Consider the following 121896-nt stretch of genomic DNA (forward strand, 5'->3'; position numbering starts at 1 on the left):
CAAGCAAGTCAAATAAAGAAAGGATTTTTATTTATTTTTTTTTTAAGCTGAGAAATATTTTTAGATGCCAACTGTGGAGATTTCCTAATGCTAGAAAAGAGGCAGGATTTGTTGGGAAAAAAAAAAAAAAATAGCATCTAACAAAGAGTACAACATCTATTATTTATCATAATAATCTGTCAGTAAAGGTCCAAAGTAAAATATGACTTGGGAAATTAAACAAAAAGAAGTAGCTTTTTTTTAAAAAAAATATATATATTTATTTAATTATTTGATTTGTGAATTAATTTTATTGAAATATAGCCTTTACATAAAATAATTTTTTGGGTTGGTGGAGTGGAGGGAGAAAGCTTTAGTTCTTTCCAACTGCTCAGGCTTCTAAAAGAAAAAAATAATAATCAGTATGTTTCACAGATGAAAAGCAAATATAATGTTTTATGAAGAGTCCAGTTCTCCGTAATTATCCATGGCTTTCCATGGAGCTAGTATGCTCCAGTTCTACTGCAAGCATATTGTTTCAGAATCTTATCACATAGCAGTTCTTGTGTTCCAACCCCAGAATAGCTGGATTTGATTGAATGCTGCATAGGAAAAGGAATAGGAAAGCTCTTGAGAAACTTTGTAATGAAACATATACTAATTATAGTATTATTTAAGAGCAAAATGTTTCAAAGTGTACTTTATTTTACACTTTGAGGGACTATTCAAATATTAAAGATCATATATTATTCATTTATGAAGAAAATGAGTTATTAGTCTGAAATGGAACATACACAGCAGGGTAGACAACTATGTCATGACATACTTTATTCCCCTCTTTTGCCACTGAAGAAGGAGCTATGAATTTTAAGGCCTTCTAGCTAGTAACTGTCCAGTTTCCAACAAACCAGTGCTCAACAGGAGGTTTCACATAGGAAATGTCTTTAACACTTGACTTTACAGGTCCAATGTGAAGGGAAATTAGTTGTGGTTCTGCTTACCATTGTCTTCAGAGTAGTATTTTTACCCAACTTTCTACATTGCCTGAAATTGTCTCTTTGGTCCAGAATAGTAAAGGATCTTATTATGACTTTGTGGAAACGTACTGTGTAGCATGGATCTCATGGCCTTCCTGAGCCTCAGCAAAGGACATTGCGCAAAACTAGTTATTTTTTCCCTATATATTCAAAAGTTTAATTTACACCTGTGTTATTAATGTGCTGACTTTTAATGTGGCTATCCTAACAGCCACAACTTTCAGTAGGAACATATCAAAATAATATAAGAAAATTGCAGTAATTGAGGGATTTAATTTTTTTTTTTATAAACTGCTATTCTACAAAATATCTTGGTTCAGTTATGTCAACGTTAGTGTTGGAAGCATGTAAAATATAGCCTGCTTATTAAAATGACCATCCACTACACAGCTGAAAACCTTTCTGCTGCACAGATGGGGCAACCTGTTGTGTTTTCCTTTCCTAACAATGATATCACAACATTTAAAAAGTCCCCTATGGGACCAGTTCAAAACTAAACCTACAGTAAAAGACAGTACACCACCTGACTTTTCTGTAGGCTCCCTCCTTGTTATTTGTATCAAACATTTTTGAGTCTCATGCAAAAAGGCTCCATTCTACAGCTACTTCTGATCACCAAAACATTGGAACTGGACTTGCTAATCCCACCAAGATATTACATCAACCCACAGTAAAGAGTGATTCCTCTTTGCAACACTGACAAGGTATCCAGCAAATTGACCATTACTCCCCCCCAAAAAAAGTTTGCAAAGCCCAATGTGACAACCTTACTTGGGGGTAAGGTTGACTAAAAGTACTAAAAAGGTTTGGGCACTGCTTTGCAAAGTCTAAAGAGATACCCTGACAAATGCACTGCTCACAATTACAACTGCTCACAAGAGAGACAAATGTAGAGCCCCACCAGACACCTACTATCTTAAAAGCATTAATTACAACAAAATAATGAGGGCAGCTAGACTAAAATGCTGATATACTCCTAAGAAATTATACAATTTATTTTCTGCTTTGAGACAAGACTTGTCATTTTGCCAGGTCTGTTGGAGGGCTCTAAATTCATACAGCCAAAAGACCACTTCTGCAGGCTTAGCGATAGGTCAGTGTATTGAAGGGACATGGAAAAGAAACAAGGCCTTTAGCCACAATCAGTATTTTAAAACTCTGCCTTTGATACAGGATTACTGAAATACATTGGGAAAAAAAGTTACATGAAAGCTATGTCTATTTCACTACCTGTGCCCATGCTGTTGTTGCTGAATTTAATTTAATGGATCTGGGCACAGTATTAGGGTTTATGTAGCCCCCAGCTGGTATGCCCACATGGCATAGCACATCACAGACAGAGTGCTGAAACCCAAAGTAGCATTGCCCCAGCAGAAAGAGCATCAAAAACCATCTTGCAGGGAGGAGCTTGAGGCTGAACTCTGTGATAATGTGTTCACCTACATCAAACTTTTTCTTTTACTGAAGCATTTCACAGCTATAGTGCTTGTCAGTGCCAGACACAAATGAAATGCAAGATAATCAGGATGGAGATTAGTAGACAACTGGCCAAGGGTTGCTTCTTAGATTCAGTCAAGCCTTTGCATCTTTGAGCAGACAGCTTCAGGTTTTAAAAGCAAACATGTAAAACTAAGACCACATTCATGTCCCCTGCAGCAGCTGGAAACTCTGCCCTTAGCCCCACCCAGGGAGACTTGTCCTTCTGGCCGTGAGCAGAGAGAACCTCATTTAAACAAGCTGCTTGGCTTTCCATGAACATCTGCTCCACAGCAGGCCAGGAAAGTGCCACACCACTTCCGAAGGCAACTGCACTTGCTCATGATGAAGGACAAAAATCTAGTTCAATGCACTGTTCTTTGTACAGCTCACTGTTTCTGTGTACAGCACTCTCTGGGCTTCATGTCTTTTCCTCCTAAATGATGAGGCCACAGGTGTATTTGGAAGCCAGAGCGTAGATAAATGAATTTGCTGTCTCCTTTTTTTTTTTAAGTTTGTATCAAATTTACTTTATTTTTCCAGCAATCCCAAGGAGGAGTTTACTAGCTGACCTTTCTTAGATGTGTTGTTACATGTCTGGAAATAAATATTAGAGCTATTAGATCTTTTTTTTTTTTTTTTCCTTTCTTCTTTCTTTTTTTTTCTTTTTTTTTTTTTTTTGGTAGCACTTTGGAGTGTGGGGGCTGAGAGAGGTAAGTGATGTAGGTTTGCTGGACTGGCACAAACATAACTGGGTCACAATTTATGACTCAGACCATTCGTGGCAGATTGAACACTTGAAATGCTTGATGATTTATTGCTGATGTAAATTGTGATACTCAGTGTGCCATTAGCAAAGCCATTATCTGTGTCGTGAGAACTTAGGATCAATATATGTCAAGAGAGACAGAAACAATGTTGTGAGCTTGCTGATACAAATGGTTTTGGGAAGAAATACTCTACGGTGCCGTTTGACACAACCCTTTGAGAATTTTGAGGACAGCATTTTTATGAGTGAAATTCCTCAAATCATGTGACTATGTCCTGTGAAATTATTAGCTGTCTAATATTGTCCTGGCTACATCAGCTTCCTCCCCCCTCCCTCAAAAATAAATAAATAAATAAATAAATAAATAAATTTGTACGTAGCAATTAATCTGATTACTTAAAAAATTAGCCTCTGTAACATGACATGGACAGCCATATTCTACCTAAGACTATGCTGAGACATTATTTGTGAGCATGAACATATGTTCTCAGAATTAATTACTTTCATCCTGCAATTAAAGTAAATGTGTTTTGTGGAGAAATGCAGTACTAATTAGAGCTTCCTGCCAGAGAAGAGTATCAGCACCGTACATTCAGGTCACTATGTACAGAGTGAGTGCTGTGCTGGATAGTCAAACCTTCAGACTGCCACACTGAGCAACCCACTGACTACAGTCAGTTTGCCATAAATAGCTACACATGCTAATTATTCAGTTTAGAGTCAGTTTAAAAATTACTATACTTTTGTAATAAAAATCATTGTACTTCATCTGAAACCAGTAAAGATTAACTTCACCAAATAAACTGTCCTTTATGATTGTTCACCTTGCTGTGTTTTTTGTTCTTGTTGTTGTTTTGTTTTGTTTTGTTTTTCAGGAAGACTTATTTTGTAAGTGTCGTGGTTTAACCCGGCCAGCAGCTAAACACCACGCAGCCATTCGCTCATCCTCCCCCCTCCCTCTCTGGGACGGGGGAGAGAAATGAGAAGTGAAGCCTGTGAGTTGAGATAAAGACAGTTTAATAAGACAGGAAAATAATAATAACAATAATAATAATAATAATAATACAATGATGATAATAGTACTACTACTAATAATATGTACAAACAAGTGATGCACAATGCAATTGCTCACCACCCGCTGACCGATGCCCAGCCTAACCCCGAGCAGTCCAGCCCCCTCCCACAGCTAGCCACCCCTATATATTGTTTGTTTAGCATGACGTCAGATAGTATGGAATACCCCTTTGGCTAGTTTGGGTCACCAGTCCTGGGTCTGTCCCATCCCAGCTCTTACTGCACCCCCAGCCTGCCCGTTGGCAGGACAGAGCAAGAAGCTGAGATGTCCTCGGCTTGGTATAAGCACTGCTCTGCAACAATTAAAGCATCGGGATGTTATCAGCACTCTTCTCATCCTAAGCCAAAACATAGCATTCTACCAGCTACTAGGAAGAAAATTAACTCTGTTCTATCTGAAACCAGGACAGTAAGAAAGCACAGATGAAAGAACCACTTGTCCTTTCTTGAAGGTATTTGTTAGATCTGGAGCTGAACTTCACTCAGTGCTCTGGAGCATTTGATATGGCATTTAGCACCGATGTCTTCTCTCTGGTGACCAGAGATAGATAGGACATGAGAAAACAGCATGAAGCTGCAACAGGGGACATTCAGGCTGGGTGTTAGGAAAGGCGGGTAGTCAGGCACTGGGACAGGATCCCCAGGGCAGTGGTCACAATGCTGAGCCTGCTGGAGTTCAAGAAGCCTTTGAAAAATGCTCTCAAACACATAGTCTGACTTTTGGGTGGCCCTGTATGAGCCAGGAGTTGGACTCGATGATCCTTTTGGATCATGCCAACTCAACTTTCTATGGCTCTATAATTCTATGGTGTTATTATTTGGTCAAGCTCACTCTGGAAACTGTTATAAGCCATGAAGTGAGTGTCATCACATGGCACTTGCAGGGCAACCAGGTGATCAGGCGCAGTCAGCATGGGTTTATGAAAGGCAGGTCCTGCTTGGCGAACCTGATCTCCTTCTATGACAAAGTGATGTGCTTGGTGGATGAGGGAAAGGCTGTGGATGTGCTCTACCTTGACTTCAGTAAGGCTTTTGACACTGTTCTATTTGACACTGATACAACATTCTCCTGAAGAAACTGTCTGCTCATGGCTTGGACTGGCGCACACTTCATTGGGTTAGAAACTGGCTGGATAGCCGGGCCCAAAGAGTTGTGGTGAATGGAGTCAAATCCAGTTGGAGGCCAGTCACTAGTGGCATTCCCCAGGGCTCAGTACTGGGGCCAGTCCTCTTTAACATCTTTATCAATGATCTGAATGAGGGGATCGAGTGCACCCTCAGTAAGTTTGCAGATGACACCAAGCTAGGTGCGTGTGTCGATCTGCTCGAGGGTAGGAAGGCTCTGCAGGAGGATCTGGACAGGCTAGACCGATGGGCTGAGGTCAACTGTATGAAGTTCAACAAGGCCAAGTGCCAGGTTCTGCACCTGGGGCGCAATAACCCCAAGCAGAGCTACAGGCTGGGAGATGAGAGGTTGGAGAGCTTCCAGGCAGAGAAGGACCTGGGAGTATTGGTGAATAGTCAGCTGAATATGAGGCAGAAATGTGCTCAGGTGGCCAAGAAGGCCAACAGCATCCTGGCTTGTATAAGAAGCAGCGTGGCCAGCAGGGCTAGCGAAGTGATTGTCCCCCTGTACTCGGCTCTGGTGAGGCTGCATCTCAAGTACTGAGTTCAGTTTTGGGCCCCTCACTACAAGAAGGACATCAAAGTGCTCGAGCGAGTCCAGAGAAGGGCGACAAAGCTGGTGAGGGGCCTGGAGAACAAGTCCTACGAGGAGCGGCTGAGGGAGCTGTGATTGCTCAGCCTGGAGAAGAGGAGGCTTGGGGGCAACCTTATATAACCTCTATAAGTACATTAAAGGAGGCTGTAGGGAGGTGGGAGTTGGTCTATTCTCCCATGTGCCTGGTGACAGGACAAGGGGGAATGGGCTAAAGTTGCACCAGGGGTGTTTTAGGTTGGATGTTAGGAAGAACTTCTTTACCGAGAGGGTTGTTAGGCATTGGAATGGGCTGCCCAGGGAAGTGGTGGAGTCACCATCCCTGGAGGTCTTTAAAAGATGTTTAGATGTTGAACTTAGTGATACGGTTTAGTGGAGGACTTGTTAGTGTTAGGTCAGAGGTTGGACTCGATGATCTTGAGGTCTCTTCCAACCTAGACAATTCTGTGATTCTGTGAAATGCTGTTTCCTTTCGTGAAGGGTGCTCAGATTGCTCACTGTTAATTATATCCACACGGCATTCACAAGAATGTAATTATTCAGGATTCTCTGCAAGGATATTAACAGCAGTACAGTCACTATGCTTGGCCCCTGTATCAGTTCTTTCTGCTACCTGTTGCAAGGCCGCCTTACCTCATCAAACATATCCCAAAGTGCTCTTGCATCTACACCTGCAACTAAAAAGTAGTCAGTATTCCCATACTAAAGTGACTTAAAAAAAAGTGGCTCTGATGGGGTCTCTAATTTACCCTCTTCTAGTTTCACACAGTGCACCTACTGTAGAACTAACACTGTCAGAGAGTCACAGGGTAATTCAAGTTGGAAGGGACCTCTGGAAGTCTCCAGTCCACCTCCCGCACAAAGCACGACCAGTTACAGCAGGTTGCATAGGGCCTCCTGTTGGGGCACGAATATCTCCCAAGACTGAGACTCCAAAACCTCCCTGGGCATTTAGGCCAATGTTTGACCTCCCTCACAGCAATCCCAAGTATCAACACCTTAAGACCATCATTATTGACTGGTGACTAGATGAACATAGCACCATTGATTACAATCCTTTAAGTCCAGCTGTCAAAAAAAAATGTCCGTCTACGTTGTTGCTTATTGTCCACCTAGTCAAAACGTATTTCACCAATTTGATTGTCAGGATACTACATGAGATCACATCAAAGGCTTCACTAAAATTAATATTGACAACATCCACATCTCTCTCTTCACTGAGAGTCAGATATCTCATCATAGAAGGCAATCAGTTTTATCAGGCACAATATGGTGTTGATAACTCCGTGTTAGTGGTTTCCAATCACCTTTCTGACATTCATGCACCTGTACAGGAATTCCAAGAGGATGTGCTCCATAAACTTTACCATAACTTTCCAAAGCTGGTATAAAACATCTGCACAGTAACATCGGACAGCAATTTTGGTGTTTCTGGAGACATCTCAGCTAGTCCCATAGGCTTGTAGATATTGAGTTTTGCTCAGTGTTCTTTAAGTCTGTCTTCCTCTACTCTTGGTATTGCTGCACTCCCCCAGGCTTTGCAACTGGGTTCAGTAGGGTAGGAGGTCTGAAGGCACCCTTCAGTAGCAAAAAGGCAAAAAAAGCATTGACTACATTGGCCTCTGCCATGTCCTTTGTCCCTCAATCTCTAGAGCTACACAGCAGCAGGCTCACAGTTTCTTTAGTTTTCCATTTACCATTCTGTAAGTCCTTCCTCTTGTCCTTCAAATCCCTTGCTAATTTAATCTCCAGCTGCTCTTCTGGTATCTCTATGTTTTCTTATATTACAGACAATTAGTTATATTCATCCCATTGGTAGGAAGAAAAACTCTAAGGAAAAACTCTCTGGAGTCATTTATATCAGGGAACTAGTCAAATGCAGCTAAATCTTTCAGGATTTGGAAGCAGCACCCAGATGGAAGGGGATAATTTCCAGATGTTAACCCTACATTGAAAATTTAAAATCCTCAAAGAAAACAATTCGTGGAGAATTCATCTTGTGAGACATCAAAGAGGGAGAAAAATCACTGTTCTGTTTTGTTACTGTACATCTGAAAGCCTTTCCCAAGCTCTGGCTACTGATATATATATTTTATCTCGCAAAGCACATTAACTACCAATTACATTATAAGATTCTGGCAGCACATTATAACTATTTTCACCTGGAAAGCTTTTTCTTTTTTTTTTTTTTTTTTTCCCTATGGGGCACTTCTGTCAAATGTGAGACATCACTGTTTGGAAAGATGAAAGACAGTTCTGAAAAAAAATAATGTCGTGGTTTAACCTGGCCGGCAGCTAAACACCACGCAGCCGTTCGCTCACCCTCCCCCCTCCCTCTCTGGGACGGGGGAGAGAAATGGGAAGTGAGGCCCATGAGTTGAGATAAAGACAGTTTAATAAGACAGGAAAATAATAATAACAATAATAATAATAATAATACAATGATGATAATAGTACTACTACTAATAATATGTACAAACAAGTGATGCACAATGCAATTGCTCACCACCCGCTGACCGATGCCCAGCCTAACCCCGAGCAGTCCGGCCCCCTCCCACAGCTAGCCACCCCTATATATTGTTTAGCATGACGTCAGATGGTATGGAATACCCCTTTGGCTAGTTTGGGTCACCTGTCCTGGGTCTGTCCCATCCCAGCTCTTGCTGCACCCCCAGCCTGCCCGTTGGCAGGACAGAGCAAGAAGCTGAGATGTCCTTGGCTTAGTATAAGCACTGCTCTGCAACAATTAAAGCATCGGGATGTTATCAGAACTCTTCTCATCCTAAGCCAAAACACAGCATTCTACCAGCTACTAGGAAGAAAATTAACTCTGTTCTATCTGAAACCAGGACAAATAAAAAAAATCCATGATTGAGCACACACTCAAAGAATAAGGCACAAAACTCTGTGTCCTTCAAATCCTTGCTCCCTAAGGCCTTCTTAGAAGAATCTTGGTGCAAACACAATTTTGGAGTTACATTCCCATTTTTCTTTGCAATGAAAACTGATGATGTTTCCAACACACAAATATAAAAACCCTAGGGGAAGATAAAATGTATTCTTTCCTGGTCTTTTCTTTAAAGATTCCTGTTTGCTGCCAGGCATGAACCTTCATATTGCATGTGAACTATGCTGTAGCTCACAGAGGTTTCAACAAGTTCATGCATTTGCTACCAGAAATTTGTTACCTTTTTTCATAAAATACATCTGGTGTGAAAATGGCATGATGGGAGAAAAGTGATTATCAAAAAAGGTGCTGCCTGAACATCTGCCTGTTTTTTCAAGTGACTTTCTGGCCTGAGGCTGTCACTATAAAGCTAAGAGAAGAATTGGTATGAGCTGTCTTGCCAAAATGATCTTCTGTTGCCTTTGAACTTTTTGCAGTGATGCGTAAGGAAAACTTACGTTTTCACTTCATCTTCCACTAAAACAAAGCACACACATAGTCACACATTTACATCTGCTACTTGCTGTAGTAATGCCCAGAGTTAGCCTGGCTTCTCCTTTAGCCCCTGCCTTCAGACAAACTGCATTTTCCATGGTAGGGACCTGGGGCAACAGGTTTCCTCCAGCTTTTTTCCAACTTAAAATGGCAAAATGTGCATTGCTTTGAAATTGTCCATTTATCCATTATTGATTGCCATATGAAAGCTTTTTCTGAGGTGCTATGGGTGTTATCTTTATTTCCTACACTTTGAACATTTTTTTTTTTAGCTGTTGCAGTTTCTTCTCACATCAGCTTGAGAATCACCTTTCTGTTTCTCATTTTATGTGGTATTTTGCCTGATGTCCTCTTGGTTAATGATTATCTAAACATGTTAGTCAAGGTCTGAGAGCACTGCCTAGCAAATGAAGAAGTTTTCATTGGGGCTAATTTTAAAACTTCCTGTATTCTTGCTTCATATTTTGTCTAAAATCCCACCTGAGACCTGCTTTCATAACCCTTCCTCTCTTCTTCCAGCTTTCAAGAGCAGTGTTTAAACCTTTACTTTTAAACACTCATGAGCTCTATCATGGATTAGCCTCTGTTGTATCTCACTTAAAGTCATTCTGCTTGTGTGTCACCTTGAAATGGAGAGCAGGGCTCTTCCAGTTCCTGTACTATGTAGTCATAGTTAATTCCTGCTAGGATAAATTGAAAATTCTTAAAAATATCACATATTTCAAAAACAACTATTTTCATGACTAAATGTTCCTTCCAAATAGTTGTATTTGTTGGTTGTATCCACCCTCTGCAGAAGAACTAAGTAAGTCTTAGATACTCTTTAGGTGCCCTCTGAACTTGACATCCCTCACATGCTCCTTCTGTCTTGCCAGCTAGTTAGGACTGAGGTGCTCTGGAGATGCTGTATCCACCGGTAACCTGGTTGTCATACTGAGGTTGAGAAGCTCGTTCCTTCAGTGGATAATCTTTGGAGTGAAGTCCACTATACCTGTGTAAAATGCCTTCTGTAAATGTTTATATTATGAAAGAAACATTGCTATTTCTTTGCTTCCTACCATTCAGGTCTTTTAAATGTAGTTATCCTCACCATCTTACTGGGTCTGGCAATAGTTTTGAGTTTTGTTCACTGGTTAGTTCTTGAAAATAGGCTCAAGTGCATCTTTGGATGATGACCAATGATGACCACCATTGGCAGCACTGAGATTCCTATCAGGGAAATAAGAAATTACACAATATGTCTTCTGTATATACCCTTGCAGCTGGGAGTTCTGCTTGATTTCTGCTGTTCTGACTTCTTAATTTTGGCTCTTTCGTTGTGTTTGATAGCTGACTTCTTTTTTTGTTTGTCTCTCAGAAACATAGGCTGCATGTTTGTAGAGCTGAATTCATTAATTCAATGCATCAGATATCTTTGCTCACTTCCTTATTGAATGACTTATCTTCACTGTGTCCCCTCCCAAGGTTAGTTCAGTTAAATATCTCATGTCAGGAAATGACTTGATCAAAAAGACGAAGTGAAATAGGTTGGCTCAGGGAGTATTTTCTGGAGAGAGGAACTTCCAGCTTAATGAGTGAGAAGCAGTGTATTTCTGCTGGAATGAGCTGGGGTTCCCTACAGCAAGGAGCTACACAGAACTGAGTTGTCCTCTCCTAGAGCTTTCTCAGTGCTTTCTTGGTTAAAAGATGGCCATTTGGAAAACTGAGATGAACAGTATGTGTGCAGGCATAATCTCATCCCTACCTAAACTAAATAACTAAATATTCCTCTTTGGTGCTTCCAGTGCTTTTGTGCAATGAGAACACTTAAATAACATTGTGAACACTAATCCATGAAAAGTTGGGTCTGAAAAGTTTAGACACTGGAGGAGGGCTTAAAGAAAAAAAAAATAAATAAATAAAAATAAAATAAAATAATAAAATAAAAAAGCACCTAATTTCTAAAAACTCCCATCTACACCTGTTTCCAAGTCTTTTGTGTGGAAATGTTATTCTCTGTACAAAAAAAAGGAAATGTGATTTTTCAAACACATAGAATTTCAAAAATAAAATGATTCCCCAAAGGATAAAGGAAGGCACAACAGGACTTACTCTTTGGTTCATTGATTTTAGGGCCATGAGGGACCATTATGATTATCAAGTCTGAGAATCTGAATAAGGCAGACCAAAAAAATTTCAACATTAATTCCTCCATTAAGTTCCTCTTGTAGCTGAGCGATAGAAAAGGCTTTAGACTGGCATCCAATTTCATCCATTAGCAAATGCTACTTATCTCTCCAATTTCCACAAGTAATTCTCTCTCTCTCTCTCTCTCTTTTGTTTGTTTGTTTTGTTTTGTTATTTCTTTTCCCAAACTATACATAAAGTAATTTGAAATCTTTTAAAATTAGTGTTCAGTTTCCCATCTTGGCCGGGCCATTTTTATACCTCCTAGAAGAGATTGTTTGGTGTGTGTCGTGGTTTAACCCGGCCGGCAGCTAAACACCACGCAGCCGTTCGCTCACCCTCCCCCCTCCCTCTCTGGGACGGGGGAGAGAAATGGAAAGTGAAGCCCGTGAGTTGAGATAAAGACAGTTTAATAAGACAGGAAAATAATAATAACAAAAAAAAAATAATAACAATAATAATAATAATAATACAATGGTGATAATAGGAAAGTAATAATAATATGTACAAACAAGTGATGCACAATGCAATTGCTCACCACCTGCTGACCGATGCCCAGCCTAACCCCGAGCAGTTCGGTCCCCTCCCCCCAGCTAGCCACCCCTACATATTGTTTAGCATGACGTCAGACGGTATGGAATACCCCTTTGGCTAGTTTGGGTCACCTGTCCTGGGTCTGTCCCATCCCAGCTCTTACTGCACCCCCAGCCTGCCCGTTGGCAGGACAGAGCAAAAGGCTGAGATGTCCTTGGCTTAGTATAAGCACTGCTCTGCAACAATTAAAGCATCGGGATGTTATCAGCACTCTTCTCATCCTAAGCCAAAACACAGCATTCCACCAGCTACTAGGAAGAAAATTAATTCTGTTCTAACTGAAACCAGGACAGTGTGAAGAGTACAAGTGCTCAAACTTGGGAAAACCATAAGGGACGGAACCCTATTATGGAGACCAAACCTACTCACTGCCAGTTGAACACAGTTTACCTATGAGAGCAGGAAAAAAAATAAGGAAACATTGTTATTGATAGGAAAGATGGTGTTAAACTTTGAACTGGAGTTCACTATCACAGTGCAGAGCAAAAATGGCATGTTATAGGGATAACTCCAGGTTCCAGACATAAGGCACCACTTTCTCTCTGTTTACGGTCAATACTCACTCCTAGACATACAAAAGAAAGCAGAAAGCAAGGCTGGACCTGAGCAACCCAAGGCAGCACATGAAGTCCCACATCTCTGAAGGTTTCTGTGGGACCTTGCTCACAGGGAAGTGTCTAAAGCCTGGATACTCCTCAGGTACCGCATCAGGAAGTAGCCCTGCATTTGCACCATGCAGAAAGGTCCTGTGTGAGGTTGGCTGCGGTAGGGACCGCATGAGCTGGTGGTGCTTGTGGGGTAATGCACTATGCAGGGCAGAAGGGCTTGAGAGGATCCAGGCCTCAACCCCAAGGTGGGATGGGCAGAAGGTGTTGCTGGTGCTTTGCCTGCAGGCCCTGAGGTATGCGCCACTGGGAAGAAGTAGAATCCTTTCCCTCACACTCCTCTCTTGTTTTAAGGAACAGTGTCAGGTCTTCCCCAGGTTCAGCTCTGCTTTGGAGCTCATGACCACCAACCGCAGGCTTACAATGGTGCAGACAGGTGTCCACCAGCAGCAGTGAGGCTCCGTTATCCTTCCTTTGCTGTGTGTGCACAGCCCGGCTCAAAATGGTGGCACTGGAGGGTGGCTTTGCAGCAGGGACAGTGAGCAAGGAGGGAGAAAGACAAAAACATCAGACCCTGAAATTTAGGGTAAGATTGCAGCAGAGCTGCTAATCCCACTTGAAAGAATGGGCTTGAATCCAATTACAATTTTTTTCCAATCCAATGGGAAAACCATTACACTGATGACAATCGGATTGGTGCAGCCATGGCAATCTTGAAAGCATTTAGGATATTTTGATTAAATGATATAGTGGGCAAAGACTGAAATTGCTTCTCTAGAGAAAGCCCAGAACAGATAAATTTTTAATTAAAATGAATTAATATGGCATTTTTATTTGGAAAAAAAACACATGAAAGAGAAAAAATAAAATTGAGGGGTATGAAAAAGGGAAAACACCCCTTTGTTTTCTCTTCTGGCTGATTGTCAACACACTGTTTTAAAAATCCCTTTGCTTCCCTGTGTAATCAAGTTGATTAAAATCCTCTAAAGAAATAAAACAGCTGCACAGACCTTCAGAATCACACTCTTCTCTACTGCGTGTGTATTGTCTTCTTTTCAACAGCTTTGTTTTCAAATTATTCTTTTCCCTTCATTGCCTCTGAAAGCCTATTACTGGATTTATTAAAACAAAGCTGAATAAGCATGCTGAATACAGACACAGTGATTGCCTCAACACATGTTGTTCTTGCAAAGAGTACTGTGCTAGCAGGTCTAAACTGCCGGCTGTCACTGAACTGAAAGCAGAACAAAGAAAAACCCAGCTGAACTAATGAAAGTGTTCACTAAACGAAGACTCCATATTTTGCCCTTCCATCACATGCTGCAGAGCTAAAATAATAATTATCAGGCTGAAGTCAGGCCATGACATTTTCCTTCAACCCAGGCTAGGCTGCAAAATGTTCCTGGGCTGACTCTAGGATGACCTGACACCTTCCCATCACCTCAGGCTGGGACCAGGCAGCTGCTACCTGCTGCTGCTGCAGCTGTGTCCTCCAGAGCATCAGCCTGCCTTGGGGTGTCTTAGAAAGGGGACACACTGCTGCCCTCCCACTCCCTCTTGGGTTTCTTGTGCCTTGCTGCAGGAGGTGGAGGGGATGAGGGGAAGGTAGTGGTCAGGATGGAGGATGTCCAGGGAGCACTGCAGACTCACACTGCACATATGCACACCCCAAATATGCACTGGACATGTGCACACTGCACATTGTGGCAGTCCACCTGGGCAAGGCAGTGTAGGGGGAGGTGGGTGGCTCACCAAGGAACACTGCTGAGCACGGTGTTAGGGCGAGCTTGGTCCCTGCACCATGTGTGACATCTGTGGCATTTCAAAGGTAGCACCTAGCAAAGCAGAGACATCTCTCATCCCAGCCAAGACATTAAGCTTCCTGGGTTTATTTTGAAGATGCAGTCTGGAAGGAAGTGTTGGCCTAATATTGGTGGGACAAGTTTTACTCTTGTCCTGCCTACTGACTTTGAGGTATTTACTTCAGCTCTCTGCAGCTGTATTTCCTCATCTGGCAAATGAGATTAGTGCAAGCTAATCCCTTTGGAAACTACTCAGTGGACTATGAAGGAAAATTCCTGTGTAAGACACTAGATATTTTATTCTCAGTCTGACTTTCTGTCTCATCATGGAGACCAGAAAATCTCAATGCCCTATATAAACCTACACTTAGATCAATAGGACATATCATGTTTACTTTCATAAATAAAGATCTATTAACCATTAAATTCAAATTGCTATCTTTCATAAAAAAAAAAAAAATACTGAAAAAATCTGAAACAGTGACAAAGTAACTTTTAAAGTGTTTACAAAGATGAAAATGTAATACCTGCAAGATAAGAGTAAACACAGTCAGCCCTATGCAAACAATGGTGGACTGGACCTCATTGTCTTAGAAGAATCACAAAGACTAGGTTGTTGTTGTTTGTTTGTTTGTTTGTTTGTTTGTTTGTTTTTATTATTTTTTCCTGTCAAGAATGTGTCCCCCAAACAGTTTTAAATCAGTAAATTCTATGTGCTGTTATACAGATGGAGTGAAATGCTGGCCCCACTGATGCTAATGACAAATCACCCAATGAAGTCAGTGGGGTCAGAGTTTTACCCTGAGACTCTCTTTATTTAAAAATAACTCATATTTCTGACATTTTTATATACACTTACATAACATAGACTTGCAGACTTCCTGTGCTGTGCCTATATATATTATCTTTTATAGCAGTGCCCTTGTACTAATGCTTTGTAAAATCTTTTCATGATTTACAGCACTAAAGAAAAGATTTTCTAATTTCTCTTCATCATACTATTCCGAGGTCACACTGTATGGTGCTCTTCCCTCTCCAGTCCAAACAACTGAAACCCCACTCTAGCAGAATGACATGCAAGCATATGCTTTGATTTTAAATGTCTAATCAAGAGCAGCCACAAAGTATACCAGTGTCTTTAAAATACAGTGACACTGCATTGTTTTGCAGCATTGACCTACAAAGGCAGCATATTTTCCTTTAAAATATCATGATATGATATAAATTGGTTAATTTATAGTCCTGTTACATGTGCTTGGGAGACAAAAAGGGTGCAGAAAAGTAGGAGGTAGTGACAGAATTACAGATCCCTTAGAACCATCAGACAGCCCATCCAGTCTCCTGGTAATGCAGCAAGTTCCAGTCAATGCGGTGCTTAGCCCCCATCCAGGTACTGAGCTGCAACACCCATGTACACATGCCCCAGTGCCCAGTCACGAAGGCCAATGGGGCTCCTGCACTCCCATTTTTCTCCCAGCAGGAATGATCTGGCAAGTTTGTGTACCATTTCCCAGCTCTGGTGGGTCAGCTACTTCTTCTGCAAGAGTGATATTTTGATATTTTTAATCGCATGCTGTGACATATATTTATTTTCCATATTTGTTGTATGAGATTTTTGTTGCTGGTGGTTTTACACAAATACTTTCCTAGTGTTGAAGCAAGGGAATGTGACATCATATTTTTTCAGGTTCCTGTACCAAAATCTCTGCTACTCACATTTCAGAAGGGCACTATACATTGGCCATGCAAAACAACCAACACTATCATTATTCAAAGAAGTGTTGATATCCTGAGTAAATTTTGTGATGGAATTTAAAAACAAACAAACAAACAAACAAACAAACAAACAAAACTTTAAATTCCCTTTTGAAATCCCCAGGCTTTTTAAAACAGGTCACTTTTCACCAGTTCAAAGCCTAGATAGGGATGTGATAAATTTTTTAGGTACATTTTTGAAAATATGCATTTAGGTTCACACCCACAATTAATATATGCATCTGTGTATTTATCTAACCTTGTACATAAGGCTCTTTCAGCTGTGATGTTTATGGATGATTAAAATTATATCATTATATCTGTTTCTTTGATGACAAATTAGTGTAACACATTATCTTGAGTCTCAGTAACTTCCAGCTTTGATGTTATATTTAATAAAACATGGTGCTGTGTTGGAGAGTCCCTAGGGAATCTTTAATTTCTTTTCTTTTTTAAAATATATATTACATTTTAAATGGGATTAAATTGTCTGATCAGTGAGGCAAGCTCTTGCTGTAGTAGATAAACCCTGAATTCCTCAGGGCGATTTTTAAAGCCTCTTTCCAAGACACAGGCAAGCTCAGCAAACCCCGCGAGAGTTGAGCAAAATATTTCCCTCGTTCTGAGGCTGGTTTCACGCTCCCACCCCAACATTTGCTCGGCTCATTCATCTCTTTCCATGCAAACCTGAATTTTATGTTCACAGGTAGCTCTTCTCTCACTCCTTGTTATGATTCAGAGGCTTCACATTGGGGCAGTTCTGCTGCCTTCCCCTCTGCACCATCCAGCCCTCATCCACAGTAGCTTGTCCTATGTCTATTTTAATTGCCTCCAGCGGATTAGCAGGGGCAAGTGGAACTTAATAAACTCTGGCTGGAGATGGCCCTGCTTTTGCTGTCAAAAAATAACAGTAGCTTTGAGAACCTGGGGCCATGTCATTATACTCTTTATTAGATTTTATAAAGACTATATATTACAGAAGTAACATTGTAGATTTGGGCAGTTACAGGACAAGCAGATTCTGTCATAGTGCATGCATACGAAAATTCTTCATCACTTTGGCTTTTATTGGCTAACACAATTGTCTTTGAAATAGTCTGTTAATTTATTATGCAAGAAGGAAAATTAGGAAGTACAATAGACTCACCAGAGAAATAAAAATCCAGATTAAAAAGACACAAACACAAAAGACCTTTTAACTCACTATGGTTTTGTCTCGAGTTGTCAGGTTTTTAATATTTATTTGGAGACAGACATATATATTACATTGCTGTAAGACAGACTTCTATGCTGTAGTTTGTGAATAATACTCAGGAAAAAGTTACACATAAAACCACCTGATTATTTCATAAATATTTCAAACATTTAGTGTCATGATAGAATTCTTATCTGAAGAATGCTGAAGTCCCTGTGCACAATGCTTAAGGCAGAACTTTATAATGCAGCTGTTTTTTTCTTCTTTTCATCCTTCAGCATCAGGCCAAAGCCTGGACATCATTGACATACCAAAGTGGTTTACACAGGTAAGTAGCACAGTTGCCTTTTCAAAGAGCTACTCGTGTAAAGCTACCCTTTCACAACAGGATCAGCAGAAATACTCACAGTGTACAAGGTGGTATTACAGCTTTCTCAGTCTCAGGGAAATAAAAATAAAATAAAATAAATTAAAAAAAAAGGCTTGCATAGTTTCAGAATCAGAAGAAGGGGGCATGGGACAAGAGTAGAGGTTTTTTCTCTATGACTACACAGTAGAGAAAACCTCTTCAACTTCACACAGGCAATTTTTTTTTTTTTTTTTTTTTTCATAGCAGATCTTTCCCCTCCAGACCACTGGAAGATAAGATTACTGACCCAACAGAAAGAAACATTTTACAACGTGCTTAAGGCAAAAATAGTGTTGCAATAATTACTGGCAAATAAAAAAAAAATCAATACAAAAGTTATAGGAGAAAAACATATATGACGAAGGATCTGTTTGCATAGAGGCAGTAAGTGAACCTGGTAGTAATACAGCAAGACATTGGTAGCAGAGACCTGGGAGGCAAACAAAGCAGGGCCAGGGAACCTATTAAAATAGAGGCAATGTGAGGAGACCTCACACATCACCTTTTTTCTAGCTATCTTAGGTGACCAGATTTTATGAATGTGCTTATTATTTACCTTCTGCTTTGTTTTCCAGCTGGCACCTAAATAGCTGATTCCAAAGTGAACTGTAAATTGCGCAGTCTGCTTTTTGGTCGGTTGGATGTAAGAAGCATCCAACTTCAGGTGAGGTGGCTCCTTGAGGAAGCTCCTTGTGCTAACACAAAGCTCTGCATGCTGCTGTATGCAAGACCTAAACCCAAGGCAGCAAACACCTGAGTCAACAGCAAGATAGCCCAGACCTGGACACTACTGATGAACATGCATGTCAGCAGCAAGGAATTCTGGCTTTCTTGGCAGTACACAGGCCTCTTCAACTTCTAAAAGCAGAGTCCAAAATCTGGCCATGCCCTCTCTTTCTTCCTTTTAGTGAATTGTTGTCAAGCACCTCCCTGCAATTCCCCCGGCCCAGGACCCATCCCTCTGTCCTCTGTAGGAGATGGGTGCCTGCCCTAGCAAGGATGAGATTGTTTTGTAGTGGTAGCTGTGCTATTGGGAATATCCAGTTCAAAAGTCTTTGGTATTAAGCATGAAAGCCCTGAACCTAGCAAGAGTGAAATAAGGCATTTTAGAAGAAATCACTATGCAGTACAGAGTTAGAACCCCCCAAAAATACAAAATGACAGGATCTGTCCCACTGGAAAAGAGCCATGAGAGAGAAATTCTTTCAAATGCATCTCTGACCCAAGAGATAAAAATAGAAAACTCCAAGCAGACTGTTGTGAAAATATTCTTGCCTAAGCCAGTAATTTAGAAAGTTTAGATAAGTGTTTGAGTCGCTGTTCTGAATTCTTTGAGGACAATGACCGTTTTGGTACTACCTTTAATGAGGCCAGGATTTCACCCCTGAACTTTGTGCTGTTGATCGAATGCAGCCAACATCAAGTTGTCTCAGTACTTTTATGAGAACAGGAATCAGGACAGCACTCAATTTGCTAAGGAACTTTCCCATTAGTAGGCAAACCCTGTGGCTTTGCTCAAGAGCCATTCCTACTTGTCTAAGGAAAGTTCTTATGAAAATACTGTTATCTAAATAGTTTGTGTGAAAAATATCAACATGAAAAAAAATGGTAGTATCAACTCAAAAAATAAACTATGTTCCATAGAACTAAGAGCTGGCTCAAAGGAAGAAAAATGCATTTGCTCTTAAGAAAAAAAAAAAAATGATTTTCTTCAGGGGAAAATTAAAAGTAGAAAATCCTAGCCCCTAAAATATATATTTTTTTGGATTATGGCAATGATGACTTAAGTTTAGGAACTCAGCTTCCTTCACTCTGAAAGGTAGTTTGAGGATTTATTTTCTTTTATGAAGTATGTTTCCATAATGTATCCCTTCTTTATAAAGACATAGGAAACTAATCCCATTTGCAAAAACTTAGCTTCAGTTGAACCTTCATCCACCTTGACTATTAGAAAATATTTGATCAATCCTTGTAAAAAATTTATCGTACTAATATTTATATACTGATAAAATAAAAATTAAACAAATTAATAGAAGAATCTATATTTTTTTTGTATATATATATATATAAGTATATACACAGATGTATAGATTTGCAGTAATTAAATCAGTGTAAAGAATCTCTCTCTCAATTTAAAATGATTCCACAATCCAAAAATGAATTAATGTACAGGGTATAAATAAATACCAGTTAAATATGTATCTTTCTGTTAGGGAAGAAAGGGCTATCTTAGTTTTCTTCCCCCTTAATAATTTTCTGTTAAATATTTTCTGCTACTAAATTTTATTTTATTTTTATTTAATATTGTTAGAAATCAGATAAAAAACTCAACTGGCCTGTGCATATGCTGTATTTAATAGTCCTCTACTTCTAAACTTGTCTTTTGATCCAGACAACTCAAATGTTGCTGGCACTCTGTTTTTCAATCACAGATTCTTCTTTCCTTAAAACTACAGGTAATCTTGCCCTGTTTGGAGCATGAGGACAAATGTACACTACTTATATTCTTCTGTAAATCACAGACACTAACACATACTAAAATTAAAACTGGTGTAGTATTTCAGGCTTAAAAATAAATGGAGGTGAAACCATCTTCAGCACAGCGTAAAATTCAGCCCATGAAAAAAAAAACTGCCCCCCAAAAAACTGCCCACACTTTAAACAGGAATAAGTGCTGTAATAAATCTGGATATCATGGTGCTGGGAAATCCCTCTGCAAGCCTCTGTTTCTTCACCATACATTGATTTTTGTCATAAGCTGTTCTAAAATTAGAAAAGGACAGGATCTGACAAGTATCCTTTCTATTTAGTCCTAGCAGATGGAAACCATGAGGTGTTTTCTCAGCTTGAAGCTGTTCCAAAACCTAAGGCACTAATCTGACATATTAAACCTAATTTATATAAAGTCTTGTGCCTTTACATCATGCAACATCATTTATGGCGTGCTGGGCAGTGACAGTTTAAGTTATGAAAATGCTGTATCACACAGCAGATCAGAGCTGGTTTTATAGCAGGTCTCATGAATTTCTTCATCCAAAAAGAACAAATTTTGTATGGGAACATTCTGCATAGCACCCCTGCAGAGCAATAGATTAAAACTGGATTTTAGCATTTACCTCTTGCTCATATATAAATCAGGAATTAGAATTGATAATGGCAATTATCCATCAATGGCAATGCAACTGCAGATGAACAGGAGGAGTTTTATAGATAAAAGGAGTGTCCATATAGTTCATCCATATGGATGCGTTTGAAGTAACACCTCTCCAGATTGCAGAACGTTATTCTGAAACTCTAGTGGGGGGCATGAGCTCAGGTGCAGCAGTTCACATTGCAGACCCCTGTTGACAAAAGACCTGGATAGGATGTCTACCACAGCCGGCAGGATTCTGCCCCTCGGTTCATATTCGTATTTACTGGGCAGCTGAAAGCTTTACGGAACTCTTCAAAGTTGCTCATGGCACCAATAACTCTGCAAAGAGAAAAGAAAAATTCTCAGCAGGCAAGTTATCTTCTATTAAACATCATGGACCTGCGAGTGTTTCAACATGTTCACTTCGGGTTGAATTTTCAGGCTTCCCTTTTCATTTCTCCAGAAATAAAAAGAAAAGGTTCAGGAGAAGCACTCCCATTTAAAGCTAATGTAAAGACAATCTTGTTTCATTCAGTGCTTTGAGAAACATCTTACTTTTCTAGAAACTCTACCAAAAACAATTGCTTTTTTGGCAGGTCCCATGGCATTTAGAATGATTTTCCAATCTGAGCCTTGGCAGGAAAGGTGGGGGGAGATCAGTAGTAGCCTTGTGTGGTGGAACCCTTCTTCCAGCAGCTGCCAAACTGCTGCAGCCCAGCACACAGCAGCGTGTAAGTACACATGGGGGTTGTGCTGGAAGTGGTTCAATTTGGCTCATGCCAGCCAGCTTGTAACAACACTCCCTACTCCCCAAGACTTTGCAGCCTGAAGCCGGGGTGGCAGACAGAGCCTCTCTTATCAGCCAGCTCAACCCTGGACCTCCCAGCCCTTCTGAAATTTTGGAAATCCATTTTCTGGAGCTTCTGATCTGACCAACAACCAGGCTCTCTTGCTTCCACCCCATATGGCATGACAGTGAAAGAGCAGCACTTCTCTTCCTCACACAAGCTAGACAATGGGCCTGAATCCTAGACCAGCACCTTCAGGTATACGGGAAGAGCTCTTTGTGTTTCTTCTTCCATATCTGTATTATTTCATGCTGTCAGAAATGATTATTTTACCATTGCTAGATTGGAATTGTGTTGTTCGCAGATTTTTCCTATGCTTTTAAGCTCCTTGGAGTTTACTAACCTGAAATTTGAAATGGTATTAAAGTAAACAGCAGCCTGAGTTAGAAGCAGAAAAGTATCTACTGAGATATTAATTGTTTGCCTTTCTGCTCTCCTTCTTATGCAGTGGGAAGACATTTTTCTCCATTGCAGGCAATCAGTTTCTCAGCATAGCTCAGCATGGTAGGAAACATTCTTATTACATTGATTAGACTTTCTGTGGGTAAGAGAATTTGCAGTCAGCTGGTTCAAAAATATCTAAAGGTCAGTTTTGTAGGGAGAATTACGAAATGTCGTTGGGCTTCAAATAAGATATACAGCTTTACTGTATAAACATTAAAAATACCTACTCAGGTGCTGGAACAGAAAGAGCTGGTCATGCTGGATTGCTACTGACCTTGGCAGTCATTCTGCCTGCCTCATTCAGGAGTTCACTTTGAAACTGGCATTCAAAATATGTGAACTCCCATGCTAATATGGAAGATCTGCCATCTAAAAAATAAATAAAACCAGAATCTAGTCAGCAAAAGATCACAGAATCACAGAATTTCTAGGTTGGAAGAGACCTCTTTATGCGTCCATTAATGTGACTTTTCTATGCATGGTTTGACATTGCTATGTTAACTGTGGAATCAGAATCGGCTTTCTGGGTTTCAAACCACTGACCTACAGCAGAGACACCTTCCCCTGAATGGGTCACCCTGGGCTCTGACTGTCAATAGAAAGGTGTACTTGCAGAGTTGAAGTAATCTAGCTTCTAGCTTATTTATTTACAGAATGATAAGATATGCATTCAAAATGCCTATTCTTTTTCGACTGAGAAGAGAACTGGGGGTGACTAGCTCAGATGCACACACCTATGCGCAAGATGTGTGTTTTTCATTTTTATTATTTTTATTTTATTTTATTATTACTATTACTTTTTGTAATTACTTAGGAAAGACTGTTTGGGATGTCTGGATAGCAAGTACTGTCATTTTGGAAAGTAGCTATATTGCTGCTATAATCATAATGGCTTTTGGATATAAATGAAGCAAAGCTGGGGGAAACAGATCATATTGTTCCAGTTGATACAACATGGAAGAAGAGACAAACCAAAATTTCTCTTAAGTTCTGAAACTGAAGATTGTTCTGGCTATCTCACATAAAAAGTAAGATAAAGATTTGTCTATATTTTCTAGACTCAAAATTCATCTAATATTCTCTGTAATTATCTTCCATGACCTGACTCCTTCAGCTAAATAAGAGTTTTTCCTTGTGAATGCATTATTCTTAGGTTTCTCTGCACATTTTGTGTTTTTCACCAGCTAATAGAAATGTAGCAATGTGATGTTTTCATATATAGAGAAAAGTAAATAAATCTGAGGATTTTAAAGCCAAGAAATGGTTGTTTTTATCAAAATCTGACATGTAGGAGTTATAAAAAATATCACTCTGTAGGCTGAGGCTCAGCTGGATACTACAGTCTTCATTGTCATGAAGTATTTTTCAATTGTTAAAAGGCATGTAAATTTGTATATCATAGTTGTTTTATTCAAGCTGGTGTGGCAAGTATTGCTAAGGTATGCTACTGCAAGTTTAAGTGCAGAGTGCAGAAATCTGCCAAGACCGGGCATACTGATCTGTATTGTTAGCTTACATTAAATTTGTGCTATAATCTTTCCAGCTCCATTATTTCTTAATTCATTCTGGTTATAAGTACCTGTAGGTGTGGTATGCATACTGTGTTTATATGTCCAGTTTTGGTATGGCTATGTCCAGGGAATATGTCAGAGTACCCGTACCCTTTGGTCCATGAAACAACCTCACAGCTCCCCTGTGAAGGCAGTGTTGCTATTTTTCCTTTATCAAGAGAGATAGATATGAGGCAAAGGGAGCTCATAAATCCTAAATTTAGCCAAGGAAAATCCCATCTTCCTCTTTAGTCAATAGAAAGTGGTAGGAAACTCCATAAGATAACCTGACTGAGGGCAAATACACAATTCTTGGTGAAGTAAATGCAAATGACATGAATCCCAGAAGAAACAAATTGCCCTTGGTCATGCAGACTCTGTGGATATACAAAGAAATAAACACTGGCTTCCTAATTCTTACATAGTCTTTAAACATTCTTCATTTTCCAGTCTCTCCTTCTTGATTGTCAATGGTTATGAGAACCTGGCACAGGCCTCTTCAGCAAAGAGGTTGACATGCTGTTATGGTTGGACTACCACAGCTCATTTAAGAATTATGTCTTGGAGGTCAACTAAAGAGTTCAGTCTTGAATTGAAACTATGTGTCATGCTTTGCTTTGCTTTTCTATCTGTTCACTATTAGTATAATTCAAGGCACTCTCTTTAAAGCTTAAATGAACTCAGGGAGTTTGAATCAAGGACCCTCCTAATACTCATTGTTTTCTAAACTAGATTGTCATAGGAAAAAAATAAATAAAGATAGATTAAACATTTCATATACTCAGGTCTTGATTATAGAACATCACAAGAATCACAGCATGTTCTTGTTCAACTGCTTTTGAGGGTAGATGCAAGTCCCTCATTTTTACAGAAGAGCATTTGTAACAGCAGAATATAAGCTAATAAAAACACTTGACTTTGAATATAGGCCAAAACCATAGGCCAATTTTGTGTTTCTTAATTTCTCTTAACATGCTAAATTTCTGCTCTTGTCTGCTGCAGTGATGATTCTGCATGTAAGTAAATATATTATTTATACTACCTGAACATAGGAGGGCTGTGAGCTCCAGCATATATTTGTTCTCTTGCAGATTCTGATCTAAAGGAGTTGCATCTTACCTAATAAAAGATAAAAAGAAATAGGCATATCATTTGGAATGACTTTGCAAGTTAAAGCAGAATGTAACATCACAGTTCTTAAGATGCTTGTTACTTATAGAATGTACAAAATGGAAAGACACCACTAATTCATATTTGATTTCACCTTTGCTAGCTTGCAGCATTCTCCTGATATATTCTCCTGTTTTTTGAAATCCCGTAATGGACCCAGTCCCCACCTGCTGTTTTTCTCCACCCACTCATTCCCTTCATCTAATCATAGTCACTTTACCAGTTCTTTTTTTTTTTTGATATACTCTATAATTGAAGTTTGCTTTTCAGCTTATGCTGGAGCATCTCACACCTTAATAATTACCAAGGATATTTCTTGGTCTCAAAGCTATGTAATGTTTAAAAGGTACATATAATGATGTTTCCCATCTCTAGAATTGCAGCTGTATTACCTTACATTTGTTCCACATTGGAAAGGCAGTTTCTTTTGAAATGAAACATTTTTCAAGTTTCCATTAGTGTTCCCCAATTCACTATTCCTAATACAATGCTTGGCCCAATTTTAACTGACCACAAAACAGAGTAGAGAATATTTGCATAACTGAGTAATCCATTTTATGCTGTATCCATTGCATGAAAAAACACAATCTGTCAGTCCTTACCTTACCTAAGCCCGTGTCGAATATTTTCTATCAAAATCCTTTAAGCCAGACCACATATAGGATATATGTGCTTCAGTATAAACTACCAAAATTCAATCTTTTCATCAGTTAATATTGTCAAACTTACGTGGTCATAGGTCTGTACACTACTACCTGTGGCAGAGAAGTGCCAGGGTAGGTTTAAAACCAACATTGGTTGCACCGGGTCCTGTTTCTTCAATTTTCAATGATTCATGCCTTCAGGTGGCTGATGCAATTTTATAGCTCAACTTTTACTCCTCGTATAGGGAGTTTGCCCAGTTATTTTATACAAATAAATCATTTCTGATGTTTTCCCTTGTTTTTACAAAAACTCACATCTTCTTTCAAAGTTTTACTACAATGTGTCCAATGTACAGCAAACAAAGGTAAGAAAAAAATAAGCAAAGATTTTCTTCACCACTGCTTAGTTTCACTGAACAATGTGCTCAGTAACAAATGGTGGTGGTGTATCTGCAACAAGAGTTTGTGGTGGATAAACTGCTGGTGGAAAATAGTCATAAAATTCTGCACACTTTAAGCACCAGAAAACTGGGATGCTAACATAGAAAGAGGTTATAGAATCAATATGTGAAAGACAAGTTTTGCAGAGGATGGAAGCAGCAAGAAGAAAGAAAGCTGCTGTGAGAGCACTGTGCAAAAAGAAAAAAAAAATAATAGTCTTGTGAAAATAAGTCTCTGTTTATATCATTAAAAGTATGGATTTGGTTGCTATAGATTGTTGAAACAAAGCAGCCTCATCTCTGCACTGTACCTTGTGCAGGTCAATAGATGGAGACTCAAAACATATTTGTATTACTCACATGGGCATAACTCAGAAAGAAAAGCTGGTTGTGTGTGAAGTCAAGGCCTGGCAGTAAAGGTTCTTCTTCTCCTCCTCTCTTTTCTCTAATCCATCTCCGGTATGCCTAATAAGAAAGAGATACAAAGTGTCTTTCAGTGACATGGAACCTAAACACAACTAGCTTTCTCTTTCTCACTCTCTTTTTTTAGTAATACCACATTCCAGATATTTTTCATATACTTACTCTGAAAGCCTCTCGCAAACCTCCATTATCTGCAATGTTTTCTGCCAAAGTCCGCTTGCCATTCACCTGGCAGAATGAAAGAACTTCAGTCATTTGACCAGTTTCTGAGCTTCCTTCTTGATCAATTTCAAGGGACAGGGAAAAAAATAAAGGAAGGCAAGGACAACCTCATCCAATTTCAGCCATCGTATCTCTGGTTAAGAAAACCGGTTTTCAGTGTGAAAACTGTCAGTAAACAATACTCTGTTATGAGTTATCCTGGCTCTTTGCCTAGATCTCTGTAGCACAAAATGTAGTAGATAAAATGCACTCAAAAATCCTGTCCCTGATCTTTGATCTGAGAATCAATAATTTTCCCCTGAAGATTGTTTTTCTCTGGTTACATGTGAGATCCAGTAGCCCCCTTCATAAACTTTTATCCAATAGGTTATATTTGTTTCTCTACATAACTTTTTATGTACTCCTGGGATGCTAAAGTGACTTTCAAGTCAAAACATAAAAGAGCATAATTAAAACTAGCCATCAGAGACAGAATTGAAATTTATAGTATATTCAGTGCTCTAAAAATATCTGTGAAGGAGATTCATGTTGCTTTTCCCCAATATTGATTACAAGAGTAAGAGTGATGGAAACAAGAATATGTTGTGAGAAGCAGTGCTATCAGAACTTTCTGAAAAAGCCAGTCTTCTGGTACTACAAAGTGCAATATCATCATGGAAAAATCCTCATTTCTGCAAGTGCAGCATTATCTCTGATCACCCAGCTGACACGGTCTTAGTGCTACCAGACAGTATTTGTAATTAAGTAGTTTTACTCTCTATTGTGCCTAAAATGAACAATGTCTTTACACATTTTTGAGCACAGTTTTGAGCTGAGCTCTGAAGATCAATGCTGACTTAAAATTCTTCCAATGCCATGCTCTCCCATGCCATGCATAGGAGGGGCTGGGTTCAGGACCCACTTTATTTTCAGGTTGGTATAAAAGGAAAAAATGGTGTAGAAAAGGTAAAAGGGCTCAGAAGATACACAGGCACATGCACTCAGTCCCACCACTCAGTGTAGATGAGCACCCGGGTCAGACACAAGGCATCTTGCTTGACACTTGGCAAGGGCGTAACAAGGAGAAATGGGAGCAGTAGGGGAAAGAGCAGACCCTTTCCTACCTGCCCTTCCTCCCCTCAGAAGGCCAGAGATGGAGATAGGAGGGAGGTTGTCAGGAGAAAAGTTGCTGGGACACCAGGGAACATCCATATGTATTAACTTTTTTTTTTTTTTCCAGCCTACATCCTCACACATTTTACTTGTGGTTACCTTGTGAAGTAGACTGATTTAGAGAATGAAATGAGAGTAAGCTTGCAGTGGCATGTGAGACACAGGTCATTTTAATAAGTGGAAGAAGTCCTTCTGCTGATCTCAGGAAGCTCTGGGTCAGGTATCTGAGACTAGTGGGTGCAGACAGGTCATGACAGGGCTCAGAGACCACGATAAGCCCTTTATTTGATCAGTTGAATTTATGCAATTACTGCACTCTGAAGCTATTTCTATATCCACTTTTTCTTTCATTACCTTGCTTTTCTGTAGATATTTTTATTGTAAACTAAATGAGAAAGAGGAAGAGTAAATAGGTTTCTTGATCCGTGTAAAATATTCGTACAGGAGTAAAAAAACCAAAAACCTGCAGAATGTATGAATATTGATGTAAATGACAGCAGAAGAAAAAGCTCTTTGCATGCATAGCTCTTCATACAGAAGCGATGAAATACATCAGAAAATACTATGATTATTCTTCTATCGTCTAAATAGTACTTTAGGTTATCCCACAGAAATAGAAGGAAAAACCTCACATTACAAGGCTGTGGATAACAGGATCTCTTCATAAGCCCACCCACCAGCTTCAAAGGTGATAACTACACTGGAGGGGATAACTCAGATCTACCCCATTTCAAGAGACACCATAGAAAGTAAAGTGGATGGTGGAACCATTGGCAGGAACATTAGAATGACTGTGTGTTTCTTAGGGAAGGTTTTAATGACCTTCTGTACGTGACGTTTTTGTATTGACAGTTCTTGTCCTATAGATGTTCAGGAACAAGCCTGAGAATTGGTATATGCAAATTACTTTGTATGAATTACTTTATATCTGAGTTGTTGAACTTCAGATTGGACTACAATATGGTCTTGTTATCTCTGAGACAAATATAAACAGCCTGAAGAAAGTATTACAATTATTGCTAAGCATTCAATGCAACTTCTAGAAAGGCAAAGAATTTTTTGTAATTCTGCTTCTAAAAGGTAAGTAGAGGTGGTGAAATTGAGTAGGGGGTTGGGTACGTGTTTTATCCTGAACATTAAGATTAAAATCTTGTCCTGGCCAACATCACTGGAATTTTAGCTATTGACTTCTGAAGACCTGGGATTTATCCTATTTATTCTCTGTTTGGGACACTTACATAAAGTGCACATTTTCAGAGAAGTCTATAGCTCTGATAGACAATAAAACAGAAACAATTTCCTTGCACTTTCTTTCTTGGTTGTTTTCTATGAGCTACTGCTATCATACTCCCTTCATTTGGGATACAAATTGGGTCTGTGTGCACATATGGAAAAAATAGCAAGAGTTGAATGTGAAATAAAGTAGGGTTTATGCATCTGTTTTTATAGCTGTAATAAATAACAAGTATAATTGCTAAAGGAATGTATAAAACATGCTATTATGTTCTTCTTTTTAAAAACAGTGGCTGCTCAGATTTCATTACTGACCTCATCTTCAGAAGACATTTAACATGCTCAGTAATTAGACCAGCCGTGCTGAGTGGCTTCATCCTTTTCCTCTGTTTCCAATACAATGTGATGGGGAGAAGCAGTTTAACCCTGTCACCAGGGTATGAGTGCTGGTGTTTGACTGGACTAATCAAATCTGGCAGACAATTTTAATCACAATTATTCACTTCAGAAAATGATTTGTTGTGAGAAATGAAGGTGGTAGCCTAATATCCCAATATATTGGGATTTATGAAAAGATAGATAAAAACAAATAAACAAACAAAAAAACACTCCTGATATACCAGTGCTTTCAATCACTTCTGTTTTACATACATGTAAGCCAGCTTTCTTCCAGTAGTAATTGCTGTATTGATTAATCATACATTTTGTCTTCTCTTTAAATTTTTCTTCAGAGCCAGTTGTCCACCATGGGTCTAAATTTCCATTTTTGTCATATTTCCGACCTAAAGAAAGAAAGAAAAAGAATGAAAAAATGAAAGAATGAAAGAATGGAAGAATGAAAGAAAGGAAGGAAGAAAGAAAGAAAGAGAGACCAGAGGAAAAGCAAAACAAAACAATAACAAAACAATAGCAAAATGAAACAAACAACCCATAATTTTCCAGTTTGGGAATCTAACACTTCTACAGAAGTTAGAGGTAAATGTACTCATAGAAGTGTGTGAAAAAAATGCTTAATATCAGCAGACAAAATCTTTACCTCAGTCAACTCAGTAGTAAAAAGCTCACATTCTACTATGTAATGTAAGAGGGATACAAGCTTTCTTGTGAATATAATTGTATTTTTTCATCCTCAGCCTATATCTCTTTGATTCTTTTAACCTGGTGACAACTAATTTATTACTTGACAAGAAAAAAAATATCTGTGTCATAGAAACTTCTGAAGTTTACTTTTTTTTTTTTTTTTTTGTCTTGGAGCAAAACTAGAACATTAGAACTACATTCATATAAACAAGGAAAATATGTATGTCCCATTTCCCAGGCTGGTATTTTAAGCAATGGAGACCAGACCACAACTCCTTGGCCAGGTTCTTACCTTCTCATTATAGAACTGAAAACAGCTTTAGGGAATTTGACACCTTGAACAAGACAGCACACTTGAATTTTCTTCACACAATTCAGCATTATTAAGAAAAAAAAAAACAATAAAAGAGCTAAAGTACACACACATCATCTTTCTAATCTGTCAACTGTAAGGAAAATAAAAGTTATCAACATACAGACAAACACTCACCATTATTATCAAATCCATGAGTAAACTCATGGCCAACAATTACTCCTATAGCACCGTAGCTTAGTGACCTGTAACACAAAGAAGCAGTTTTCTCAGAAAGTGTCTACACAAAAAAAATCAAAGAACAGAAGACAGAAGATCAAACAGATTTGTACCTCAAGAGAGATCGTCATTAAAATTGGGAGGGGTTGGGGGGGGGATGGGACAAAAAATCGTAAGGTACAATTTTGACTTAAGGTTGTTGAAAGTCTGAAGGTTAAATCCTTACTTGTTTAAAAACAGTCTTCAATATAAAATTTCAAAAAGCATTGTTGTGGCTCACTCTTTTAACCAAATAATTTATTAGCATCATCTGAGCTCCAGAATGTCTCCTGCAGCTGATTGTATTATGTATATTTTAACCAAGAAAAGGAAAAAGTTATAGATTGTATTATTCTCTTATAGTCATGAAAAAAGCATAGATCAAAGGCTGCAGTGGGCTTCTGTAATGCAAGGTCCAATCATTCTTCACTGGCATGCAACAAACAGACTTGCAAATGACTCTATAATGCAAAGCATTTAATAGATCTCCTTTCAGTTTTCAAAGTAAAGGTCAGACAATTTCCTTGCACCTGCACAGGGATAGGGCATGAACTGCAGTCACTAAATGCACTGGAGAACCAGAATAGACAGAAATATTTTGTATTCTTGGTTCACAATAAATGACATTTTCCTTGTTATACGCGAATAAACACGCATCTGGGAGAAATAGGGATGAAAGGTTCAGTATGAACAGTGGTATAGTGTGTGTGGGGGGGGTGGTAGGGGGAAGTTATCTGCTAAAATCATCTTTCATTTTTTACGTTGTTCCTTGTGATTTTAATTATTTCCGTTATTGAGATGCCATATTTCAAAGTAGCTGAGACTATTTTCAACCGATTGTATTGAAACAGGAGAAAGGCTGAGTGTTTTGAAGTAACATGTTATTACTGGACCTAATGATCCATAGCACACTAATTGCTCATCTCAGTCATGCCCAAAAATTATGATATGATTTAATTCCCCCTTCTCCCATGGCAATTCTTCACTTTGGATTTCTTTTTTTTCTTTTTTTTTTTCCTGAAAAGTAATTTACATGTGATAAAATCTTCCCTATTGCTTTTTATTTTCCTTCTTTTTTTCTTTTTTTTCCCCACTACTATTGCAAACTTTCATTAAAAGATGTTGGTTAAAATTATACATTTCTGCAATGAAAATATCACCCTTTTGTGTGACAAATTTCAAATCTTGTGTAACACATATTGATATTTATCCGTACTTAATGTACTATATTAGACTTGTTTTCCACATCTGAAGAAAAGTGGTTACACAGGACCTTTTAAAGAATAGCATGCAACTTATAAAGAGTTCAAGAAGAAACAATGAGACCTATTACTAAATGCATCTTATTAGTGATAGGTAGCAGAGAAAACAGGCTGGTTCCCAGGCATACCCAGGTCTTTCCCCAGCTCCCAAATATGGCGGAAAGTTTGGGATTAAATTTGTCCTTTCCTTCTATGAATCCTATTCGGTATTTTGTCCTGCTCAACAACAGCTTTGCCAGAAATGCTCCCAGGTCTGCTCATGCTCTTCACTTTTGGGACACAGCTAGACACATGTGGAGAGGATTAGATCAAGCCCAACAAGTACCATATTGGAGAAAAATGTTCTGGGACTGGGGAGGCTCTGAGGACAGCAAGGAAGCTACTGACTCAGCCTGATGTCTCTATTTCAATAAATCTGGCACTGAAGACTCATAACTATGAATAATGGCATTTGGATGGTATTTTATTTCATGTACTGAGATGTAAAGTGACAACTTAACTTCCCTTTATGCAAATAGATGCAGCTGTTTTATAGTGGTTATGCTGGAACTGGACACTAGATCTGCACTAAATGTTAAATATTTGCTAAATCAGTTTTCCATCAAGTGCTGATGATTTTTTGATGATTTTTCTGTTCCAGTGCCATGTACTGTTTCTTTTAAGCAAACAGAAAACAGATCCAGAATATTTCAAGGACAAAAGCAATCTGTTGTCTGATATAAAACAGCTACATTTGTTTACTAAATTTCATTTTGATACGTACTCAAGCAAAACCAATTTAAGCTAAGGTAACCTTTAAAGAAGAGAAATGAGCAAAGAACAAATCTTTGAAAGAACCATAATTTTATCACTATGGCGGAAGGTCAGGGCATGGAGAAACCTCTTCAGCAAGTAAAGCTGGAAAATGATCTGTAATAACCACAGCAGAAAATAAGTTCTCCTTAACCAGAAAGGACTTTTCTGTATCCCCAGTTACCACTCAGAAAGTCACGTGGCTAGGGAGAATTCTTTTTGAATGCAAATTCATTCGTTCTTAAATTGAATGCATCTCTCTACACATACTGCCAAATTTCTTGTTTACAGGGACACATCCAGACTGGAAGATGGCAAACCAAAAACGTTTTAAAAGTTTGATTTTATTTTTTCACAAGTATTTATTAAGGACATGTTTCACTTGTAATTGACTTTCTCTAAGTACAAAATAACTTTCAGAAACTGGTGTCAGAGACTTTTCCTGGTCTGAATCTGTCTTAAAATAGAAAGATATTGGACTGCATAGAAGCAGTCATCTTTCAAAATTAAATATCTGTGACCCATAATTGCTCTTCCTTGTCTATAGTAGCACGTAAGCCTTCTCAGACACTCTTGCACATAGAGGTATTCTCATGCACCTCAACAAACAGACCCACTGTTAATCTTAGATTTTAGCAGAAAAAAAAAAAAAAAAAAAAAGATAATAGATGGCTTCTCAGTCTTTTCTGTTGAAGGAGTGTTGGTCAGCTGATTTACAATTGCTTTTAATACCTGCCATACGCACATTGCTGCATCTGCATACTATAGCATTGAACCACTTCCACTAAAGTGCACTTAATTAGCAATTCCTGGGAAAAATCAGTCATCAGTTTAAGACAACAGCAACACGCATACTGCTCCCCAGGGTAAGAAAAGTTACCACACAAAGCAGCAGTTTTCAGATTTTTTTATTATTATTATTTATTTTTTTTTTACTATTTCAAAATCAGGACACAGCAAGGAAAAACAAGGCAACCCAAAGGTTGAGCTTTCACTACACAGTGACAAGACAGTATTACTGTGAAATACTTGTTGGCTATCTTTAGCAGTATAGCCTGTTTTCTCTATGCCCTCTTCTTTGCCTGTATGTATTTTTCATGTAAGTAACACCGTTACTTTCTATTCCTTGCTTTCACGTGTAAGAGGTTCCCCCGATGCAGTACCTACCTAGGATACTCTGTTCCCCAAAAGAAAGGCTTTTGCAGTTCTCCTGCTGGGAATCCTGTAATAGCAAAAGAATGACAATTGTCATCAATACATCAATATAGCTGAATTGCAAAGTAAGTCAAAAGGCCCAACAGTCACCTTTTTTGTTTAGTTTTAGAAGATTTTGCTAGGCAAGCTTTACCTCAGGTGGTATTTTCAGAATACGATGGAGAGGATCTTTGAGAAGTGGAGATCTTTCTCTTTCAGGAGCCCAATGAAAACAAGATGCTGCATTGCAAGAACTTCTCCATGGCTATATGTGCATATATGTGTGTTTGTGCATTTGTTCCCATGAATAAACAGCTAGCATTTCTCATGATAAAGAAGAAAACTATTTGATTGCTTTCAGATGTGTTGACAGATCAACAGAGTATTTACAGTCAAAGACCAACAAGAATTATGAAATTGTTGGTTTAGTGAAGCTTCAGTACAGCAAAAGACATATGAAAGTGATATAACGTAAACCCAATTATAGTCTGTGAAATCAAAGGTAAAGGAAGATACTTAGGCACTTCAGTGAAGGAGAGCTGTAGACAGTACAGGCTGTAGAGCCAGTCTAGCTACTGGAATTACCTGGCTGCTTCTGGTAAACTAACAAGTAGCCAAAACACACCATCATTGTAGACACTGCAGTGAGTGGTGATCTACTACCTTACACAAAGGAGCCAAAATAGTTCCTTCATCAAAGTCACAGGTCTATTTCTAATTCGTGGATGAAATTTCACTGCTATGATTCTGAAGACAATGGAGCAAACCATGTTAACAGTTTAACAACCCAAATAGTTGTCAAATAAAACAGACACCTATACCCAAAGTTTTCAAATGCTGTTGAAAACTGTAGTTCGTCTGGGTCCAAATGCAGATTTTGATGCCTGACATGAAGAATTCTTATTTACAAAGCATGGGCTTATATCCACTTTGAATGTTACCCCAGAGGAAATGGTCCACTGATGATTCACTTGCTTTCCCAGGAATCTCTGCTTCACCTTACAAGGATCACTGCAAGAAATCACCTGGCTACTCAGATCAAAACAAACAAACAAAAGATGTATTCACTTGATTTTGACCATCTTCAGTTTTTCACTGACATAGATTTTCCAATAATTTTTCAGGCAAAATTTCTCCTTTCCTTCCAAAGTCATTAAATACAATATCCTGAGGGTAATTCACACCAAATGATATAGCAAGTGTTATGTCCTCCTGACTGCTTTTTTTTCACTATTCTACCCTGGCTGCCTTGACTACCTATTTGCAATTAGCTTAACAAAAAGTATGGTTTTCAAACTTATTTTCTGAGTACTTTTTTCTCTTACTTGTGCAGATGCTGTTTTGTCCTTTCAAGCATGTTATCAACTGCTTTCCTGTTGCTACAAAACACAATTGTACCAATGTCAAGGACAAAGCTTTCCTGATCTAATTCTCTTTACCTCCCAGCACACACAGAAAAGTGTTGAGTGTTTATGGTGTGTGTTTTTAAACATCTCACAGTAATGGTTCAATGGCACATCCTGTTGAAAATTGTTTGCTAGTACACTAAGTTCTTCCTAAAAAAAGTCTGATAAGTTTAGAGAGGAACAAATCCATCCATTAGCACCTGGTCCAAAATATACAGAGGCTAACAGAATTATCCCAGGACTGGGCTAATTTATGTAAGTAAATGGCACTCCCCCATTCCACATTACGGCATGCAATGTTCCAGCAGGTTGGTTCACGTGACACCTGAACCTTCAGTGTCCTGCTCACATGCATTTTGTGACTGCTATATGTTGTCATCAACTTTGTGTGCTAAGCACCATAAGGTATTAAGAGTTGGAAATCTATCCTGAACTACATTGCATGCTTCCTTCCAAGTTCAAAAGTTCAGGCACACAGCCGTGTACCTGCTAGCACATTGAGGGGCTATCAAGATCTTGTAAGGAGCAGAAATTGCTTTGCTTATGTGTACACTTCTATAGTGAATTTACACTTGTCTCTGCTCCAATAGAGGTATACATCTGCTTTTTTTCGAGTAAACTAGGTGCAAAGTTTCACTCAGGTTCACCCATCTAAGTAATATAATCTAAAGGTACTTTCATGTGACAGTGCTGAAACAGTCACGTGTGAGTTAAGCCATGAGATAAAGTTACCACTCATGTTATGTGAAAGAATGGGAAGAAGCTCCAACCATGAGTCCATTCAACATGTTGAAAATTATCTTACTCTAAGTCAGGATCCATTTTAGGTAAGACACGCCAAATAATAGTTTGTTTAAGGAGTGGTTTCTGCTTGTGCTGTGTGAAACACCTTTGTAGTTCAAATGCACCAAAGCAAGCTTAGGAAGTATTTTCAGGCCAAAGTGAGTCACCTGTGAAACCTGTTTAAGGAAAACTCAGGGAACCCAATAGGGTGTTTTTGTTCAATAAAATTATTATCTAGTTTTAAAAGTGATTCCTGAGAAGTTAATAAAGTGGGGGTGTCCTATCCTCCAGAGATTCATGGTACTAAGTGATAGAGGGTGCTTGTCCAGTATTGCAACAGTACAAGGATACAAGGAACAGTTTTGGAGCTGGCAACACAGGGCATCCCTCTAGAAAATGTCTCCCTAAGGCAAGTGTCAAAAGGATTGTCCTTGGAGGAGACAAGGAAAACAATGTCCTAGACCTAGAATCTCCTTGAAATTATGACATGAGATAGATCACCTGACGGTTTCTTATTCTGTGCTGTTTTGAATCCCCTGAGTTAGGCAATTCCCTTCTGAAGCCTGTTTCTTGCTTGCTTGCTTGGCATATTGCACCTAAAAGAATTAATGACAAAACTCAGCAAGCTCATAGTAGGATGCAGAAGCAATAAATACTAATAAGATTATTTATATGCCACTGGAGTTCAAGCGAGAAAAGCACTGATCTGGAGAAGTAAGTCAGGCAGACTTCAGTTTCACATCTTAAAGAATGGATACAGGCAATGAGTAAGTACTTATAGCTAGCACTTCAACACAAATTTAGCCTTTAGTGCATCTTTACATGCTTGCTCTCTCTACATGGTCCAAGAAGAGGAATATAGGCTTAAAACCTCTCTGTCAGTTATGTGTACAGTTTACTACTAGTGCTGACTTGGAACACAGAAAGAAAACTGTGCTCTCTTATTACAGACCCCCAGAAAAATCCCTCTGCCATAGGTATGATCTGGACTTGCTGAATCTGCCTTGCCTACTTTCTTACATCCTACCTACTTTTGTAGCAACATTACAAGACTGTAACATCATTCTGAGATGGGCACATGCCATAAGAGCACTGGAGATTTGTGGACATCTGAGCTCAAACTATCAGAAAACAGCACTAATACTGTACATCCAAGCATTTTAGAGAAGGCAAGATGGATGAGCTGGATTGTCCTCCAGATGGACTTTGTGCCATTGATCACAACCATTTAAAGCCCAGCAGCCATGATGATAGATAGCCCTTTGAGTCCAGCAGTTCCACCAGTTTTCAGTCCACGTGAATGTCTACTTATCTAGTCCTTACTTCATCAATTTGTGTTTGAGAATATTGTAGGAGAGTGCGGAAAGTCTTGCTCAAATCAAGATAAATGACATGCACAGTTCTCCCTTCATCCCCAAGTAGATGATAGAAGGTCATTGGGTTGGTCAAGAAATGGTTTTCTGGGTCTCTACTTTGAACCCTGTCATATACACAAGGACTGAGGTGAGGCTGACCAGCCTGTAGCTCCCTGGATCCTTCTTGTCCTTCGTGAAGATAGGAGTGACATTTTTTTTCTTCCAGTCCTCAGCAACCTCCCCACAACCTTTCAAAAATAAATAGGAGTGGCCTTGAAATGACATCAGCCATCTTCTTCAACTGATAGGTTTGTCTTATCAGATCATGGACTTGTGTCTGTCCAGTTCTGTTTATATATTCCCTGATCTGCTCTTTCTCCAATGAGGATAGGACTCTTTGCTCCTTTGTCTGTTTTACCAGTAAAGACTGAGGCAAGAAAGGCATTGAGTACCTCAGTCTTTATAGGATCATTTGTCACCAGGTTCCCTGAGCCATTCAGCAGTGTGTCCACATTTTCCCTAAGCTTTCTGTTGATGCTGATATACCTGCAGAAACCTTTCTGACAGCCCTTCACATCCTGCACCAGATTCATCTCCAGGTAATTTTCCTAACCCCTATGCCCACACCCTTGGACAGTGACTTTTTGCTGAACTTTCCTCTTGTTCCTCTGGAACACAGGAGTATTTCAAACAGTGAAGCACATCTGGCTTACTTTAAATATTTCACTCTGAATATATGCTGATCTTGAAGCTCTGACAGCACTCTTCACCTGCACAGAACTACTTTTAACTGAACTGAAGGCATCTAGCTTCATTTTATCTATTGCATCAATTTTTAGCCTCTCTCCCCAGCAAGATGCTATGAAGTTTGTTGGCGTATATTTCAAGCTTGAAACACTTTTTTTTTTCTTTTTCTTTTAATTTCTTTTCCCTCTTTTTTTCTTTTTTTTCTCTTTTTATTTTTAAAGTGGCTTTTACTGCAATTAATGAATCAATTTACCATCCAATACCGTATGTTATTATACACATTTTGCAGATGAACACCCTGAAACTCAGGGGAATAATGCTACTTTTCCAGAGAGACACAAACAATGATATTTCATCTTATAGTTCACTGTAACCATGCAAAGTAATAATGGATGAAGTAAACTAAAACCAGGTGAGATGCCTCAACATATCATAAGGAAACTTGGAGTTCAAATCTCAATATGAATTCCAATTCTATAGTTCATTTACATTGCATAGTATTTTTAACTAAGACAAGATCTAGTAAAGCCTCATTCAAAGTCAGTGCATTTACCGTTTCCAATAATTAGCTGGTTTGTTTAAAGCAACTTCCGACAGGCTAGTGAATCCAGCATGTAAATAGCAGATGTGGGAGACATCTGTGCTAAGCTATGTGACTTACAGGGTACTCTGCTGATTGTTGTACTGGCTGTCCTCAGATGTTTTTTTTTAAAAACTGCAACCTGTTTTCAAGTGTCATTGAACCAATTTGTATTTAGAATTTTAAATGGATAAGATATAAACAGAAGACTAATTTCTGGTCAGTAAGCAAAGGATTTTGAGTTCATGTAAGTAATTAAATGTGAAAAATATGAGGATGCTGTTTAGTTATCTAAAAACAGCATGAAAGGTGGGATACATTTCTTTAAAATGGCTCTATAGATTTCAAATTTTTTGGATAACTGAATCTCTTCCCAGTGCCATTTGAGATGCCTTTGCATATACTGTTTGGGACATGCAGTGTCAATCTCAATGGAACAAGGTCTCCTGTCTCCAGGGTCTCAGATCTGCAAGATATGATGACATACTGGATGCTGTAAAGCATCCCAAACAGCTTTGATCTACCTATATGAAGGCAATTAGGATCACTCTGTCAAAACATTGACTTGAATCCTACATCTTATTACAAGTTCTATCCTGCAGACAATAAGGATGGAAAACATCCATTTTTTAATTATAATTATATGAGGCACAGTAACTGTTTCAGACTGTGCACGAGTACAAAGCATAACTTTCTAAGTCGTAGTGAATACATTAATTAACAGATAAAGAGAAGTGATGGCTTTAAAGCAGAGGACTCAGAAACTTTTGGTTCAGTTCTTGGCTCAGTTTCCATTTCACCTTACAAAAGAGGGTCTTTGCTGCTCATGAAACAGAGAGAACCTCAGTGGGGCACTGTGAGGAGAAATGCATGAAGGTTTGTGACAAGCAAATGAGTAAGTGTACTGAGGGACTAAGAAACATGTTTTTACAATAAATTTTAATCTTTATTTTCTAAAGGCAACAACTCTCTAGATTCCCCAGATGAAAAGAAAAGCACAGGGAAAAAAATCCTGTTTTAAACATTTCTACATAAGAATGTTAGGAAGAAGAACTAGAAAAATGTGTGTAAGGATCATGTATCATGTCACCTATAACTGTAAGTAAATAAAAGAGAATACTGGCCATTCGTAAATAGGAAAAAATGAAAATGAGTGCTCACTTAAGAACACTTAAAGCTTACTTAATAACAGGGCTCAGAAAGTATTCAGTCCAAATTTGTTATGTTCATTAACCTCCTGGAAACTAATGGAGCACTTGAAACTACTTCATCAATAACCTTCCAATTAGTCCAGTTCTTAAGGGAAGAGAAAGTGCCGCTACGTGGAGTCCCCTGGTCCTTCCCCGGCCATGGCACCATGTGCTGTTTGCCAGTGCTTGCCTGGCTCCTGGCGAGATAAGAGTTCTCCTTTGCAACTCACAGCATCAGCCAGCTGCCAGCATCAATATCTGCATGCCACTTTCTATAAAGATGATACTTACTGCCTAATATGAGCTCTCATCTGTAGTTTTCTCTATGGGTGCTAATTCAAACATAATTTTAAAATTCTATTTTAGATTATATCTTCTTCCTGTAGCATGTAATGAAGCTGTTCTCAAAAGAGGCCTCTTGACTTTCTAGAGAACTGCAGTACAAGCAAAAATGACTTAGAAGAAGCATAGGTATAAACTTACAGAGATAACATCAACAGTAGTTAATTACCCAATACATCTATTCAAGCTCCTACCTCATTGAATGTGTTGCTTATATTTGCCTCAGTTCACTGTAAATCCACTTTTCATTACTGTTCACAACCCACAGATGTTACTCTTTTGACATATTCTAGAGGCAAATATATCGACACTTGGAGAGAAAATTAAACACACCAAATGTCTAATGAGCAGTTCCCTTCTACCCTGCACACATTCAAGGGCCAATATTTTAGTGTTGTAATGAAATAAAACCCTTTCTTGAACAGAATTATGCTAGCATACTTTGTTCATCACTTGTATCTATTTTCATCATGTACTTGTTGGCTGCTCTAGAGCTCATTAAAATAAAGTCTCTTTTGGAAAGTGTTTTTATATTCCAGTGATCATAATTTTAAAAGATGGTATTCATGCTGCTTAGGTTATATGAAGTGTGCTTAGATACATCTGTAGCATCTAAAGACAATGATACCTACCTGTTGTCCTTGTTAAGTACATGTAATTGAACAGAAATTGACTAGCAAATACTAAGAAAAATACAATTAGAAATTAAAAGTGTTTAACAACCATTATAAAGATAAATGGTTTTTAATCTAAAATGCTTTGAAACATGGAAAAAAATAAAAAATAGGAAATAAATAATACTCAAGTATAGAGATCATCAGGAGCAAACTTTAATCATAAGATAAATGTTATATACCATAATTAATAAATTTGCTATTTGCAGCACATCTTGCCTTGATACTTACTTCTCTTCTGGGAAAATTAACAGAATTGTTGTCCATTTGAGCTATTGATAATTTACTAATGAAAATTAAATGAAGTAATAGCAGCCATAAAGGATGTTTGCACTGAAGTACAGCAGAATTCATTACAATCTCTGCACATTGAGTTTTGCTTTATTCTCCCAAATCCAGCCATTTTTTAAATAATCTAGTTTCCACTGTTTATTAATTTTCACTTTTAGTGACAAAAGATCTTTTCTTTCAAGCAATTCCATAGTCAAGATGCCACTAAAAATATTAACAAATTTCCCTTATATGAAGATTTTATGGACTTGCATGGAGATTGCAGCAATTTCTTGTTTAACACTTAATTGAGAAATACAGACTACACTGACAGGAGAATTTATAGCCCTTTCACCAGGAGCATGCCAGAGACCTCCCTGTGTTATGGGTGCAGAAAGCAAAGGCATCTTCCTAAAGTTAAGAAGTGATCAAGGACCCCCATGGTCCCCTCCACTTCTGCAGGTACCTGATGACAACAACTTTTCAAAGTCCACAGATCAAGGCACAGACAATGCCTTTTCTCTAAATTGTTTCATGAAACCTTCAGTGACTAATCAAGTTTGGAGTTGCTGTGGTTAAGTTGATAATATCACACAGTACATTTCTGTTTCCAAATTGAGCGCTCTTAATTTTTAGAATCAACTTTAGAACCACGTCTTTTCCCGTTAATGTAGCAGCTGCTTTCCAGAAACAATTTACATTATGCATTTTAGAATTCAGTTTTCTCAAATAGTCCTTAGTAAATGCACTTACCAAGAGAAGAAATAGATGGGCCTTGAACACACTAAATTCCAGTTTGTGTACTGAAGAGCAACACTCAAGAAGATAAAGAGCTAACCTAGTTCATTCTCTTTTCTCTAGCAGTGACCAGTAGATATCACTGGAAAGAGCATTGGGCATCTATCTGTGAGGCAGTTCTTCCATTAGCACAACTTTCAACCTTCCAGCAATCAGTAGCTGAGGGACCTGTCCTCCTGAAACAGAGTTTATCCTCCTGGATCAAAAACTATCCCTTTGTTCAAGACAGAACACCCTCTTTTTCTGATCTTCTGCTAATAGAGTGACCAGCACAGATCCTTTGGTAACACACCCCTCCAACTATTTTGAAAACAATGAATTTGTTCTTACCTCCTTTTCTCATCAATTTTCTCATCTCTGATTAGTCTTTGAATACTGAATGGACGTTCTTTCCTGTCTCATGATAAATTCCAATTAATAGTATTGGGAAAAAACTTCATGAAAAGTGTTCCATGGAAATGAACATAATATATCAAGTTCATTTACATGCTGAATTCGAAAAAAAAAACTCTAATAGACTAGGGAAGCATGACTTTTTTTTTCTTCCCCAAAAAAGAAAGAAAACAAGTCACTTTGACTCTTCCCCATTACTTCATACATTTACTCATTCTTACTTGTTACGATCAGTTTCCTTCACATAGGTGCTAGAATACTGCATATAATTATATCCCTCTGGATGATCTTTGAGAAAATAGGACTTGACATTTGCCACACACATTCTTCCCGTGCCATGGCTGGTGTAAGTGACAACATATCAAGGCTGGTTCTTTGGCAATTTCTAAGTTCCTCTGGAATACCTGAGTGAATATCATCTGGTGCTTATATTTGTCCCAGTATACTTTATGAATTTCTTCTAAAGCATCTTCTATTAACACTATAGTTAAGACACTTCTTGGGAATTAATTTCCATAAGAAAAAGCTTGAGGATAAGAACCTCCCAAACTCTTCCAACACAAAGAATTGTATTATTTTTACATGTTAAGGAATGTCTTTTGTCAATGTATTTGAAAGAAAAAAAAAGTTTTATTATAATTTCTTATATTCTTAGAAAATTGTTCCTCCAATCTTTGTGGGCTTCTTATATCACAACTTTAATTTGCAAAAACTCATACTCATTTTTATTCTCAAATTACATTGTTATTTGTAGAACTTTGACATTCTGTTTTATAGATTTTTTTTTTTTCTGTCGTTTAACCACACCTTTAAAAAGGACACAGGTTTTGTAGCATATCCCCAGCCCCTGCAGAACTTGCTGTGATTACAACTGAAAACATAGCTATACAGCAGTAAGGCAATAATTCCTGTGTGTGAGATTTACCCAGAAATATAGCCCACAGCAGGAATATGCTTGGGATTGCAAAATTTGGTCTAACGCGGTACAGTTCTTTCCCAGCATCATTACTGGGAACTCAGTAGCAATGTGAAAAATATTTATCAGCAGCTTCAGACCTGAGCACGTTCCCTGCACATCTCACAGAGGCCACATTCCCTGCAAAGCACATTGATGGAAGTCAGCAGTGGAAGATCATTTTGTACTGTGCCTTTCTTCAAGCCTCTCCTCATTTTGCACATCATTTTGAGGGCAAAGTTACATTTGTAACTCTCTCCCTCTCAGGTAGAACAGAGTTTTTTTTCAGAAAGAACCACCTAAACCCTTTTATAGGAACAGCCTTAATAGGAAAGCAAGCAGCACTATCCAAATTTCAAGGTCAAATGCCAGCAATACAAGACGGTCAGCAGTTGTGATACAAAACACAATCACCCCTACACCCATGACGGATAGGTTACATTTGACAGCCCTCTGCTTCGTGACACTTAGACACAGTGAGTGCACAATTCAGCTGCCGTAGCTCCAGCCTCTTCATTGAAGATTTCTCTAATGTGCCCTGGCAGAGAGGCTAGGAGAGCTGAATGCTGCTGAAACTTGAAAAGACCCAATATTAAAGAAGATGTAACAGCAACAGCTCTCATTTTGCACTGACTGAACTTCCTCTCTGTCCACACAATACATCTGAAAGAGCAGTGGAGGCATGTGCTCAGTTTAGTGGGAAAACCAGATGTCCTTTTTCAGATGTACTTTAGAGCTCTGATCAACTTGATGAAACCTGCCTCAAGCATACACTCCAACGATCAACAAAAATGCGGCTGCTTAATGATGGCAGACTTCTAATTAAAGTGGAGCAGTCTAGGTCTAGAACTAATTTTAATCAAAAGACCAGCCTAATTATCATACTTGCTTTACAAATGAGCTCACTTAGATACAAAAGAATTTAAATTTGGAGGCTAGAAATTATTTACAGAAATAGGCAAGGGCAGATACCAGTAGACCCGGATCGCCTGTCCTCTGCGGTACCCTCTTCAGTAAGAAACATTAATTCATGGCCTTTCAAAAATTGTTTTTCTATTTGATCAAGAGGGATTTAGGAGAAAGCAGGGGAGTCACTCAGTGATTTTTGACAAGCCTGTCCCTGAGGACCCAGATCACAGAGGTTACAGCACTCAGCCTTCCAGACTCTGGCGGCATAAGACTGGAATGGCTGATTTAACTTGCAAAGCTAATAGCAATAAAGAGAAGTGTCAGGGCAAAGATAACACTATTATCCACAGAAATACTAGTATAGACTTTTAAAACCAGTTAGAAATTTTGCATGCAAATTCCTATTAAAGCAATTGGAGCAAACATCCAAACCCATACACATCTTTGGAAAATCTCAACAATTTTACCAACCCAGGATTTATACTCACTAGAAACAACAAGGAACTAAAATTAGTGCAAGACAGGTGGCACTGAACATACAAGAAAATTTCATCATACTATACAGGCAAGAATTTTAAGTTACCTACAAATACCGCTTCTTGTCCTTGTAAGGTATTGAACAAATCTGCTGGGCACCACTTTTTTTTATTTTTTATTTTTTTTGTCACAATCTTCTATAACCATGTTTTTTGCTACATATCTAGTAATACTAGCAAACTGAATTGCTGTCACTTAAAGTGTTCCTGCATATTTGCATATTTATGGAGGTATATGTGCACATGTTTTTGCTACAGCAAACAGAAAATAGAAACAGTAGTATAAACTTTAATAAAAGTGATTTAAGCTAACATTTTTGTTCATATTTGCAATGAACAGACTACACACACAAGCAGTTACCGCAACTCAGTTTACTCAGGGTAATTCACTAAGCAACAGCAATTCAGATTTGTTGGAGCCCTTGCTTTCCCAGAACTATCCTCTAACCCTCTAAATAAAGATGCCTCACAGATAAATTATGATTGCAGTTCTGATTTTCATCCCCCTGATACACAGTCACGCACACGCAAAGTGTACATATATTTTCTGAAGATAATGTAACATTTGCCAAAAAGACATTTTAAAAACAGTCTCAGAAGTCAGTTACTCACTGATCTGATTGGTAGAGGCACTATAAAAAGCATTGACAGTAGTTGGGCTGGTAAACCACCTGTAGTAAGAGCAAAAGAAATCTGTCAGTACATTTAAAAAACTTTATGAATAGAATAAGCAGAGATAAAAAGTTTACTCAGTGGAAAGAGAAAATGTAAAAGATTGAGGATACATTAAAGTTAAATTATTTCTCTAGTTCAGCTCACAGTTTCTGGAACATTGAAATCTATTGTTTAATGGCTTTACTTTAAGTGCACTTACTTGATGAATGTTCAACAAGACTGATTGTTAAGCTTCCTATTACTTAATCCACTGTATTTCTAAGTGATGTTTGTACTTGTGAGGTCTTCCATGACGACAAACTGAAGTCCTGACTTCACCCAACAGAGGTGCAACATTGATAGCAGCTGTGAAAACTCTCTAAGTTTTATTATACCTGTCTTTCAACCATGTGCAGAGAAACTCCCTCTTGAAACTAGAGAGCATTTTGAAATGACTGAATTGGCTTCAGGCTCTTTGCTGAATAGGCACTTGTATGATTAGGATGATGTTAGCAACATGGGTAGGTCCTTTCTGGAAGCCTAAATTTGAAATAAAAAGCTTCACGCTCTGTACCCTACCCAGTGAGCATCAGTGTGCCCATAAACAAATGGGCATGCTCAAAGCAAAACTAATTTTACATGAAATGTTACCATTTCTTCTCATGTTTAGATTTCTCATACTTACTGGAAGGAAACCTAGATTTGAAATGTAAATAGGATTTATGAATCTCCTTAGCCTAAGCTCATCTATATTGGCAGTGGTTTCACCCATATGAGTGGAAAAATCTCAATAGGTTTCAGCAAGATCCAAATCCCCCCTGAGGAAATTCTGACTTGACTGAGTCCAAGATTTCACCTTATGCTTTTATAATGAAGAACTGAGAAAAAAATTAAAGCAATAAAGATGATGAGAATTTGTAGTTAATTCATAATAAATTAGAAACAACTGTAATAAGCATCCAAAAAAAAGGAAAATCATAATTTCTTTAGCAACATATTACTCAGAAGTTTTGTAAAGCCTGAAAGCAATGAAAATAATGCAATTGCTTTGGAAAATTCCTTTCAGAACAAAAAGATGGCAGCTGCAAAACAAGGAGTAAGACAAAGGAAGATCTATCAAAACATGGAAAATGTGTGATGCCAGTGAAATTCAAGTACATGATTTATGCTTTAAAATAGCACCATCAAATGAAGGAGCTATCTGCAGGGCCTGACTGTTGTTCTGGCAGTTGATGTCCTCACATAGACCATGTAACAAAGGGGAGAGTTTTAGGATGGCAGCAGCCTGTCTTTTATCAATAAGTTTATCTGCTTCTCTCATGTTCAAAGCTGAGCAGCTTATTTTATAATGCAGTAACTTGAAAAAGTAACCAAGGAAAGCCAAGGGTGATGTCTTGTAAATGTCTAAAACATCCATCACACTATACTCTCTAATTGCCACAGATAATTCTCCCACTTTTTTTTTATTAGGAGATGCTAAAGGGGAGGAGTAGGGGGGAGGTTGTTTATTTTGGTGTGTTTTCTGTTTCCTCTATAATAAGGGAATGAAATGTGAGAGGTAATGTAGTGAGATTATGGAAAACTGAAGAAAGAATGCTTATGGTGAGGGGATAAAGAAAAAAAATAGGGGCTCTAATTGACCACATTTTAGTTTCACATTTGTTGACATCAGTGATGAGCTGAAATGTTTTGAAGGATTCAAGCCAGGCACTTGTGCAGTGGTACTGCTCTCTCAGCTTAGCAGTAGCTCTGAAGGACTCTATCTCTCTTTGACAAGGAGACAACCCTGGAGGGACCCACCTGAAATGCTCAACACTATAATTTGGATTTTACTGGAAGTTTGAACAGACACAGCATTGCAACTTCTACCTCACCCTGTGGGTTTGCTCCACTTAAAACATCCTTTCTATTCTCTTGAACAGCAACTTCTAAGCATGAAAAAGGCTTCCAAACAACAAACAACTCCCTTTTTACAAATCCTTCTTACAGTGTGTGTCTTACAGGGCTCCCTCATTTCCAGGCACAGGATCAAGGGCCTGAGGCAGATAACTTACACTTCAAAAGAGACTAATGTGCTTTGCTCTCTTCCCCATCCTCTTTGCTGTTGCACTCCCGGGGCCACACTGAGCTCACTGCAACCAGCTCATGATGGGAAACACCACAAGCAGTGATTAAAGAGTTCTTCAGGTACAAGCAATGTCTCAGCACAAGTTTTCACCTCTTTTTCTGGGTGAGGAGCTAACCATAGCAATGCATGTATTTGTCATAACAGAAACACCTCACTTGGCCTGAGTGCAGCCAACACTGCACCACTGCTGGCCACACTTTCATACCTATAAAGCTACCTCATCACTTGCAGACAAGCTGCTGAGTCTCATCACAATCTCTGTATCCTGTGGCTACTCCTTTCTTCATGATCTACCACCGCAACAGCAGAGCCCATCTTGTCTTCTGAGCTTAGTATAAGCCAGACACCAATAGCAGTTTCAATTTTCTCACTGTAAAACTGAACTATGTTCTTTCTAAGTCACTTTTTCACAACAAGGCCTCAAGGACAACCCAGTATGTAATTCGTTATGCTCTCAAGCAGATAGAAAGAGAAAACTTAGTAGCTGTACCAAGGCACAAAGAGTCACAAAGAGATTTCTGGTGACAAGCAGTGTATACTGCTGAATTTTATATTTGATGTTTAGAGACTCTGGCAAGGAGCATATTTGCAATCCAGCATTTTGTTGTACCTTGCAAGCCGCTCTCAAGAAGATTTAGAAAGCATTTTCCACAAAAGAACAGAAATAAGTGAGACTGCTTCTATTTAGACTAGTTGAACAACTTTACCTCACATTTGTGTGAGGTAAATTTGTGTGACCTCTTTCAGTGAGCACCTTGAAATGACTGAGTCTTCAGTGACAGACCTTAACTAATAATATATCAAATTACTATATGAAGACCTGTAATAAATAACTGTCAATGTTAAATTTTAAGGTGAAGCAAATTTAGAAATAGTTTTCACATTCCTGTTTGAAGTCTGGTTGGTCATTTGCTCTAAATCTGGTTACAATGTCAGTGTATTTGACCCACTACCAGGACAGGAAAAAGAAAAAAAAAGAAAAAAAAGGACAAGCATAACAAAATTTAAGCTCCCATTAATTACAGACTAAATAATAAATCTAGAATTGTTTCCTCTGTTTCTATTTCTTATTAGCATGTGAAAGAGGGATAGCTGAGTGTAATGTCCTGTAACATTACCTATCAACTACTGCAGCAGTCAAAACATAAGGCTATGGACTTGATACTTGCAAGTTTGATATCTCTTGCAAAGAAAATCTTGTACTGAGAAATGAGGCAGATACTCAAATAGGTTTGTGTTACAGCTATCTCCACCATATCTTACTTCCTGAGTTAAGAGCATAGTGTGCTGCAATGGCAGTCATGAAAAGCATTGACTGGGAATGATTACAATACAGGGAAAAGCTTATTTCTTTAATTCTCCACAAAGCATGAACTGAAGTTGCAATTTGTTCTCTCAACTTTTTGAGTTATGGGAAACACTCCAATTGAGCAGAATTTGGTATGCAGTGTCCGATTTTTTTTTTTTTTTTTGTTATTGTTGTCTTTTAAAGACATATACAAAGATGAACTTGTGAATATATAATGCATGTAAGCTGGTCAGAAGCAAAAGACAGTACAAAGTTACTAATGACGCTGGAATCCAGAAAATTTCTTCCCAAAATAACAACTATAAAGAAAAACTTCTTCAAGGTGACTTCAAAGGATGTGTTTCCTCTTCTCACTGTTAGCCTGCTTTATACATTTTCCTGCATAGAAATAAAAGATTAGCCTCCCAGCTCAGTCTGCCATCTGTCCCCCTTGGGGCTGGGCTAGAAACAGGGATGGTGAGGCTGGGCTCATCCTCCAGTGCCACATCACTGATTAAAATGAAGTTCAAAGGCCAGGAAAAGGCTTCAGGAGGGTCCTTTCCAGTCTCTCCTTTCCAGAGCAAGCCCACCCACAGGATTTCTGAGCTCAGAGCCCTGAGTTTCTACAGAAGTCAACAGCCTTCCTGGAGTCTTTTGTGGCTTCTTTTCCTTTTTTGCAGCAGGATCTTTTGTGGTGTCCTTGACCACGTCCAGCCCAGCACCTCCCCTGCAGTGAGCCAAGGGCCACGGCTGACAAACAACAGTGTGTGGTCAAGAAATTCAAATAGATCCTGGAAGAAACACAGGAACACTTCTGGCATGCCCTGCTATAGGGCTGGCTACCAGATGCCTACATCTCCAGCATGTAAGGCTGAGTGAAATAATCTTAGAGGTCATTTCCCAACTTCAAAGGAAAACGACAATAATAAGGAGTTGTGATGCCCAGAAAAGTTCTCTGACTCCCTGTTACATGCAACTGTGCTATAGGTGTTAAGAAGCATAGATTCAATGACTGTTAAAAAGGTGTGTATATACATATGCATATTTACACATATGAACATATATGGCTCCATGGATGGATAAACAAACACCACTGAAACACTAATTCTTCTCTATCTTTCCCGTCCATGCTGTCATCACCTCCCCATACACTGCTTATTCACCTCCCTCTGTTCTAACTGTGTCTCATCTGAATTAATGTAGTTACATTCACACTTGTTCTCCTCCCTCCCACAGTCCACCTTTCCAGCCTCGCCACCTCTGGTCTGCCCTCTCCATCCAACCTGTGCCTCTTCATTCATCATATTCCTTGGGAGTTGCCACAAATCCCTCTTGTATATACTCTCCTGATACCAGCAATTTTTGACCAGTTTGACAGAACCATCTGCTGGGATACAGACAGGTACTGAAGTCTGCAAGGTGCATCTCCTGTGGCTGTGGAGACTGCAGGGGAACCAGGCCCCTGGGGACCCCAGCATCATGTCACAGCTCAACACCAGCTGGGTATGATAGATTTCCAGGTGCATTCCTCCCATCCACAGCCTGATCAGCATTGCACATGATGCCCTCCCTACTCCTTTTCACAGAATCATAGAATCATACAATCACTAAAGAATTTAGGGTCCTTAAAGATCACACAGTTCCAATACCCTGGCAGGGTTACCTCCCACTGGACCAGGTTGCCCAAAGCCCCAGCCGACCTGGCCTTGAACACCTTCAGGGATGGGGCATCCACAGCTTCTCTGGGTAACCTGTTCCAGTGCTTCACCACCCTTACCGTGAAGAATTTCATCCCAATATCCAATCTAAATCTACTCTCTTTTAGTTTAAAGCCATTACCCCTTTTCATATCACAACGCTTCCTTTTTGCTGTAGACCCAACAATGGGTAGGTCAGGAAGGAGAAAAACACAGGACAATGAATTTTGATAAATACTCCTGGTTTGGAGGACTTTTTCTGTTTCTTAGATTACAAAACTGTTGAATTCCCAGAATAACTATTTCCACTTTCTTATCCACATTCCTCTTGCTTTATCAAACTCCTTTGTCTTGTACCTCTCGGCTCCTCTGTCCCCTGATAGTGTTTCCCCTAGTGTTTCAAGTGAACTAGCACTTTGTTTTTCCATATAGTTGACTATGCTGATGAACCTGAGTCCAGACTGAAATAATATTGCTGAGAAATCTGCGCTGTCTGCTAAATGAATATAGTGTTTCACATTTGGGAGTAATATTACAGTACTATGTGATAACTTATTTCCTTATATACTTTTTTTCTTATTTATCTTTATCAGTCCAGAGTGCGGACCATCTTTTAATATATATCTCTAAATATATAAATATTTTGCTAAAACCTACTGAACTAAGGCAAAGGAGATACAAAGAAAATGGAAACAAACCCCCAAGGGTAATTCTCTATTAACACAGTGCCAGGCTTCAGTATAGGCCAATGATCTGTGGAGTTCAATGAGAGATAAAAGTTTAAAAAATGAAGACAGAGAAAGAGAAGAAAGAGAAGAAAAAGAAGGAAGGAAGGAAGGAAGGAAGGAAGGAAGGAAGGAAGGAAGGAAGGAAGGAAGGAAGGAAGGAAGGAAGGAAGGAAGGAAGGAAGGAAGGAAGGAAGAGAAAGAAAGAAAAGAAAGAAAGAAAGAAAAAGAAAGAAAGAAAGAAAGAAAGAAAGAAAGAAAGAAAGAAAGAAAGAAAGAAAGAAAGAAAGAAAGAAAGAAAGAAAGAAAGAAAGAAAGAGAGAAAGAAAGAAAGAAAGAAAAAGAAAGAAAAAGAAAAGTAAAAGCCTCAGAATGCAGCGGTCTGATAGCCAAAATGTGGCAAGCACTGATGTGTTTAAGGCCATCCTTGACATGCCTCAAACTAGTGGGAATTATTTGTTTATTATAATAAGTTAAAACACAGGATGACATTTTTACTAGAGGTGGCATGGCTCTCTGTGCCTTGGTAGTCCTCAGCTGACACAGCAACAGTGGCCAGTGTAAGGGACACCACCTGTAGATCTCTTTTCTATCCCTGAGCAAGTGCAGAGGCAGAATAATCCCCCAAAAGGAAAAACCACGGCTGAGGGCTCAGACAGGCTTACCCCCAGCCCTGCAGGGAACAGAGGTGCTGACAGAGAAAAGGTATCGAAAATCAGGTTGGGATGCCCCAAGCCAGACTGTTCCCCAGTGAGATGCCCAGAATGGAGCTGGAAGGGTCTGTCCCCTGCCCTGTATGTATGCACACGTAGGGACAGCATTACCACCAGAGGTTCCCATCTATCCTCTTACGCAGCAGCCAGTACAGAAGGGGTTATTTTTTCCCTTTTACTCCGCTTCCTGTGGATGAGCTACTTTGTGACCACATATAGACACTAGACCTGTTTATCTTCCTGTCTTGTATTGTTTTTTTAACCAAATTAAAAAAAAAAAAAAGAAAAGCAGACTGGAATAGATCTACCTAAGGGCAAGACAAAGGTGATGAGGAGACTGCTGTTAAGTAATCCTCAAAATAAAAGAGCAAAGACAAGGAAGAGAAAGTAGTCAATCTTGAAGTGGTTGGTAGGGTAAAACCTTCAACTTTTTGAAGCATAACCACATGACAGTTCTCAGAGGTGACAGCCCTTGAGGTGTACATTCAGGGACAACCTGCCCATTAATTTCCCTACAGAGGGCATTTGCATTCTTGCCAGCAGTCTACTTGGTCTGTGTTAGTGCTGCCTCAACTCTGCTCACAGGATGAGGGCTGCTGATTACAATTTCTGTGGAGAGGCAAGCATTATGTTTCACTGGGTTTAACCATTGCAATGTCAGAGAAAGGCATAATGAGCTCACAATAACTCACCATTAAAATCAAGCTATAAAAAAAAAAAAAACCTGAAAATATGCAGCCAAACTATGAAATTCTAACCAAGCACAGGCTGCGTCTGCCCTACTGGCACTCTCTTCATGCCTCATGGACAATGCAGAGACATCCTTGAAACAAGGTACAGTTCAGTATGAGAAGGAATTTCTGGAACCATAAGGAAATAGCACCACAGGAGCTAAGCAGCAGCACTGATTTCAAAGGCTCTGTGCAGAAAGAGTTATTTTTAAGTAGTGTGATTAGAGTAATTAAATTCTGTTTATGTTATAATTTGCATTTTAAGGATTTGATTACCCACCAGTAAGAAGAGAGACTGATTCTTTTATGTATTTGCTGACTATATGTGACACAATATGTACTCTCAGGTTTACAAATAAAATATAACATATGTAAATTAAATCATGTCTTAGGCTGTATGACTGCAATCAACAGCAGGTAACTAACAATGCTTATTGCTATCATTAATAATATTATCTCTTGATAATGGCTCCATTCATAGAAAAATTATTTCATAAATCTCTGTTCTATCATTCCAAATTCTAACTGTGACCAAGAGACATAATCCAATTTTAATTGAGATTCAATTAGTTCTTTTTTTTTTTTTTTTTCTCATTAAATTAAAAGTTTAAACTGCCAGAATATGTCTATTGTGCATTGGAACAGGGGTACCTAGAACTTAATGAAAAGAGTACGTTTATGATAAAAATATCCCCAGGAGTTTCTGAATAATTGTGGTGGGCTTTTTTGCCCATAGGCTTTTTCATTATAAAATATTGCTGTGTGTGTAGTTCTATTACAACATAAATTATATAAATTAAATAATGTAATTTAAAACATTGTTAAAAGATTATGAAAATTTGTCTTTTGTCTACTCACTCTGTTTTTGGAACTTCTTTTCTAAGCCAGTAGAAATCAGACTGGGCTGCATATTTGCGAGTTTGTAATACATTGCCAAAATAGTCACTTTCTGTAAATTTAAGCTGTATGGATAAAGCATATATATTTTTAGAACATGTCCAAGAAATAAAAATAATAAAATAAAATAAAATAAAATAAAATAAAATAAAATAAAATAAAATAAAATAAATAATCAGAACTTTTAATTTAAACAAGATAACCACATAATTTTTTAGCCATTATAAAACTAAGTAAAATTTCCACATTTGGTAGGAGGAATAAATATTTTTTAATAAATATTGATGTAAGTTAAGAAATGAAGGGTGAAAGGATCTTTGCAAGGGACTAGTGGAAAGCTCTTGCCTGTGCAGAGAGAAACTAAGGAAATCAAAAGTACCCAAAGATAAATTGTAGACTGCATGTTTCTATGTCTATTGTTAAGGCAGACTCTTTTCCATATGGAAATGGGTCTATCCTTATTTCTAAAAGTCCATTTAAAAGCTGCTTTCAAAACTGTAACAAAGCCCCTTGTTTTTTTTTTTTGTTTGTTTTGCATTTAATTACAAATACTTTGTACTGTGTGGCCTTGGAGGATTCTGCTGCCATATTTACCATTCCTCACATTAAACACTTACAGACATAGGGCTCCATGGTCCCATAAGCCTCCAGATCTATTAGCAAGCACCCCCACAACAAACCATGAAAGAAAAAGGGATGTTAATATTTTATAAATCCAGATGATATCCCTGCCAACAGTTTCAAATATTCCCAGGACTTGTGAGTTACATTTCAGATTATGTTTCAGATCATAAAATTATAAAAAGAATGTAAGAAAAGTTACGTTTCAGATTTAACTGGGTTTTGCCACTGTGATTAAGAGGTTTTTGCTAGACATTACCATTACCTGGGCAAGTAACTCCATACCCTGATTGGTAAAGTTGGCCACATCCTCCATCTCATTACACTGGATTCACAGCACTGTCTTGACCCACTTTTCCATGAACAAGGAAGGACTAAGCATGTAGAGCTTCTTCAAAGGTTTCTCAATAAATCATGCCTCCTTTTAGTGTACTTTCCTGTTTTCTGACATAGTAACTCTATCACTACTTGGATTTTAGTGGCTCATGATTGAATTTGTGGTTCTACTTTGCCTGCAACTTGCAGTAATACAATCTTTCACATACACACCACAGTTACCCCTTTGGAAAATGACAAAATATCTTATTCTTTATCATCTTCCTTCCTGCTGTGGTTAGGATACCAAGTCAGACAGGAATGTTGGATCCTTGTCCAGCATCTGTAACAGCAGGGCTGTAGAGTGGTTAAGACCTCCCAGTATGATGAGAAACAAGTATAAATAAAATTCATAGCCTAGAGAAAGGAGGCAGAGCCTATACAGGCATCATCAATTGTGATAAATCAGAAGAAAAATGCATTAGTTTATTCTGAAGGCCATTACTGTGAGGAAGAATGCTTTTGTATTTGTTTTTGTTTTCTGTTTTTATATGTAAATTAAAAAAAATATATGTTCGAATACTTTAAACCTTAAAAACGTTTAATAGTGGGGAGGTTCTTTGTACCCAGGCACATTTTACTCTCAGCAGGCCTGGAGGCCATCTCAATTAGACATGCCAACATTTACACTTTAGACACTAGAGCTAACATACTCAATTCAACATTTAGAAATAACCAGGCAAGCAGAACTCCAGATGTGGGTAAAACTAAGGAGCTGTGATTTTAGACAAGGGTGAAACAAAGCAAAGAATGGTCACAATATGTAAAAGAAGAAAGCTGCAAGTCTGATACTTACTGTTTTGATGTCTTCATTAATATATGTGTCATTCATTATAAACTGGGGATAACCCACTTTTGCCATAACTGCTTTTGCCTTTGAAAAAGAAAAAAGAAAAAACAAAACAAAAAAAACATTGGCAGACATAACCATTGCTCAGTGTATGACACTTTATTCCCCATTCTTTTCCCATTGCATATTATTATGCCTTCCTGAAGGCATCCTAATTTAACTTCAAACCAACTTGCCTACAAGGTAAATTTGGTGCCACAAATGAGTTTCACACTACAATGTGGAGGGTCTAGATTGTGTTGCCAGATTATCACAGTGGGTCTGTTGATACCTGCAGAGTTTTTGAAGAATTACAGCAATGTGAGCACAAAAATATTTCCCAGCAATTTTTGAGTTAATCAAATGGTCAAATGGTTCTTTCTATAATGAATGGTCAAATGGTTCTTTCTATAATATTTTCAAAAAGACACCAGGAAACAACCCGTTTTGCTATGGCACAGGCTGGTACACATCCATCTGTTAAAATAGATTTAATTCAGAGATATGGCTGACCCTGGATCCCTGCAAGGGCAAACTGCCACTTACACTTGAGGCCATGTGCACACTTTTCTGAAGGACACCGTACTTTCCTAAAACCCTATGGCTGACCTTTTTATTGTTCTCCACTTTTATCCCTTACTTTACAGTCTTTCCCCTTTCCCTAACATCAGGAAAGGTGTTAAATAAGACACTTCACTTTCCATTGACTTTGTTTTTTTGCTTTTCACTCATGAACTGGTCCCACTGTTTATGTGAAATCCTTGTAAACATGCTGGTGTGGATTGATAGTACCTGTAGATGAGTATTGCCACTTCATAAATCACAGTATGAGTATATAAACAACCTTAGCAATGTCCTCACAAAAAACACCAGCAAGCCACCCAGACACCCAGCATTGCTGTGGATACAACACGTTTCAAAAGAAAAGCAAGAGGATACAAAAGGAAAGGATGACATAAAAAGAAGTAAAATATGACAAAGCCTTAGAATAACTTAAAGCCATGATGGACCAGAGTAGCAAAAAGATCTCACTTTGTATGTTTTTGGGAAGCTGAACATAACTTCTCCTTAAGCCTTTGGAATTACCCTCATCCCTCAAAAATAACTCTTCTGGAAATACTGTCCTTCAAACAGAAATGCTTAAATCCAAGTGTATATTGCAAGATATGAAATGCAACAAACTGATTGGCCTTTTAACCAACTACAGCCATACCAGCCCTGCATTCTGTCTGCAAACAGACCCTGGACCTCTCTGGAGGCCCCCTGACTTCTACTTCTCTCTTGCTGCATGGGGGGTTTGTTCAAGGGAGCAAACTATTTTTACTTCTTCCACAGTAAAATCCTTGTTCCCTTCCCCCTCAGCATCTCAACCTACAGGGCTTCCTATGAAGATCACAGACAGCATGAACTGAAATTGTTATTCCACAACTGTAAGAAGGAAGCTGATAGGGAATTGCCTCAGTTTAACCAAAATTATTTTGTCTCCTCTTTTATTTTTCAAGAAGAAAGACCTCTTTGCTTCTTGAAACATCTTCAATTTTTCAATCTCATTTCCAACCCAAAGTCATAATCCTGCATTTGTGACATCACAATTAATTGCAGTTGAGATAATTATGATGTCTCAAATAGAAAATTACAACTTCAGGTGGGAAATTAGCAGCAGGAGCAGATGAACTCTTAAGCAAGAAAGATCCCATTGTCATGCAAATATCCCTAGTGGGGGAAAAAAAAAAAAATCAAAAAGGAAGACAAATGCTGAAGAGGAAATATGAAGTGAGCCAAATTAACTCTCAACAGAATGTTCTCTCAGTTTTCCAGAAGGTACAGCAGCCTTTCAAGATATCAAGATATTTCAAATGCCTGGGGAGAAAAAAAGGAAAGAGAACGGAGCACAGTTCATCTGCAAGTTTGTATATAATCAAGAGCATCTATTTTTTGTTGCCAATGGTGCTGTCAGGTCCAGCTGACTGAACTTTTGCAAGGGATTGGAAAATTTTGTTTTCTATTTCCAGTGCTTCAGTTCTAGTTGTTATACTGCTCTAGATAAAGTGAAGAGTAAAACTCATCAGATTTAGTTTCTACTCAGTCAGCTGCTTAAGCAAGTTCAGTGAATCTCAGATAATCTGCATGTGTTCATTTGAATTGCTTAAAGTAGCCTCTGTGTTGAATTTACTTAATTGAGTCCCTTAACACTTTAGATTTTATATCTATTTAATCAACTTATATGATAGAGTAATTCCTTTAAAAGCAATTTAAACTGCAACTTGCAAAACTCCAACAATGATTTTTAAAGAAAAAGTAGGGATTTACTGTGTTAGTACAATGTCATTTCACTCATGATTTAGCTAGTACAGTGTCAATCAAATACTGTTGATCATATTTTAGCACATAACTATTTTTTTTTAAGCTACATTATACCCTTTAAAAACATTCTTACCTTCTATATTGCCTTCCAAACGAAAGCAAAAAAGATTCACACCTCACTGGCTGTAAGTGCAGAGGACTACAAAGCCAGCCTGTGTCTGGAAGTGAGAAACGCTACTTTACTGAAAGGTGTGGAACATGAGCCCTGTCCTCAGACCCACAGTGTTAGCTATGTGGTCAGGAACACAACATGCCCATCTCCTCTTCACGATATGGACATTTTGGGTAATTGTGAAATATCTGCCACATACACCTCAGTCTTTTCCAAGCAGCCCAGTGAGAGCAGCAACATGGGAATAAGAGTTTTCAGCCCTTTTAAGCCCCACTCTTTTAGCAAACATCTCCAAGGGTGAGGATGATTCCTTTTCTAGGCTGCTTACTAGCAGATCTGATATAGGCTGACTGAAATATCATGTCCATAACTATTATTTAATATTAATTTTATATTTGAGTCATATTTAAATTTGTTAGTCTTGTCATGGCTCTGCTGCATTAGAAATAGAAAATTGGAAGAGTTCTCCTACCCGGACTTGCTCAGAATTGCTGGGCTCACTTACCAGGTTATACAAACTCTTGCTCTGTGCCTTTGACAACTGATATAAGGAGCTTATGATTTCCATGTATGCGGAAAAAGGGCCAGATGCTTCTGAGATATATGTGTTATACATGCTATATAGAATGCTAGTAAATAACCAAATTTGTCTGAGAATATTTTCAAAGTAAACTCAAAATGTAATGCTGCTCTTAGTACTTTGATGTTTTAACAATGGCTAAAGCTGTCTGTAGTTTATAAGATATACATAAGGGGAAAGTATTATTTTATTGCAATGGTTACTTAGAAATTCTAAACACAACATATGTGTTGTAGATGTCTGAGCAAATAGGAAAGAAAACCATATACTCCTCAATAACTAAACACACAGGTAGACCTTATGAGCATTACTAGAAATTCTGGTGACTTCTTAAATGTTCCACTAATCAAGTAGGATAACAAAAATTCAGAAAAACACACTTTGTTACTACAACATGAAGTTACTTTGCAGCAAGCCAAAAGGCTGTGGCACACCAGTAAATCTCCTGATTCTGACAGTGAAGGAAACGAGATCCTGGTGGAGGGGACAGCTTCCTACAAAGCAAAACCTAAAAGAGGACATAGGAAGCTCTGTGAAGACCCTGGGAATTCCTTCACCAGGTTTTCTCCCAACAGCTTTACAACAGGCCCAAGCCCTTTCAGCTGAGCCCAGGACACAGCCCAACTTACAGAATGATAGAATCATTAAGGTTGGAAAAGACCTCCAAGATCATCTGGTCCAGCCATCCCAAACTTATCTATCACTGTCCAAATCATCCCAACTTATCTACAAAGCACACAAGTTTGAAAGCATCTTGTTAGGAGTGGGTTTCTAAATTTGCACATTGGAAGTTTCTTGCTTCATTTTATTTTCACTTGAGTAATCTTTAATGGCAGTTTGAAGACTCCTTATTCATAAAGCACAAGAAAGTAGAAAGCTCTCCTAAGACTGGCATGCTCTCTGATAATCAAGTCAGTATTTTCCCCTTGATAAGATAAAAAGTATGTTTAAAGGACCAGCCTTCCGGGAGGCATGCTCACACATATGGGCAAAGCAAATGAAATGTGACAAATGTACAGGAACCAACAATGTGATAATTGCACATGAATCCATTGTAAACACACCATGCACAACTTTTTATAGTTTAAAGGCTCATTTAATTTATCTAATTTGCATATTAAGTAACCATTTGTACAGGAGGAAAAGGAATGATGTGGTATTTCCCCTAGCCACTGTCAAGAATTCAGACTAGCTTAGGCTATCAAGCAAATGAAGAAAAATCATCTCCATGAACTTCCTCTCCTGCCACTGAAAGTGAGAGGCTCTGGCAGGGGGTGACACAGAGCAGCAGCAAAATTTAGAGGAAACTGTGATAACTGTTTTCTATCCAAGCAGCCAGAGAGAGCAGGCTTCAGGGCGGAGGACCTGGTATGCAACTGCTCCCTCTGCCACTGGTTAGGCCAGGAAGCTTCACCACTGACTTCCACAGGGCTGGGATTTTATCATAAGTTATGTCCTTCTGTTTCTGTCATGAGAGCTTTGTATGTCATTTTACTACAAAGTAATAAAAGGCCTTTCACTCTTGACTTAACTTGCCAAGGTGGAAACAAACACATATGTTTCAATGTTACAAGGCATCATCTGTCAAGTCAAATTCTCATTTGGCACCCAAATGTAGCACATGAGGTTTCCAAGAGCCTTTTTTGCCCATTATAGCCATATCTGGACTCTTTGTAGGCCTGCTAGTGAAACCAAGTACTGGCATATTGTATTCACTGTTAAATAAATAAATAAAAATCTCTATATATCTCACACCCAACAAAGTTTTATGAGTCTGACATAGATCTTCTGCATATCAACTTGACTCACAATAACTTTGTGAAGATCATTTTCAAGCTTCTAAAAATAATAAAAAAAAATAATAATACAATTACAGTTCACTGAAAAATTAGCATGAAATACATTTTGAAAGCTAAAATCATTCACAGCAAAGTAATGTTCCATTTAATTACAAAGATTAATTCAGCCTTTATGTACGTGTCTGGTCTTTTCATTTTTCATTGAAAACAGATGATTCAAGAGCCATCTGGTAAAACTGCTGCATAAATATCACTGCATCTATTTAGGTTTTATGTATAGAAAAAAATGGGAAAATAGTAATGGATCTTGGAAAAACAGTGAAAAGTTCCATCACAGGGCTAAAGCCAACTCCTACAGATATCAGTAGGAAGTGACACACTGTCTTCAGTAGGACCTGGACTGGGCCCACCTTAATAATGTATTTTATTTCCGCTGCAGAGGCTACATCAAATGTCAGGGGTTTGCACATCATAAACTGCAATCCAAGGTGAAGTAGCAACTCAAGCATGAACTCTTGGCCTGAAACAATAATTTTAAGAGTACTTGATCTGCACTCAACTGACAGTAATACATACTTCAGAATATAGCTAATCATCAGATTATTTATTTTTAAACTTTGCTTTAACTTTTCTCCTATATTTGTGTATCACAATGCAACCTGTGTAGACTGTGCCTATCAAACATTCTTTCCAAGATTTTTAGAGCTAGTGATACATTTAATAAACAATACTGATACCACTCCACACTCCATCACTGTGTGATATTCCCCACCCATATTTCAATAATCATTTTGAATGTTTTAAATTAACCTGTTATGACAATGGAAAATACAGCTGTGGCTTCATTCTTGTAATAGCTTGAGTTCAGGAGCTAGAAAAAAATCTATCAAGTGACTTACATGAATAATCATACCCAGCAACAAAATGGATTTTAAAGATTATGGCATCAAATACACTTATAGCACTGTGTTTTGAAAAGTAGCTGAGTCCATTTAACAACTATGTACTGCCAAATGAAAAAAAAAAGTCCTAGTCCTTGCCTTGCTCCTCCCATCATAGTCCATGGTTCTGCTCATGCTGCTGGCAACCACAACCAAGGCTCTGTGAGCTGTCTCAGGTTCTTGCTACATCTTTCTGCAAGATTATTTAGATCATTATCCCAGAAGAAATGTACTTTTTTTTTTTTTCCCCACAAATATTTCTCTGCCAGATCAATGAGCTGAATCACTACAGAGAGAGATCCAGCAAGTGCTAGAACTAGTGCAAGACAAGTGCTGGGAACACATGATGTGGGAAAGAAGAAAAGGAACACCACTGGGATTATGTGTTACATTACTTTACCCCTTCCTCTGAATCATCTTTTGAAACCAAAGCCTCATTCAAAGAAAATTTTCTGACAAGAAATTATTACCAATACACATGGGTACCATAATGTGTTTTACCATCCAAGGGAAAGGAGGGGAAACGGGACACAAAATTTTCTAAGCAAACAGTTGGAATTATATAATTACTCTTAATATCCAATAACTGTTACTAACCATAAAGTTACACTTATAAGTTTATTAGGACAGCCAAACATAGAAAAGAGCCAGAAAAAAAAAAATAATAATTTACATCACAGTGTGACTCTTTCCTGTCCTAAATCCCTTTTAGTTCTGGCTCTCTGAAAGGTAAAGAACTTGAATGTTCAAGCATTCTAAAACTAATTTCATTGGAATTAAATTTTCAGTTTAAACTAATCCTGCATTGATTTTTTAGCAACAGAACCAAGATAAATAACAGAAAATCTGAAAGAGTATGACTTCTATAAACATACAAATCCACTGTGATATTTTCACAAACATAACTCCTTAGTTCGATGCAGCAGTATACCTACTCATTATACCTACTCATAATTTCACCTACCAGCTTTGTTCCAATCTCACTCTGCTGCCATGGATGTTTGAATTTTACCAAGAAAAAAAATCTTTTGTCCATTTTGTCTTAATTCAATTTTTCATTTGTAACCTCTGCATAACAATTATCATGATTTCATTATTTTATGCATAGAACATTATATATGACAGGCATGAATTCTGTCTTCCATGAACAGAACCTTAGCTCTGTAAATAAAATACATTTCTTTTTGGCACACAACAAATATCTTCCTCTGTGCTTATATAATACATAAATGATTAGATATATCTCTTCCATAATTTTGAATGAGAGCTTAGTTTGACTCCAGTGAATCAATGGGATATCCAATTACACAATCAAAACTGGTTTTTTTACATCCCTAAGTGACAAAAAAAAAAAAAAAAAAAAAAAGTCTGAAATGGTAAATGTGAAAACACCTGAGTAACAGCTTGGAAAAACATCAAAATCTCAAGCAGTCAAAACTCCAATCGAAGACTTCTGTTTATAGGCAGAAAGTTGTGGAGGACTGGGGAGGAGGCTGAGGTGGGGGGAATTCTTCTAAAGAGATCTCAATTAGCAGTTAATGATGGTCATTATATAGCTTACACCCACATGAAGCAATGAATACATATGGACAACATTTTAACCAGAACATGCTTCAAACAAAAATAAAATAATTATTGACTTCAAGAGAGAAGAGCAATGCCAAAGCTAAGTGTGCTTTAAAATTTTACTCTAATGCTGTATACCAGGCAGAGCACATTGCATACCAGAGTAATTTCTGGCTTTAAATCTGAAATATTTTCTACAGTTTAAGAGTAGGTGTCACCAGAAATAGTTTGTGGTTGCAGACTGATTGGCCGCTGACCTTCATTTACCTGTCCCTTTGACTTGGCTTCCCAATACGGAAAAACTGAAATAATACTTCATGCATCAAGCACAGTAAGTGCATTTTGGCTTTCATTTAATCCAGGAAAAAAAAAAAAATAAATAATTAAATAATAATAATAAAGGATAAAGTATACTCCAAATTGAACATAAAAACAAACAAAAAGTAGATTTCTCTCATTATCTCTTCAGATTTTCAGTTCTGGTTTTCTACATCACTTTCTTTTTCTTCCTCTTTTTCTTTTAAATGAATACACACAAATTCTGTGATTCAACCTGAGCAAGATAGAAAGGGCTCCTCCCAAGAACTTTGGTGATGTGGCTACAGTGGGCACCCTCAGGTGCATCTTCCCTAGCACCATGACAATCACACATAGCACTGTGATACTTTTTCGGGGTGGCTGATGTCTGTGCCTGGCCTTCCCATGGTGGGCTGACTTGCTGCAGTGCTACACATCTGGGAAGTGCTGCTAGGTGGAATAGGGACAAGGAGCTAAAGGCATGGTTTCAGACTGTATGAGCTCCTAGACAGCTTTTAGGCATGATTCAGGGGACAACATGCTTCAGGAACCACTCCTGACAGTATCATTGAGGTTGCACCAGGTTCAATTATCTTCACAGTCATCCAACACTATCCCAGACAGTTATGCCTCCTTGCTTATCACCTTATATCACATTCTGGGAAAGACAACACATACTTTAGATATATAAAAACATTACCTCAGTAATCTTCAGCTTGGCCTTCATTTTATTTCAGACTTGCTGAGCTTGGAAAAAAACAGGGGGTTTATGTCTTGGGGACACCACACGGGCCCAAATGTGACCTAGACAGGTGCTGTAATATGAGTGCAACCACCTTCTGTCACACAAATTTATAGCCACATGATTTCAGTATAAGGAGATTTAAGTATAAGGACTTCCAATCACACACAATTAGACTAGGGCAGGCTAGTTCCCACAAAAGAATCAGGAAAAATACCTCATGTCAGTACCTCTCCATATTAGCACAACTGAGCTATGTAGCAAAAGAACTATTTAACGGCAAATCATCACTGTACAAAGCTCCTAAGTCAGTTTTAAGAGTCTCTGGGTTTTCAGTGCTTGTAGACCACAAGAAAGGATGGTGCACAGATATGCACACTGACTCAGCCTGTGCTATGTCCAGGTGCAGCATCATGTCACCATGCCAGCAGTGACAGGTCCACTCTGGCACAGGGATTTTGTTTGTGTGTCCCTCCAACACACCTTAGAATCACCTAGGGCGTGAATTCAATAATGCATGTGCAGCCAGCCGGGAGCTCCTCCAGCTGCACTTCAAACAAGCCAGAAGCAAAAGTGTTCTGGTCTGGAGGCACAGAGGATTTGCAATGCCACAAAGAAAAAGACACCTTTGACCAGGATTTGGCACAGTATCAAGCTGCAGTAATTACGTTGCATTTTTTGTAGAAACTCCCTGGACTTGCTTCATTGTTCACTCCCTGAGCTCCTCATCAGCCAACCGGAACTCCTGCTGTCATGCCACCTCTTGCTAGAAACACACCCACCTGATTGAAAAAGTGTTTCTGCTGCTTTTGTTTTAGCTCTGAGGAAACAGCAGGTTTACCAAAAAAAACCACTGTGCTGCCTGGCAAAATAAAAGTCCCCAAGGCCCCAGTGTGCTGAAGAGATCTCGGGCACTGAGTGTTGTAACACCCTCTGTGAGAGAGGCAGCCCAGGGGCAGGGAAGCTCTCTTTACATCCTGTAGAGGAAATGAGTTACCACATTGCTTCTTCTGGCAGTTTTACTCAGCAAAACGCTTTATCACCTGTTCCAGAGGGGGACGACTTCTGACCTTAGCCTCTGCGTGCATGAGTTTATATGCATTTAATATTTTCAAGGTTATCTTTGCCTAGCAAAGGGTGCAGAGCTACTTTTTTATTAATGAATAATATGCAAAAAAATCTCATTCTGTTTCTAGCCACAAATGAGCATCAGACCAAGTCTCCACACATCTGAGACCAGACACAACAGAGACTCATTCCTGCACTACTCTAGGTCCCCAGCCCCCATTTCAGTTTTAAACACAAACATTGTTTGCTTTATATTTAAATCAATTCCAATTATGTGTTTACTTTAAAATTGATGCAGCTCACCCCTTTTCCAGAAGACTGAGCACAAGACACCGCACAGTATCCTTCATGAAGGAGGGCAGCTAAGGAAGCTTTTATTTTCAGTGAATCATCCTGGCTTCTGAAAAGCCGGTGAGGGAGCAAATTCCTGGGTCCAATGACCTCCTTGTTATAAAACTCCTCTAGAAATAATCTCCAGCAACACCACTACCTGAAGCATTTTGAAGATCCATTTAACATTTCACAACTTCGCTTCCATGATCAGTGCAATACTTGAGCCAGCTAAAGTGCTGCTAAGACTAAACAAGAAGGCAGCTTTCCTCTCTGGGGCTCAGACAGGCATATATAGATTGTGTTGACATGGAGGTCAATGCAGCCAGGAAAGATAGGAAAGCCAGGTAGATACCTAAGCTTGCATTTGGACTCATCTTCCAAGCAAGACAAGGATATCCCATGCCTCAAGAATCTATTACTGGTCAGCTGGAGGACTATAACTTCTTTGTAACTGTTCCTCTACAGAAGGCAATAAAGCAACAAAGCCAATGAAATTTAAAGTTGTCCAAGACTTCCAGGGGTGATGGAAGATTTCCTATCTTTGGAAGAATTAAGCTGCCTTTGAACACACATATGCTTTCACGTTGCATTTCTGCCACAAAATCTTCAGATTCATCCCAGTCCCTGAACATCAGAAGATGGGTCCATCCACCTCTGTCTCCCTCCCTCCATTTCAAGCATGAGATTTGTCACAGATGTTTTGACGTCATGCACCCATTTGGGTCTTATGCAGTTGTGACGGAGTCTGAAAAATGACAGCTGAGAGATCAGGGTTAAATACAATTTCCTCTCTCTTCACCTATTTTCCACTATCTGTTTGCACGGTGCTCAGTTTATTAATGGAACTGACATCCCTGCACAACTGAGTGAGCAGTAGCAGCAGCCACATAACAAGGGAGAAGCTGACAGCAGCGATCTAACCCCAGAGGTAAGAGATAAGCAAACATGCCATGGCTATTAGTTTCAACTCTGGCCAAGAGAGAATAACATCTCCTGTGGTTACTGAATAGAAAAGCCCAGTCCTCCTGAAAAGGTTAAATTAAATTTTGGATGTGAGAGAGATTATTCTTTGCGTGTGAAAATCAAAGTTTGTAATGAGAAATAAACATTTGACTTCTAAAATAGAATGTGTTGTTTGATGATCTGATGGAAAGTGAAGGTTTATTTTTTGTTCAGGGAAAAGCGTGGAACACTCTTACACCAAAATGAAAGTGTCATTCATTCTCTTTATCTTCCAGGTGAAAAACACTATGCTGAATATTAGCATTTTCCAAACAGCTATCTCAGGGATGCTGAGATATTCTACTGTCCATATTCCACACTAGGTAAGTACAGCAAGCTTTCCAAAGCCCCCGCATCATTTCTGAGCTACACAGGATTTATTTCACTTCCTGCTCCCTATCAAATTCTCCCTTTCTCTTCATATGCCCATGCTTAAGGTAGGATAAAGATGAGTTACACCATGCAGATAAGCTCCTGGTGATATATTTAATGCCCAAGAAAGCTGCAGAATGTGGCTCTGCCTATTCTGAACTCCAAACCATGTTTCAGCTGAATCAGGAGTCTTGCTCACTACTCCCTGCAATGAAACTGCTACAGTACAGGCAGAACCCCAACTTTTCACATTAAAGGACTACCCCGGACAGAGACTATCCTCATTGCAGGAAGCTGATTTCCTCAAAGGAACAGTATGGTTAGGGATGAACTGGCATTAAGTAGAAGTATGCTTTCCCATGTAAAAATGACAAAGTTATTGCAAAAACTCTGAAAAAAAAATCTAGTAAAAACAGCAAAGTTGGAAGTAAGAACCTGCCCCCCTTGGCTTTTGAACAGAAATAAAGTGTCTAAATGCAATTAGAGCCTTTGGAAAGTTCTCCCTTTTGCTAGTTCTTCAGAAGCAAGTCTGGCAGCTTATGAGTGTTCTGAAGCAGTCTTACTCTTTGTGAAGTTCTCTGAAATCCTTGAAACAAAAATATAAAGTCATCTTAAAAGAACCAGTGAAAGGTGTCTTGGGATCTTCTGTTTTGGAACTTCCCCCTCCTTACAATTGTCATTATGTCAGTTGTGTGCTGGTCTTCCTTCCAGAAAAAGCTCACTTAAGATGTGGGAGGCACTGAAACACAGGGCTGGTTGCTTTGTGATATTCTTGCATTATTTTATATAAGTTGGATTCACAGACCCCACAAGGTACAAAAACACGTATTTCTTTCTGCACAGCACCTACTGACCATTCTGAAGATTGGATGCTTTGTCATCTTTGTGCAAAATTAACATGGCATTAGGCAAGATTAATTTCAGCTCCTGGAGCTGTGGTGTCTGGCCTCTTTTCCTGGATATGCCTAAGATGTTAATGAAAAAGTACTTTTCAGAACTTTATCTAGTGAGTGTCTTGAGCAGTCTGTTTGAATACTCCCATACTCCCTGCATGTAGTTCACAGAATCGCAGAATGGCCGAGGCTGGAAGGGACCTCTGATGATCATCTAGTCCAACCACTGCCAAGCAGGATCACCTAGAGCACATTACGCAGGATGGCATCCAGGTGGGTTTTAAACATCTCCAGAGAAGAAGATTCCACAACCTCTCTGGGCAACCTGTACCAGTGCTCTGTCACCCTCACAGTAAAGAAATAATTTCTCATATTCAGCCAGAACTTCCTGTGTTTATGTACCTTCATGTGCTAGGGTTATATGCAAAGACACAAGGGCATGAGGGAAAAAAATAAAAATTAAAAAAAAAATCAGGCAATGATGAGATGATTCTCTGGTTTCCCCACTACAAGAATGTAGGAGGAGCAGAAGACATTTTCCAGACAAAAAAAAAAAAAAAAAAAAAAAAAGGAGGTGCTTCCCCACACAGAGCACAGTGAGGCAGTGGAAATCATTGCCATAGAAAGCTGTGTATGAGAAAAATTATCATGGGTTCAAAAAGACAAACTCACAAGAGAAAAAAATGAATAAATACAAAGACACCAACTCTGGCTCGGGAAGCAACTGAACTGCAGATTGTCAGAGGCTGGGAGAGGATGGCAGGAAAGTATCCCTTTATGCTTGCCCTGTCCTTACATTCATCTCTAAACATCTGCTACTCTTTGGCCACTGTCTGAACTAGAAATTGGACCTCTGGTCTGAGCAGTATGGCCATCATGTTCTTAGTGAAAACATCCAAATGTGAAGAGAAAATGACCACAGAGAACAGGGAAAGATGGCAGGGGCTCAGCTAATTGATCAGAGGCCAGGATACAACCAGCAAGTTCCAGCTGAGAAGCGAATGGCTTCGGTGGGATAACCAATGGATACGTACCTCATCTAAAGTAGCTATACTTTGTTGAATCAGGGCTTGTGCAGATGACTCTTGAATTCCTTGGGGCTATTGGTTTTAATTGCATTGCATTATCTAGGGAACTCTCTGAAGCAGAACAAGTCCTGTAGGCTAAGCTAAGGTGCCTAACACTGCCTGAGAGAGAAATGTATGGCTAAGCACTGTCCTTATATTTTCCTGTGTTTCTCTTGCCTCGATCTTCAGACAGAGAGAGATGCAAAGAGAACAAATGTTGCATATATGACTTCCTTAGAGAGAAATAAAGCCAAGCAGCAGGCAAGTTCAGTAGGCAAAAAATGATTGCACAGTGACCTTGGGATTTGTGCTCCATGACCTAAAGAGGTTAATAATGTTACAGAAAAATCTTATTACAGAAAAACAAGCTCTTTTTTTTTTTTTTTTTGGCTTGTCATTTATGCTTTAAAAATAGTATTGCAAAGCAAAAAAAGATAACTTACTACAATACAGCCTACTTTACAAGAGATTTGCAAACTTTCAGAAAACAAGTTTTTGTGTAAAAGTCTCTTTTTTCAAGCCTCTAGTTAAACTCAAGCACAAAGGGCATTTCAGGAAGGAAAAAAGTGATTAATAAAATAATGGCTCCTGCACAAGATAGGAAATAATTTTACATCTCAGTGATGAACTTCCAATGAATTATCCTCTGAAGAGCAGCAGAGATAAATGACCATTTTAAAGATGAGAGCACTGATCACACGAGCCATGTCAATGGAATTTCAGTAGCGGGTTCCCCTTGTCCCTGTGGACCACCATTACTAAACACAGTTGTCAATACCATTTGGCTGACAAAGTGGACTGCAATCTGCACCTTCTTCGTCAGGGAGACAAAAGACTCCCCTCTCTCCCTCCCATCCTCTTTTGCCATCTTTCTTAGAGGCTGCAAGGTGGCGGGGCAGCTGTTGAGGCATCTTTCTGCAGAGCTGCTGCAACTTGCAGACCATGTACCTGAAGACTGTAGCAAGACATACCCTGCACTCATTTGAATATTTTATCTGCTTTTCAAATGTGGGCAAAATTTAAGGCTTATACAATAGGGAGAGATAAAAAGGACAAGAATAGGAACATGTTTTCTTCTTTTTCTTTTCCTTTTTCTTTTTCCGTTTCCTTTTCTTTTTCATTTTTTCTGTCTTTCCCCTTTCTCTCTCTCTTTCTTTCTTTCTTTCTCTCCCTCTCCTTCTCTCTTGCTCTCCTTCTCTCCTTCTCACCTTCTTTCTTTCTTTCTTTCTTACTTAAATCAGAGATCTCCATTGAAAATTCGGGAAGTTAACAGGCATAATTTAAGCAAATTTCTGATGATAGTCAACTACAGATCAATAAAGTAATGCCTGCACAGGGTGAAGGAGGCAGGACAGGGCAGAAAGCAGAGCATCATAGCAGAGTGCCAAATGGTCCTCTGTGATGTGGAGCTCCTTTAGAAGCAGCATGAGCTCCATCCAGAGAATTAGGTGAGAACTGCACATGAAGACAGACCACAGCACCTAAGCCTGTCAAAATCTGACTTTGTAAGACTGTTTTTCAGATGGTCTGGTTTAAATCCATGTTTCAATCATCTAAAGACAGGAATGGAGGGGGATAGGAGAGAGGGAAATTACTAGCTACTTTCTCATATTGTTCTAATACAGACAGAAAGCCAAACATTAACTCCAGAGTTTGCAGGGACTGAAAAGATGATTCTTAGAAATCAAACATTACAAGAAAAATGATCTTTATGTCACATGGATGTGTTGGTTTGATCCTTTTAATACATGTTATATTCATCAAATTAGAGTGAACAAGTAGTGCTAGGTGTCCTTTCTGAACAACTTAAAACAACAGAACAGACACACAGAGTTATAGGTAAGAAACATTACAGTGATTAGATGGAGCTGACAGGCTGCCTAAAGCAAAATCTAAGCATCAATTCCTGCAGAAGGCCTTAAGTCCTTCAGAGGTTGATGGTCCCTTTGATTGCAAAGCATCAGGGTGACAGCAAGGTGTACAGGTGACCTCAAGGTGTACTTGAGGCAAGTACACAAGCAAGGTGGGGATCAGTCAGACAACAGGTAGCAGACACCATGTAAGACTGTGACTATTGTGAGAGAATTTGTGGTTAATTCTCTTTAAAGCCTGCCAAGTCATTTGCATTAGAGTGTTTTCATCTGAAGATACGATCACCATAAGGAACAAGAGACATCTGAGTGTTCATTCAGGAAGGTTCACTGTGCAGACATCCAGATCTTGCATTTGATCTTGTTTCTCTTTCAGGAAATTGCCAAAAAGTTTGCTAATGACCCTATTATTTCTGAAGTTAAATAAAGGGCTAACTACAAAATAAACTGCTCACGTGAAGTAGGCCCACTAAACAAGCAAACAAAAACAAACAAACAAATAAACAAAACAAACAAACAAAAAACACTAGGCTTCTTCAGTTCTTTTCTTTTCAAAGCATTTAAGAATAAATTGGGATTAAAAATATGGAGGAAATGCTAAGTATATGGACTTTCCATATAACCTACAGTTCTGCTGTAGAACTTCAGGCATCAGCTCTACTCTGCCTCACTACAAGGGACCATGTGCCCAGGTGGCTACAGAAGTCTGAGAATGAGAAAAATAGGATAGTATTTTTGTCCTCACCTCTGTCACTGGGCCAAGCTACTCCTGTGCTTTGGTATCTCATCCATAAACTGGGAATGAGGCCCAACCTCCTTTGACAGCTACTGATGAAAACATGATAAAAGGCCACGACATTCTTTATCTCACTAATAACTCCCTTTCTTTACTTAACAGATAATAACAGTAATGATCAGGTGCCATCTTCTGTTCTGGAAACAGAAACAAGGAGAAGATGCTTGCACAGGACTTGAAATTCATTTCAAAGTAGAATATCCTACTCTAATAAAAAAATTCCATGGAGGCTTTATTAACCACAGAAAACTAGAACAGATGTTTTATGTGTTACTGGGCTCGGTCCAGCAATAATTGGCCAAAATGCTAATGTTTTGCCATATTAAAGCAGATCAAAGCAGAGGGTCCTTTCTGAAAGAAAGTGCCTTTTGTCTGAAAGAAAGTGCCTCCAGCACCCCACTGTGCTCTGTTATAATACTGGCTTCTGCTTTGCTCCAAAACAAAGAGTAAACTTAAGAAGCTCCCCAGGATCATACAGTTTGCTCTTCTTCAATTCAAGAACAAAGCTTCTTACTAATTTTTGAAATCCATGGCATTTGCATTGTCTTCAAGATGTGGATGAAAACTGTCAAACTGACAAAGAAATGTCTCTTTTATAGTTCTATATAATAAAGCAATACTGATGTTTTTTTTAACAACTCAGCAACCCCTAATCCAACATTCCTGTTGACTTGTTTTTCCTGTTTTGTTAAGGGATAAGTATTAAAAAAGTGACTACATAATGTGCTGGGCTAATTAGATTTTAAAAAGTAACAGATTTTGAAAGTTTTGTTGCATGATATATCTTAGATTTCCACAGTGAATTATCTGTCTACATATGTAATTAATACATTTCTTAAATTAAAAAAATGTCCATCCAAATGTTCCAGTACAAATCCAATACCAATCATCAGCGATAAAAGAGTATTTAATAAACATGCATAAAGTTCATATTTGGAAATCTACCAAAATGCCTTTCCAGGTTACTGCAATTTCTAAATCATTATGTAGCACTTATAAGCCTGACCTCATTCCTACCTCAGTAAACTATAAAATTGTTGCTCAAGTCAGTGATAATGGGTTTAAACCATTTGCTATGCATAGTAGTATGGCATATAGTAGTATTTTTGTTGTACAGCTTACATTTAGTTTGTCATGCACTGCTCAGCCCAGACTCACCTCATTAGCTTCAGAAACTTAACTGAGATGCCTAAACAGGGAGCAAGTACTGTAAGCTTCCTAAATATGTCAATGGAGGGGACATGGGCATCTCCACCCACAGAAGATCTAACCTAACTTCTGAACACAACCCTCCCTAAATTGGGAAAGAGAGATCTTTTTAGGGACTTTATTAAGTTTGTGGCAAAGCATGTACTGTTTCTCTGCTGGAAGAAAGATAGCAAAATTTTTAACAACAATTTTAAGCCAATTATTTGCTGGAAAATCAACATATGACTTGTATATAACTGTAAAAGTATACAGAAACATCTCTATTAAGGAAATAAATAGAAAGTCTTCCTTCTCATAGTCTACATCAAATTTGTCAAACATCTAAATTAAAGATCATTATGCTTCTATGGGTATTTCTAGTAAACAAACAAGCATCACATCCTGTAAGAAATAATAATTGTAGCCTATATATCATCAGATTAACAAGAAATAAACTGCCTCTTACTATCCTTTGCTTTCTATAGTTTATTGATCCATTCATGCAGCTCTATTTCATTTGTGTATCTGTGAAGGGCACTGCTGTAAAAAAAAATGTAAATAGGCTGTGTATAGAATTTAAAACTTTCCACGAATAAAATATCTGAATTGCCTTTTCCACAAAATTGGAAAAAAATCTTTCAATGCCGTGTTTGTTTTTAAACCAAAACAATGCTATTTTCATTCCATCACACTGAGAAGGGACAGTGAAGCTGCATTTGCATGTTACTTTATTCAGAGAGGAAATTTACTAATTCACTGATATCCCATTGCCTTCACAAATAAGGATGAAGTCCTACATATTTCCCTTCTCTGCCTCGTTTATGCCTCTTCCAGCTGCTGCTCTGGGACAGAGCTCTGGGCTTAGACAAGCTCTCTTTCTGTGTTTCACATGCTATAAGTACATGAAGAGTCCAAAAAGGAGCTTTCAGTACCTCCTGCCTTCACCTCTACCTCCTGCATTTTATGGTCACACAACCTGAAAGTAATCATGACAGATAATGCCCACCTTCACCATAACACTTCATAACTAGCATTACTCTGTCAGGAGATGACTAGATGGCTGTTCAGCTGGTATGGTTATCATATTTCTGGAAGGTGGCTTCCAATGTAAGGCTTCCACCATGACTTTGGAGAAGGTGAGAAATGTGGACTCTTCCAGACCGAACACCCTCAGCTATCCCACATGTTTTGGACACTGTTTTCTGTTTGTAGGTTGGTGAACCCCTGACACACCAGTCAAAGCCGAAGATCTTATCAAGAAAAACACTGCACAAGTGAATGAGCTCATGGGCTACACCAGCCAAAGACAGAATGAGAAAGATGGAGGCAAGGGGAGGAAGAACAAGGCAGCTGCAGGTAAGGTCCATGACATTCTGTTCTCACTCAAGGAAAATCTTCACTCTGACAGGATTTTACCCACCCACCATTTACATTTATTACCTTCTCATAAGCTTTTCTTTTTGTTTCAGAGTCCATCCAATCATTTTCCTTTTCCAACATGTCGATAAAAGCCCAGCGTATTCCTTCAGTCAGCTCCTCCATCTGGAAAACAGTTAGCAAACCCCTCCCCAGTAAGTTGTGGCATAGCAGGATCATTATAAGAGAAGTTTCAATGCATGATGGATTTGGTAAGAGCATGAATAATTCCAAATCCAACAGTAACTGCTCATGTTTCTTGGAGATTGATTTTTTTTTTTCTTTTTCTTTTCCTTCTCATTTCCTTCCCTTCAGTTGTAACACACAACTTTTTTGTTGCTGATCGTTTCATGTCACAACTGTGAGAATGCCTGCCTTAAAACTGTAAAAACAAACAAACAAAACAAACAAACAAACAAAAAAACCCTGAGAGAATTGCAGTGATTTGTGGAGATTTTTGTCTCCTTGATCCTAGATCACTAATCCATACAGAAGAAAGAACCAGATGCAAAGCATTTGCACAGATAAAGCCTTTTCTGCAGAGAGAGCATCTGTAGCCTTGCTTGGTTTATGTCACTGAGATGCTCCTTATTAATATTGCCAAAGAACTGCATTTGGACTGACAGTACCATGATCCAAATACAAAGCAGCATCCATATATTCAGCCAGCAAGCTGTGCTTTTGAAGTGCTCTTACCCTTTGCGTACTGCAGGGATAGAGGCCATGGCTCACAAGACTGAGCAGCCCTTACTGCTTCTCTGGTCCTGAATTTCCAGTGACAGCCTGCATCTGTGCAAAGCTATGAAAATCCACAACCATTTTAGCTTGGCTGCTTCTGTGCAAATGGTGGTTTGGCACATATACGAAGCCACAAGCATATCACGAGCAAGTGAAATAATAATAATTGGAGTGTTCAATGAGTATTAACATTAAGAAAACCCTGAAATAAAGAAAACAATGAGTCTCACAGCTAAGAGATGCATTACATCAGTCTAAAGAGCAGAAATGTACTCACACCTGTGCATTTGTCTGGCAGTGCAGACCAGAAAGGTAAAGGCAATGAGCTGCTTCTATTTGTATCAATAGATGAACCTTGTGACAGATGACCACCGAGAATACTGTGAGCATGAGGCAATTTGGAAGATCCAGCAGTTGCCAGAGGACTTTAACACAGACCAAACCAGAGATGAGGCAGTACAAGACAGGACAGATAATCATTGTATGAAGACTTATTGGATCTTTTTGTTATCAGTTATGTTACATTTAAAAATAATGAAAATGTCAAGTACCAGAGTTTTATATAAATTTATTCCAGTAGTTAATAAATAAATGTTATTTATTATTAATCATTTTATATCTGGTAGTTTTGAAAAGTCATTAAAGATGGGGACTAAATTCCAGAAAGTAATGCTACCTTCAGCTGAATTGTAATTTATGTATCAGATGCATATTTTAATCTGGAACAGATCTTTATTTGTGGTGGAGCCAGATAAAATGCAGCAATGCTCCTTTGATTATTCATTCTATCTCAAAAAAAAATAAAAAATAATAATTTTTAGAGACAGTATGGGATAAACAGAACAGCTCTAGCATTAAATATGACTAAACAGTCAACATTCACAGAAAACTGCATCCCAGGGAATAGAGTAACTTAAAGGTATTGATGACAGAGCACCAACTCAATTAACTTAGTGCACTAATGAGGTGAACTCCCTGTATTTGGAGGTTACAAGTTCAAACTCAAGCTCTACAGCTGGGCCCTGGTGTATAGTTAGGCTTTATGCACCAGCTGTATCTGCAGGGGGCAGGAGGAGAAACCTATTCCTGCTATCAAAGTTATTACTGAAACTGCTCAGGCATAGCTGTGAGAAACACTGCAGGCACTCTGGGTTAGAAACAGAGCTATATTTAGACACAAATAATGTCTTTCTTGATAAAAGGAAGAAAGAAGGATCTAGGGTATGAAATAACAGTCACAAAACATGGAAGAAAAAATCCATATTATATATAACTCAGAATTACTTTCTCATAAACATATTCTATGATTCAGGAAAAAAAAGGAAAAGGAAAAGGAAAAGGAAAAGGAAAAGGAAAAGGAAAAGGAAAAGGAAAAGGAAAAGGAAAAGGAAAAGGAAAAGGAAAAGGAAAAGGAAAAGGAAAAGGAAAAAGGAAAAAGGAAAAAGGAAAAGGAAAAGGAAAAGGAAAAGGAAAAGGAAAAGGAAAAGGAAAAGGAAAAGGAGGAAAAGGAAAAGGAAAAGGAAAAGGAAAAGGAAAAGGAAAAGGAAAAGGAAAAGGAAAAGGAAAAGGAAAAGGAAAAGGAAAAGGAAAAGGAAAAGGAAAAGGAAAAGGAAAAGGAAAAGGAAAAGGAAAAGGAAAAGGAAAGAAAGAAATTTTTAAAAATAAAAGTGCTTCTCTCAAAGGCTTTCTAAATACCTAAGAAAGAAAAACAGAACTGAAAACCAGTGAAATTAAAATTTTAACAAAAATGATCAACTAGAAAAGCACGCTTCTAAATGGATTGCAACAAATTTCACCTGCATCCAATTTTATCTCCTATAAGTCTGAATCTTGTGATTTATACTATAAACTATATATGAATGTCTTGCTATGCTTTTACTGTGAATTTAGACGATAGTTTTTCAAAGACTTGGTCTGAAAGGAATTTGCATACTAAGAAAGGTTTTAATAAGGTCACATTTCAGTAGATAACCATTCTCCAACAGCTCATCCCCCAATAAAGTGTATATTCTTACAGTCCTTCACACAGAAGCCATAATACCTTATATCCCAGAAATATGTTTGCCACTAAATTGCCAAATAGCACATTACAAACTCAATAAAGAATAAGAGAACTGAAAAGCTGGATCTCAGAGAGAAAACTCCAGATGAAAACAAGCAACAGAAGAAATGCAGAACGTGAGAGGGAAACACACGTAAAATATTTGTAGAAGCCCAGTCAGAATATTGGTCTGTCTAAAATGGAGTCCTTCCCTGAGAAAGAAGTAGAACTAAACAAGGTCAAGCAGACAAACCAAGCTGATCCAGAGCTGTGGAAGGCCATTGCAGAGCTATTGTTCCCACACAGGATGCTGTTTCATGTGTTTCTTCAATGGTTGTACCCCTCTTGTACTAGGAGCTAAGTCTAATAATTAAATTAGTTAATTTTAAACTAACTACTGTTACAAAATCAATGGCTGGAAAAGCAGATACTGGAAAACTCTATGAAAAAAAAAAAAAAGAATTGAAAATAAATCATAAAAGATTGTGCAGGGAAATTAATCATTTGAATATGCTATTAAGAAGACTCACCATCTCTTTCTTGTCTTCTTGAAAATGGGCATTCACAAACATCTTGCCAACAACATAAGGGAGTGCACTTTCAACAAAGTCCACACATTTATCCCACTGAGGCAGCAAAGATGTTGTTCCGTAGATCACCTGTTGGCAAGTGCATGCAGGAAGTCATAAAATTATATTGTTTATAGAACAAGTCTACATCGAGATACAGTATATCTTAAAGTATATTTGTTAAATAGCTAAAAAAAAGGAAGGAAGGAAAGAAGGAAGGAAGGAAGGAAGGAAGGAAGGAAGGAAGGAAGGAAGGAAGGAAGGAAGGAAGGAAGGAAGGAAGGAAGGAAGGAAGGAAGGAAGGAAGAAGCAGTAATATTTTACAGTTATTTCCATTTTTGTCTAGTGCTGTGAAAAATCTTTTCAACCCCACAAAATATCTGTGAAGTTTTAAACTTAATACAATGGTAATGACTTAGACTAAACTGAGAGGATTAGTTATGACAAGGTTCTCCCAAGTGCTCATTTTAGATTAATCTTGGTAGTTTTCTTGTGTTCAGTAGAGACACCTCCCTCTAGAAAATATCTGCTCTGAGATAACTCCTGAAAAAGTTTTTCTGTCTTCACCAGTTAGCTGGGAAGCCTAAGGAGATCATCCTCATGGAAATTAGGTCAGTCCTTCTGAAACACCTCCTACCTCAGGGTAGTGGAGGGCCCTCCACTTAACTGTGCTAACTAATAATGTCTAACACTATCCACACCTTTTTGCCATTTATATGTTTGCTTACTCCTGCCACAGCCTTACTCCTACATATCACAGTGTGAAATGAAACATTGCTTTCCCAGAGTATTTTCAGGAGAAAACCTGTTTGAATCATCAAGAACACTGAGTACATGTTTGTCCCCCCAAAATCCCCTTACATGTTATGGCAGAAAGGTGTTGCTAGAGTGTGTATTTTACTAAAGGAATGGTGGTTAAATAGAGAGTTCAAGGCTCTGGTGAAGTTTCTGCACCACTGTATATGAGCTTCGAAAGAGAAATAGTCAAAAACAGTCAATGAACAAATAATCAAGGCAATGTGAAGCATAAGCACGTTATAACTTTGGTTTGCATTGCTGAATGTTGTTACTGTGGACACTTAGCAGATAACATTACTTTTTCTTGTCAAGGTAGGAGTTTATTAAAAAAAAAAATACACATTCAACACAAAATACAAGATGTGTCCATGTAAGCAAACAGCAAATGAAGTGTTGATTATGTTATTTTATTTTATTAGATTCAAAGAGTTCTCTTTCTGCTTCAGGAACTCATTAGCTTTGCTCTACAGAGAATAAGCAAAATCCAGTAGTTAACACCTGTCATTTCTGTAATAGTGGAATACAGCCAACACCAGGCCAGGTCAGGCAGGATAGGATTTTGTCCTCTCAAAGACTATACAAGCCTCTAAGTGCTGACCTTGAGTATACTCAGCATCTCCTTCTCCCCTGTTCTCTCTTCCTTTGAGCCGAAGATCAAATTCATAGAAAAACTAAAGAGGTTGGATTTGTTGTTTTCTCAACAGGAAAAGATTTCATTGGAAAGTTCCAGATTGGCTTAAACCTCAGCTATTGACAGTCAGCTATTCTGGAAGTTGAAAGATTGATTTTCTCCATCATATCGTCTGTAATTAAGCTTAATCAATGACTCATACTTTAATACACCAGCGAGTTGCATTTTCAAATGCTTTTTATTAATACTGTATATGCACTAATAGATTTTCAATGACAGAAAGAACACTGCATCTGTATGAAAGCCACATTAGGCAAACAGATACATAATAAGGTAACAGTTTCCTATACGGAGCTAAATTTGAAAATAAACTCCTTTTCCAAACCTTCAACCCTCAGACATGATAAGGCATTTTAATAAATAAATAAATAAATAAATAAAAGGGAAAAAAAAAAAACTCTCCATGCAAAACCATAACAGAGCTTTTTCATGATGCAGAGGAAAAAGGGAATCACAGTATTAGTCATCAGAGCTTGAAATTCCTTCCAAAAGCTCTGACTACACATCGACCACAGAAAGAGCCAGGAGACAGAGCTGGCTTTTAGTGTGTGACACATTATTACAACATAATAATCATTATTATTTTGAGAGAGGCTTGACTGTAAAGAGGAGAGAAAGGCAGCACAGGCTCCAAGACCAATAAAACCAGAGCTGAGAGGAATAGATTATATCTCACTGCTGTTTTATTGATATTTATGCTACAACAGCCAACTAGAGCCCCTCAAAATTGTTCTCCTAATATTAATGTCTCAGTCTAAAATGCAGTACTCCAGGTAGTAACAATGACTTTAAATAGCAGGTTTCAAGCCCTCCCAGGCAGCTCAGCACTCCACAACAGAAGTAATCGAGCTCTTCCCCAGGAGCCACTGCATATTTGCTAGAACTCAAATAGCCAGAGCAGAGGAACTGCTGATGTTCGCTGATTTTGTAATCAAAGCACTTTCTCTAGAGTCAGCAGGTTTGTCCTATTTTTCAACCTGAAGTTTTTTGAAGTTTCATCACTTTTCTCCTTTCTTTGCAAAGTGCCTTCCAGTTTAAGAGTCTCAGTGTCAAGATTTGTACAAATAAGATGTAAAAAAACACCAGGAGAAAATGAGAACCTGGTGGAATAACATTGCACTTACAGTGGGTGAGGTTTACAAGAAATGAATCAAAAATAAATTAAAATCCTCACCTTAGGGGTCAGTGATTCATCTCATGGTCATGTCTTTGTATGAAGTATTAAACATTTTCTTCACTGATCAGGCAAGAGGTTAGTGGGTACTCTTTATGATCCCACAGGACCTGTGTGGCTTTAGTCCTGCATCCTCTTACTGGACCAGTCTGCTAAACAATAGTTTTGCCTTGGACTTCATTTCTCCCATCATTTCTGCTGACCTGTGAAATCTGTTTCCCTGAGCTGTTCAGTGCACTTCACCACAACTGTTAACTATTAGCTCTTGCTGTTTACTGCACTTAACTAACTCTCCATCTCCAGATCCCCAGGGCAGATAATGTGAACAAGCTGCTGGCTTACTGCCCTTACTGTGCTGTTCTTAAGTTTTCACAAGCACTTACTTGAAACCTTTAAGACATTATTTTAACAACCTTTGAATCAACTTGAATTAGACTTCTCCCTAAGTTTTTGGATAAAGCACCCAGACAAGTTACAGCAGCTAGCTAGCATATCCAAAAGCACGGTATCCAAAGCTTAATGTTTCCTTCCAGGAATTTTCCTGACCATAATATAATTCAATGTTATGCTGCAGACTGGTGAATGAACAGCAATCTGTTCTACCTGGCTATCAAGAAATGCCCCACAAAAGCAGACACACTCACAAACTTGTCACTGTGGTTCTAACAGGCAGTTTCTCACATTTTTGCTTAAAGAAAATGGCATCTCTAACAATACTGATTCTGGAGCATAAGAGAGTGCCTTTTCTGCATAGCTTCATCAAGCTATTGGAGTTTATTTTTATATGTGTGATCAACTCGTAGCTATTCCAGGAATATGCTCAGTAAGGCATTTTGGATGCTTTGGTTAGGCACCTGCCTTGACATGGAGGACAGAGCACCCACACCTCCTGCGCCAGATCACAGGCATCAAAGTGACAGCCTCCTGTTGTCACGATGTCACCAAGCAGCTAATTTTCATAACAACAAACTAAAAATTCACCTTCTAAATTAACATGAACAAAGATACAAAAAGGAGAAGATACAGCAACTTTTGGTCACAGTTTCATCCTTGGTTTGCATAAAAAACCCTCACGCTGCACAGATGATCATCAGGATGGATTTCCATTCAGGATCCACTTAATCAAACGTATGTTTTCCTTGTATGTTCATATTAATTAATAGATAATTAGCCCCACTTTCATAGCTTATGACAGCAATTAATGCATGTATTTGAGACTTTGACAGCCCTGAGTTGGAACTCACCTGATCATCTTCTCTGTGAAAATGACTAATGTATATACACATCAGAGCTCACAGAAAGCAGACATTACAGCAAGAGAGTATTTTGAGCAAGCTCAGAAAAATAAAACAAACAAACAAACAAACAAAAAACCTAAATCTTCAAGTTTTGTTTAGCAGAACTATTTTCATGTATGTATAAAAAGTATGTTTTTTTCAAAGACCTAGATTTTGGCCAAGTAAGTTTGACACTTTGCAGGTCACAACCATGGCACAAAATTTAATAACTTTCCAGCTTTCTGCTTCCTGTGTAAGGAAAATAAGCTTTTAAAGAGGAGGTCTAGAAACTCCTTAACATACTCTAAAAGATACTTTTCCTTACTGTCATACACAAGAATATTCATGGCTTAATTATTTTAGATGGAATCTCCTACAAGAAGTTTTATCAATACATTTACCCAGCATGGAAAATATGTCATGTTATGCAAAGGTATAACCAACAAAAAATAGCATCTATAATGGAAACAGTTAATGCCAGCATTAGTACCATCGTAAATTCTATTAAAAACTTTAACTTACCCGAGAAAATTCCAGCCAACGATACTGAAAACGTCTACTGAGGTTAAATAATCTTGAATAAATCATCCTCCACACCAGATAGTTGGCAAGAGTCCTGTTAAATCAGACATGTTTTTATCAGATTTTTAAATGCATATGATGTAATGCAAAGCACTCAGAAATATCTCCACAAATATTCAGACTGAATGGTGGAAATTTCACCTTGAAAATTAATGAGTGATGACCAAATTGATAAATCCTTACTACACTTATAGTAATCTGTTGGATAGCAGCCAGTTAATATGTAATTGTGTAGTGGTAACCATGTTCTAGAGGATAGTTATATTGAGCCCATCACCTAGTATGCCATGTTTAGGCAATGTTTTTTTCCAAAGGGCAGTTTTCATTTTCCATAAAAATAGCAAGAACCGTGTCATAATAATAGTTACATGAAAATTATGTACATAGGTTAAAAAAAATACCAGATTTTTCTTTTGTAAATCGGAGTGTTATCTCTCCCTATTAGTTAGGAAGATAAATTAGTAGGGAAGATAAACCATAGAATAGAAAAGATAATGATCTATCCCTCTATACTAAAGATTATCTCTATTTCATATTTGTGCCTTTCATTAGAAGTTATCAAGATGATATAAGAAAAATTCTTACTACTCACAGTTATTAAAGTATTACCACCCATGTTTTGCAGGTGGATAACTGAAATACCAAAACAGGAAGTCTTAGTAACAAGATTCTCATAAGAACTAAGAGTGAGAGAGCCTGGAAGAACTTGTTCAAACTTTGCAGACCTGACATCTATGACCCTCTTTGTAAAACGTCAGGCACTTGACTAGGGTATTTATCTAGTCTAGGCTGAGCCATCTCCATGCTCAGCAGTGGTTGTATGAGATCAAAGTGCACTGCAAATGGTCAAATCAAGTTCAAATAGTCTCAAAATAAGTCCACTAATGGCCTAAGTGTATTATCTTTGTGTTATAGATGATATTTTTCAAGAATAGTCATTGTCCTAAAGCTACACCCAAAAGTTGTTTCTTGTACACTGGGATATACATAATATCGTGGGCACACCATAGACTTCTCCATAAGGAGGAAATCTGTTCCTTTGTAGCAGAAGATGCTGTGGTGTCTGAACAACTCCCTCTTCTATAAAAAGCCAATTTCTTCAGTTTTTACTTTCTGTAGAGATGGAGCCACTAGCTGTTCCTGCAGTGTCACTCTGTTAGCTTTATCAATAGATGCTACCCATACAATCCCCTCTTCCAAATCCCACGCTTTGTGGAAGCTTTGTCTCCACACATAACTTGAGTTTTGCCTCTAACCAAGTTCCTGTCTTGAGCTTCCAGCACAAGATATGTGGTTGCTGCAAGCTCAAGCTCTTGGTCCCTCCGCTGCAGAGCTGATAGTGATGTGAGGATGGAGATGTTTAAGGCAAGTTAAAGCGACATATTGTTAATTTGTGACAGAGCAAGTTACAACCCAGTCATTCTGGTTATGCACACACATCTAAGTGGGACACCACACCAAGAGCAGATGTGTGGGTGTGTGCTCTCAGCAGGCTAGCAGAGGCCTGCAGTGGGGACAAGTCTGGCCAGGCACAATGGTCGGCAGCTGAGGAAGGCAGGGACTCTGCAGTGCCACCAGTTTCAGTTGTCCCTCTGAGCTGCTCCCTCTGAACTGAAGCCAGCATGAGCCTGGGTGTAGTTGTACATCTGTGACAGTCTGGGAAAAGTCTCTTATTTCAAGTCTGCACATCCTTAGGGGTTAGAAATACAGTCAACATATTTCACACAGAAAAACATAAGGGTTTAATCTCAAGTTAGCTGTCACCACAAAGGCAGATGTCTTATACTCGCTAGATTTTGTGGCTAGTGGCAAATTCAGTAGGGGACTAGAGAATTGCTACAATTTTTATACATCCTGCCTTTTATACTCCAACATCATCTTTCACACTGTGGAGAGAGGCTTTTACAAAACATTAAAGGAAAGTCTTCCTTCCACTTAATTTCTAAGGCACCCAGGTATGAATTATCCCATGCAATTTAGGGTGTAATTTTAGACATGCCACATAACCCCAGGTATAAGCCCTCCTTCAGGATACAGATGTATCATACAATATATATAAAGCCCCACAATATTCATAACATATATCTGAAAAAAAGCTTTTTAGTATGAATAATGTAAATTTATAGCACAGTACACATTACAGCAGATAAAAGATCTAGCTCTAAATGGATGATTAAACAGTTTTGACAGAATGTTTAGGGTCATTAAAAACTTATTTCAATCTACAAAACAATAACAGAAAGTATAGATTTTCCCATTAACACATTTTGACAATGTAGAATTTTCCCACTTAATGGCAACTAAAGTGCCCTGAAAGAATACAGTTCTCATTTATTTTGTAAATGACCAGAACCCCGCCAGCTTCACAATCACCTGCCTCCTGTATTTAAGCAGCACTGAACAACATCCTTGCTCCTCCAGTAACTACTGCAAATTCCCTCAATTTATTACAAATGTAATTCTGTGGATCTAAACCAGCATTTCTACTAGTCCTACATATTAAAAGGTGTAAAGACATAATTTCCATCAAAGTTCATCAGTAAAAAAAACTCAGCTAAGTAGACAGCTATCAGAAACCAAGTATATGTTACAATTCAGTATTTAATTGCTGAAAAATAAAAATAAGTTAATTTTTCCTTCTGTGAACTTCTCATTTGGATGAGTTTGTCCTTACATTCAAGATGGGGAACTTCTGTCAAATCAATAATGAAGGAAAGATTGAAATTTGTAAAGGATGAATCTTGAAAAGATGACATTTAAAGACACCAATATCAATGTGAATTCAAAAACTTTAGTCATAAATGATGAAGGCAGGTGTCAGTTTCAGGAAATAGACCACAATTAATTGAGCTCTGTTTTAATTTGAGAAAGAAAAAAGGCTGACACCTCCTAAAACCAAGCTCTCTGATGAGATTATAACAATTCCTGATTGCAATCACAGTAGCATCCACTGACACATAAAATGCAATAAAATAGGAAGGTTTCACTTCAAAGCCCAGGGGAATGTATATTTATGGGGGATGGAGGCAGACCTTTTTATTTTTTTCCTGCTTTTGTTGTTGTTGTTGATGATGTTTGTTTGTTTGGGGAGAAGGAAGGAGGGGAAGGGGGTTGATAATTTCATTTTACTTGAATCTGTTTACTTATTTGGGAGATGATTGTTTTATCTTTTTAGCTAACTGTATGAATTTAAAATCAATTGATCACCTTCATTCAGGTTAATAATGATACTTTTTGGTTATGAAATGTCTGCAGTGCATATTTTGGGGTGGTTTTCATCCAAATTTGACAAATAATGTCACTGAGGTTCAGGGAAATTAACCTCCTCACATGGAGTAAAATCCAACAAAAAAATAAACCACAGAAATCCTCTGCACTTCCAATGAGACCTAAGCATTTGTTGTTTTAACCTTTGGGAAGACTGCAATACATAATCACGTATTTTAACTTCAAAACAACTGTTACAGAAAGAAGTCTAGACTGTTTCTTAGCCAATATTACCATTGCTGTGATACACACTAAAAAAGGAAGTGGTAGAGAGCTTGCTTGCTGGGACAGTTAAAATTATACCAGCATTTATGAATATCTGCTGAAGAAGGCTCTTCGCTATCTGGGAATAAAGTAGGTTGCTCATGTAAAATTCTGTGAGTTTGTAATATTTTAATCAATAGACATGGTGGCAATTAAAGAGAATAGATTTAATATGAGATATTGGCAAATTAATTAACATTTTAAGAAAAATAGATCTTTCACAAATTTTGAAAACTATTTGGAAATTATATTCATAATTGGGTTGTGAATCAAATTAAAGAACTGAAAAACATCCATCTATAGCTGGAAGCACAAGTTCTCATTAAATTATTGTAGCTTAGCTCTCTAACTAATTTTTCAGGGACAGTTGAAGACCAGAAAGGAGATCTAGTGTCCCCACCCTTGTCTAAAGAAAAATCCTCTTTATGCTGCAGGAATTACCATGTACTTCTCTATTAATTGTCCCACACTGCAAAAAATGCAGTAAAATGAGAAAACAGAAAGCTATTTATTCTGACAACAATAAGAATGATAAAGCTGCTTCCTACAGCAGCTGCAGACATCCCTGTAATGAGGACACATTTTACTATGTTCTATTCATTGCTCTCCTCTAAGGCACCAGCACAGATAACAGGGAGGGAAAATAAGCCTGCTGCAGAGACCCGTGCCCTAGGCTGGACTCACAGCAGTGCCCTGGCTTGGGAATTTCAAACATTCCCTGTTATGTAGCAGCCACACCACAGCACATATTTCAAGCTACACAGAGTTACTTGATTACATTCAGCAGGGTTGTCACTAAATAAATAAATAAATAAATGCCTTATTCTATTAAATTCACACTACACTCTGCCAATATGCTATTTTCTAGTAACATTGCCATGTGAATGATTTCGCAATTCAAGTCTGTTGAGCAAGTTCTCCAAGGGAGCAGTTTATGATAGGATTTTGAGTCCATACAACTTGTCACTTCCATCACTAAGAATTGTTTTGTAGCCAGGCTTAATTTTCACTCCATTCTTCCCTTCACCTGAAAGAAATTTCACCAAGTAGTTTGCCAGATCACTGGGGCATGAACCTTCGTTTTGTGCCATGTTTGAATAACACCCATGCCTGCAGGTTGGTAACTGAAGAGAATATGAACTCAGAGAAAGTGCTTGTCTTTCCCAATGACACTGACTCTCCTGAAATAATCAGAAGTTAACTCACATTTTAATCACTGATGCAAGTCAAATGTTTTGAATGCTTTAGTAGGAAACTGATCCATGGAAATATTTACTATTAAAAAAAAATAAATCATGTTTTTTGAATTAATTTAACCTTTTAAACATCATATGGAGAATGACAAATGAGATTACCCATAAGAAAATATCCTTGTTAAGCTTTTGGATTTTCCTGCACAGGAAAATGTTAACATCTTGTTTTTAGCAGTTTGCATTAAGGTGATTTCTGATTTTCTCAGACCAGATAACAAAGTTGCTTCTGGAGCAAACTATGACATTTTAGATAATGAATATTATTACCTAATAGATAAACATAAACTTTGTTTTCACGCGGTGACTCTTTGGATGGATTTTATGAATAAAAATTTGTTGAAATCTTCTTGGGTTGAGTTTAACACTGTATTTGATATTTCTAACATTTTATGATGCAATTTTTCTTAGGGAAAACTTAGAGAAACTGAGCAGAAAACACTTATAGTGTTGGCTCGCATAAACCATTATCAGCTGTAAGATTAACAGCCTGAATATATTAGAAATCAAAGACTGCTTTTGCCTGTCCCCTCAACCTTTGGCAATCAGGAAGCTGGTTTTGAACTTCGCTGAAGATGGGCATTGAAGTTCTTTCTGGTCACTAGTCCAGCCTCTCTCCCTCATGATACACGCACTGGTTTAACTTCTGTAACACTCATAGATGTTTTTTTCTTGAAATTAAATTAAAATCCTAATGAAAAAAGCATCCAGGTATTTACTGTCTAGTAGTTACATTTGCGTGTAAGTACTTACATTTGCGTGTAAGGTACTGTTACTATGAATTAACATAACCATTCTGTCATTGGAGGCACAGAGCAGAAATATAAGAACAATGCTTCCAAATTATTCTTTTTTTTTTTTTTCTGAAATGCACATTTGGTTGTGGCCATACTGTACAATCAACTAGGAATTATTTTTAGAGATGAGAGCCTGTCAGTGGTTTTGTGTTGGTTTTTAAAAGTTCAGCAACACATCTGAGTGGAGAGTGAGAGCAAATTATCACAGAAACAACTTAGATGTTATCAACAAAAATGCTTCAAAACAGAACATCATCTTCACATACCCTTTATTCCTCACATTGCCTGAACCTGTCTTGCTTCCCTATGCAGAGAATAACCATTGTGAGCTGCCTGCATTTTTCTAGAGGTATAAATGATTTCACAAGATACAAGACCCCATACAGGTTAGAGAGGCTGAACGGATCTGCAAAGGATCTGCTGAACTTTGCTGCAACATGTGTTTTGAGTAAAAAGGTGCTTGAAACTATTTTTTTTCTGCTGCACTCGAAGTAATACTATATCTTCCTTCGGACAAAACCAAGGAGATCTTTTGCCCAGAGACATGATTCCAAGAACCTCTGAAGCACTTGAAAATCTGAGGAAAAGCCCGGCATTCAATGCCCCATCATAAATATAAGTGAAACCATCCTTACTTTTTCCTTTCATTTTCAAGTATCCTGAATAAATCTTTGAAGTACTGGGGAACACGGACAATCACTTTTTCTGAAGGACCTATGTCTTTGAGCTCAGGGTAGAGTCTGGTGTCAATCACTTTCTTGATGTATCCCAGCCAGTCAAACTGAAATGAAAAAAAGAAGGCTGTTTAAAGCAGTTTATCAAGGAAGATGATTCATTAACTAACTTGCACCTTTGAGATTAATGGTTTCAAAGCTTTACTTATTAAAAATTTAGAAACTATTGCAGTTTGTCTTTACATGTTTTCATACCTTGCATAATTGTGTTTAAAAGAACATACAAACATTCTTAATAATATTCCTTTAACATGCTGTCTTTCCACACTAGAAGATTTTTTTAATCATATAGGTCAGAAATTAAAACAGTAGTTTTGTATTTTTCCACAACCAACCTGTGGAATCATGGCACTAAGCTCCGATATGTTCATTTTATTGTACATCACCTCGCTTGTTTGATTTTCATATGGAATCATGATCTGGGGGAAAAAAAAAAAAATAATTAAAAAAAAAAAAAGGTGAAAACCAGGTTCATCTTCAAAGGATGTGTTCTTATATCACTACTGTCCAGCATAATCTCTGTGCAGAAGTATCTCACCACCCCTTTTGCAAATGTTCATGTCATTAACTTCCCTTTCTGAGGATGGCATTACCTAGGAGAGTTGGAATATGGTTCGTTGTCAGCTTAACTCATTACGGGGAAATTTTATGAGCTGCATGTCTTCTTTGAACAAAGCAAACCAATTTGTGTTCTTTTTATAAGAAACGTGTGTGGATTCATAAGAGGCAAAAGCATACCTAGACATTTAATACTTATTTATCCTATCATCTTAGAAATAAGCCGGTCCAAACTGTTTAAAAGGTCAAATCTGAGATGGGTATGCTGGAAGCATATCTCATCTCTTGGATTTTAACATGTGCCCTGCTATGGCCTGATTCCATCTGAGAGAAAAGCCAGACACGCACCAGTTTCTCCCCATTTTACCAAGTGTCCTGATTTCCATAGCAGAAAACCTTAGCATATAGGCCAGACATGAGCTAAATCGTTCACCAAACCAATCTCTCATCTAATTGACCACAGGAGCCAGACCTCAGGATCCTCTGCAATATAAAATCCAAGGATGTAGCAGAAGAAATACTAAATACAAAGCAAGTCCTTTTATAATTGAGAAGAGATGATCCGATTCCAAGATGGCAGCCTGGTATCTTAACAGAGAAACAAGCCAAGCACAAGATAAAGTTTAATATTTTGTCACTGTTCAGGAGAAACAAGAATTCCTGATGTCAATTTCAGCCCCACTCTAAGGTAAATCCTGTACAACAGGCTTTTTTTCTGCAGAATTTAAACAGGACAGAGATTGATGCCAGACTAACCAGACAGCTGGAAGTTCTCCAACCAAAATTATACAGTAAATGTCTGTGGTTTTACTGTTGCTCAAGCCATACAGGAAAAAAAAATGACTTTCTTCTCCCTTTCTGCACATTTCTTTTATCTGACAAATCTTTAAACTCTCCTTGAACCCATTTGCTCCCTTCTCAAAATTTTTCCTCTTCCTCCAGTAGTTCAGATCTACTCAAAAACTTCCTTTTACACAACAAGATCTCTTGAAGCATACCATTCCTCCCTAAATCCAATATATTTTCCCTTTATTCTAGTTGTCTCTATTCCTGAACACACAAATTCTTTGTTATGTATGTTCACTAAAAAAAAAAAAAAGAGTATAGAGGAACATGGGATATTGTAAAAACCAAAGTGACAAACAGGACTACCTCCTTCAAAATCATGGTAAAATGTTTATGTGATTAATTGTGCTCAATAGGGATCATGTAACAATCCACGTCCCTGGACTTGTTCCTAATATCTGAATATATTTTAGGGAATTATTCATACTAAAGGAATATTAGGTGACTGTGAGCAAACATGGTTTGTTGCATAAAAGCATGCATTACTAATCCTGAAGGCTATTACATGATCCATGTCATCTTATACAGCAACTTCACATATCCTGTTTGTGGATTAAAGCTCTCTAAGACACTTGCCAAATAAAACATTAGAACTACCAGAAGTAGCAATGCATCTTATCACATCACCAATAAACAGAACAAACAGTTCCTGTTTCTCAAGTCCACTGGATCGCAATGAAGTATCTGCTCATTATTACAACCAGGCTAGGTAATTGAAACAGAATATTGGCTTGTATTTAGAGATTTAACAAAATTTCATCTCTGCCTTCAGCTGAGACATGGAAACACTGATTTACTGCTGTTTGGATGGCTCTCAGTTCTGCACACAGACACACACACACCAATAAGACATATCATTGCCTTTCCTCCTGGTGTAGACACCAGTAGTAGTACCCAGGGAAAAATCATTTTCTACTGCCACCTCTTCTGAGAAAGAGGCTTCTCTATTAACAGCAGAAGCTGCATTTTGCAGAGGACAGTGGGAGAGAGAGTTTCTTTTCTACAGTGATATGAAGAAATCCTCAGTTCTGCTGGAAGTTCTGTAAATCAGTGTCAAGCCTATACCTCTAACTTTTGCTGGTTTCCCAACACTGAAGAAAACTCTTCTCTCTAGCTTTAGAAAAAGCAGAAATGTTAGTGGACTTGAAGCTCCCAGGAGAAGGATTCCTGCAGCAGCCACAGTAAAGGAGATATAGGGAAGCAGAAATGTTTCTTCAGCCTGCAAGAGTCCTAAAGTCTAAACCAAACTCCACAGGGGGTGGGGAGGTGAGGGGGGTGGGGGGCAAAAATGTCACCAACTAAATCAATCAGATCCGAGTGCTAGATTTAAATCTGCTTAGTTTTGCTAAGTCCAATTGGTCCCATAAAAGAAAACTCATGGAGTTTCTTGTCCCTTCTCCCAGGGCGCCCCAAGAAAGTATCTCGGGAACTTACTGTGGCACTGCTATGGCCACCCACCCATTCATTAACCACAAAGTGCCACTATCCTAACTCACTCTTGTGCTGCTCTTAGACTTCCTCAGAGAATGACCCAGTCTGCTCCTTGAATACATGGCAATGTATTCACAACACAGCTGTACAACAGGGACTTAAATTCTGCCCAAGTTCAAACAAGAAATATTATTAATTTAAAGGACCAAGGGCAATTGGCTAAAGGTTTTATTTGATTGCTTGTTTTTCTTTTTTATTCAACCTGCCCCTGAGAATAAAATATTCTATTTAACAATTTACTAAGGCAGGAAGACTGTTCACTCTTTTTTCTTCAAGCTCTTCTCCTTTCCTTCTCCTTCCAATAAACATTATTGCTAAGGTTGTTGATATAATGACTTTCCATTTTGAAACAGGACTGCACTTTTTTTTTTAAAGCTATATTAAATGCCACATAAAATTACCCACCTCAGCTATTTTAACTTCCAGCTTTAGAACTGACTTCATATCAGACTCAGCTCGTGAAACATTTGCACCCAGAAGCACTGCTGTGTCAACCATGAACTGCAAAAAGGCATCTCGGTACTGAAAAAAAAAAGGGGGGAGGGGGGTGGAATGAAGTTATCAGTGGATTTGCACTTCAATACAGCTGCAGCAGTAGGTCACAAAATGTCCAGCTATAGCAGGGAAGGGAGCGGAATACTTTGTACTTTCATGCCCTTGCAACCAAAGTTATAATTTCCTTACCTTGAGTGACCACTTTCATTGAAGAGGGGAAATAACACGCTAAACATACTGTGCATGAGAGACTAAGATACCTGCTGTGGTACACAACTCTGGATCTCTGTGTAAATCTCAGGAAATGCAAAAGACACTTCTGGATTAGATCGAAAATACTTACAAATCTTATGATGGGATTAGACAGCGTGTATGTGTGTACACAAATATTTTTTTGCAATCTCATACAGTAATAAGAACAGGACTGAAGAAGAGCTTATAGGCAAGTGCAAGCTTAGGGGCTGAGAGTACTGGGAGATAAATAGACACTCCACTGACCTCTATCCTCTATTTCTGCCACAACACTGCAACACATATTCCCACTACAGTGCTCTGCTCTCCCCAGCTATCCTAAAAAAGCACATTTTAGTCTAGTGTGTATACACAAATGTTAGCACAAATCACTGTATATAATGATACTGTAGTGATTTTTGTGCTACCTCTCTCCAAGCATCATCTTTAAGAGGTTTGAGAGGGATCAGATTCCTCTTCATCAACTCCTGCTGGCCCATAGTCCTCCAAAAGAAAAAACATTTCCCAATACATCACCACCTTTAATCTTTGAATAAATAGAGTTATTTGGTTCCTGGCATCATCTAGACAGATGGATGTGGCTAAAAAAACTCACTACCTTCTCACTGAACTTAAAAGGGAAGCAAAACTCTAAGACCTTAATCATAAGCGATTTGTCTATGACAATCCAAGTTCTTGTTTTCTGTGAGCTTTCAGCTGCACATGTCAGATGCTGCCCACAGGCTTTCATCAAAGGAGGGTAAAAGAGATGTTGCCATTGTCAAATATCGATACATATGGCAAACCTTACCAGTTCATGACTGCTGTCCACAGAAAAACATCAAGAAAACTTGTTGATAAGCTGCAGCAGAGTGCCGAGAAATCATGAAGAGAGGGAGAAGAAGAGTTAATGAATCACTGAGATGCACTGAGGAACTCTTGTTCCCTGTATTTAATAAATTCAGGTTACTTTTATGATAGTCATCTGTAAAGGAGCTTGGAATGAGCTCAGCCTTCAGGCCTAATTCAACCCAAGAGGCTGGCCTGAAGGGCAGCTCACCAATGCAATAGTATTGAAGTTCCACTTTACTGAGACAGTCTTGAGCTTCTAGTCACTTTGTCCATGGTCTGGGAAATCCTGGGGCCTCCCCTGCCATGGATTGGGGGACTCCTGTTGCCACCAGGTCAGGTGAAGGCTAAGGCGAGGGTAGCTGTATCAGCTGCTAATGAACACTGCCAACTGTCCTTGAATGCAGTGTGCCTGCAGACCTTCTTCTACCTGACCCCTGATTAGGGAGGGTCAAGCACCCTTTTAGTCCACACCACAGAGAGGCCTATACAAGAGCCAAGCTCCTTAAAGCACAACTCCCAGAAGCAACCAATAGATGCACCGGTTCACAAGGAAGAGGTGAGTGAACTTTGTCTGACATACCCATCCTTAAATATGGTGGTCACATGCCTTAGGACATGGTTCCCAGACACTGCTGGTGTAACTGACTTTTTGTTGGACTCCTGGACCCAGATGGTGCCTCATAAGGAGGACACAGATCTACAAGTCTCAAACTGCAAGCAGTGCATGCAGCCTCTTGCTGAGACACATGGTCTTCTAGCAAGTGCACCTTCAGCATGTTTGCAGACGGTAAGAGACTGGAGGAGGAGGGTGAGAAGGTTTTTCTGATGCATCATATGGTTATGTTGCCACTCAGAGGGACCTTGTTAGGCTGGAGAAATGGGCCAACAGGAATCTAATGAAGCTCTACAAGGGGAAACGCCAAGTCCTGCATAGGGTGAGAAATAACTCCAAGCACAAACATAGGCTGGTGGCCAGCTGACTAGGAAGCAGTTTTTATGAAAAGCTCAGGAAGTCCTGGTGGACACCAAGATGAACATGAGCCAGCAATGTGTCCTTGCAGCAAAGAAGGCTAACAGTATCCTGTGCTGTATTAGGCAGATTTCTGTCAACAGGTTAAAGGAGGTGAAACTTACCCTCTACTCAGTGCTGGCGAGGCCACATTTAAGTGCTGGGCCCAGTCCTGAGTTAGCCAGTACAAGACAGACATGGCTGTACTGGATTGGGTCCAGCACATGGCAACAAAGCTGATAGAGGGCCCACAGCATCTGCCATACAAGAGGCTGAGAGAACTGGGACTGCTCAGCCTGAACAAGAGAAAGCTAAGGGAGATCATATCTATGTGTATAGGTATCTGATGGGAGGAGTAAAGATGACAGTCAGACACTACTCAGTTGAAATGTCTCCAGAGGTCCCTTCCAAGGTGGAAGAAAAGCAAGGGGGACCCCAAATCTCATTGAAGTCTTCACTGGAGAAACTTTGCGAGTATCTGTGGTGGTGGTGTTTTCTGATAGGAAATATCTTGACAAATCTAAATTCAAACAAACCACTATTTTTTCTCAGTTTGGAGCTCAACAGAGCAAAATCCACAATGACAAAAACTGAGGGAAAAAATTGACATTTTGAGTTTCAGTTAATGCTACTTACAGATTTAGCTTCTGTGGTGTTTTCTAGGTAATCCTCTCGAGATGAAAGAGAGAGGCTCGCTTGATCTAGCTGTTAAAAATAACAAGAAAAAGCATTAAATAATTAAATTCATCAGAATTCAAAGATAGCCATATTAGCAACCTTGAAAGAGTTCATGTTTTTCTGGCAATTACAGTAGGTGTATGTAAATACCTAATACATAATACATTGCTGAAGATCAGCCTGAGTTCCACATAATTAAAAAATAAATAACAGAAAAATGCTGACAGATGTTACTAAATTCACATTAGTGTGATCTGGAAAGCCTCAGATGTCCCCTGCAATATTTGAGCTATCTACTACAGCAAAGTATCATCTACCACGACTTAAGTGTTTATGGCTCCTTTAGCAAGTAGGGTAATGCAAAAAGAGTGGGTCTACAGGATCAAACACTCATGCTGACAGTGATTCATGCTGTACATATTTCAGGGGCAAAAGAGTCAACTTTGGACATACTAGTCTAGTGTGTGGAACAAATGTCCATTAGCTACTGGAACATGTCCACTGCTGTGTGCCTGGAAAGCATCATTAGCCTACTTTGACAAAAAACATGGTTGTGCATTTGAGCTTCACTCTAGACCATTACTGAGTGCTGTAATGAGTATTTGGCTTTTTGAATAGAGGTACAGCTGGATTCCAGCCACAGAAATCGTTGCGTGCACGCATGCATGCACAAGAAATTTTTAAACCAGTCTTGAAACTTCAATGAGATCTGCACTTTGTCTTTTGAATGAAATGACTACATGGGAGTGTTTGCATAATGTTTCAAGTCCTTAATTAGGCAAAATTCACAGTCAAACAATATTCTTAAAATCACTACTGGAAGCTGAGATTTCACAAAACATTTCAATGTGATCAAAACAAATTAGGATATAGAAGCCAAATCTGAAAACATAATTCATCCAGTTTCTGAACTCTTCATAAGATACTCATGGGAATGGAAAGAATGGAAAAACAAAACCAACAAAAAACAGTTTTGTCATTCTAAGATTATTATTTTGATGTCGTATTTGTTTTGAGAAGATAAGAAATGAAGAGAGATTGTACCTAGGCATACTACTTTACACAAGCCCTTTTTACTTTAAATCCTACAGCATTTATATTTCACATTTTCTACATGTATAAAACTGACCTACGTAAATGCAAATAGAATCTCAAATGGATGAATAAACATCATCTTGTCCTCTAATGGGTGATTTTCTCAAGATCTAAAATATATCAAAACTATAATAAAACAAATCCTCCACTGAAAGCAGAGTACCTGTGATGTTCAGTGAAATTCTAATTCTTTGAAAACCAGTATCACCTTTTTTCTGCATATTGAAGAAAAAAAATAAATCACTATATATAGTAGATATCAGTCTATTTCAGTTATGTGACTGTTGCTTTAAGTGCTCAGACAAATTTTCCTGGCTTAAGAGTCAGATTTGATAATCTATTGAAACTAAGAAAGCACAAATATGAAGTAGAAACAGAAAAGTTAACTAACATTTTTTGTCCAAAAAAAAAATAATTATATTGAATGCTGAACAAAGTTTAATTTGGAGCTTCTCCTTTTTTTCCCAATCTATTTATGATTTTGCAATGCTGAACAAAGAATTTTGCAATAGAGCTATTTTCACGAGCAGATTGAAATACTCTTTGGTACAGCCACACTCCTGGGAATTTGTTAAAACATTGACAAAGTAGAATACTGGCTGATGCATTTGGCAGATCAAGTTCTTAATCAAATTAACAACAGAATCCCCCAAGGAGTAATATGTTATTCATAGGATGTAGTGCTTCAGCTATTTAGATACCTAATTTATATGTGCCACTAAGCATACTGAGTAAAGATACTACTAGGTACAATTCATTTCCAAGGGATCAGCAATATAGATGTATCCAAAACCCCCACTGACAGGTGACTTGGCCTAACAGATTATGGTAGGAGTATGACAGGAGATAGCTAAATGTTTCCTCTTTTTATTCCACCATTTCAGTTCTTTTAAAAGAAAGTCAAGCCAAAGCAATTTTGACAGGATCCAAACAGAATCTTAGCAGAATGACATCCTTAATACTTGAACTCCTGATCTGCTACTGCCTTGACCATTCAGGAAAACTCCCTAGAGACAGGGAAAGTTACTGCTGAATTTTGTACCAGTCAAATACCTCAGTCAAATGACATTCCAAAGAGCTGATTCAGAATCAACATTCACTTCAGAACCACTGAAATTTTTTCTGTCCAACTCTCATCCAAGACCCAAATACAATGTATTCTTGAAAGCATCCTTACAGCTAGCCAGGATGCCAGCAATGTAAGGACCATAAATATTATTTTGCTGTGATGAATGGTGTCATAGCTTTCTTTCTTGTTCCTTCTCTCTTGCCTTCATAAATTACATTCTCATAGCAGTGGAGAGCTGGCCTACTCTGGTTACTCATCTCTACTTCCTAAACAACAATAACACATTTGGCCCAGGCACTCAATCTTGCTATGATGACATCTCACAGTAACCATTACAATTCTCTCTTGAGTTTTGTCAGACTACAGCTAGGCAATTTTACTTATTTATTTATTTGGTTGGTTGGTTGGTTTTTTCCTTCTCACTTATCTAAACTGTTGTGTAATGTCATGCATTGTTACTGAACTTTATGCTTTGGTTCAAAACAAAAGAATTTCAGTAAATGTTTATTCTTCATTTTAGGTTTAGAAGTGTTTGGGATACATTTTTTCTTGTAAGGTGTTGCTTAAGAAGCTTGTAAGAAGCACAAGATAATATGTTTCCACCTCAAGAAAAATATCTCAAGTTCAAAATATCTGTGACCAATTCATCATTCCTCATCTTCACAGACAAAAGCCATTCTTCATACAACTGATAGTGTTCTAAGCAGCACCTGGAGCACCCCCTGGACAAGATATCCACCACTTTTATTTAAAAAATGAGATCACAAAATGCCATGCAGAGTATCCTAATAGATATCTGTACCTTCAGGATGTACCGGTTGGAGATTTTGTCATCAGCAGCCACGTATAAACGGATGAAGACAGAGTTACTGTATTGACCACGAAGAGTTGCCAGAGTCTGGACTAAGCTAAACCTCCTCTCTGACCACAGCCCCTCAGGTCCAATGTTGGATTCCAGCACAGGCCAGCGGAAAGGGGAGTGCCTCAGTATGCTTAGCAGTGGTTTCACATCGGCTTTTTCGATTTTATCTGAAATGTCAAAGTGTGACAACTGTTACATTCCAGATGATTCAAATCCAGCAGCAGCCATGGGAGATGCAAGGATTTATCAGTGCTGATCGATTCCTAGGCAGGACAAAGGCACTGCTGAACCCCAGCACCTCTGTTCTGCCTGTGAACACAGAGGCCCAGCAGTCCTACACCAGTTTATATGAATCAAGTTAAAATAGAGGCATATCAGTGTCTTTTCTAAAAGGCAAAGGGCTGGAATTAAGTATATTTTCATAGACTGCCTGCAATCAAAGCCAGAGGGGTCAGCAGCTGGGCACTGCGGCTGCAGGGCAGCTGCCCAAACTGCTGAGCCTGCCCCAGGAAATCATGTCTGAAGGAGAGTGAGAAGGACAAAGAGCACATTGATGGACAAACTCCACTCCCTCCCAACCCATCTTTCACTCATCCAGTTGCATAAAGTTTGTGCTGTGTCCTAGCTAGTGCACATCAACCCTACAGAAAGCGACAAGCTCAAGGAAAGCACTGCCCAAAAGTGGTTGCAGGCCTTCCTCTCTAAGCCCACTTGGCACCCAGCTAACTCACAGTTGCAGAGCTCAGGGCTGCCTGAATCCTGCCCTGTGGAAGTGTTTTGATCACAGGGATTTAGAGAAAGCTGGAAGGTGCTGAGCAGACTCTCAAAAGTGTGTTAGAATTTCATCAGTGTCCTCTGATATACCAGGCATTACTCCTGCACCCCTTGGCAAGGTTCTCACATCCTTTTGCACACATAAGGATCCTTTCACAGAGCCCTGATGAACAAAGGTCTTTGTAAAAATGTCTCCTTGTGCCTTGATGTACCACTGCCTTGACTTCAGGAACAAGCAGAGGACCCTCTGCATTCAGGCTGAATGCAAATCAGCAAAACCTGTGAGTCTGCACAAAGCTTCATGGAGTCCAGTGGAGAGCAGAAAAAAAGCCTGGCTTTATAAACATGGCTAACACATCGGTGTCCGAAAATCAGACCACTTACTCTCATTCATACAGGATGCATAAAGGATCTTGGCCTTCTGTACAGCTTCACTGTCCTGTCTTTTGCTGATTGGTTTCTCAAGTAATGCTGAAAAAAGAAATGACATTTTTTCAATACCTTGGAAACTGTGGGTATGATCTGTTTGCCCGTCTCAACATTTGCTTCAGTCATAGCACTTAATTAATTGAGGATGAGGTTTCACATGTATTTTCTTAGGCAACAACACAGGCATGAGAGGTATTTTCATTTTTTCCCACCTCCACACAGGATATGCATAATTTTTAAAGGACTACTATAAAGACAACTTACTGACACGGTTCATTGCTCACAAAAAGCCACCTCAACAAACAGAGGTGACAGGAAATCAGGGGAGGCGGGTGGGAGCTAGCACAAAGGGCAGAGACTGAGGAGGTTTTTTTCAGGTGGCTGAGCTCCTGGTGTTGGCATGCTGTGAGACTGGGGTCTAAAGGAGAAGGTGGTAGGATCCCAGGAGCAAGACTGTTGGGGTTTATTTCCACCAGCTCTGCCACTGCTGAAAGCTAGTGGCAGAGAGCTGCTCTTTTGCACAGCCTCACACGCAGCCTCAGCCTTGTGAATTACACAGAAGGCCAAGTATGGAACCACTATTTGAAAAGTTGTGTTATATAGCTCCCTCACACCACAGTTGCTCACCGACCTTGTTCTAGAAAACCAAACTTGTTTTCCTAAGCTGTCATCTCTCTGCACAAACGTTGCACTCATCACATTATGTAAGGAAGTGAAATATCATGCAGAATGAATCTGAACCTCATCAGTCCACACTCAGATGCCTCAAGCCATTTAGCCAAACTTTAAACCAGCCACAATGTTGTTGTAAACATATGTACTGTGGCTAGATGCAGAGCCAGCTTAGCTTCAGTAATATCCATCAGATTGAGTACAGCACAGCAAGAGCGCTTCTATGACTAAGAGAAGCAGGGTAGTACTTGAGCAAAGCACAGAAAATGGGCTAGCAAACTCTGTTGGACCTGATGTAGTTTTGTGAGACCCAAACAGGTCATGTCCAACATTACCTTACTGTTACTGGAACCATTGGAAAGATTGGTTTTGCTGGAGTCATCCCAAATGCCTCCTGACGGGCACTCAACCAGAGCTAAGCCTTAAAAAACTCAAGAGTAACTTTCCTATAGCATACTCCCCAGTGAGTATCCCTCTGGGCTTCAGGAGGATTTATGAACAAAGGCACAGTGCAGATTGGCCATATGAGCTGCTGTGCCTGCCTGAGTTACCACACATAAAGTAGGACAAATAGCAGTGCAGCAGTCCCAGGTCTGCCAAAGTCTGCAGTTGGCCAGTAGGACCTCATAACACCTGTCACAGTAAAACCAAACCTCTTCTATGTGCAGCTTATTCAAGAACCTGCCATGCTTCACCTTTCAAATACTTCACACCCATGTCCAGAGCACCTACACTCAGGAGACCATACTGCTTACTTCAGAAAGGTATTAGTCAAAGAGTATCCTAGTGATGACTAAATGCCACTTGGTCTATTCCTCCAAAATCCCTTTTCTCCTTGGGAAAAAAAAAAATAAATAAATAAATCTGTTTGGATCTTTGAGAAATTGAGAAATGTGTTGAGGTCATTCCTTTTTAGCAATGGATAAGAATTTCATTTAAAAATAAATAAATAATAAACTGCTGGATGGGATTCCCAATAGTTTTGGTTTCACATCCTCAAGTTCTTAATATTTCTCAATTTCTTAAACACAATATCATACCAATTATTGACACGTGTCTCCAGTGTGCACAGTTCTTAGCAGAATAATCAGACCTGTTCGTGTTTTAAGAATGACATTTTAAGAGAAACTATAAATGAAACCTACATAAAACTAAGGATGAAAAAACACACTCCTATTAAAGTCATTGTAATAACTTCTGTTCCTTGCCAGTGAGCTGCACAGCCATGAAATTTTGAAGCTAATAAAATTCAATAGCTAAAGCCGAGCTAAAACTCAAGAGAGATACAGAGGATGACATCCAATAAAATAAAATCAACTCTAGGAATGCACCTGCATAAAATCCTGTTAATATGAGACCTGGTGTTTTCCCATCAAATCACCTTGTTATGTGACAGAATGAAGCTGTATCTCTTCCTGCACTTTTGCAAAGGGTAAGATAGTGAAGATGCTGCCATTTTGTGTAGAATTAATGTATAAAGAAAATTATTGGTTCCAATGGTGCCAAACCCAGTTATCAAAGATGAAAACCTTAATAAGAAGGTTGAACCTTCTGTTTGGACACTGAAATAAGGGATGTGGTCCGTGTGTGCTCTTCAGACTACAGAAGTTCTTCAGCGTTAGCCTCAAGCTTCCAGAAAGATTTAGAAGCTCAGATCTGGAGCACTGGTCAGCTCAACTTGCTTTCTGCATTAGCTGATATACTATCCAAATACAAGGTTTAGAAATTATCTGTCTGTTTGACACACAAATATTTATAGCTATTTTACGTGTCTTTGAATATTCAAGTTCTTCCAAGTACCTGCTTTTTCCCCTGCTAGGGGAACATTTGGGCTTGCATAAATCCACTGAGGAATTCAGTCTGATAGTTTTCTTTTAAGCCTACTGGCTGGAAGGAGAAACTCCAGCCCACTTAGGGAAAGTCAGTGTTTCGAATAAAGCAGTTCACTCAGTGCTGAGAAGAATGTTGAGTTTGTTCTTGGGGTGTTTTTGTTGTCACTGTTGTTTTTGCTGATTTTGTTTTGTTTTGGTTTTGTTTGTTTGTTTGTTTTCCTGAACTCAGATTATGTTCTGAATGAAAAAACTTGTTTTAAAATGAAAATCACCAGCTTCCTAAAGTAATCTTCCATGTTAGGACTCCAAATATTATCTGCATTTGACTTAAGACTATAGGCAGTTTCAATACACTAAAAAAAATATATGTATCCTTCACCAGGTTTTCTGATTATGAAAGAAATTTTATCCACCTTCCATCAGCACCTTTTAGTTTCATCTTTAGATGGGAACTTTTAGAAATGGATCCCTTGCATGAGACACACAGCACTCCAACAATACTAAAAAGAATGAAACAATAGTTCATTTGCCAGCTCCCAGTTAAAAGTTACATTGATAAAGATGGAGTAGAAATCTATCCAAAAAGACTAGAAAAGCAAAATATATAAGGTCATTTACAATACTCTGAAAGAACACAGGATCATAATTACCAGCAATGACAATTTAACAACTCCTTGCTATTACTGACTTACATCACCAGCCTGCCATAAATACAAAGCACAGTGTCATAGCTGAAAGCCACCACGAAAAAAAATAAATAAAATATGAACCAATATAGCTTAGACCACCGTGAAGACAAATTCTGTGATCACCTGTCCCTAGCCAAATATGAAGTACAAGTTTGGATGGCTGTTCTAGCAAAGCAGCTCTTGTTCTTCCATCATGTCTTTTGTTTCCTTCACTTTCAAATTAATTCCAAGTTATTCTGTTAGGAATAAAAGGGGTCTCGGCCTGTGCTATTGATCTCAGCACCTCATTGTCAGTGTTTCTGTATGCACAGAATGTTCAGAGGCAAGATATAAATCTGTCTTCACATAAAACTTAGTTATGGCAAATGTTAAAACCTATTGGTAATTCTGCTCCGCAGTGCTGAAACAATATAATTCATCTCATTGAGCATCTATCTCTTGCACAGTCAGAAACTGGTTAAAGCTGTTCATGTTATCCCAAGCTTTCTGAGGTCATGAATTGCTCCATCATTCATTTTCTTTTACCAAGGGGCTGAGGGCAGGGAGGTTCCTGTTGCAAACCAAAGTTCTTCTGCTCATGGCAGTCTAGGTCAGGTGGGCTTACATCATTGCCCTCCCTGGCCCCAGTACAAAACACAAAGACAGCATCACCAACAGAAAACACGCCATGGCTGGGGATGATCCTCAGCTGTCTGAACTGAAGATGCTTAGGCAGGCAGTCAAGGAAAAAAGCCACAGCTGGGGTGGGGTGTTGGGTTTGGGAGGGCAGGAAGGAAGGTCTTTATTGAGTTTCCTTCAGACAGTGCTTTTCCAGGACAAGAGGGCTAAAAAAGGCCAACTTCCTGTGGTTCTCTACCCTACAGTAAATAGCAATCATCTGCTGTTGAAAGTGAGAGCAAGGCACTTTACGAAGTAAGCTTGGCTATTTTGTGTGTGTGCATGTGTATTTAACTACATGCTATTCTAAAGTGGCTAAGAATAATTTTGTGGCTAAATGTTACTTTTAATCTCACTTTCCATTTCTAGCCCTTGTTGATTTTCCTGCCTACTGTTTTACAGAGCTTTGCTCTGGTTTTTGACCACCATATTTTATTTATAGTACTGAGAAATCCTTTTTCACCTTCTGACTTGGAGTGCAGGAAAAAGAAGTTGTACAGATTTGTAGGGAAAAGTAGCACGCATACCACTTATTCAGATTAGAAATAAAGGTTCAAGTTATGAGGGTCCTGGTCTGCAGACTGTATATGTAGTGTGCTATCAGACAGTTTTCTACATACACAGTGTCTCACAGGAATGAAATTCAAGTTTATTTCTTCTTCTACAGAGAAAACATAAGGTTTTACTACACTCTCCAGCCATAGATATGGAGAATACATAGTGCTAGTGAAGATAGTAGCATTTTTTTTCCATTCATTTTTGTCCTTATCTTTTTACAAACATCTGCTGTATGTGGAAAATGCAAACCGAAGTGTTTGTACAGTGATATCTGATGATGATATGAAATATATTATAATGCTTTGTACCTTGAAGAAAAAGAACTGCATGTGCGAGTATTCCAGTGGGAATACTTTAAAAAAAATAATAATAATATATACAAAAACTCCAAAGGGACATACCATTTCCTGGAAAGTTTTAACCCTGGGGGAGTGAAAAGCTAGAAGGAGACAAGTAATTCAGCATGAACTCCCAGGACAATGCTAGAGCAAACAGCCCAGTCTTGGGCTGTAAAAACTGAGAAGTATCAAAGTGGGGAAATAATCCTATTCTCCTACATGGGCTAGCAAGACAGACTGGAACACTGTGTGCCCTTCTGCTGTCCAGATTTTAAAAACAATTTTGAACATCTGGACTGGGAGCAGAAACACATCACAGCCATTTGGGTTTTTCTTTGTGTGGAGAGGCTTGAGAACTGGGGAGAAAAAAAAAATAAAGAGAAAAAAATAAAAGTCATGCAGTGAGTGACTTGAAGAGCTTGATTTGTTTAGTTTCATGAAAGATTATGGAAGGATGATGGGATTACAGTATGAAACTACCTCACCATTAGAAAATGCTTGGTGCCGAAGAGATCTTCAGTCTATTGAAAAGAGGCAAAAGCAAAAACAGTCATTGGAAGATGTAGACAAAGTCAGCAGTGACAGTGATTAACCACTGCAGCCAAGCAACTGGCAGAGATAGTGGCTTCTCTGCCCTTTAACATCTTCAAGACTTGATGTTTTGGGGGAAGATAAGCTTTAGTTCAATGTGAATTATGCTTTATCCCAGTGCAAGCTATTGAGCTTCATATATGGGTAATGTAGTTGTCTGTGATACTAAAAGGTCACAGGAGATAATCTAATGGTTGCTCCTGGCATTGCATTCGGTACATTTAGGATAAGGATCTCCAAGCACTCTCAGACATGTGACAGCAAGGAGGTACAGCCATTATCCACTGTTGCAGATAAAGTGAGCCACAGAGAATTAATTCCTCCATATCTAATTCGTGTCAGAATCCTACTGATTTGAACTGAGTGCTGCTTTATGAGCATGAAGTTTGCTAAACTTGCTTCAACAGCTCAAAGAGTCTGATTTGAATATGCTGAAAGCTCCTCAGCCCCTTTGATGTCAGTGACAGTGGGAGTCGCTCAGCATTGGCCAGAAGATGCTCAATAGTACAACTGAAAACAATTTGCAGTGCATTGTTTTCAGTGCAGATCCAGAAAGCAGCCCAAGATTATAACCATTCACTGGGCCAAAGGAAGAAAAAGCTTGTCCTTTAAGTATGCCACAGTAAGTCTCTGTGAAAATTTCATGCAACTTTCATGCTTCCTTTGGTTTTGGTAGCAGTAACTAGAAAACATATGTGCTGCAGAATGCATGTTTATCATTCCCTAAAACACAATGATCTTCAGTTTCTTAGACCAAAATGCAGGAACTCTGCTTGTGGAAAAGGAGTTTCCTTGCCTGTAAACAAAGAAAGTGGACTTTCAAGTGGACTCTCTTTCAGTTCCTGAGTAACAAAGACTGTTCTTCATTTTCTCCTTAATATCCCTCTACAGCTAAGAGGGTCAGGTTTCTCAACTGATGAAAAGAGTAGTTAAATAAACTGTTCACCCTCTTCCGTTATCAGTCACAAGCTTTGCTTCCTTCCCAGGTTCTGTGCTACCTCTGTGAAGAAGCAAAATCCAAGTTATCTTTTAGACATGTGCAGGATATCCTCCGATGCTAGCCGCAGAATGTTTTAATGATGTTCTCTGAGGAATTTCAGCTTAAAAGTAGAGAAAAGGGGGTATTTCATCACTGTTACCTTTTGAAAGCAACGTTTGCCCCCATAATCCACAAGGGAAATGCAGATGTTCATTTTGTTTCAGTGGGAGATGAGTGTGCCTATGAGTACACATGGTAAATGATTGGCAGTTTCACACTGGGCACACTCAAACCAATCACACAGCACTTGTGTGCAAAATGTTATTCCTTAAACTCTGACATACTTATGATTAATCTAATGTTCATTAAGTATGTCTAACTCTTAATCCCATACTTAATTCGCATTCAAAATCTCTGTCAAAAGAGTCCTTGAAAAGCAACTGTAATCCAAGCAGCACCTGTGCTGCCGGGGGCATTTATTGAGAACTCCACCTGTGTCATCAAGGCACTGCCCTTCTTCAAACTCCTAGTGCACTGGGTTTAAGAAATCAGGTTTGTTGCAGTTCACTGAGTGATCTTGGACAGAAATGATTTGTCCAGGATGTGAGGGGGCACACAGAAACCTTCAAAGCCACATTGTTGTTATGGAAATCACAGCTAGAACAATGTAATGTCTTAATTACAGTAATGTGAGCTTGTGTGTTCCAAGAGTGGTTATCTGAGAATGGTTTGGGGTCAGCTGACGTTCATTCAGAGTATCTAGTTTCCAGTTCCCTTTTTTCACAGCCTGGAGTTAAGTGAAGGAGGGTTAGTCTTACGGATGGAGGCCTACAAGGGGCACAATGTTCTACCTCAAAATAAAATCGGTGGCCACAGCATCCAAAATTATGCACAATACTGTTATGATCACTTGTCCAGTGGTAACTTCCTTGGCTTGCTACATGAAACTATGAGAATAATAGCCTGCAACACAAACAATCCAGGTTATGAGCTCTTCAAAAAGGAAAATCTGGTACATGTATGTATATATATAATTCTAATCAGTTTGGAAACTTGATCCCTACAGCTGGAGAGGTGAAGAGCCTATATATCAAGTTATAAAAAAATAACTTATAACCTGTAAAATACAGTTATACAAAAATGTCATTAACTGGCATATTTCAAAGCTGTACATATTTCCTGGAAAAAAGAAAAATGAATACAGTCGAGCCCAGATTATATTATTCTTAGAGTTAAATCTGTTCTCTCAGCACACTCTTCTGCAAAGACAGACATCTCCTACTCCAGAAAGCAGTGTTTAATGTTTTGGTAAAACTTTGTCTTTGATAAAGGATCCTTGATTCTCTTGGCAGGTTTAATAGCACAGGCCACACTCCTGTGCTAATGCACTTGCCTTGCTTACATTTTAGATCCGCTTTGCATATCAAAGCCTTGGGAGAAGAGCTGAGCAACCTCTTGCCTGCCTGGAAAACACCACAGATGCAAGCCTTAAGGAAGGATAAAGAAGCCCAAGCATTGCGACCTTCTGGCACCATCGCAATCCAACAGAAAATTCATAATCTCAGGGCCTGATTAAATTCCTTTTTGCCTTTAAAATACAAGTTCTTCTGAGAACATCCCCTACTATACATCTTCAGCATATGCTACAACACCTTTCCTATTCTAACAATTGATAGAGAGCAATATTTTTTTTTTTGAAGCTCCCCCAGCTTTTTTTTTTTTTTAACTACCAGTTCTGCTAGTTTTTCTCCAGTACTTCTTACTATTTCAGGTGTTTGCTGGACTGTCTGATGTGCAGTTTGCAATCCCCATCCCCAACAAACTCTTTTTAAAAAGCGAGCTGCAAATGATTGTTTTTTAAATGAAAGTTTGCTTTCAGGATTCCAAAAGAAGAAAATAGACTGTTTAAGTATGTAATTTTCACTCCAACACAACTAAAAAAAAATTATCACCACTGTACTTAAATACTTTTTAAATATACCATCACTCTACTAACACTAAGTCTCTTGTTGGTGGCTTTCAGAGGTCTGGAAGGGAAGCTGTCAGAGCCTAATGCAGTACCAAAAAAAATATTTTAATACATTTTATAAACACCCATTTCAATTTCTAATGTATTATGGTTCAGATTCCTTCACTGTTTCTCTACTGTCCTCAAATATATATGGAAAAAGCAAACTAGCATCAAAGGTTTTCAGAAACCTTGAAATGCTTAAATCAATGACTGCCTTAATAAAGACTTTTCCTTTGAGTCTAAAAGAAAGTAAGAAAAAAGAAAGGTGGTGGTTTTGCCCATTTGCTGGGGAGGGATTAACAGAAATAACACAACAGGCCTTCCATGACCTTCCTTCACAAAAAGTCTGATATTTAATTTTTTTTCTTGTCAATGAGTAAGTGTGGCCATACAAGAATAACTCCATTTTTGAATTTGAATGATTCAGAAGCATAGTTTTATCTTACATGTAGTTAAAATACAGATATATGAAAGTAAGTAACTTTACTTGGAAATACATAGGTAAAAATATATACACTCCATCAAATCTGGAGAGCATTGTTTGTCAAAACACAAACAAAAATGTTAATTATGAACTAATTAAAACCCATTGTTCAACTTGAACCAACTGAAGATCCAAGCTGAAATGCATTGGGTCTCCCATATCTTGAAATTTTCCTAACTACTCTGTTGTATGGATTTCTGGGGTGACTTTCACCTCTACAGTGAGAATTCTTTTACTTTATATGAAATTGCATGTTCTTTGGGGAGGAACTGGAGTCCTATATGTCACCCAGAAATTGAATACTTTAACTACCTGGCTATTAAAGTTATTTAGAAGAACACTTAAGGAGGTAGGAGGGAAATATGGTAAAGTTATTTCTCAAATTAATCTTAGATGTGTAAATTGTCTCAAATCAGTTTATATCATTTTTGAGAGAAGACTAATCAACCTTTCTTCACTCTCTTTCCCCCTCCTAAGAAAACCACACTCTGTACTGATGCTAATAAAATAGCAAATCTTTTTTCTCTTCTGATGCCTATAGTGAATCTATTACATTTCATGAAAGCACACATTATTTTTAATTTCATGTATTTGGTGTTCTCTCCTCAACAGCCTTCCATCAATTTTCTTACTTTCTTTTCTTACTTTCCCCATTATAAATAATCAGGTTACCAATCATGTTACTGTAAGGACTCCCAATAATCACTCCAAGCATATTTCATCAAAGAAAATTCCTTGTTCATGGAAAACTAGGAAATAACGCAGAGTTCTAGACACAACCCACTTTGTGCTACCATCTGCTGCATTGTATATTCTCTCTTCACTGGAAGGCAGAAGCATCTAAGATGCCAATGAATGTGGCTATTGATCCCTATTGATCCTTTTTGGAAGACCTTTTGCTGGCTTGCACAGTCTCAGATATGCGCTAAATATAATAATTTCCATGTTTTAAAAACCTTAACTTTTTTTTTTTTTAATAAAAACTTTTCTTTCTTTCTTTTTTTTTTTTTTTTCTTTCCTGTAGCTCCAGGAGTTCATTCCTTGGAATTGTCTTTGTGGAGCTGATGCCTTAATCAGGACTGTCTTGTTTTGAAAAACTGTGTTTTCCCACCCACCCAACTCCTACCCAACCTCTTTCTCTCCCCTCCCTCCTCCCCTTTTTTTTTTGGAATGGCATTTAATGATGATCTATACATCATTAATCGGTTCAGGCAAACATCTTTCATATTTGATACAGTTAGAGTCCATCAGTCTATTTCTTGATGGCAACGTCCATCTCACTGTGGTTAGACTAGTGACTCTTGAAAATAACTAGTTCATATTATTAATTCCTCTGACACTGATAGAACATTTAATCATTGTGAATTAGTTTTGCATTGATGAGAATATAATTAATATGGATGTCCACAAGAATTCATGAAGATTTAGTAATTAATCAATTCATAAATTTTCTAGTTCCTAAGGAACACAAATCAAACAAATGTTCCCAAACACCAAATTCATGAAAGGATGTTGTATTTTTACAAATAAATTCAATCAATATATTGGCAATTTAGATTTTACTCAAGCCCCAGACCAAGAAGAAATTCCCTCCATTCGTTTTTCTGAATATTGATTTTGGCAATATGTAAATTCTTATGGAAATGACAGCTGAACAGCTGTGCTTACATAAATGCTTCCTAATGCTGCCCAGTGCCCTAATAGACAGCACTTTTCCTAAATGAAAATGCTGTTTGTTTCCATAATTTCAACATTCTGAAAATTCTTTGAGTTTGTATATAAAAACAATAAGCACACCATGTGAGTTCCTCCAAAAGTCAGCTAATCTAGATGTACACAAACTGTAACAAAAACAAAAGTAATCTTACAGAGATGTGAGAGTTTATAACACTAATTTCAATAATAAACCTCAAACAATCTTTTAAGCAATACTCCCTCCAACTACCCACCCCAAAATACACACACATCCACTAGCATTTTGGCACAATAGTTTAAACTACATTTAAACCAGAAGATTGTAAGAGCCCCAACTGTTACAGTGCAGAAGGAGCTCTGTGCTAAATGCCAGCATTAAGCTTTATTTCATTATATTAATACTTTCAACATGTACTTGCACATTTTTTTTGTCATGAAATGGAAAATCAGATGTCACAGTTTGATACATTTTTTTTTTTACGGTACAAACACTTCTGTCTGCAAGATTACCAAAGTACAGTCCTACAGTTATTTTGGAATTTGGTATCTGCAGATATGAACATACCATCCAACTTCAAGTCCCAGCCAAAAGGCAGATTCTCTGCAAGCCCAGGGGAATATTGTACCATGCACGGAGCAGCAGTGAGGTGTAAACCCCACTCCTGCTCCAATGCAGGACTTGCAGAGAGATGCTGTTCTGGTCTCCCAAGGAGGGAGACACTGTGGGAATTCTGTGGCTCAGCTGCTGTGCTCCCTTAAAACCTCACTTAGGAACCAAAATGATCTCCTTTCTGTACTCATGGTTTCCCAAAATCACCCAGTACACATACAGCTTTCATTTTGAGCAGCCACAAAGCCTGTAGAAAGTCTTGGCTACTCCACTTCCTCCACCTCTGACCCAGGTACTTCATTTTACCAAAAAAATAGTTGCCCAGAGAGATTTACTTGACTTAGACCTTTTCTGCTTTTTCTTATGTTCGGATGAACAAGCCATATAGGAAAGATCTGGACCATTACAAAAATATTTGGACCACTGAAAAGAGATTTGCAGATGAAGAGACTAAGAAAAAACAGTAAGCACTGTTACTGTCTGCTGCTCACTTGTTATCCAGGAGCAGGTATCAAACAAGAGGCTATTGGAAGGAATAACATAAATATCCTCTCTATTTTTTTTTTAACAGTTGGTATTCTTCCTCTTATTCAGAACAGCTCTTGACCAGCTACCTCTTAAGAAAAAAATCACAAGAGACAGGTCCACTGAGACAGAATACCAGCAGTGAGCATCAGTGGTAACAATACAGATCTCATGGGCTACATACAGGTACTGACCAAGATTCTTTCAATGTGTGTAAGAGAGGCCAACTCTATAGAGTCCTGTGGCATGGGCACTAAGCACAGACTTCTGGAATTTGTCTGAAAGGAGAAACCTCTCGTCAAATAGTACAAGTTTCCATGCTGAGACATATTTGCCTTCCTGGATTTATATGAAAGAGAAGTTATTTTCTAAAGAAAATCATTGCAAATTACCTAAGAAGAAGTTTCCTACACTGCCAGACATTTTGTTTGCTGTCTCATACTCTTTAAAAAGCTATACACCATATCCTCTTAAAAGCCCTCCATTTCTTGTTTGCCACATTAAGAACTCCTCACTGTGTTTAAATTGATGGGCATTCAGAAAATAGCCACAATGAAAAACCTCAGTGCAGTAATTTAGTCTGAAGTAGGTGTCTCACTTGGACAAGATCAGGATGACGACTTTATCTATAACTGGTTTCCACAGACTTAAATTAAATTTGAAAGGTCTGAAAGCCATGTTCACAAATGATTCACATAATTTAAATCACCCTCTTTGCAGTGCTGAGAGTTTGGAATGTTTGCAGAGTTTTTTGTTTTTTAATATATTGCTTCCTGCGTGGTCACTTGAAAAAAATTCAGTTGTATATCATCGTTCTGCAGATTTCAGAAAGGAAAAGGAAAATAAACTGTTTGGTTCACAATCAACATTCACCACAGGTAGTAGGTACCGATTTACTTGCCACAGACTTCCAGTTTTGAATTATTCACAAAAAGCTCCCTACATTTCAGTAGTAAAATAATAGCGCTCCCAAACTCTTAATTAAGGTCATTATTGGTTACTTTGGCTACCAATAATGACTTCCACAATTTCCTTTTTTTTTTTTTTTTTTTTAATTACCAATAATATATTTTGGAGAAATTATTAAATAAAATGATAATGAGGAGTTAAATATATTAAATCAACTAGTCTACACCACCCAATGTTTCACATCATTTCCCTTTTCTATGCTAAAGAGTAGTTTTTGCTGCCTGTTAAAGTAATTATCAGGCAGGGTGTAACTTCATTACACCCTTTTTTTTGATACGGAGTTTCCATTAAGCAAATACTTCTCACTTAGATGTTTCTTTCTTTGTCTTGTGTTTTCCTAGCTAAGGATTAGCCACATCTAAAGGGAATGCATTAAGAAAACTATATAAAAATGTGGCTTAGCGTGATGTCCTTGATTAGGCACAGTAAAAGGAGGAAATAATTAAGAATGAAAGTCACAGCTTGCTACTCTATATTCAATTAGATCTGGCTTATATGTGGCTAACGTTCATGAAGGATATGCAGTTTTCTAACACAGCCTTATTCTGGCAACAGAACAATTAGAATGAAAAGTGTAACTTAAAACAGGCTCTAGCAATATTTCTTCCTTTGGCTGTGACATCTTCAGCAGACTTAAAACAGCAGTCATCAGATTATAGCCTATGCTGAAATTCCAAAATCATACTATGAAACTGAATGCAGCTTTCAAAATACTTAATGATGTGGGAATTGAATACAGTGTAACTGAAGAAAAAAAGTGGAAAAGGGCTTTGATGCCTACAAACACACATATACAAAAACTAATAGATAAATAAATGCTACATTTAAGCACAACATCCTAAAGGTGATCTCTGTTCTGTGGTGAACAGGAGGCTAATAGCTGAACTAATAGGTCAATAGCATGCCTAAGGTGTGTTATGCTCAGGCACACCGACAGTATGTGACATGGTTTTAGTGAAGATGAAAAAAATCTGTCAATTTTTTCCTCCCTAGAAATAATTGTCACCCTTTTTTCCCAGTTAGTCTGCAGAACTTCCTGGTGAGGAGGCCTTGCTGCTGAGTATAGTGCTAAGTCAAATAACATACAGATTAAAATACCTGTCTTCCTACACACTTCCACCCCAGGCTATTTTTTCTCCAGACACAAATCCTTAAATGGCCTCTTTCACTGATGACAGTTCAGGTACTGCAACAGAAACCTGAATGGCAACTTGAAGGAAACAGAGAACCCAAATAGCCATCTCCATAAGGCTACAAATTGCCTCCTGCCAAGAGCTAGCTAACTATACTAGAAAATATCACTACTTTTGCCTTCTTCTATACCTTTCCTGCAATCGTCCACTGTCAGAAACAGTGCTGTCCTAGGCTGACGGTTGTCTGGGTCTGGGACAGATATTTTTCAACATGCATGCTGTACTCCTGCACTCTGGTCTACCAGTCTACTGCAAGAAGAAGGTAGTTCAACCCCGCCACCTTTTCCTTTGGTATGAGAAGTATCCTTTTGTTTCATCCTTCTTAAATTGTAGAGTTAAAAGCAATTGTTTGCTTCCTCCCAAATTCTGTTTTTGTTATACTTCATTTTCTCTCAATGTTATTGTCAATGAAAACAACAGAAAAATATATTAAACAGAACAGGAAGTTGTTCTGTTGGATATCCTGCAATAATCAGAAAAGAGTGTGGAGTGTTTACTCATTTCAGCATTAGCCACTCAACAAGCAACACTGAAAAGGCAACTAAATACTTTCAAAAATGTCATATTTACCCTTTAGTTTGAGGTCCACATTGTGCCGCAGCCAAGGATAAACGCCATAGTTTGACATGTCTTCAGGAATAGGGTTATTATATATCCAGCCATCACATGCAAATCGATAAAAGTTCTCGCAAGGATCTACAGACTGATTTATCTTGCTTAAGATGGCAGCAGCTATAAGTAAGAAAATAAATAAATAAACAAAAAGATACCACATAAATTTTTGGAACACTTTTACCTAAATAGAGAATGCCTACATGAGAAGCAGGAAAAAAAAATGAAATATCTGTGCAATGAATGCTCTTGAGTGCCATAAGAGCAATGACCACTGAACCCACTGGAACATGACTTTCTGGAGCCAAATGCCTGCACACCGACTGTCCTTTGCTGCCATGACAGAATTAATTGCCTGAGGAATATAATATCAATACATACCAAACAGACTGTTAGCTTACCAAAAATTATGCACTGTTTACTTTCAGCTGAATAGCTGAAAAACACATCAAGTTCTGATCTGCCATTCAGTGGAAAAGATAACTAGTATATTCAGCTCAGTCTTGCGACTGCCTCCCCTAGCAGTACTGCAGGTGAGACCAGGTAGAGACAGATCAGTCTGACAAGTCTGATAAAATAACTTTTGTATGCATAATCAAATGATCAAGTCCTGGCATAGGACTATATGAGTAAAGTAACAGAGAATATGGAGGTAATGGACATCTTTTGGCTAAATGACCATGCGTTTTGAGGCTTATCCAAATAGTTGACTACACTTCTGAGCAGGAAAACTGATAACTTTTTCAGAATTTATGGTGCTATTTCTAGTATCCAGTATTTTTACTTAGAATAGTTCTTCCTAAGATATTTCTATGCTGAAGTTCTGTCTCTCATGTTAGAAATTCTCAAATTGACTACATTGAAGACCTTTTGGTCCTTTTCTATGACTCCTGAAAAGCTGTTCTGCAAGGCAGAGCTCAATCCCTACATAGTGCACCCTCAGCTAAAACACTCAGGTTCTGTAGGTGTCCAAGTCTGCCTTGGTGCAAAATACCAGATTCTACAGAGTCTACAAAAATAAATAAATAAATAAATAATGTCTTACTTCATGTGCACAAGAAAGCCAATTCCAACTCAAACTTGTAAAATGACTTTCTTTTTTTTTCCATCCTGAAGCTCAAGATGAAGTCCACACACTTCACACACATATATATATTTTTTTTCTTTTTCTTTCTTTTTTGGAGGAGGTGGGAGGAGCATGGAGGGGTGGAGTGTTATTTGTTTGTTTGTTTTGATTAGTCATCCTACTTGGATGCAACCTTCCAAGAATCAGCTAAGGACAGCATTGCCCAGGGTGGCTTATCACACGTGTGGGGAAAAGAGCCTGCCAATATGAAAATATGGTTGCAGATTTTGAGTAATAGTCTCCACATTACAACTGTGCACACCTGTGTATGATCTGGCCCTAAAGTACATCTGTGCAGAATTCATTTGTCAATTTTCTGATTACTGGGAGGAACAAACCAAATACAAATTCCTCTCTCTCTCTCTCTATATATATATATATATAAAAAAAAAAAGTAAACCCTACATAAACCCTACAGGAAACTTTGGGTTAACCTGGATAGAACAGAGAAAGAGTGATTAAAAATATGAAGTTGAATTGCAGAAAATAAACAGATCCACAGTAATTTAGACATTGACTCTTTTTTTAATTTTGTTTTGTTTTGTTTGCATAACTGTTATTATTAATGAAAGTTTATAAGTGAAAAGAACTGTGGAAAATATAAAATAGTATAAACATCTCATTAACATACTGTGATAATGATATATAATACATGGGAAAAAATTGTTGCTTACCAGCTTCAATGCATTCTGAAGTCAAACAGTATTGTTGCTTCGGGTGAAACTTTATAAGACCTTGGCTAACTGCAAAATGGAAAACCATAATGAGACCATTTGTCATGAATTTTAACCATTTGAGCCAAATATTTTGTACCTGATCATTCAAATGTCAGTGCAAACTCTGGCCCTAATGCATCTCTGGCTGCAGTGATTTAGAACACTTATAATGTGCATTAAGCAATTACTGCAAATCCTAAAAAAAATATTTTCCCCTCCTGTACGTGCTTCCACCTCTCCTTCCTCTGTCTTTGCTTGCAGGCAGCGTGGAACAAGAGCTGTCTGTCTCTCATGGTACATTTTCACAGCACCTGGAGCAACAGCACTCCGCTTAGGAATGGTGAGCACCACCACAATACAAAAAAAATCCACCCCTCTTTCTGTCCTCCTCCAGAGATGTACCTTTCCCAGCTGGCAGCTTACCATGGAGCTACCTAGCCATCTTCTGCAGGGCTTTCCCTGCTGCACCTCCTCCTGCAGCAGCACTGCACTGCCTGGCCCCATCAGCACCCATGGGATATCTTCAGCATCCCCTTACTAGTCTGGAATGAATTAGATGGCAACAAATGCCATCTGTAACCCTGGTTTATAATCCAGAGAGCAGCTTCTTTGTGAACTGGCCCCCAAAGGTATTGGAATTTTATTTGCTTCCAAAAATCACACTGACAAGATCTATGAAATTCTCAGCTAATTTTGGTTATATTTCAAAAATGTGTATTACCACTGCCACTGAAACTTAAGTATAGGAATCACTGATTTCAGACTTTGCTGTCAGGCAGCAAATATGCAGACATTTAATGCTTGGGATGAGGATGGGAAGGAGTCCCAAGGGGCAGATAAAATAACATTCAGTAGATGTGCTTATTAGACATAAAGAAACATCTCACAACTTCTGTTATCTTATTAACTCAGTCCATGGCAAAACATAATAATAATAAATAAATAAATAAATAAATAAATAAAAACCAAACCAAAGGGTACCCCCTTTTGGTATCATAGGTATTTCAAGGTATCATAGCTGTGCTGCTGATGATAAAACGATTTCTCCTGTGGTGTTAAATTGTACAAAAGGACATGAAGATGTGAAATAGGATTTCAGCACTGGAAAATTTTACAATTAAAAACAAATAATAATTAAAAATATATATATAAATGAATATTAAGCTTTTTCATATTATCCAAATTCACAGCTTTAGTGACAGCTAAGGACAGAACTGTCTGGATTTCACTCAGACTTTCTTAGAAACTAAGACTGCAAAACTATTTCCAGTCTACTTTACCAAAACTTGCATTGACTCAGTGAAACACATCCTAAAAACTACTACTGGTTAATTTGACAATTAGCTGAGAAAGGCGCTAGAGTTTGACACATAAAAAAAACTGTAAATGGAACTCTGAAGTACGGTAGGAAATAGGGAAGCACAGGTCTACAGAATACAGTTTTGAGCCATACAAATAATGGATAATGTGCTTATTATTGAATTGTTTTTCAAAAGCATTGTACTTCTCCCATTCATGGAGATTTGCTTTCTCCCTCTTTAAAGTTAGCTTTTAAGAACTCATCCAAGTCTAGAAGGCTTGCTAGATTTTTCTTTTAACAAAGCAGAAAAAGGAGGGAAATTCCCAGACAACCTTTAATTATTTTGCACTTGATGAAAACTGAGGGAGAACAAAAACAAGACAATAAAGCTAAAAAATCCAAAGCAGACATAGTGGTTCATATACTTCTAAACAAAAGTAAAATATAATTTCAAATGTTTTTGTTCCATTTGCAAATTTCTCATCAGAGCAAATTTTTTAAAATTTTTGAATTAAATTTACCTGCTTTTGTTCTCTTGCTTTTTTTTTCTTTTTCTTTTTCCTGTATTATAAGACTCATTACATTACTACCTACAGTTGTGATGTTAACCTACACATTTTACCTAGACTTGTGCTGGCCCTGGTGGGCCCAAAACCCCGCTACAGAGATGAAGATGTTGGTCTGTCTTCCTTACTGTTGCCAGGCCATGAGGCAGGCTGTGCTACCTGTCTCTATCAGTAGCCTACCTTCTTCCACCACAGCCTACCTTCACTGTTATTCAGGGCAGGGTGCATTTGTCCTTTTAATTTTGCCTGAGAAATGGGGAATTTGGAGGAAAGGTCCTTTTTTTGTGTGAAGCACAAAGCAATGTGAAGCACATTTCAGAAGCACAGTTCTTCACAAGCTGCTACCATGACCAAGTGGCACGGTGATGGCAGAGCTTGCCCAGAGGACCCAGTCCTCCCCAGCCCTCACCTCCACAGTAGTTCTGCAGCATCCAAGGAGAGCCATGCTCAGTGGGAAAGCATGAAACACCCTCCTGCCTGCACAAATGCACTACAGACATCCAGAAAACAGCAGGGAAGTGTCAGAGAGCCCTGACCTGTGCTTTGGTGCCAACAGTACAAGCAAATAATGTTCAATAAAAATGCATCATTCTCCTAGATCCTTCTGAGAGTCAAGAGAACTCTAAGAAGAACATAAAAGAGAAGTAGGAGAAGGTTATGTTACACTTCTCAGACTGAAAAAAAATGAAGGGGAATTGTTTCATGTCCACCAGAAACAACAGGTTTTTGCAGATTAAATAAAAATTCAAGAAAAAATAAATCATCTTCAGATGTCTGAAATGTTTCACATGACCATTAATAGTGGCTTCCTTTTCTACAATTTTTCAAACCTGAAAAAGAGTTAAACTCAAACTTACAAAAACAAAAGAGTATCAAAATGAAACACTAGAAGATTTCATTGACAAAATGTTAAAACATTACATTACATTACAATTCTTTTCCATCATTCCCTTGGTTAAAGTCTTCAGACAATTTCAAAACAAAACCTTAAAAACATTTTCGTTGACCCAAGGCCAGTATTTTTATTTTCTTAGCCGTTATGCCAATGAAAATTCTTATGCTGAATCCCCGGTTACGGAAAAGGTCTCGGCACACTTACAAAACTGTCTATAAAAATTATTATCTTTGCTTGAATTTTTATGTCTGGTCTATTGGCAAAGGACAAGCCATGTTGTTAAAATTTCTATTGCTTTCTACAATAAATAAATATACAAACAACCTACTGCTAAAAAATAAATAAGGTCTCTCCATTACTGTCTGGTGTTTGGTATCATATTAATTAAGAGAAAAACATTACTTTTTATGTAGAATCAATATTTTAAGCTACAAAGATGAGGATCCAATCTCCCTTACATTTATAAAGGGTTTTATTGAACTAAGTAAGATTCTTCCTATACGCAATAGTCACTTGAGTGTGTATGTAGATTTATTCTACACCAGAAAAATACTGAGTGAGAGCCTGCTGCTTCAAATATTCTATAGAAAACCTAACACCTTTTTCTCAGTTGATATTACTAATGAAGCGTATCTTGCACACAACATCATAAAAGATTGGAGGGAAGCAAGAGATACTCTTAGAGGTTACGTTCCCTCAAGTCCATGTAAATTGGTGTTGATTAAAGAAATGAAAAGTTTGTCTGAATTATTCTAAAAAGGCTATGTCTCTGCAACCTTTTACAAAATATTGCTTTCTATTCACTGTCTGGTGGTTTCTGGGTGCATTTTTAGGTGTAGGTATATGCTTCTATGCGATATTCCAAGAAAAGCCATCTATAAATGATTCCAAATCCCAGAGAGAAATCTCCTTCTCTATTTCCTTCTCTATTTTTTTCCAGTTACAGCTAATAAATGTGATCAAAATATTTTAGTTTAATTCTGGATGCACCTCTTATGATTTTTGCAAAGACAATTTTACAGTTCATCATAGAAAAACAGAAACATCTAAAAAATGTGCAAGCATATGCATTATTGAAGCTTTCTATGGGAATTTTAGTCGAGCCCTAATGAAAACCAAATGAAGGATAACCTAAAAGACTCCATAAAATATGTGCACAACAGATTGATTTTCAGGAAAAAAGAGAATTTTAGTCTACATTGGTCACAAACTTCCAGTTTGCAATCAGTCTTACCAATATGCATAATTTTACCCTTTTCTCCCCATTCTGTAAAAGAATACAACTCTGGCTAGAACACATTCAACCACATATTCAAATTTAAATTCAACTTTCAAAAGTTACTTGGGCTCACATTGCAGCTTCTAGCTCTAGTGTAGTCCATAACAAATCTCTTTGCTGACGCATTGCCATTTTAAGGTAAAAATAAAACAAGGAAAAAGAAGAGGAGACTGGGATTGTCACCAAAACAGCGCACGGCACAAACACTCACACCAGGCGGGCAGGCTCAGGAGGTCTACATTCACCCTCGCCAGGACATTCTCACTTACCCAAGAAAAGTGCAGTGCCAAGCGCAACGGTGCCGGCCACGAACACACCAAGGGCGATCCGAGTGGCTTTGTTGGCTGCTTTCCTGGTCTCTGGTACCGTCTCCCCTTCCATCACGATGGGATGGGATGTGCTCACTCTCAAAGTCTGTTTTTTTTCCGCTGCCGTTTTATCAGGAGCTCAACTACTCAGAAGCTGCATCCACCAGCTCTCCTCCTCCTCCCTTTTATTTAGAACTTCAGGTTTCTGTTGTGAACCATTTCCTAGGCACTTCTTGCTCTCTCCCTCTCCAAGGAATATCACGCACTCATATAAAAACTGTCTTCTGCACTTCCCTCTGACCAGACTTAGGGAAGGCAAGCAGTGACCACTCTACAGCTCCTGCTGCCTGTAAAGTCTCTACGAGCCAATCACTCAGCAGATCCGCTTTATCAAGAGTTCAGAGCATGAGGATTTCACAATGTTACTGAACAGATGTTTTAGTTATTCTAACATATAGCTGTAAAGCCGTTACAATCAAAGCAGGATTTCTGACAACTTTTACAAACACAGGACTGATGGAAGGTTTTCGTTTTGCCTTGCAGTTGTTTTAAAAAACTAATTATTTGCTGACTGAAGTTTCCTCTTCTTAAACCATTCCTACTGCATCATTTGCCTTTACCAGAAGCAATATTCACCCAGTGGACAAATCCCTTTTTAAAGCTTCCTAAGAGCTCTTAGAATATCATGTAGCATTTTATTTTGGGAATTTGGTATGTGACACTTTGTGCCAAAAATCACAGTCATGCAGCACAAAGCAATAATCAGCACAACCTACAGAATAGTGCTGTTTTAAGAGTTGGATTTTTATTTTTTCCAGGCAAGGTATTTCAGTATTGCTGATATGCAGCAAATTATAGGAGAGTATCCTACATTTCCAACTCAAGCACCACTATGATCTTAGTGTAAAGTATCTATTTGGCACTTCCAAGTTGGAGATGGGGAAAAGGAAACAAACAAACAACAACAAAAATCTATTTGTATGGATTTTTCAATTTCAGGCTGAGACTTGACAATCCTCTCTCTAGGTGGCAAGGTTTCCCTGTTCAATCCATAAGAAAGTTCATCATTTCAGAGTGAATTCTCCAACATGAATGTGACATTCAGCCCCTTGAAGTGCTCTTAGTTCCTCCAGAGCTAGATTCTCATGTAAAACATTAGGATGCATGGAGAGACAGTGCCATGTCCAAGCTCCCAACAGTTTATGTGTCTAAGTCACTTCTACGCTGAGTTCTTATGTCATCCTCCTCCTACCCTGATTTAAAATAATAATAATAATAATAATAATAATAATAATAATAATAATAATAATAATAATAATAATAATAATAATAATAATAATAAAAGAAGTAAAAGGAGAAAAGACAGACAAGGTATATGTGATGATGATTACCAGTCTCGAGACCAAATTGTTTCTCCTTATGAATGATTTACCCAAGTTGTCCTGGATCCCAGATGGGCATAAAGGAAAAACCCACTCCGTCCATATGAAGAAGTGGATTTTAAATGTCCTGCAACCCTCTCTATAGCTGAGATAGGGTCACACAAGGAAAACACTCCCATTGCTGACCCTGTCCCCCTTTGTCAATAAGACCTAGAAGGGTATTTTCATCTCTTCTCGGTGAAGACATGGAAAAAGCATTTGTTTCTTTTCGCCTGCTTATTTGTCTCTTATTTATACCACAATTCATGATGTTCAACAGCTGAGGAAAAAGAGGGAAATGGTGATGACATGGAACCAGGAGAACCACACACCACTACCCCAGGGGTGTTTAAGGAAAGGCTGAACCTGGTACTTTGGGACACAGTTTAGTGGGTGGTAGTGGGGGCAGGAGAATGATTGGACCAGATGAACTTGGAGGTCTTTTCCCACCTTAATGATTCTACAGTACCTTCCCTTACAAGAGTTCCCTTTCATGCATGAATGACTCCAAGGGCATGAGCAGAGCCCTGGTTTCAAATGGTCACTGGCACAACTCTGTCACCAGCACAGACTTGAGAATGTATGCATAAGCAACATCGATACTATTGAGTCCTCATGTAGAAATCACCAGGAGTCTCAAAGGGCAGGGAGCTGACATAGAAAACGCATGGACATGCTGTGATATCACCATTTGATCTGTGATTTCATCAACCTTGCCCATGACACAAACACTAAGTAAACCTCAAAAGGAAGCCCTTGGCAAGGATTTGTGTTTGTATGAGTTTTCCTTCCACATCAGTACCGAATAAATGATAGTGCAAATACTGAACATTTATTAGACCTATGAATACCTTCTGTCAGCTTTATATCCTCTCAATTGACCAACACTAAATGAGCATATCCCAAACTTACTCATATTCCTCCACACTTTATAACTTAAAAGTTTGGCTCCCTATAGAATTAATTATTTACAGCCTAGCATGTGTGAATACCATGTTCTCTTAGTGTTTCACTGACAGCATTTCACTTTCAGGGTAAGATCTCAGCACCGAGCCTGTCAGAGTTTAAGAAGTGTTTGGATTGTGCTCTTAGTTTGAACTTTCGGGAAGACCTGTGTG

At 38.3% G+C, this 121896-nt stretch overlaps 1 protein-coding gene and 1 long non-coding RNA gene across 2 annotated transcripts; one reads left to right on the top strand and one right to left on the bottom strand.

Moving 5' to 3' along the window:
- Positions 1-17345: 17345 nt before the first annotated feature.
- Positions 17346-119984, bottom strand: PHEX (phosphate regulating endopeptidase X-linked). Its single transcript, XM_068687427.1, has 22 exons — positions 119319-119984; positions 114968-115036; positions 113126-113287; positions 98708-98794; positions 97490-97716; positions 94482-94550; positions 91664-91780; positions 88699-88782; positions 88265-88410; positions 81992-82085; positions 77491-77619; positions 74206-74307; positions 55742-55819; positions 53911-54014; positions 45729-45787; positions 34152-34206; positions 30850-30917; positions 29931-30061; positions 26835-26900; positions 26610-26714; positions 25038-25114; positions 17346-21492 (listed from the first exon to the last, which is right to left on the bottom strand). Exons 1-22 carry the CDS (start codon positions 119428-119430, stop codon positions 21390-21392), a joined length of 2244 nt encoding a protein of 747 aa, XP_068543528.1. The 5' UTR covers positions 119431-119984; the 3' UTR covers positions 17346-21389.
- On the top strand, positions 21507-30411 carry LOC137858952 (uncharacterized). The gene is made up of 2 exons (XR_011098093.1): positions 21507-22199; positions 30011-30411. It is a non-coding gene; the product is annotated as an uncharacterized lncRNA (long non-coding RNA).
- Positions 119985-121896: the final 1912 nt, after the last annotated feature.

The sequence above is a fragment of the Anas acuta genome, chromosome 1 (genome assembly GCF_963932015.1).
Source record: "Anas acuta chromosome 1, bAnaAcu1.1, whole genome shotgun sequence".
Taxonomy (NCBI): Eukaryota; Metazoa; Chordata; class Aves; order Anseriformes; family Anatidae; genus Anas; species Anas acuta.

What these genes read in the sequence shown, in the direction of transcription:
- PHEX (XM_068687427.1), bottom strand. Translation starts at nt 119,430, where the DNA reads ATGGAAGGGGAGACGGTACCAGAGACCAGGAAAGCAGCCAACAAAGCC. An exon ending in TGTGGACCTCAAACTAAAGG is followed by an intron (nt 98,795 to 113,125) that starts GTAAATATGACA and finishes TTCTTTTTTCAG; the next exon opens with CATTACTTGAGAAACCAATC. An exon ending in TTAATGAAGACATCAAAACA is followed by an intron (nt 54,015 to 55,741) that starts GTAAGTATCAGA and finishes TTATCCATACAG; the next exon opens with CTTAAATTTACAGAAAGTGA.